Source organism: Typopeltis vanoorti, chromosome 12 (assembly GCF_054136105.1).
Source record: "Typopeltis vanoorti isolate ZY-2024b chromosome 12, IOZ_Tvanoo_1.0, whole genome shotgun sequence".
NCBI classification, from domain to species: domain Eukaryota; kingdom Metazoa; phylum Arthropoda; class Arachnida; order Uropygi; family Thelyphonidae; genus Typopeltis; species Typopeltis vanoorti.
Genome location: NC_143560.1, coordinates 103,868,591 through 104,012,769, shown reverse-complemented (window position 1 = coordinate 104,012,769; position 144,179 = coordinate 103,868,591). Strand labels below are relative to the sequence as shown.

At 34.6% G+C, this 144,179-nt stretch overlaps 1 protein-coding gene across 3 annotated transcripts; it reads right to left on the bottom strand.

Moving 5' to 3' along the window:
* Nucleotides 1–44,224: 44,224 nt before the first annotated feature.
* Nucleotides 44,225–143,818, bottom strand: LOC150101091 (uncharacterized). Of its 3 annotated transcripts, none has more exons than XM_090401460.1 (9): nucleotides 143,517–143,818; nucleotides 138,558–138,641; nucleotides 122,248–124,031; nucleotides 97,376–97,463; nucleotides 88,507–88,723; nucleotides 86,409–86,527; nucleotides 69,896–70,010; nucleotides 58,208–58,401; nucleotides 44,225–47,292 (listed from the first exon to the last, which is right to left on the bottom strand). In XM_090401460.1, exons 2-9 carry the CDS (start codon nucleotides 138,599–138,601, stop codon nucleotides 47,169–47,171), a joined length of 2,685 nt encoding a protein of 894 aa, XP_090257586.1. In that variant the 5' UTR covers nucleotides 138,602–138,641; nucleotides 143,517–143,818; the 3' UTR covers nucleotides 44,225–47,168. The 3 variants fall into 3 exon arrangements, with proteins under 3 accessions (XP_090257586.1, XP_090257587.1, XP_090257588.1); XM_090401461.1 differs by having other exon boundaries at nucleotides 138,558–138,627; XM_090401462.1 differs by lacking the exon at nucleotides 58,208–58,401.
* Between the last annotated feature and the right edge of the window lie 361 nt (nucleotides 143,819–144,179).

Sequence of the window (144,179 nt, the reverse complement as noted above, 5' to 3'; positions counted from 1 at the left end):
TTTAGAAGTATTTTGAAAAAAAACTTTTCTTATATAATATCGTAATTCATCTTAAACAATCACTTATGTCACAAAACGTCACTTACCGACTGGGGAGACATACTCAGGACGTTATAAAACTATTTCTTGAAATCTTAATAAATTGCTTTAAATTTATTAGCCGTGGTTAATAATTCTCCGGTGGGCCCTTCGCACGATGAGAATAAAGTTTGTCAAAATCAATCTTATCTAAACGAAACCGTGTTGCACATCGTGATAAATGGCTCCCCTATCAGGAATGTTTCCAATTCGATTTCCTGTTAATTTCTCTGTCGCGATAACCTCGACTCGTCTAATATTTATTGATCAACAGCACCGTGCGTCAGTTCTCCCTTGCGCATTGGCAAACTTTAATGTTGTGCCAATTAATAAGGTTCCGCATCCAATTTTACGGCCCCACTACAAATCTCCAGAAAGCGCTTTCACGATTCATTTGTGCATTCGTTCAATCCATATACAGAATAAGTGCATCCTTACTTTATTCGTACGTGAAGAAAAGGACATTGAAGATTCGTTTTTGTTTTTTCATATTGCACCGCAATAATTTGGCAATTCAGAAAGGTCCGTATTGGGTCAAAGATCTCTTTGGCAATGCGATGGAAATGTATTCATTATGGTGCGGTTGACAATCCAGTATTAAATTTCCTTCTGTGGAAAAAGGACTCGTTGCATCTTCTTGTTGTGATTCAACCTACCCATTTGTTTTTATTAATTTCCTCGATTCAAAATAAGAACACGATATATTCCTAGAAGATGTAGGAATTCAAATGTAATAGAGTTAATTCTTAAAACTCTCCGAGAAATCCTTGTTGCTATGGAGACCAATGTAATATCTCTGTTAACTGCACGTATGTGCCTTCTGAGTGGTTGGTCTATTTTTAGACAGGAAAGATTCTAGTTTTTGAAAAGAAAAACTTTTATGAGTTTAACTAGCTCAGCTTCAGTTGAAGAAAAAGAAACTTATAAAAGTTCTCGTCACTCCAGAAGGAGATCTCATGGATGCTTTCTGACGTGATCGTACTCATTTCATTTTTGTGTTTTTATTTTTTGTAAAGATAAATCTGCACTAAACGTAAGCTCAGCACTTTTTGAGACAAAGTATGAGGTTAATTTAGCTAGCGCTCGTTGAAACATATGCTAAACATGAGTAAGATACAACTTTTGAAAGTATGTATTCTTTCACTGTGTAGTGTTTAACGATAGTGTTAAATGAATGGTGTAGTGCTTCGAACCAAAGAGCACGCTCTTTTGTTTGAAGGAAAATCTGGCTGGTTTTCCTGTTCTTCTTTAGATAAAAATCTGGTTTTTCAGGAGAACAACTCTTCCACTGCTCACTAGACCGACTAATTCATCTACCGATGAAAGGGATCTCGTTAGTAAGTGGGTGGGCCAACTTTCTCATTCTCAAACGCTGTCGTTTAACATATACAAGGGTGGTCGTCTAGAAAGTTCTCGGCCTCGACCCTAAATAGCAACACTATCGGCACGATCTTTTTTCCCCCCCTTCTTTTTCTAAGCTGGTACATCAGTCATAAGCATCCATGTGAAATTGCAAGTCATTCTATCAAGTAGTTTGTTTTATACAGCTGTCTGAAGCAATAGTGTTATCTGTAATCCCTTGAAATGGATAAAATTGATTATCGTGCAGTTATAAAATTTTTTGGTAAAGGAAGGTTTAATGCCAAAAGAAATTTATTCGAAGTTCACAAAAGGTTATGGGCACTCATTCGTTTACACAATGACGAAATGGGCTGCCGAGTTTAAACTTGGCCGTACCAGCCTTGAAGATGATCCACGTAAAGGACGTCCAAAAAAGTGTAACAACACCAGAAATCATTGATCAAGTGCACAATATGGTATTGGATGACCGACTAGTCAAAGTGCGTGAAATTGCTGAGACTATAGGCATTTCAAAAGAACGTGTAGGATATATTTTGCATGAAGAATTGCAAATAATAAAGCTTTGCGCAAGATTGGTGTCACGCTAGCACACAGCGAATCAAAAACGAACTAGCATGGAAATCTCTGAACAGTGCTTGGAGCATTTTAACAAGAATAAAACTGATTTTTTGTGATTTATTATTATGGATGAGACTTGGATTTACCATTACACACCACACACCAGAATCAAAACAGTGAAAAGAAGCCGGTTGTTCAGCGCCAAAGAAGACAAAGTCGGTTCCATCAGCAGGAAAGATCATGGCATTTGGTGTTTTGGGATGCTAAAGGCATTTTGTTTATTAATTATCTTGAAAAGGGTAAAACAATAACTGGGGAATATTATTGCGATCTTTTAACCAGACTAGAAAAAAAATTCACGAGAAAAGAACCAGTTTGCAAAAGAAAAAAAAATCATCTTTCATCACGACAGTGCACCTGCCCACAAAGGTGTTTTGGCAGTAGGAGAATTAAGGGATCTGCACTATGAATTGTTGGAACATCCACCCTATTCTCCTGATTTATCTCCCTCTGACTTCTATCTCTTCCCAAACCTAAAACTCTTCCTCGCTGGGCGTTTTTCTTCGAATCAAGAGATGATTGCAGCTGTGAAGGGGTATTTATCAGATCTTACTGAGAACCACTACAGGGATGGGATAATGGTGCTGTAGCATCGCTAGAATAAATCTATCATTCTTAAGGGAGATTATGTTGAAAAATAAAAATAATTTTGAAATTATAAATTCGTTGTTTTATTGATGGGCCGAGAACGTTTCAGATCACCCTCGTATATATGAAGCAGAACAGTTCATAACTATAAACTCACGAGAAGATCTAGAAATTCGCATTATCGTAAAATTAGATAATCAATAGATATATAATAATTAAATACTGTTTAATATCAAATAAATCGTCTTCTTAATTCCAAGAATACGCACCATTATTTGAGTCTCAGAGATAAGAAAAGGGAAGCTAGTTTTGTCTGTTTTCTAGAGTAATTCGTTGAATAGAGGCACGCGATCCACAGTGGGAGATTTATAAATTTCTGTTGACCTTATGTTGCTTTTCTTGTGTGTGATCGTGAGCATCTGCTATCGGTGTTTGGTAAGCGCAACAAAAAAGAAAACCTTAAGATGTTTCCGACTTAGTACCATATGGTACTCTTACCAGAGGGATAACAACAAGCAACTTTTCAATACTCTCCGCACTTGCTGCGTAGCAAGACATAAAGTCATCATTCGAACAAACGGTATTTATTTGTGTGTGTGTGTGTGTGTGTGTGTGTGTGTGTGTGTGTGTGTGTGTGTGTGTGTGTGTGTGTGTGTGTGTGTGTGTGTGTGTGTGTGTGTGTGTGTGTGTGTGTGTGTGTGTGTGACGATTCTGAAAACGTCATCCAGACGTTTTCAGAATCGTGACACTTTGTTATCACATTAATGCTACCATTGCGAGTACACTCCTGGAATAATAACCTTCTGATCTGTTATAATGCGATGGAAACAGTTCTTTTAGAAACGACTAAAACAAAGGGGACGTAAGGATTTCGATTCACAGTCAAAATCCTTAACTGCTATAGCTAACCTGTATTTTTAAACGTAACAAATGATTATTTAAATTGTGAATGGCTATACTTTGACATTCCATGAAACACATTCAACCATAATTGCATCAAAATGTTTTTATTTTCAGATTCTGTTTCAGCGTTAAATTCAATATAAGTGTATTTATAACAGGTTAAACATTCTCTAATAGTATTTAAGATATGAAATTATTTAAGAAGATATCAGTCAAGAAACTTTCTTTTTAATGTTGAAACTAATAAAAAATAAATAAAAATAAATCAATCTGAATCATTTATTTATTCATTATTTCTTTAATTTCGTTTTTATCCAACTGAAAATTGTAAGATATCGTGAGAATTCAGTATATTTTAAGGCTATGAGGCCAATGTATTAGGTCCGCAGTTTGTCTGTCTTGAAACGGAAAAAAAGAAACAGATCTTTGGGAATATAAACTCTGTGTCACCTGCCTCTAGTCTTTCTGATAAAAATAGATATCTACATTTATGATTTCAAATCACAGCTTAGAAACGTAAGTTCATGATAAGTTTTGGAAGTTGCCGACAGTAGACTGTTGTCGATTTAATAAAACCCCAAACAAAACTTCTCTCTTACATTTTGGCACACTCTTTTCGTGGTTCCTATCCTTTCAATATCTATAAATTTGATATTCTTGAAGCATCTGACATTTGTTCGGCGCTGCACACTGTCGTGGTCAATTTCTTTAAACAGTCTGTCACTACGTTACCACAGCGACCAGTTAATACCTTTTCTAATTCGATGGTTTAACGGACCATATGTTCCAAACCAGCTGTGACCAAATATTCTACAGTTAGAATGCGACGGCAATCGCTGTTTGGTTAAGTGGTGTGTTCCTTTGAAACGTGTAGACATATTGCATCGTGCTGGCTAAGGGTCGGCAAAATAGCTACGTCAGCCTTTCTGATTGCGAGCTGTAGATACTAACCAAGTGACGTATGTCTCTCTCTCTCTCTCTCTCTCAGAAGAAGAAGCGAAAATCAGCAACAACAAAAGTCAAGGAAAAAAAAAGAAATTTCTGTGGGTCAGCTTTCTTTACATTGGACAATATTCGAAATATAGTCTGGAAATCAGCAACATAAAAGCAATTGATGTAGTCAAAAGATCGTCCGGTCTCATCGGTTATTTCCATTTCATACAATATGTGCATCTCCTAACAAACATATGGATCACATATATTTTCCTTCTATTCTACTCATTTATTTGTAATTATTTGTAGTGTCTAATATCAGTTTATCGTATGTGCAAAAGCAAACATAGAGTTGTTTGCTTTTGCGCAATCGGGACAGAGTAGGAGTTAAAATAACTATCCAACGCATTGCAGATTGAAAAGGAGACGAACAAAGATCTCCCTCTTTGTCAATATAGAACATTTGATACTTTTCTTGAAATAAACGATTAAGATATTTTAGGATTTCATCTCATTAAACAACCCACTGCGTTTCTAAGAGTGAGCGTTAGTGATTACACCAAGGAGAGGGTTCAAAACATCGCTTGCAAAAGAGGCTGTAATAAACAACGTCATTGATAACACCTTCGAACAACTTGAAGAGAAAACGTCGAGTATTTTTCTCGAGAATTTGGCTCCTAATGAGTTTTCTGCTAATTAGAAGCACATGAATGATTCAGTTTGATCCTGCCTGCTTATATTAACGTTAACTTGCTATTAATATAGTAGGCAGGATCAAACTTCCTTTAATAACTCTTTTTAAAGCCATAGGAAATTTAATCCTAAGAGTCTCAAGACTCTTATGTAATATATGAATATTTTGGGATTGGGGCGATTGACACCAAAGAAAATATAACGCAGAATTAAAAAGAACGTACAAATAATCCATGCGTTAAGGCTTAAGTGCTGGAAGAAACTCAGCACTTAATGGAGTGAAACAGCACAGACAAAAGGGATTAAAAATGTTATTCAATTCTTCCAATATTTCGTCTCAGTCACCGAAACATCGTCAAGGAGTACAATACGAGACTTGTAACACACACACAAAAGCAACACAAAATTAAGTGAAACATACGGAAGAAAGACTAGTCCTAACTAGGTGGGATCCCTGTGTAGGCACCTGTTGGTAGCTTAGAATGCAAACTGGGATCTCGATTACCCTTCCCAAAATATGGAAACACTAATACACCGTAATGTAAAGGAAATTAACAGGATTTCATAATAATGTCATCATCATCATGCGTATCAAGAATTTAGACCTAGCATGGCCTCTTCCGGTCTTAGAAGTCATCGTTGAATCGTTTAAGAGGACATCCTGGTTTTCTTTTTCCTAATGGCTTGTACTTTAAGGCTTGTTTTGGTAATCTTTCTGTTGTTTTCATTCTTTGAACGTGTTCCATCCATCTATGTTTATATTTTTTAATTTTTTCTATTACTGGTTTCTTGGTTTAATAATTCATAATAATGTAAACTTCATTATGTATTATATGCATTATTATATAATTACGTACTATATGTATTATTCTAATATATTATATTATTAGTATCCTGGACACCCTTTCTGAGGATATTCAGAAATTTTATGTTGATGATAAAACACTATAATAAGAACGAAATATTTGATTAAAATGTTATAATTTTAAAGAATGCAAAAATACCGGATTATCCTTATTATCCTTCATGTTACAAGAAATGCTAACGTGATTGAAATATTTGGAGATGTATTTTTTCCGACTTTTTCTTTCTTTTGCGAAACTAGGATTTTAATAATGTGGCGCGATCTCCCTAAACAGCGCGACTGTCTGATATTCTTTTTTCTAATTTAGATTACTTCGACTTACAAGAAAAATTTTGTTCACAAATACGTGTCGATGCAATACGACAAAAATTAGAACTAGAATGCAACAAGCAGTTTAAAGTCTGATGAATGGACATGTTAATGCTCGTGTTTGAGGATTCAACAAAACACAATCGGCAACTATAGGTATTTGAGAGCATGCATGCGTGATTATGTCGATGACTTTACATTTTAAAACACTTTCTTGATATATTTCTTCAGTCGAAACAACTAAAGCTATGCGAAGTGTATTGTGTCTGTTAAGCTGCGCGTGTTCGTCAATCGAGTTTACGGGATGCGGGATGAAAAACTTGCTATCTCCATAGGAGAAACCTGCTGACTCCCTTTAAGTTGACAAAGCACCTATAAAGGTTGCTCTCAGGAGATCAAAGAACCCCCTTCTTTGATCTCCTGATACAGATCAAAGGAGGGGATACATCAAAATCTTTGAAGCATTGAGGTGGGGCATGATCAAAAAAACGTTGGGAAACACTGTTCTAAACCATCTTATCAATCAAATGATTCAGTTGTACAAAATATTCTGCAGTTTCTTTGTGTCTGTGCATTCTTACATTGCAAAGGCACAGAAATCTAACCCAACCTTACAGTTTAGTTTTTACAATTGTAGCTGCGATTTTCAACTATAATTTACTTTTTACAATTACAAATACAACTGTAGTTTCAATGTACATTAATACTGCAATTTATAGTTAACTGTACAAACAATTACCATAGCAACTGCAAACTCATCCGATTGTCAATTTTTCATTATAATGCAAGAATATACTTGACTAGTCACTATTAGCATGTTTTAAAAACAAATGCATTTCCCACGAATAAATGCTATTTTCATGAAACACAGGCATCAATATTTCTATAGAATCAAATGTGAATTAGCTCAAGGCGATTAAATACAAAAATGTGTAGTTCTAATTATTCTTTGTTTTATAGCGAGCACTGCTTGCGCACGAGTCATAGAAACAGTTAAAAACACAGAAAACAAAGTCAGTGCTAGTTCCAAAGTAAATTGTGTGAGAAGAGTTTTAGCATGGAAGTTTCAAGCAAGAAACAGTTGGATACGTAAAAGGTTCATAATACAGGGTTGAAGTGAAGGAATTCGTAGAAGTTGTGAGTGGAAAGAATAAGAAGGATGGATTAGAGAGAGAGAGAGAGAGAAGAATGGAGGGATGCGGAGGTCGATAAAGCGAGCAATTGCTTTTGTCTGGTTGCATCTTTGGATCATCAGGTGAAAGGAGCTGTAGGAGGTAGAATGTGGGTCACGTGTATAATATGCACTTCATATCGAGGGTGGGCAGAGGATGCAAACGGAGGAGTGAATGTGGAGATGCCGATCGCTTATGGTATTTTGTATCTTTTCAGAGATAAAAATTCCAGTCAGTGTTTTGAACAGCGTTATTAATGTGTCCAATATTTCCATCTTCATTTATTTTGGAAGGAGGAGGTTTCCTAGATAGTTTTCCCTGTATAGTTTAGCCTAGAATATCAATTTTTACCGAGAACTATGACGAGGGGGGGGGGGGAATCAAATTCCAAATCAGTGGAAGCATCTTTCATATAACACCACCATACCTAACAGATGGGACAATGCATTAGTTTATTTTATTTGCCATATTGTTTCTTGGGGGGGGGGGATTCTATTCGATACCTCATTTGGGGTTTTTATTCAACGCCACATTTCTTTTCATTACATCAGCTACAAGTGATTTACTAATGCTTTATTTGCGTTGGAATCCACACACGGGCTGCTCACAATATCTCAGTGTAAGTGGATTTACTCTACAACACTCTGTTTTCAATATTTTACACAGCCACACACAATCATTAAGTATACATCCTCTTGCTCTTATGTGTTACGTGGTTTGCCGATGATATTAGAAAAATGGTCAAAAGTTATCTGTTTTGTAGCAGTTTACAATGCCTAACTCCCTATAGCTCCAGTTGAAGCTAAAATTACACGTACCATGGAGCTTGCTTTGACTATAAGTTAAATATTTTTTTTCTGCAATAAGGGGCAAAAAACACATCCCTCGAAACAGCTTATAAATCAATATTAGATAAGCCATAGTTGATTTATTAATGAACTCATTACTAGACTATCTTAATTTGCTCTCGAGCCATCTAAGCAGTCAATATAAGAGTTGGTGGAACTTAATTATGTTTCCATCTGCGACCATGACTGAGCACTTTCACTAAAATATAGAAGAGCAGCCAATTAGACGACTGAGCAACCCCCCCACCCCCCAAACACAGACAGATACATGTACAAAGTGAGCTTGTATTAGAAAAGCTTTTCAAAGACTGCTGTGCTTGTTCTTAGAAAGGCCGTTTCTTTTCAACGAGAACGGTAGTATCCGACAAATATTTTACATTCCAGTCAGTTGAATTTATTTTTAGATTTCCTAATTATTTTGCGGAAGATCCCAATAAAACCAATTGTAAAGTAAAGTCCACGGACTTTGCTGCAAAGAAAATTTACAATAAAAATATGCGATGCTTACCATAAATTACCATAAATCACAGCTCCTATGGATAACAAACAGAAAATCTGTCACGAAATCAGCAGACGTCAAAAATCTCAACAGCAGTGAATTCTTTTAAAATGAATTTTCTACGTGGAATATAATTCATTTCATTCTTCATACAGTGTTGTACTAGAGTAGAATAACTCTCCAACCAGGAACTCAGAGGAGTACAGGAGTGAGAAATAATCCAAAGGTCCTAGCTTAAGTTTGCAATGTGTATTGGATCATTTCAAATTCCTGAATAAAAACTTCCGTATAGTTTCTCTCAGCTGTGGACCTCTTTAGCATGTCCACCAAATAAACAAATCACTTCATATATTTCAAATAAGCAATGTCTGTGGCAGCGTAATACGAACCAGTGATGGATTGACACTTTAATTATGTAAAAGGCGATTTAGATGTTATGGAGGAGTAGAAGGAGAAGTTAAGATTAGGTTTCTTTTGGCACTTTTTTTTTCTATTAAGATAACTTCAGTTTTTCAAACTTAATGAAATAAATTATTTCACCAATAATTGTGAATAATTCATAATTGTATTTATTAACTTTACTTAAACTTCACAATATTATATTGCTCTGATCTCTTGATGGAAATTACAGCCCGATTTCTCCACTTCGTCTTATCTGCTACTGGAAAGAACTGATGTTCAGGTGATCTGGATGAACCTGCGCTGAACGTAGAGAAGTCTAATATCTCTGCGCATGTCTACCAACTATAATAGACATTAAAAAACGTAAAGAAATGCAAACAAGGACCAAAGAAGGATGGACATTCCTCAATCTTCAGAGAAAATCCCAAGTAACATTTCTAATGCTAGAAGCTACTAAGAGGTAAATGCATATTACATATCGGTAATTTATTTATTGGAAGCTTGAAGTACTTCAACACATGCCCGTTGTGTAATATGAGCTGTCTTTCGGGTTTATGACAAGCCACCCAGACCTAATAACCTTTCCGAAAAAAAAAAAAAGTCTCCTAACTTCCCAAAACGCGTACATCAGCTTCACGAATATGTAGTTCAATTTCTAACCCTCAGGAATATCCATTTATAGCCATAAGTTTAAAAACCAACTTTCTATTTTCCCATCCACTGCTTACTTCAGATTTAATGATTACTGAGAAGATTCAGTTTACATCTGAAAGGTCGCATTAATGTAACAGTTCTCAATTCCATGTCACCAAGCTAGCATCGATTTTCTTTTTGACTTTTAAGTGTGAACATCTTTTATCTTTTGGCTCTGATTGAACAAATATTGCTGAAATGTGGTATTTCAATAACAAACGAGAGCATAAACCAATAGCAACTTCAGGTGAATCATTGTGATAATAAATGAAGTCACTATACAAGAATGACATTTAGAAAAGGCACATTTTTAATTGCTTTCAAACATTTCTACACTATTTTTTAAAAAATAATTATTTCTTGGTTAGAATATTGTTTATCCTTTCTGTCAAAATCATTCTAACATTTCAGACAGCTTAATGTTCCTAAGAACAGTCTGTTCCAAATGTCCCGACTTGGCAGATAGATGCTAAACGTCTGTTGTCATGAACGATCTCATTCTTCGAGAAGAATACTGATTATTCCTCACCCTCTCAGACCACAAGTCTTTGTTTTGTCACTAATATAGTATGCTTTAAATAGGTTGATTATACTCTAAAGTACGCAGTCAAAAACCACTTACCTTCTTTGATCCATACTCCACTTATTTCTAAGAACGAAAACAGATCTTTGCCATCAAATTACTGATCTATTATACTGACTTCTCCTGAATAATGAGATTTTGTTCAAAAAATGTTTAGATATTCCACGTGTAGGATAGATGACGGTCATTGGATCTCAATCCATCAACTTCCAAATATCGACAATAGAGTAATTTAGAAGGGGAGGTTTCATTCTTTCACTCTCTTCGTTCTGTACATTAATAGCTTTCCTTCATTTACTGAAAGAGGAAGTGTTAAATAAAATTTAACACTTTCTCCCTTTTAAGAAATTTAAGAAAGAACACAAGTAACAGAAATGATACGAATCTCAACAACAGAAGTTCAGTGTGTGTGTGTGAGTTCAGGTAGTCCTACAGATGCTGTTCCTTATAACTGGTGTTAGTCATTTCTTCCTAATTGCAGAACGTTCTTTTCTTCATCCGACTACTCTTTTTCTTAAAACGTACAACCTAAAGGCATTCAAAGCTAATGTTAACAGCTAAGTTTACAAGATCAACATTTACTTCAGTGTTTTTCTGCTATCGCGATGTAATCAATAGAGAAGTGGCTTCTTGATCCATTAACTCCATGCAATCGTGTTGCTAAACTATCACAAGGATCTTCTTAGAACACATGAAACGCATTTATCAAAGGTGCGTATCAAAGGTGTCTATATTCAACATTATGGGCCAAGAAAATGGAGAGGGGCGGAGGATGTATACAAAAATTACGTTAGCTGGGATCAGAAAGCGATGAAAAATGACTTTATTCCTATACAACAGTCCACCAAGCAGTTCCATGATGGATATGCATGAAATGAAATTGCGAGAATAAATAAAAAAAAAAGGAAGGAAATTTTTTTAATTAAATCCAGCAAGATGAAATGCACGTGCACATTATTAGTCTTTTTTTTTTCAACGTAGTCTCTAAATAATTATTTAGAGGAGTAAAAAAGAAGGCATAATCACTTGGGATGAAGTCCGATTGTAGAGTGGGTAAGGAAGAATAGGTCGAGCATTGTTTATAATGCAAAAAAAACCACTTTGGACAACAACCGCTTGTATTTATTATGCTGAAAGATTTTATTCCTTGGCTGTACGATACACAACGCTCCCCGGCAAATGGGGACACCTGTAAAGCTTGTTTAACAGATATGATTCTTTGAGAGCGTTTCCTAACAACCCGAAAATCATTCGTATTGCTTTTGCTACTTCTCCTCGTACGTCTATTACTGAAGGTAACTTCATATGACAAAAAAAAAAAAAAAAGAAAAACGAGAGACACAGCTTAGACGTAAACAAACCCAGAGAAAAACATTCTGTAGACATCCTAGATGGAATAAAATAACAATAGGTCCTTATGAAGGCTACAATTCCTTAATCACCATAAATATCATTTCTACAAAGATAAAAAGAAACTTGAAGAGAAAAGTTTTCTTACTTAATGATTTCTTACGTTGCTTTTAACGTAAAAACCTCTAGTGAGTAAAAATACAGACATCAATCAAGAAGATAGCAAAATTAATGTGTCGGCATTGTTTGACCTCTTTGGATGCGCCGGAGGTCCCAAAACAAACAGCAGTGAAAGATAGCAATTTGTCTTCCTTCTTCCAAGATAATACCGTTAACCTTTCTCTGCTAAACCTTCCCTGATTAGTTTAGAGGAGAAATAACTCTGTTCGTTGACTGAGGCGGTTATCTCGATGTCTGTCGCAAGGATAACAATATCTCGAAGATGTTTGTACGAAAGAGGTGATGTGAATAATGTCGTCAGCCTTTTGGCAACGCACATCCGTAACCACCTGCTAACTTAGATATCCAAACTGGTTTGAACAAAAGAAAATTAAACGAACGTTGTTGAACTGGGCTATGTCGGAGATGGTTTTGTTTTTTTCACCTGCGAACACTAAAATCGTTTTCAGGTCCAACTTATCTACTCAAAGATCCAACTTATCTACTCAGGAAGACAGACTACACGCATTTATTCGAAAAATTGATATAACAGTCAGTTATATAGGGAAAATATTTCGGCGTTCGTTTTATAATCGGGAAAAGTAAAGCCTAAACAAATGACAGTTATTTTTAAATATTAAAACGAATTTTTAAATATTAAAACTCTATTGCAAAGTTTTTCAATAATAAATATAAAAGATAACAAATAAAATTAATTATTAAATTTAAAAAAAAAGGTTGATAATGAGAGATTAATATAACAACAGAGTATCTCGCAATAACACCAATCCCTTTTTTGTATTGAATTTGATTAAAAGGAAGCATTTGTAGCTTGTGGATGAATCAATCGACCGTGAGATGTGATGATTGATTCATTCAATCCAATACCTTTGGAGGGTAAGGGATGGCAATGCTGTAGCCAATGAAGTTCTAACTGAGGCTCAGCTATTGCTGTTACCCTCCTGCCATGATCAGAGCTTTAATTTAATAGCTCAATAATACCTTATCCCTACAATGCCCTCTACAGATAACGGGGAAGGCGAAAAGCATTCTTGCTTCGCCCCCAGTCCTTATCCTTATAAGGACTATTGTAGCTTGTTTTCTCCAAACAAGGACTACGTTTAACAAAAATGGGTGTAAGTATTATATTCTACACTACGCTTTCTGTGAGTATTTATGACTTCAAAAGAGGAATGACACTCCAGAAATCTTCCTCTGTCATACAAAGTTAATTTCGTATCCAAGAAATATATATTTGCACTTGAAAAAAACCCGTTAGTTTTTTTTCTATTATTCCAAATAAGGAAAAGGAGATTGCTATGAGAGATATTCAGATGCATCTTTCGCTGTTTAGATAAAATTGTAATAAAACAAATAAATTCTCGAAAAAAAGATATCAAAAAACATAGTTTTCTCGGTAATGCTACAGACAATTCTAAGCAAAATATTGTAACTAGTTGAGGAATCCCACTCGATGTTTAGAAACCTGCTTAATAACATTACTAAAATATGTCTTTTAAGTTTCATGCAGTTAGTGCTGATATGTAAAGATGAACTTCTTTTTTGTCTGTTCTAGATACTGGCTACATGAGTGTCACACTTGTGTAGCCAGTCAAGTGACTTAGCGTTCTGTGTAGTTATAAATACAATATTTGTAATTGCTAATCAATATTTCTTCTTATTATTAACAGTACAAAATATAACCCAATGTCTGTTTTTTTACAAGACACCAGATCTACTAAGTGTAGCCTTAAAAATGAAACAATCATTCATATCAACCTTGCTAAACCGATACTATAACGCAATAACATTGCGCGGAAATTTACGTATATAATTTATATACTCAGGAAGGTTGCTTTGTGATTTATCGGTGCGAATATTTGAAATTGCAATATTATGAATATTTTATTATTGCTTCTGAAGTAAAAACAGTAATGAAGGTGTTCCAGGTGAAGCAGTTAAGACAATATGGATGAATAAATACTGTACAGAGTTGAATAGTACAAAGTTCATTGGAATTATGTATTCCGAAAATGTTGTAGAAGGTTGCCTTTGTAAACAATTACGAAACAAACAAAAAAAGAAAAAATCTTTTAGATGGAAGAAATGCTTTATAAATTACGTTTTACCAGCTAAACTTAAAAAGTTTTCAATTTCTACTAGTTAGTGATTGTCCAAACTTTAATTTGGTTGGAAGGATTTTGAATCCATCAAAGATGCGAAAGAACCATTATAAGAGATTTTCAACTGCAAGAAGAACTAGCCCAGTGTCTGACCTTTTACTCTCAGAAACTAAGGTTTTTCCGCTTTTTTAAAAGAGCAATTGATCTAAGTCATACGAGGCCGAGTGGGCGTTGCGGTGAATCCATGGGAAAACCATTTTTGTCATTATTTCTATGTCAGCAACATGGGAATAAAGGGGAATTCGTGATCGTTTGTATTACTTTATATGAAAGTTCACATCTAATCGTGTTAGTCGTAGGAAACCTTGATTAGATGCGCGTGACTAAAAAATTTCTGGTAAAAACTACACACGCTGAATTCGAATTAAGAACTTTGTAATTACAAACCAAACTTACGCTATTAAAGATCTTTAGCAACGCATCATTCATCTAAATCATTCGCTATAAAAATATTTCAAAGCGATTGATTTAAAAGAAAATTTCCATGGGATATATTTAATCTGATTTAGACTACTTAATAAAATATTGCAAGCGATTAATTAGTATTTCGATGAAATAAATGATATTTAATCCTAGTAACGAAGTTGTTCACCAGCTGAATGTTAACTTTCAAAGGCATATCTAGGATTTTTTTGTGGATGACTAGGTTATAAGATCGGAATTATATTGCTTGAATTTGCTTTGTGAAAATAACTATACAACTGTTAACTTTTTTTAGGTGTACTGTAGAACTTTGACTTCTTCTGAGCATCATAACATTAACAGTAAAAGCCAAAGCCGTTTGAATTATGGTGAGTATTATTGGTGAAAAGAAGCAGCATAACTAATGGTGATACGATTGCTTGCAGGTAAAAATCTCGACTGTGGGAAAAAAAACAACAAAGCTCTTTTGAGAGTAAGGAAGTGATGCACAAATTGGTATTGTGATAGATGATATTACAGCATACCGACAGCTACATTTAGAACAAATAATGGAAACCGTATTTGAAAAATATCTCAGTTCAATAGAATAGCAGATGAAGTATCTAGTGAGACTAGAAACAAAAGATGAAAATTACAATTCAATGAAAACTAGATGAAGACAAAACATAAAATTTAACGATGTTCTCAATATGCGAACACTGGATCAAAAACGATTGTACCTAATTTTTATTTCGCTAGTTAGCTTGCGGTGGTACGCTGAGAGCAGCTAGCAGTTATCGCCTGTTTGTGATTGGACAAGTCCCAACTCGGTTCTGTTGCTTTATTCCTTCGTAGTCATCTTCGAGATTCAGCATGTTATGATATTTTACCATGAAGAGCTCTTATGGATGTCTGAAATATTGTTTTGGATTACAAGAGGCGTCTCCGAATCTGCTAGAGAATATGTATGTATATTCTCCAGCAGGTGTGTGTGTGTGTGTGTGTGTGTGTGTGTGTGTGTGTGTGTGTGTGTGTGTGTGTGTGTGTGTGTGTGTGTGTGTGTGTGTGTGTGTGTGTGTGTGTGTGTGTGTGTGTGTGTGTGTGTGTGTGTGTTTTGATGACTGAATTTCTTGCATGAAAAAAAATCTCAGACAAATTCACCTTCCGTTACAAAGCGCTTATAAATGTAGAAAATAAAAATCGAAGTCTGCACTGCAAAAAAGCAATTACAACTTCGTTAAATTTTTCACGCAATTCCAATAAAAAAATATTAAGTTGCTCGATCCTCTATGCTTTTACTTCTTAAAAGCCTAATTTTTGTTGAATTAAATGAATTGGTTAATTGTTTCATTGATCATTGATCACGGTCCAGGTTCTGGGCATGTCTTGGAAATACTGACGTGCATTTATTGTCTTTCTTAAGGAAAATAAAGCGCTTGCATGAAGCAGTTCCTGTGTAAAAATGCATGGCATGTAGCTCTATGTAGGGAATCGCATAAGACTGGTGGTATCTGGACAGCCGATGAGAGATGAGCAAAACAACCTTCTCAACTGGTTCTATCTTAGACTTAGTGAAGCCCAAGATAGAACCCAAGATAGAAGCCCTGAAAATGACTTCCTAGTGTTTTACTGATCTCTTTTATCGATCGCTACAAACCTCGTATATGGTGTAATCTCACCTCTTCTATGAGCAAATGCAAAGGAGGAGATTCCTGTGTACATTTGTTTCATAATCCAGAAATGCAGACATCATGTACGATAATTTGGTCCGACGTGCATATGCACATAGAGTTGAACATAGATTCAACTGATTCGAATGCTGTACATAACATTCAGCATTTTTGAGTTGTAAAACAAACTTCAAGCACAACATACTGGTTTGAAAATCCGAAATGTTGTTCATTTGTAAACACGCAATATTCGCGCGTGCTATTTGTGTAACATAACAAGATAAGCATAATAATGCGTACCTACATAGCCCTTCAGAAATGGCATTTGCTTCCACTGAGATGAACCGTCACAAGAAAGACCTTTGTAGGTTCGATTCTAACTGCCGACTACAAGAACGTTTTCTAGGCCTTTCTTCGACTGGTTCCCGAGTTCGTCGATCTCTGACACACGTTTTCCCTCCCAGAAACAGGATTTTTTAATCGTGAAGTTCAAGAAAATCGACTAAAGAACTCCCACTATTTAGAACATAATATATACCTGTTAAGTTTAGGTCTACGAGATGCCTCTAATCTCGCCTCTGAAAAGCCTTAACTCACTGATATCCTCAAGCTCACTATCAGTGATAGTTTAAAGGTGCAGACCGGCTATCCGTCGATGTTCAACCAGTTAGGATCAAAGGAATTCCGTTTGTCCCTTTGGGAATAAAACTGATGCGAGGATTTTTTTTTTAAATATATGCTTATTTATCGGTTAAGATATCTAACCAAAGCGAGAGAACTTTGTAAGAAGAAGAAGCTAAACGTAAATCATATCACGATAAGGACACAACTCTTTCAATTATAGGTTTCACTACATAAGATAGAAACAGTCGGCTCAAGAAGCATCATTCCCCATCGTCTCCTGAAATCAGCTCTGGAGGTAAAAGTATTACAACTTCTAATTAGTTTCTGTATTCAAACTGTTTAGGAGTACAGCATCTATCGCAGTTATTAGGGAGTACATCAATGAAAGTTGCTACGACGCCGAAACAATATCAGAGGAAACTGTTCTAACTTCATCCTGCAAACAAACTGCGCACTTATAACAGATGGTCCAAAACACCATCCATCTCTTCTCCACGTGTAATCGACAGCAACATACGATAACGAGAGTACATGCAGTAGGATATAATTTGGCGAAAAGGATGGTCAATGGCAGTTAAGAAAAAGAAAAAAAAAGAATAAAGAGTGGATGTTGAACATAAGAGAAAAGATAAAAACCGATGAGGAAAACAAGATTTTTTTCCTCTTCAAGGTTTTTCTTTTACACGATGCGAATAGTTTTAAGCGCAATCTGGACAACAGCTGTTATCATCTTAAAATATTCCGAATTTGAGTTTTGCAGCCATTAACCGAGATTCTAAAGCATAAATGCGAGCTCCAGAAATAATGTTGATGATCGAATTCATCGGCAATTGAAAATTGACGAACTGCGTTTTTTCTTTATAGGGTTTCACTATCAAGAGGAAGGCGCCCCGGCATTACGCAACGTCGAAATTATATAACACAGCTGTTCCATTGTCTACTGTTTTCTTATATATTTTTCTTTAGTTCTCTTCATATCAGGACTCGAGGCTATAAATGACATCTGTTTTAACATCGAATAGTTCGCTGATAATTTGGTATTATTGGCAAAGACAATTGCAGTTCAGTACGGTTAGTATAGCATAACAAAATGTTAAAAATGCTGTACTCTGTTGTGCTGTGTTATCATTGTCACAGTCATCGATGTAAGTTCTGATAAACACCCAGAAAAAAAAATAGACCAATTTGTGCAACAAGGGAAAGACTTTTTTCTCAAAGGGTTGCAAATGATTCAGCAGTGTTGTAACGTGTATAACACTTCGTGGGGAATATGTAGAATACCGGATAAGTTATACGGTTCTACCTCATTTCATTCATGGTGATTATCACAACTTCTTTCACACACCCTCGTATATTCGTGGATGCTCAGCGAAATTCTGAAACACTAACAGAATAAATGAAAGAAACGCCTTCAATACGAGGGTGGTCTGAAAAGTTCTTGGCCTCGACCATAGATAGCAACACTATCGGTAAGAATGTTTTTTTTTTTTTTTTTTTCTAAGTTGGTACATTTGTCATAAGCATCCACGTGAAATTGCAAGTCATTCTATCAAGAAGTTTGTTTTATACAGCTGTCTGAAGCACAAGTTGTCTGTATCCCTTGCAACGGATAAAATTGAGTATCGTGCGGTAACATGGCCTTACCAGCCTTGCAGATGATCCACGTGAAGGACGTCCAAAAAGTGTAACAACACCAGAAATCATTGATCAAGTGCACGATATGGTATTGGATGACCTGCGAATCAAAGTGCGTGAAATTGCTGAGACTATAGGCATTTCAAAAGAACGTGTAGGATGTATTTTGCATGAAGAATTGCAAATGAAAAAGCTTTCCGCAAGATGGATGCCGCACTTGCTCACAGCAGATCAAGAATGCACTCGCATGAAAATCTGTGAACAGTGCTAGGAGCGTGCGTTTTAACAAGAATAAAACTGATTTTGTGCGTCGATTTATTATCATGGATGAGACTTGGATTCATCATTACACACCAGAATCAAAACAGTGGACAGAAGTCGGTTGTTCAGCGCTAAAGAAGACAAAGTTGGTTGCATCAGCAGGAAAGTCATAACATCGGTGTTTTGGAATTTTGTTTATTAATTATCTTGAAAAAAGTAAAACAATAACCGGGGAATATTATTCCGATCGTTTAACAAGACTATACGAAAAATTCGTAAGAAAAGATCCGGTTTGCAGAAGAAAAAAATCATCTTTCATGAGGACAATGCACCTGCCCACAAAGGTGTTTTGGCAATGGAAAAATTAAGGGATCTGCACTATGAATTGTTGGAACATCAACCCTATTCCCCAGATTTGTCTCCCTCTGACTTCTGTCTCTTCCCAAAACTAAAATTCTTCCTCGCTGGTCAGCGTTTTTCTTCGAATCAAGAGGTGATTGTAGTCGTAGAGGGGTATTTTGCAGATCTTACTAAGAACCACCACAGGGACGGGATAATAGCGGTGGAGCATCGCTGGAATAAATGTATTTGTCTTAAGGAAAATTATCTCGAAAAACAAATATAATAGAAATTATAAATTCGTTTTTTCATTGTTAGGCCGAGAACTTTTCAGACCACCCTCGTACAGGAGGTCTGAAAGAGTTGGGTCTATACTGACTCTCCAAAATTGGAAGTCGGTCTCCTTAATTAGCATAATTTACAAAATAATTTCTAAAGAAATTACAAACAGAATTACAATGCAAGTGAAATCAGAGTATAAACTGCTCTAATCTACCCTACCGGGTTGTGAGAACAAGTGGAGGGGGGAGGTTACCGCCAGAAGACTTTCTGGCATGGACAGTACTCCAGCCATTTCTCCAGGACTACGAAAGATCACGAAGTGTAAAATATTTCCCATGGTAGGGGATAATTTTCTTTGCTCATCAGCTAGTTCGTTGTTTGGAATTACGGTTAGGCTATGGAGGACGGTTCCCATTCTGGTCGGTTTGTCTGCTTTGGGGAAGAAACACCCTCCGTATGACACTGGTTACGTTGCTTTTAGATGAAAAAAAAAAATCTTATAAAGGTTCTTTGCATCGCAGAACGGAATTATGATATCGATTGTCATGAGAAGTAAGAACTCCAGCATTTCGTGAGAGATTCAATCATGTATTCTGGTCATATTTTGGGAGAACTGTCTTGACATAGAAGATCAAGAAACAGGAATATGCAGATATTACAACTTACGACTTTTACAAGAAATTTAAAACAGTAAAAATGTCATGAAATTTCTATTAAAGTTTTCATCAATAAAAACCCCATTAAAGATAGAAATGTTAATTACATACACTGCTCTACCAAAATTTTAGAAGAATTCCTGACTGCATTAAAATGACCGAGCCTTTGCGATATGCAAAGTTTGCAAAAGAGATCAGTGATTCGGTCAGAAGTCATTTCGATCTGGTAGATCGACGATGAGCAGATGGAAAATGTTTTAGAAGGAAATGAAATCTACAGCTAACAATATGCAAAAGACATAGTTTAAAAGGCGACACTTAGCCCAAGATGTGGCCTTTTTACCCTATGGTATTGTCCAAAGGAATGAAATTAGGAGATGGCAGTGTAATGATGATGAAATTGCTTTTATGATATCGATTCGGTGGTTGGTTCGTGTGTACGAGATCACGACTACTACGTTGTACATTGAGGTTCTGGACAGTTGTGCGTGTCCTACATTTTGGAAATTTTGTGGTGTTGGTTGTTACGTCTTCCAAAGTAAAGATTGCAACAATAGTTTGCAAGAATATCTTCAGGACATCGCAATGGCCAGCACAGACTTATCTGAACCAGGTAGAACATCTATGAGATGAAGTGCAATGCAAGATTAAAGCACGGTCAAGATGGACACCTTTTATTAGGTGTTATTCATATTATCAATTCTTTTAAGAAGGAGCGAAGTACCATCTGTTGTGTACCAGAAATTCTCATTCTAGCAGACGACCAAAGGATAACAATCGTTCACCGCGTCATAAAGATTAACACTGTAACAACGAATTGTTAGTTTCTTAATAAAGGCGTTTTGTTTATAATCGCACGTGTTACATGACTTTTGATAAGTATGCGCATGCCTCAGCGTATATTTAGTTATGCACATGCAAAAAAAAAAAGTATTGTTGTTCAATAATAATAATATTGTTCAAACAAGATCATTTGTAGTTACTAGTTCAGCTCTGAACCATCAACCATCAGGAAGTGCTGATCGTTCGAAATTATAACTGTTATGTCTAAATGCAACCCTTTGATCCAAACTATCCTGTGTTATTTTTTTATTAAAATATCTCTTTAAACTATCATAGGTTACTCGCATTTAAAATATTAAATAGTAGAAAAAAATAAGACTTTAAGTACCACTATAGCGTATATGCTTGAGTTTTCATAGCCACTACTAGAACAACACGTATGATATCAGCCTTGAGCTTATTAAAACAATGAATTGCATTGACAGTATTACGCTTGTTCAACGTATCGTAATTAGCAACATTCTCACAATCTTTATCTGCATATCCCCGCCCCTTTCATCTAAAAGCAGCTTTGTATTAATTGTGACGAAACAAACTTACCTCCTCATCGCCCAATAAACACTTCGTTTCAGGTAGACCGTTAACCTTATAGCTGTTAATAGTTTGTTTTTCTGATCACGGCTTCAAAAATATTTCGCATTTAAGCCACGAATACTCCTTTGAAGTGTCTTCACAAATCACGACTCTTTAAGGATGGTTACAATTTCGTCAAAGAATGTGTCCGAATCCAAAAAGGAAATTTTACGAGTACGGCTTTATTTCTTAATTCACATTCGGTGAGATTTTCTACACGAGCTTTTCAATTTACGATCAATAATTGGGAAGGTAAAATGAAAATAAGCCAAGATCCCTATTGGTTCGCGTCGTAATTATATGACGTCAAAACACCGTGCCATCCCACCTCTTTTGGGATCCACCTACTTTGAAAAGAACGACAGACATCGATTCTTTTGGAAGACGATTGTTACCGCCATCTGGCGGGCATGCAGTGATTTAAATACCGTGGAACGTTTTAGGAGGCCTCGTCTTAAAAAAACAACAACAAAAAAAAGCACTAAAAATTGTACAAAAGTAAGATTATGGTTAGTTAATAAGTTAAATAGCGTTAGTTTTTAAGATCTTTAAAAATCCCTTTTCTCTCTCTCAGAAAGTGGCAGTGTGATACAATATACTGTCACAAAAGATTTATTCTTCCCCCCCACCCTCCACTATGTTTCTTTCTTTAATCGCTTTCCAGTATAAGATTTTCTCTGAATTACGTTTCTCCTAATTTTTCTAATTATTATTCTAATTATTATTATTATTATTATATGCCGACCTGGTTGGCCAAGTAGTAAGCGTATCCGCTCTCCAGCCAAAAGGCTGCGGGTTCGAATCCCGCCCTGGGCACGGATGTTCGTGATTGTCTGTGAGAACACTAGTGGTTGTGGTCGGCGGTAGATGGCATTGGTGTGAATGATGAAAGTAGTAGCGGAGACGGAGAGTTGTGGAACAGGTGCCCTCCCTCGATGAGTCTTTGGACTCTCTAGAGGTGTCATGTAATAATAGTAATAGTAATTATGACCATTCACATAATTAAAAAAACGAGATATCATTCAAACAACAATTTGATTGATGATACAGAACAATTCAGATTATACCCGAGAATCTAAGAATAGTCTGCCAAGTAGAGTCGTAAAATATGGACTGTTCTAATTAATGCCGTTTTCTGTAGATCATATACGATCATTTCATGTTTAATTCTTGTAAATAGTTGGATAGCTTCTTTGAAGTTGCACCAAGTGCACCGATAACTATTGGGATGACTGGTGTGTTTAAGCCATAGCCGGCCAACTTCGATTGCCAGATTTTGATATTTAGCGATATTTTCTAGTTCTTTGTGTTGATGTGATTATCGGTGGGTATTGCAATATCAATAATCCAAACTTGTCGATGTTCAATAATTATGATGTCAGGTCTATTGTGTTCCAAATGCCGATCAGTTTGTATTCGAAAGTCCCAGAGAATTTTCTATTTCGTTTTCCTATGCTGTTTCTATTTTATGCTGCCACCAGTTATCAGAAGTAGGAAAGCCATATGTTTTGCATACATGCCAATGAATTATTTTGGCCACTTGATCATGGTGGTATTTATAGTCAGTTTGAGCTATTTTGGTGCAGGCACTGATTAGACGTTCTTCAGTCTCATCTTTCTGATCGCATAATCTGCATTTGCCGTTATTACTGATATTCTCAATTTTTGCTTTGATTGCATTAGATTATCATGCCTGTTCTTGAGCGGCTAGAATAAATCCTTCGGTTTCTTTTTTTAATATGTCCTTATTGTAACCACTGCCACGTCTTGGTCAAGTCAACTGTTTCCTCAGTGTCTCGAAGAAAATTTTCCAATCATATTATTCTTATTATCATTTCACTTTCTTTATATTCTCTTATGCTTTTATAATTAATTTTTAAAATGCCGAATTATGAATTTCTGTATTATTAATTTCGTTTTGGTACATGATCACACTTTTTTTGTATCAGTATCTATGCTTATTTATTTCTGAGATCTTTAATATTTATATATACTAGCATACATATATAAATGCATTCCATGTGCAGTTCTCTTTATTATAAGATCTTGATTTCTTAAATGCAAATGGTAACTGTCAAATTTTACAATGAAGAGATTCCAAGAAAGATTCATGGAAGGCGTGTCATTTAAAGGATACTATATATATATATATACTAGGGGGTTCTCCCCCCCCCGACGCACGCCTACGGCGCTCAAACCCCCCCCCCCGAGTTCCGGGCCGGTAAGACGGTTCTACATTGTTTTGAAACGTTCAACAAATTGTTGTCTCAATTAGACAAACATATTGTTGGAAGTTTCAAAACAATGAAGAGACAAAAAACGTGACATAAAAACGTTTCAAATTTCGGCTTATTAGCTTAACCCGACTCAAAACAATGAAGAGGAAAAAAACGTGACATAAAAACGTTTCAAATTTTCGGCTTATTAGCTTAACCCGGCTCAAAACAATGAAGAGACAAAAACGTGACATAAAAACGTTTCAAATATCGGCTTATTAGCTTAACCCGACTCAAAACAATGAAGAGACAAAAAACGTGACATAAAAACGTTTCAAATTTTGGCTTATTAGCTTAACCCGGCTCAAAACAATGAAGAGACAAAAAACGTGACATAAAAACGTTTCAAATTTCGGCTTATTAGCTTAACCCGGCTCAAAACAATGAAGAGACAAAAAACGTTTCAAATTTCGGCTTATTAGCTTAACCCGACTCAAAACAATGAAGAGACAAAAAACGTGACATAAAAACGTTTCAACTTTCGGCTTATTAGCTTAACCCGGCTCAAAACAATGAAGAGACAAAAAACGTGACATAAAAACGTTTCAAATTTCGGCTTATTAGCTTAACCCGGCTCAAAACAATGAAGAGACAAAAAACGTGACATAAAAACGTTTCAAATTTCGGCTTATTAGCTTAACCCTGCTCAAAACAATGAAGAGACAAAAACGTTTCAAATTTCGGCTTATTAGCTTAACCCAACTCAAAACAATGAAGAGACAAAAAACGTGACATAAAAACGTTTCAACTTTCGGCTTATTAGCTTAACCCGGCTCAAAACAATGAAGAGACAAAAAACGTGACATAAAAACGTTTCAAATATCGGCTTATTAGCTTAACCCGACTCAAAACAATGAAGAGACAAAAAACGTGACATAAAAACGTTTCAAATTTCGGCTTATTAGCTTAACCCGGCTTAAAACAATGAAGAGACAAAAAACGTGACATAAAAACTTTTCAAATTTCGGCTTATTAGCTTAACCCGACTCAAAACAATGAAGAGACAAAATACGTGACATACAAACGTTTCAAATTTCGGCTTATCTTTTTATATATAGTGTGGATATAATACTTTATAAACATAGACTTGCATCGTTCTTTGAGCGCCGTTTATTACCTTTAAAGTAATTTAAATTACTTTTCAGAAGATGTTAACGAATTTACTAGCATCGTATCTTCTGAAGTAAGTTCTGCTGTGTTCTGTCTTTCGAAAAACTGCCCCGCTGTGCGTTGAACGGGAAACTCACAACCCATCATTATCTATTTCAGTGTGCAGAAGCGCATTCAGGAAACAGCCAAAAAGTGTCACTTTCAAAGGCTTTTCTGTAATAAGTCAGGAATATATTGAAGATTTTTTTAGATCATTTACAACTTATGGCAATGATAGCTAACGGCACTCAAGAGTATCATCTTCTTTCGCTTCAGTTCCAAGTCATCTTTAACAATAAACAAACCATCCTAAAGAACGGTACGCAATAAAATGCAAAATTCTCTCAAGAGGATTTTTTTCCATCTGCAAATACAGTTTTATAGGAGAAATTTATCTTAATTTATTATGAGACACAAAAAATGTTATATAAATCATCAATATATCAGCAACTTTTGTACATCGGTCGGCAGGTGAGAGAACTATTCTTGTCATTCCCTCTTCACAGGTAATAAAACTCAAATAGCTCGAAACAGCGGCGAATAGGAATGATACTGTTTTCGACGGCACAGTACTCGCAGTATAATAAACTGCCACTAACGACCAGTTTCTCAGAAAATTCCATTTTTTGTCCAATACCAGGAAGAAATGATCATTTGAATTTCCGCCTGAGATGTAATCGATAGTACTTACAAAACATTAAATAACTAGATATTTTTATGACATCGAATGGAAGCAAAAATACAGTTAAATAAAACAATGTCGTTGTTACTGTTTTTTTAAACTATTTTTTTTTTAAAACTCAGGTAAGCAAACAGATACGTTGAGTAAATTCAAATTAAGTTTAAAACTTGACACATAAAAATTAGTGACTTTTTTTTTTTAATCTGAAAAAGATTGATCTGAGTTAAAAGTTGCAAAATTTTATTCAAAAATAAAAAAGTAATGATAAGAAATCTTTCACAGGCCGTAATGGCACACAGTCTGCTCAAAACTGGATTTAAACCGCATTAAAATTCGGATAGTTGTCTCATCAAATCTGCAGAACTGACAATGAACGAAACAATTTAAATCTACAGGGATGATGGTAAAGAATTGCTCTGCACTGCTCATCACACTGACTTGCGCATAGAAAATGTTTACGAAACTTCTGAAAATCCCACTGAGAAAGTGGCCACAGATTCATTGGTTTTCGTATCATTATTGGAATTATGGCAGAATCAACAATGCTAAGAGATCAATGTATTAATTAAGTCGGTAAATTGCATGTTCTATGGTCTGTTTGCTTATTTTTGTGAAGCGAGAAATCCTCTCGCTGTCGTACAAAGGCCTGCCGGCTAAATCTCCTATTTCGTGGGATGAAAAACTCAAACTTCTGGAAGGTAAAACTCTTCGCCGCCATATGAGCTTGGTCAACTCACCTTCGGTTGGAAAAAAAAATCTTTACATACTTTTCCGCTGCTACAAAGAACAGAATATAAAATCGAATTTTATGAGGAAGTATTATAAATATTATTGCATCTTCCCTTTCGTATTAGGTTGATTGGCCTCTCACAGGCAAGTAACTTGACTTTTAGAAACCTATTTACTGCTTATGATAAGAGCCTTCGTAGCTCAGTTGGTTTAGACGAGCTCTTGGGCGAAATAAAATATCGGATTCGAACCCTCCAGTCTACGACGGAGCGTTATCAAGTTTTCAATCGGTGAGTTATCCGATCTCATGTGGTGATGAAGGGTTCCCTTTCCAAGGACTGAGGTTTTACGTTCCTTGAAACAAGCAAACCGGCCAGAAGAACACACGCAATTTACAAAAATAAAATAATAATAAATAAAAATCTTTATTAAATTTATTGAAGATATGAATAAACAGCATAAGTTTCGATTTAAAAAGACAAAAATTAGTGGTAAAATTACCACTACTGCTATAATATCGAAGCAGTTACATTCATACTTCGATCTTTACAATTGATTAAAAAATAGAAACTACCTTTAACTTTATTAAATTGACTTATTGCTAGTTCTAGAACACTTATGCTACTTTGCTCCTAACTGTTCATTTGTCATGAGTCCCTTTCAGATACTTATTTATGAAAATTTTCCTAGGGATTCCCGCAGCTTCAACAGGTTTAAAAACAATGTAAGATAGTACTGAACACAAGTAGCAGTGAGAGGTGGAGTCCAACTATATATCACTTAACAAAATAAAAATGTCGCCTACTGCTATTGGGAATAAAAAGACTTTGAAAAGAGGAGCCAATTCGGTATGTGTACAAGCCATAATTATGGCTTGTACACATACCCGCCACTGAATTAGAAACATTTATGAAGATGTACCTCACTTACGCAGCGTATATGCAAAATACTGTCACGTGTCATCACTTGTTCTAAGCAACTATTTAAGAATCTTTTGAAGGTCGATAAAGGGCTTATTGTGAGCGCCCGTCTGGCTGGAGCCACGATTCTGAAAACAGCAGAGCTGACTTGTTTCTCAAAAGGTAAGATATCCGGGTGTTTAATCGGTGGAAAAATAACCCACGTTGTTTGTCTAAGAGGCGTATCTGTGATCCTAAGAGAATCTGTGAGGAACGAGATCGCTGTCCTCTGAGAAGGCTTGTACGGACAAACAGAACTTCACTTGCGCAGCAATTGACTAGTGCATTTAATGAAAACTGTTCCCAACTAATGTCTCACCGAACTATGAGCAGGGAATTGAAGGGGAAACAGTATTGACAGTCACATGCCTATACGGAACCCACTGATGTCTGCGAAGAAACGGAAAGTTCGTCTACAGTGGTGTCAGGAACACCGTGACTGGACACCGGAAAAAAATCACGTGGTCCGACGAGTCACCTTGTTCAATACCAACGTTAGGTGGCGAGTTCTGTGGAAGTCCCATGAAGCAGTGAACCCAGCTTGCCCTGTAAACACAATTCAAGTTATGAAGGTGGTGTGAAGATTATTCTGTTGGTACGGAACAGGTGCCCTGATATTGCTGGAAGGTCGCTGTCCTCCAGGGAATATCTTAACATTGTTGCCAATCAAGTCCACCTTGCAATGATGATTTTTATTCATCAGGTGATAGTTGTTTCATGGACTTCTCGCGCAAAAATTGTTCAGCGAGCATGACAGCGACTTCCACCGGTATGTATTTCCTGGGTTGGAAGAAGGGTTTTGGTTTTTCTTAGTCCATCCACATTAGGGAGGAAGGAAAAAAACAAAATTCACAGTTCGGGTCGTTTAGTAACTGCAAATTACTGAAATAGCAGATCGTATTCAATGTCATCATACATTTTTATTTCCTTTTATTATGAACATACAGAATTTAAACTACGGTAACTCATGATTTTATACATGCAAAAAAAAAAAAAAAAAACTTGCATTTTATGAAATACTAGGTGAGGACCCCCTCCCCTGACGCCTACGGCGCCCAACCCCGGAGTTCCGTACTGATAGGCCGGTTCTCCTTGAATTCTGATGACTCGAAAGGGGGGGGGGTTCTCCCCCCCTGGAGCCCAATTCCCCCGAGTTTCTGACTGGTAGGCCGGTTCTCCTTGAATTCTGATGACTCGACACTCAGGGTAGCCCCTGAGTTTCAAAACGTTTAAAATAACTTGACAAAACACGTGACACAAAAACATTACCAAAAAAGCTTATCATTTTATATTGTAGAGTAGATTAAGTATTTAAAATGTAATATGTATAAATTTCTGTTAATGCGGATAATGTTTTAAGATATTCATTAGCTAGCATAGATCAAAACTCCTTTATTTATGAAGTTAATTTTCTTAAAACCCAATCCACACATTGCACCATATAGTAATTTTACTTTGCAGAACTGCTCTTGTACTTAGCGTGCAGTGGCATTCATATTGACTTAAATAATAAAAATAAAGAGGTTTGGAGAAACGTCGTACAGATTATTGCACTTCACAAGAAAGCATTTACTTTTATATCCTTTTTGAGAATAAGCGTGAGCAAACAAAAGTTTTCACACAAAGTTGCTTCACGACTACCAAGTAGCAGATGATACAGAATACCCGATTTCAGATTATGATGCCTCATGGCAAGTGTTAGTTTTCACCATTATCGAAGCGTGATTAGTGGAAGCTATACCAGTGAGATACCATGAAATAATCAAATGGCGGAAGCCATGCTTCAACAAGGACTGCGTATCATATTATCAAAATGTTCTGGATGAGAAATAGTTATACCAGGACTTTTTCACTTGATTACGAAGTAAATTATACAGGACATGAAATTATATAGTTTTTATAATTTTGTTTAGTCACGCTCAGATGGAGAATGAAAAAAAAAATTGTCAAGTTTAATTTATTTTGTAACCAAGAGAAAAAAAATGCTACATCTATTTATATAAGGACTGAGAAAGATTAAAATCACTGGATGTCTGTTGACCATTAACTCTACCCCATCAACTACAAAACAGACTGAAATATATATGCAGGGTGTCCCAAAATTCACGCAAGATTTAAATTTAGCGACATTTGTGCGGTAAATTGTTGCCAACGAGATAAAAAAGACAGCGTGACAGCTGACAGTTCAGGGTTATTAAAAATGGAGCGCTACACGAAAGAACAACGCATTTTCATTGTTGAGCAATATTTTAAAAATAATGAAGGTTTGGCAGCTACATTTCGCAATTTTCGTACAAAATATGGTCGGAATAGTGATTTAACTTCATCAACCGTGAAAAGATTAATTAAAAATCTCAAGGAAACTGGATCAATTAGTGATCTTATATACTCTGGCCGTCCTTCAACAAGTCGTTCAACAGAAAACATCGAAGCAGTTCGTGAGAGTGTTGCCGAGAGTCCAGGAACATCAATTCGGCACCATGGTCTTGAATTGGGCATTTCGAGAAGCTCTCTACAGCGTATTCTCACGAACGATTTGCATCTTTATGCTTACATAGTTCAATTGACTCAAGAACTGAAGCCTACTGACCACACACAGCGAAGAGAGTTCGTTGAATGGATTATGGAACAACAACAAGTGGATGCTTATTTTTCGAACAAAATCATCTTCGGCGATGAGGCTCATTTTCAACTTGATGGCTTCGTTAATCGACAAAATTGTCGCATTTGGGGTTCGAAAATCCACGAGTGATTGTTGAGAAACAAATGCATCCACAACGTGTCACTGTTTGGTGCGGATTTTGGGCTGGAGGCATCATCGGTCCATTCTTCTTCGAAAATGCGGCTGGTAAGGCAATAACAGTTAATGGCGCTCGCTATCGCGACATGATAATCCAGTTTTTTGGGCCTAAATTGCAAGATATGGATGTGGACGACTTGTGGTTTCAACAAGACGGTGCCACATGCCATACAGCCCGAGAAACAATTCAATTACTGCATGAATCATTTCCTGGTCGTGTAATTTCCCGTTTTGGTGATCAGAATTGGCCGCCCAGATCATGTGACTTAACGCCGTTGGACTTTTTTCTTTGGGGTTTTTTGAAGTCTAAGGTTTATGCCAACAAGCCCACGACCACCCACGCCTTGAAGGAGGAAACTGAGCGCTGTATCAACGAAATTCAGCCACATTTATGCAAAACGGTCATAGAAAATTTCGACAAAAGAGTGCGTATGTGCCAGCAAAGCCGTGGAGGCCATTTACCCGATATGCTATTCCATGCATAACCCTATACTGTATACTTTATGAATCAATAAGAAATTACAATTTTTAATTAAAAACCAGTGTTTTCTATCAAAATTACTTCTTGCGTGAATTTTGGGACACCCTATATATATATATATATATATATATATATATATATATATATATATATATATATATATATATATATATATATATATATATATATGTTTCGTGTAACGATAATTGAAAAAATATAATTCTTTTCATATTATCAACAGTGACACTCGTCATAATTCAGCCTTGTATCTATAATAAATAAATAATTATGTGTTATTTTAACAAAATAAAATAAGATTTACAAAAAATAGTTCACCCTCATCACGAACACGCACCAATAATAAAAGTTTCGTATCTCACAGAAATAACGTGCGGAAGCATACAATTTATCTGTAAGCGACATTTATCCGACACTGCTCAACGAGCAGTGTCGGATTCACTTGTAACGTGCAATGAGAAGCGCAAACGAATATCGGTGAGGCTAGCTGCAATTGGCCTAACGTGATAATTCTGACACTGCGTTAGATCGCAGTGCATTTGTTTCGTAATCTAAAGCGTTAATCGAACAATTCCAATTTATTAACTATTCAATCCATGTCGAGACATAAGCTGTAACCTTTAACATGTTGTACTGCATTTATATAATGGTGTAAGCATTATTATTTATAAACACAAACAAAATTTATTTTTTTCATTTTTTCCTTGGGGGTGCTGCAGTGTTGCAGTTGTTATGTACGAGCCACCACTGATATATATATATATACACACACACAGACACACGAAGGACGTCCAGAAGATAAGTTTCGATGGGCTGTCAGAGAAACAAAAATATACTTACAAAAAAAACTTTATTGGAAATTAATCTTTCACTACTTTTCTACATAATTTCCGCCATTGTTCAGGCACTTATCATAACGGGACACCAAGAGTTGCATACCTTCGTCGTAGAAGGTTGCCGCTTGTGACTCAAACCACGTATTGACTGCTTCTTTGACCTCGTTGTCTTCGAACCGTCGGCCACCAAGGTAAGATTTCTGATGTCTGAACAGGTGAAAGTTGTTTGGCGCGAGGTCAGGACTGTATGGGGATGATGGAATTGTTGCCAGCTGAAGGTGGCAAAAAGTTGTGTTACGTCGGCCGGTGTGGGCAGGCATTATTGAATCAAAACAACGCTCCTGGTAAGCACGTCATTTATTCTGGATCGCACGACGCAGTTTCTTAAGGGTTTGGCAGTACATACTCGCGTTGATTATGGAGTCTTGACCCAAGAAGTCTACCAGAAATTCCTTCTCTCCCAAAACACAGTGTGCATGATTTTCTAAGTGGAAACCGTTGTCTTCAATTTCCTCTTGCCTAGTGATGTGTGCCTCCACTCCATGGACTGTTGTTTGGATTCAGGGGTTGCGTGTGGCGGGCGATTCGATTTTCTTAGACATTATAAACAAACACCAAGAAGCGTACGCACTGCGAGAATTCTAAAAATGGCACTAACGCATTGCTAACGAATCAACAAACTCAGCACGCATGCGCACCATTGCGATCGCAGCGCTGCAGTGAAAATATTTAAAAACGGAACTTACTTTCTAACGTCCCTCGTATGTATATATATATATATATATATAACACATTGGTTTACTTACAAAAGTATTTTTTGGGGAAGAGGATGACACTCATCACATGTTGTGTGCACGTCTTCCATCTTAGGTTTAAGATTAAATGAAAATAACTTACAATATATATATATATATATATTATTCTTAGTTCTTAATGAGCATGTATTTTCTTGATCACAGAACTAATGTAAATAACTATTTGGGAAAAATGATCAAGTGTAAACCGATAACTATTTTATTACCGACTAGTTTCACCAAACGTAAGCTGTTGGCATCGTCAGGGTACAAGCACTGAGATCACAAAATAGATCTTAACTGCAAATTCTAAAAATTATAGTTACAAACTAAAATAGCATTGAATGTAAATAATACACGTATCGCGTGTACATGATTTACTAGTTGTTGCTAAGGAACGTTCTATAGTTAGCATTAAAGTTCATTTCTTGTGTGTTTAGAGATCTAATTATGGTTTTTCATATCTCTGGAAGTATTAAACCTTGGTTCCTGTTAAGGTTATCTGTAGTGCGTGCGACTGTGGCTGCTGCTCTAAACATTCGAGAGTGGTAGTCTTCTTCTATCTAAGCGGTACAACTTTTGTCCCATTCAATGATATGGTTTGTTATGAAGAAATGTGATGAGAGGGCTGATATGTCTTGCCTGTTGTTTTTTACATAACCAATGTGTTCTTTCTGTCTAATCTCGAAGTCTGGCCGATGTAACTTGAACCGCACGAGCATGGAATATTGTAGATTCCAGCATACTTATAGAAAGGATGGGTATCTTTTGGATATCTTAGTAGTTTACGAATTGTTTCTATAGGTTTGAATGTCACTCTTATCTTGTGTGGTTTGAGATTAGCGAGCTTTAGAGATACTGCTCACATACGGAATGGCGATTATTGTAATATATTGAGTGTTTTCTTGTTCTCTTTGTGGTGGCTCAGAGAAAAGGATTTTGTTGACGAGTCTTCGTGGCTACGTAGCCATTCAAGGCGAGCTTATTAGATATCAATGTTAATTCATCTTGGAGGTCTTTTTCATCTGTTGTAATGCAGACAGTTCTTTTCTTTAGTATGTATACTATACTGAGTTTGTGAGAAGCTGAAATGTAGATAACGTCCTGTATTCGTAAGTTTCCTGTAGACTGATAGGTTCATAAGGCCATTAACTTGCTTCTTAATTAAGATGTCTAAGAACGGTTGTTGTTTGTCTTTTTCAAGTTCTATTGTAAATTTAATAGAATGGTGAAAGGAGTTGGTTTTATTGAGAAAATCAATTAGGTCATCTTTGTGGTGGTTCCATACAATGAAGATATCATCTACATATCTCCACCAAATTATTAGTTTAGAATTTATTTGAGATAGAATTTTATTTTCGAGATGCTCCATAAATAGGTCAGCACAAGAAGATGAAAGGGGCTACCCATTGCCAGGCCAGTTAACCTCGCCTTGACTGGCTACTCACGAAGAATCGTCAACAAAATCCTTTTCTCTGAGCCACCACAAAGAGAACGAGAAAACACTCAATATATTACAACAATCGACATTCCGTATGTGAGCAGTATCTCTAACAAGCTCGCTAATCTCAAACCACACAAGATAAGAGTGACATTCAAACCTATAGAAACAATTCGTAAACTACTACGATCTCCAAAAGATATCCATCCTTTCTATAAGTATGCTGGTTCAAGTTACATCGGCCAGACTTGAAGATTAGGCAGAAAGAACACGTTGGTTATGTAAAAAACAACAGACAAGACATATCAGGCCTGTCATCACATTTCTCCATAACAAACCATATCACTGACAAAAGTTGTACCCCTTAGATAGAAGAAGACTACCACTCGAATGTTTAGAGCAGCAGCCACAGTCGCATGCACTACAGATAACCTTAACAGGAACCAAGGTTTAATACTTCCAGAGATATGGAAAACCATAATTAGATCTCTGAACACACATGAAATGAACTTTAATGCTAACTATAGAACGTTCCTTAGCAACAACGTACACGCGATACGTGTATTATTTACGTTCAATACTATTTAGTTTGTAACTATAAGTTTTAGAATTTACAGTTAAGATCTATTTTGTGATATGTTTTAACCTCAGTGCTTGTACCCTGACGATGCCACAGCTTACGTTTGGTGAAACTAGTCGGTATTAAAATAGTTATATTATTTCTTAGTTCTTTCTGTATATCAACAACTTTTGCCAACTGAAAATCCAGCTTTGCTTATGACAGTACAGTGCACTTCTCTTTGACAACCTTTGCACCACACAATTTAACAAAAACCTCTAAAATATGTATCTCTACTCCTTGAATACTAATTTCTAAAACATTCCTCAGGGGGTTCTGATCACTTTATTAACTACACACTACTAGTAAAAACTCATTCTCATCTTGTTTTATGAAAAATAAAATATTGTTCTCTGACTCTTTTGAAAATACCTTCATCTCTAGACATAATTTACATGAACACTCTCTGTAATTCTCGCATTCAGCTTTACTTCCCCTTTTATAGATGGTACTATAAGTTGTACTCCAACCATTTGAAATTCAACCCTCTGGACCACACCTTCAGAATCATGCACTTTTATATATTCGTATCCATAATTGATTATTTCTGGTCAAATACCATTTATTCCAGTTGCCTTTCAAGTTCTTGTTGGCTTTTTATACAAGTATTGATTCCTTTTGAATGTGCGCTCCCACCATGTTGTCAATGTTTGTTCCATTTAACAATCATTCAAAATAATCAAGTTTCTGGTACACGTTGCTATTATACATTGAATAATCAATCTCTTGTGCATGGGCCCAAAATAAAATTTAAAAAATTACTCCAGACATCTACAGTATCTTTATCTCCCGTTTTCATGTGTATTTATTGTCTGATTCTTTGTATGATATTCTTTCCTTCAAATATTCTAAAGGTTTTTCAGTCAGATATTTTGTTACTTTCCAGATATTTATTGTCTACGTTCTTACCAGATTTCCATGACTTTTTATTTAGTGCTAACTTTACACACTGCTTAATTTTTAAAAATTTTTCTATATATTCTTTCAGAGCACATGCTGCCTTATTTACCAGGAACTTTCAATTTGTTCTCTTTTCCTCGACTGCCTCTATACCATAGGTTCCCAAAGTGGGCGTTACTGCCCCCCCCCCCCCCCCCCCAGTGGACTCTGAAGCCTTCTAGGGGACTATAGTGGGATCAGAAGCATTTGGGGAGTTCAGGCGGTCGGTGGCTCTTTATAGAAGAAATTAATAATATATATTTAAAAACTAATTATTTTCGTGATTTTACGATTAGATAATCATTTAAAATTTAAATATTGCATTTTAATTCATCTTATGCCCGTCTTACACGATCAATTTTTTTTATCAATTTTATATTTCAATTATTTAATCATTTGAAAATTTACCATGTCAGATAGAAATAGATGTCAATTTTCTATGTCAATGAGAAAATAGAGCATGTATATATGTGTGTATAACAGGTTATGTTTACAGTAGCAAATATATTCGTTATATTTCATTTCAAAATATATATATATATAAAATATATAAAACCACTTTTCTAATTGATTTGTACAAAAATAAACCCAATTTTATATAATTTAATATTACGAGTAAAAAATAATAATGGCAAGAAAGAAATAAAATCGTAAATTTTAGTTAGCCTAGTTAGTACTAACTTATATTGCTAACTAGAGGGAAAAAACAAAGCAAATATTATTCGAAAGCGTTTGGCTCTTCATATATTTAGTAATTTATTAGGACACCTCTTGGCAATTCTCATAGAAGGGGTGTAAGTTCTGTTCGCTACAAACTTGGTATTATTAACTAGGTCTACCTACTCACTGATGAGACCTCAACAAAGGTTGAAACCGGTCTGGGTAGTGACCTTTTCTCATAATGTAGAACAGTAATACAGCTCCTAGGAGCTAAGTTCACATTATGGGTAAATATCAAGAATAGTGATCGGAGCTTGCTCCACCTTTGCTATGAGTTGCCTCAGCTTGCACTACCTTAAGGGTCAGTTGCTGCACTATCCAGGTATTTGCTTAGGCTTGGAATCGCCGAACTTTATATAGTTTCTATATTCGGCATGAAACTCTGAGTTTCTTATTCGGCTAGGAAACAATATGAGATGTAATATCCCTTAACTTAAATAAATTATTCGAAACTTATTATACTGTTTTCTGTGGTTATGTTTTGTAGGTTTGTTGTTTATATTTTGTGTAATTATTTTATTTATTAATTATTATTTATAATTATTCGGACAATGTCTTGGTCGGACGAACAAAATGCGCTTGCGTGCAAAATAAAAAATTGAACGTGTCATACAGGATATTTTAACTTCTATTTTTTATATACTTAAAAAATGTATTAATTTTTGCTATTGTAAAAATTGATCGTGCCATACAGGCTTTCGTCTATCCACGCAGCAGACGAGTCTTAACTAGTAGTATGTCGGTCAACTATTACGTAGGTAATTCACTCAATTCAGCATGTTTTGACAGGAATATGGGTGCTTGCAGTGACTTGTTCAAAGCACGAGTACGATGGTATCGCAAACAGGTCAACGCATGCAAGTCGATTCGGGCTAGATTTCAAATCTATAAATACCAGTGGTTTAGGAATAAGTTTCATTATTTTTTGTGTGCTTTGCCAACAATCAGTCGAAAGTGTGATAGATAAGTGGAGTCATACGAAGTGTACATTAAATCTTTTTTGTGAATATTTTTGCAAATTTTATTACTTCATTATGTCTAAATATAAGAAGAAATGTCGACAGTACAGTATTGAGTATTTGAAATATGGTTTTATTCAGTCTCCTACGAACCAATTATTACCCGTGTGTTTGATTTGCCAAAAAATGTTTTCAAATGAAACCGTCTAGGCTACAAGAGTATTTGACTAAAATGCATGCTAACAAAAAGGATAGATTTATCCTATTTTCAAGTACTAGAAGAAAAATATTTTAAACGTCTAACTATATCAAAACTTTTTACGTCGTCCACTAAACAAGATAATAACGGATTACAAGCTTCTTATATTTCATTATTAATCGCAAAATCAGGAACACCACACACATTGGTGAGGAATTAATCTTGCCGGCAGTAAAAGATGTAATAAACACAGTGCTTCCTAAGCCAGCATCAGATATCAGGAAAATTTTTAATTTTCAATAATAAGAAAAGCAATAATTCAGTGCAAAGAAATCGATGAAATGGCCGAAGACGTTGAAAAATCATTGTGCGATTATTTGAAGACATGCCAATTTTCCATTCAACTCGATGAATCAACTCTCCCAAATAATGAACCACTACTCTTATCATACGTACGATTCATAAAAGAAAAAAAAGTTTGTCAAGAATTATTTGTTAAAAACTTGGAAGCGGATACAAAGGGAGAATCTGTTTATTATCACGAATAAGTTTTTTCAAGAGAAAGACATTCCTATTCGTAATATTTTGTCTGCTGCTACTGATGGTGCTCCAGCAATGACAGGGCGCCATAAGGGTTTCATAGCGCATTTGAAACAAGCAGTACCAAACGTACTCACTGTACATTGTGTTCTTCATCGTCAACATTTGGTTGCGAAAAATTTAAGTGAACGCTTGCACACGTCGCTCCATTACGTTATTAGAGTAGCCAACAAGATTAGAAGCAATTCATTGAGTGACAGATTGTTTAGCCAACTTTGTAGTGAAAACGATGAAGATTTCAATCGTTTGCTGCTTCACACAGACGTTCGCTGGCTTTCAAAAGGTATTTGTCTGAATCGATTTTACAATTTGTTTGATTCAGTACTAGAGTTCCTAGAAAACAGAGACGACGGATTGTGGGCCGACCTGATTACATCCAAAAATGACATCGCTTATTTGACAGACCTCTATAAAATATTTAATGAAGTCAATCTACAACTACAAGGTGATGAATTGAATTGAATTAAAACAAAAAACTTATTGCCGCTTTTGTAGGGAAACTTCTTCTGTTCAAGCGGAATATGGGCCGAGGGGAATATAGCCACTTTTCAAATTTATCAGCAGTGTCTCTCAAAAAGGAAGATTTACTTACATACTGCCAACACTTGGAGGTTCTCCATGCTGATTTCATTAAGCGATTCAAGGATAATCTAAACATGAATATACCAAATTGGGTTCTAGATCCTTTCTCACATGTAAGCACAGCAGGATCGTCAAATTTTGAAGTGGAACTCATAAAACTCACAACAAATGAAGAACTAAAAATAAAATTCAAAACTGGATACCAAGAGTTCTGGCTTCAAAAATCAATACCGACACTGTTCTCTGGATTATGGGAAATAGTGCAGAAATTTTTAATTCCATTTCCATCTTCTTATTTGGCTGAGCGTGGGTTTAGTGCTGTAGTGAATTTATTATCTAAGAAAAGGAACCGATTGCATATAACTGAGCGTGGCGATTTACGACTGTTTTTAACGAAAGTTGAACCCGATATTAACAAACTTTTCAAAATGCACCAGGCTCATCCTTCACATTAATTTATTTTTTCTTTGTATTTTTACTTTGTAAGTTTGAAATAAACCATCTAATACATTTGATGGTGTTTTAATTATTACAATAAGATTCTTACTAATGTAATGCAATCTCTTAATATGTATTCCGAATTTTCATATTTAAACCATTGTATGAAACTGTTCATAATGTTATTCGAGCATACATTTTACAATCTTTACATCTGGGCTACGTTTCACCAAAGTCGGTATAGCAATAACTGTGTTCAAGATGAAGCAGATATTGGACACTTCTTTTTAAAAATTTAACGGCATAAGCAGTAATGTATCATTAGTTGCTATTTACGTCAAAAATATCAAACGGCTTGAACACGGAAAACTGTTATAATGGGGGGCGTTACAAAATTTATGTCTTGCAAAGTAGGCAGTGGGCCGAAAAAGTTTGGGAACCTATGCTCTATACTTACTGAGTCCACCATGGAGTTCTGATTTTTCTAACCTTGCAAACAACCTCACCAGAAGCTCTTTCTGGCTGAATCAATCAATTTTTTTCAGGATCTGCCAGTGCATTGCCAAGGTAGAGTTCTTGTTTTCAAACTCTTGCAGTTTTCCTTGCATGATTTTGTGCATTTGAGTCAAAAGCTTAACTCTGATAACTCTCAAGCTGTCCTTGTTGGAGATGTTTTGAAAAAATCTGGAGAAAAGAGTAAGCTAATAATAACAGTCAGTACCTGCTAGATTGTCATTCAGGACATGGACCATTACTAATATCATGTTCTGATGTCAAAGTTGTGCATAAATTAACACAGAGAAAAAAACACAAGAAATAGTCTTATTGGCTATTATTATTTATAGTGATATTTTCATGGTGGTTCAGGACATGAGTGTATATATAGGAAATCATTCCCATTTAGTTTTCAGCAATATAAAAATGAATACTATTAAAAAGGAAAATAAGTACAAATGTGTAAAAAGAATCAAAGGCTGTGTGTTTGAATCCCATTGTGGGTAGTCAACTGGAGACAATTTTTTGAGACTCGGTGTAAAATCACCAAACTGCTTAATAGTAGATTGAAAATGATTACATTTGGGCTCTAAAGCAGCATTCCCAGATTACCTAATACAATTTTATTTAAAACACCTCCATGGAAGAACAATAGGATAATATACCCTTCACCTGGAAAAGACCTGGGTTTGAATCTTTTCATCACAAGAGTAATCTTTATAATGACTTCTAAAAGTGAGTTGGCTGATCTCTTACAGAGGTAGCTGTGCTTTTTCCTTTTGGAAAATCAAATTTTTCATCCAACATAAGCAAATTAGCCAGAGAACACATGCAATTAACAGAAAAAAAACCCTTTAGTGGACAGTAAATGGTGTGTAGATAGTTTGATTGGCAAAGAGTGACATGTAATGTAGCATGCACTCCCATAATAAGTCTTTAGACTCCATGGAGGTGTCTCATAATAATAATCATTATACCTACTTTAAAACAATGTAAAATAAAGCAAGAGCACTGACAGAAATTCTTGACGAAGAATGTAATCAGTACATATCAATGCTGGAAGTTGAAAAAGCCTATCAGAAACCTGAAATGTAATACATAATTAAGAAAACCTGGTTAGAAGGTCAAATTCCAGATGATTGGAGAAGAGCTCTCATAATACTTATCTATAAAAAAAGAAATAAAACTGAATGTCAGAATTACAGAGGAATTTCACTACTAAACATTCCACATAAGTTATGCAAACCTACCTGAAAAGAGCCAAAAAAAAAAAAAAAACTTGTGGAGAAGAAAGCTGGATTCAGGTCAAAGATGGGATTAAGGTCAGATTTTCACTTGAAGGCAAATAGGTAATTATGAGAATATAACAAGGATCTGCATTTTAGTTTTGCAGATCTGGAAAAGGCATATTACAAGGGAATCCAAAGAGGAAAGCTATTCAAAATGCCACTTATATGACAAATTATCCAGAGCAATACATAATACATGTTTATGTCATAAGTCAACCGTAAGAAATGAAGATGGTTTGTGTAAAAGAAGAGTGCATACTATCTTTACTCTTATTGATCATCTGTATGGATCACATTACAAGAAGCAATAAACCTCATATCAAAATTGGAGGTATTCAACTCAGCTGTTTACTGTATGCAAATGATGTTATACTCTTAAATAAATCCAGTGCAAGTGTGCAGGACTGATGAATTAAACAGTTCAGAGATTTCATGCCAACTTGGGCAATGTCTGGTTAAACAATGACCTGGTTTTCTTTTATGAGGAAAACAGTGAAAAGCCAGCTACTCGAACAAACACTGAAAAATTACCATGTGGAGTATTATGACAAAAAAAAGGTGAGATCCTACTAAATAATAAACATAGGCTATTATATTTGGGGAATAATGATCAAGGAAAGGAAGGAGCAGCAATAACATTCAAACACCAAACATGAAGATAAACTTCTTAACTGAAAGCCAATTTCAAGTAGAGTTATGTGGGCAAACTTCAAAATGGACAATGAAACTTATTTCTGCTTATAGTCCAACAGACGTTTCTGCTCAGGAAGAAGTGGAGAAATATTTCAACAGAGAAAGCTGCTGACACAAAGAACAGAGAAGGAGGCCCTTGTTGGAGATCTAAACAGCAGAGCAGGAAATGAATCCCAGCAGACATATAGAAAAGTTTTGAGAATATATGAAGAAAAGAGCAAGGCAAGGCTAATAATAATGGTAAGTATATGATGGATTTCTGTTCAGGATAAAGACTTAGTCATTATTGCATGTTCTAACATAAAGATGTGCATGGAGAGAAGATGCAAGGAATAAGAAAAGTCTCACTGACTATGTTATAGTTGATAGCAATGTTTTCGCACTGGTTCAGGACGAAAGAGTGTACAGAGGATTTGAAATAGAAGTGATCACTGTTTTAGCTTTCAGCAGAATAAAATTGAATTGAAATTCAATTTTATCCTGCATTGAAAAAAAAAAGAGTATAAGAAATTTTTAAATGAATCAAAGCTGAGCAGCTTTCAGAGGCGAACTGTAGATGCAAATACACAAACATCAATCAAGAAAAAATGAAAGTTTCAAAAAGAATCAAACCTTGGAGATTCAGTGGCAAGCTCGGAAGAAAATATCGATTTATTCAACCAGAGAAGCATGTGGTGAGGTTGTCTTGTAAAGATAGAAAATCAGAACTCTGTGGTGGACTGACTCAGGAAGTTAAAGAGGCAGTGAAGGAAAAGAAGAAAGCAATATCGAAAATTCCTGGCAAGTAGGTCAGCTTGCGTTCTTAGAGAATGCAGAGTAAAATGTAAGCAAGCAAAGCACTGTTTAAAACTATCTAAAAAAAAGTTATGGAAAGACTTGGGTAAGAACATAGAAAATAAATATCAAGAAGGTGGCAAGATATTCTGGAGGTTGTTGAAGCTCAGAAATGGAGGAAAGAGTGCTGTATAAGGAATTAAAGATGATAAAGGTGACATGAAAACTGAAGTTAAAGATATTCTACATGCCTGGAGTAATTACTTTGAAAAATTGCTAAATGAAACAAGCAGTGGCAGCATGGTAGTAGAAACACATTCAAGAGGAATGCAAACAAGATCCCATATCAATATTTGAAGTAGGAAAAAACTATCAAAAAACCTGAAATGTGGAAGTGCAGCTGGAGCAGGTCTAGGCCTTTTCTAGGTCTAACGCTGTGGAATCAAACATCACATCCACAGGGATACAGTGACAGCTAATTATTTTTTCATAACACTTTTCATTCAATTGTGAATAACAAGCTAACAACAATTGTACTTTGAAGCTCCAGCATATATTAGGGCTTAAAGCGAGTCATGTAAGAATTTAAAGGTTCTGATAATTTTTTTTTTGGTTTTTTTTTTTTCTTCCAAAATCACTTTCTGACTAAAACTAACAGCAAAATTTTGTTAGGAGCATAGAAACAACAGGCAACTGTGAGTGCAAAGCACACAAAATTATATCACTGATATAATTTTGTGTATAATGTGTAATATTGTGTAATAACAGCAGAATTTCAAGATTAAATCAACTGAGTCTTGTCTTCAAATACTGACTGCTAAAACAATCCTAGCTTCAGCAATTATTTGACAGATAACTGGCAGAGTGTGGTGATTTCTTCCCTTTCATAACATGGTAAATATAGTTTAAGTCTTGCAGGTTTTTTTTATTATTATTTTTTTTTATCAATTAGCTAAATTGGAAAACTGGATTTAAAATTTTAATAATTGGTAGCAAGTAGGGTTTCTAGTTCTTTTTCGGTTCCCAAGACTATACAATTTCACCCATGAAAATTACTTTTGAAATATGTTTATTTTATATTCTTTCATAAAGTGTATCACTTACTTCTAACTAAATGGCATAATTATGGAAGAGTAAATTTTCAACTGAGTTTTCACATCCAAATTTTTGTCACCCTTTATAGTCACCACAAAATGTTTTTCAAAATTAATCCATACTCTTACATTTGCAAGTCTACAATATTTTAAAAATAATTGCTGAACATTTTTCTAGGTATACAAATTAATCCTAAATTAAAAATTTTAGCATCGCTTAAATGCACAACAATACTGAAATAACTTATTTCTAATACTGGTCCACTCATCCTAGCAAATGATTACCTAGCCTGAAATGGTGATTTGATTCTGTTAAGTCTTTAATTTTTGATGTTTGCTTTTTCTGTTCACAGAAGTCTAAAATTAACTTTAAGATAGCTGACTGGTTCATTGGTAATAAATATTTCTATTTTGAAATTAATTCACTTATAAAAAGATTACTGCCAGTTGAGATTCCATTTTTGGTCGCCAATCTAGATATAATCTCACTTAATTTTGTTTTATAAAAGTTTAAATATTTTAATATTTTTACTTATTAGCTTTAATTCCTTTTGAGCTACTTGAACACTCCACATTTTCCTCAGCTCTTCATTTAAAATGTGATTTATACATACATTCTAAATGCCTCATTAGTCTACCAGTATTCAATCACTTATATGAAATCGGCTTCGGACAATAACTGCACTGAACTGCTTTCTTATTTTTACATTTCTAAAAGTGTTTCCAAACTTTGGATTGATTTATTTAAGTTCAAGTCAAAATATTAAAATGGTAAATAACAATTTTTATCTTCCCAACAAGTTATCAAATGTGGTCCAAATTTAAAAATAAAAAATAATAACCTCACTATACATTATAGCATGAAAGTCTGTGATCTACTTGTAGAGATCTTTTGTTTTCATTTAACTAATGAGCTGCCTGATAAGAGGGTAATTACATGAAAAAAAAAATCGGAATGGCTAAACATAATAAAAATGGCTATTATGAGGGCTGTTTCATTGCACTTAATTTTTTTTTATTTATTTTTGTTGCACTAGTCATATAATCAGAAGACTCCCCTTCCTAAGACTGGTTGAAGAAGTAGAAGTCGTAACGATATTACTGTATCATATTTAAAAGAAACACAATCAACATGTAAAATAACAAATAACATATTTATTTGAAGTTATTAAATAGTTTTATTTATTTATAATAAAATTTTAATAATCATCTATAATTCACATGATACTATACTCGTTTTACTAAAATTCAAAATTATAATAAATTTGACACTTGTGTATCTCAGATTTGTAAATTTAAGCTTATGAAATGTATTTGAGTCTCAATATTTTTCCTGGGGCTTAAGACAAGAAAGATTTGACAATCTGGTTGGAATTCTTGGGACAGAAACATAGCAAGTCATTGTGGTACTTATTACACTTGGGATAACAAATATAATTTTTACCATCTTGTATCAATTAAGACTGGCGATGACTCAGAACAATACCAACTTCACTTAGAAACAAGTCAATTAAAAAAAAAGCTTCAAATTTCTTTTGTTGAAATAGAAATACTAGTTTTATATAGATATATAGATTTAGATTACATGATAAAATCAATTATTTTTTTAAATAAAATAATTTGTAGTTTAACAAAACCAAACAGAAATAATACTCTCATATAGAAAGGTGAATTTACACCTGATTATGCCTTATAACATTATTCCTACTGGGGGGGGGAAAGAAGTTAATTTTGAGACATGACTGGGGAATATATCTATTGCTTAAATTGATAGATATCTGTATTTTTGGCATTAAGAAGAATTCAGGATCTGGATCTGGATTGATATGGCAGTGGTCTGCATGTTATTCAGCACATCCAGAATCAATACCAAAAAAAAAAAAAAATAAATAAATAATAATAATAAAAAAAGTTATACACATATGGAAATGGCATCGGTGAAACTTACGTTTGTCTTTGTTGTAGAGATATTTTGTTTTCATTTCACTAATGAGCTGCCTGATAACATGGGTAATTTCAATCATTATTCAGGGAATGATAGTAGCCTGAACCTACTAATTCTCATATCATTCCTCATTTCAAACACTAAATGGATTAATATTTAATGATCTGTATTAAGGATTGGTAAAATAAGTTAGAGCTCAAAATAGGATTATGATAAAATAAATGATCAAATACTACCACAAAAAATTCCATGACATATGTAGTTGCTAGAAATATATATATATATATATATATATATCATTGTATTTATGTGATTCCCACTCACAAAAGGTTTTAAGCCTATTGTACATTAGTACTGTGAGAAACACAAGAAAGAATTATGGAATTTTTATAATTATTTTTTACATAGCCTGGAAACCCTGCTCTAGGGACCAAACATGAAGCTTTTTCAAGCCACATCATGCTTCCAATAAGCAGGGCAGTGGTTTCAAACTGGACGATGAAATTCATCTCTCACCTACTTACTACTTAATGTAATTATAAATATATCATATGATTTCAACCATCTCTTGTAACTATTATTAAATATTATGGAGCTATAAATTTATAAAAACATTTTCTAGTGATTCTTAAATATTTTTCCTTGTATTTTACTTTAATCAGTGTTGTTTAAAACATATTAAGGACTTATATTTTACAATTTATAAACATCCAATCTGTATTGTAGTGAGGTTCCCACCAATTCATGCAAATTCAGCTGCTTTCCCAAACATGAGTGAGAGTCAATAACATACAGTACTATAAATAGGAAGCATGTTATCTTTGCTATTATGCAGAAAGTAGAAATAATGCAGAAGCTTAGCTACCATCCATGGCTGGTTGGATAGCATCCCCTTCCCTCAACTCACAGAATGTGGATTCAAATCCCACTTTGGTATGGCTGTTTACAAAAATCTGTAGGTGCGTTTCGTTTTTGTTGTCGTATGTGAAACCACTACCACCTTGTTTACTAGTCTTAAAGTGGTTTGAAAAAGTTCGTCTAAAGTAAGAGGAAATTGTATTATTTAATCCTTAGCCTACCCAAGGTAATAATTTGTGACAGGGCTTAGAACTTTTTGTGGGGAGAATTTTCATATAAAAAAAAAAAATCACCTGAGTGAATATTCTAGTTTAGTAAACAGGATTATACATGAAGATTGTATAGATCATGAGATGCATTAGGGAAATAAGAGAACATAAAATTTTCAAGTAAAGAAACTTTATCATCCACACCATTTTAGTATATTCAACTCTACTTTATGTAGCTGCTATGTGATACTTTATTTGGGAGAGGAGAAAGTAAGAAAGGTTTTGGTAAGTATTATATGATAAATTAGTCAATGTACATTAAAGAATTTACATAACAATGTGCATATATCTGCTTATAATAGAAGCAGATGCCATTTAGAATTTTTTGGAGTATGTGAAATGCTCTTAAGGTTACATTAACATCTAGACTATTCTCTACAAAAAAAAGTATATTGCTATTATCTTTTTTTCAATAAATGAATTTACATATTTCATTCTAATATTTATTCAATTTACTAAGATTTTAGCAATTGTATATCAATTAAAAAGTGCTGCAGAAGACAAGTTGGCTTCGATTTCCACATGAGTTATACAGATTTTTATATATATGCCAATTACTGTGATGTGAGGATGCGTGACAATTAGGGACTTTTCAGAGGAATGAATCAATAAATGTAGTTATGACATATGCTTCACACGATTATTTTTATTCATTACTGCAACAAGTTTTAATGTTTTAAGAGCCATTCTAACATTAATCAAATGATAAATATGAATAATTTCAGAAATATTCAAACGATTTGCTCTCATTTTAGTGTTTAATAAACTAACAATATAATGAGTACTCAGTGAATATTTCTTTAAATGACTGCTTTTATCCCTCAGTCCTTTCCCACAACTATGATATGTTATTCAATGTGCTGTATAGATTTACCTAAACAATGTCCCAATTGTTTCTTCTTCTTTTTACATTGCCTAACAAAAGCAACTAGTTTAATTTAAATTTGTATACTTTGATAACACAACATAAATTTTCTGCCTGAATTCAGAAATAACTATCAATCTTATCACTTATATACTAAATAGTTATCACATTTGGTGTATTTTGAGGCAAATTTTTTACCGGCAGGAGTGAGTCTTGAGAAGGCAATTTCTTCAACAGGAAGTGAATATCCATAAATAAAATGGCATCTACAAACAAATAAAGACAAATTTACAGCTTTTAAATAAATAAATAAATAAAAATATAAAATAAAATAAAAAAAAACAATAAAATAATAAACAACAAAAATCAACATGTATAGGTGCATTGTGTGTATGTAACTAAAAATTATTAACATGTTAAAGATGTATGGAATCTGAATTTTCTATTCAGAAACTTCAGTTTCAAATGTATTTATTTTGGTAAAAAAATTCATTTGAAACTGAAGTCAAATTAAAATTGAACTTGACTTTTATTATCCCACGCTCATTTCATTATGTTTAGGTTTATTAAAATCAAGGAGCATGGAATAATAAAAGTTAAGTGCAACTGGAAACTCTGCAGCTCAGTCGATATAGATAAAACCCTTTGGTCAAAAAGACCCGAGTTCAATTCCCGTCTATGCCATGAGGAACCTTTATCAAGTGTTTTCGACTAAATGTGAGTTAGTCGGTTTAATATGGAGGTGGAGGGATTTTCCTCCCTCAAAATACTGATCTACAAACATTGAACACTTCAGGGAATGATGGTAGCCTGCGATGACCTCTGGCTAGGAAGTGGTAATTTGGAATTTGATGCATTTGGACCAATATCAAAGATGAGATATTGGTCCAAATGCCAATACTGGTATCCTGGATACTCCCATATGCGCATGCACGCACACACACACGCACAGAGAACATCTTGAATAAGTGCACCACACGTAGTCGTCATCATCACTGTAAATTCTACAAAAGTGTAACTAGCTTGTGCTTAATTCTGCTGAGGTCTTTTTTCTTTAACAGCACAAGGCTGAAAACATCATTCAGAAAGCATGATAAAAAAAATAAAATAAAATACATAACAGCAAATAATTTATCTGGAGGATACGGTGACTGAAACCAGCCACATACATATAAACCATGCAGAATAATCGTTTAGCCAAACGCACATAAGGGTTATGCCAAATGATTATTCTGCATGGTTTATATATATATATATAATGGGCTGGTTCCAGTTATGAAAACATAATTTCATAACATGACTGCTCATGCTGAAAACATCCAGCACTGTATTATTTATATAGTCACTCTACATTTTGAGAATTCATGTCTTGGAGAAACTGACAAAAATTATCAGAGGACATGGACATAACAGGTGGCATTCAGAGTAACCAAGAAATAATGTAAATAACATGCAGCACTATCAAAAGTCCCAAACCAATGGTAATTCTGTTCTCATATACATTGCCTCACCCCCCCCCCAGCCTAGAATCATCATCAGACAAATGAACACCTCCTGTCAAATAACTCTCCATGCCATTGATACACACATCAAACAACAGAGGACCAAGCACCGAGCCATGCGTCACCCCCCCCCGACCCAATCCCTCCACAAACCACCCCTGGCATCAGTCCACCAGCGATTCTCCAATCCAAACCACCAGACCCACACCCATGCAACAGAGCTCCATGCAGAACCTGCCAAACACCCCCACAAAGTCCAGTAACATCCTCAGTGACCACTTCCCTTATCCAACCCCACTGCCACTCAACTACAAAAAGGCAAGCAAACCACTAGTACAACAAGTCCCACCCCCCCTCACAAAACCATACTGCCACCCACCCAGTTCTAAACTCTCCCCCTCACCAACCTCTCCAGCCCCTTAACCACCACTCCCAAGACACTGACTAGCCCACAGTTTGCCACTTCTGTCTTGTTTTTTTTTTTTAATTTTTAATTTTCTTTTTATTATCTTTAATGAATTAAATTTTTTTTTTTTTTTATGTTGAGCCCATACACAACAGGATGTTAATAAACCTATAGCATTCAGTGGTAATAGATTTTTGTAGCTAAGTAGATTTAAGCTAATCAATTTATTGCTCGCAATTTTACAGGTTATAGCTGAATGAATGAAGGGCAACATTAATATGAGAAATATTACATCAGTAGTTAAACCCTCAAAATGTCACTGGGCTTGCACGCATGCACACACAGTATATTTAGTATACAAGGTACAAGATCTTTTAACAAAGGCAAAAGATGTCACCAATTTTAGACATGTCAAATTAAGAGTTTGTGGGTCGGGGGGGGGGGTGACGCATGGCTCGGTGCTTGGTCCTCTGTTGTTTGATGTGTGTATCAATGGCATGGAGAGTTATTTGACAGGAGGTGTTCATTTGTCTGATGATGATTCTAGGCTGGGGGGGGGGTGAGGCAATGTATATGAGAACAGAATTACCATTGGTTTGGGACTTTTGATAGTGCTGCATGTTATTTACATTATTTCTTGGTTACTCTGAATGCCACCTGTTATGTCCATGTCCTCTGATAATTTTTGTCAGTTTCTCCAAGACATGAATTCTCAAAATGTAGAGTGACTATATAAATAATACAGTGCTGGATGTTTTCAGCATGAGCAGTCATGTTATGAAATTATGTTTTCATAACTGGAACCAGCCCATTATATATATATATATAAACCATGCAGAATAATCATTTGGCATAACCCTTATGTGCGTTTGGCTAAACGATTATTCTGCATGGTTTATATGTATGTGGCTGGTTTCAGTCACCGTATCCTCCAGATAAATTATTTGCTGTTATGTATTTTATTTTATTTTTTTTATCATGCTTTCTGAATGATGTTTTCAGCCTTGTGCTGTTAAAGAAAAAAGACCTCAGCAGAATTAAGCACAAGCTAGTTACACTTTTGTAGAATTTACAGTGATGATGACGACTACGTGTGGTGCACTTATTCAAAATGTTCTCTGTGCGTGTGTGTGTGCGTGCATGCGCATATGGGAGTATCCAGGATACCAGTATTGGCATTTGGACCAATATCTCATCTTTGATATTGGTCCAAATGCATCAAATTCCAAATTACCACTTCCTAGCCAGAGGTCATCGCAGGCTACCATCATTCCCTGAAGTGTTCAATGTTTGTAGATCAGTATTTTGAGGGAGGAAAATCCCTCCACCTCCATATTAAACCGACTAACTCACATTTAGTCGAAAACACTTGATAAAGGTTCCTCATGGCATAGACGGGAATTGAACTCGGGTCTTTTTGACCAAAGGGTTTTATCTATATCGACTGAGCTGCAGAGTTTCCAGTTGCACTTAACTTTTATTATTCCATGCTCCTTGATTTTAATAAACCTAAACATAATGAAATGAGCGTGGGATAATAAACGGGTGGATAAGGGAAGTGGTCACTGAGGATGTTACTGGACTTTGTGGGGGTGTTTGGCAGGTTCTGCATGGAGCTCTGTTGCATGGGTGTGGGTCTGGTGGTTTGGATTGGAGAATCGCTGGTGGACTGATGCCAGGGGTGGTTTGTGGAGGGATTGGGTCGGGGGGGGGGGTGATGCATGGCTCAGTGCTTGGTCCTCTGTTGTTTGATGTGTGTATCAATGGCATGGAGAGTTATTTGACAGGAGGTGTTCATTTGTCTGATGATGATTCTAGGCTGGGGGGGGTGAGGCAATGTATATGAGAACAGAATTACCATTGGAAGTTATGTAAGAGGGCTAACAAGGATGTCAGGACTAGGATTTTTGTTTTGAGAGTGGTTGGTGCTTAACAGAGGAGGTTAAGCATCCTTAACCTCCTCTGTTGCCAGAGGAGGTTAAGGATGCTTCATCAATGAATGAATTTAAGGAGAGGTATGATTGGTATTGTGTCAATGATGGCTAGTGTGTGAATAATGGCTCTCTCCAATGAGTCTTCTATCTCAATGGTGATACATGTATAAAGATGTTGACAATACATGGAAACTCACAAAGCAGTACATTTGTATGTATGCAGTTATACATTACACAAAAATGTAATGTATAACTGCATACTAAGGGTCAAGCAAGTAAATAAAGTAGAAGTGAAATGGATAAACAGCGAAATCAAGCAAGAGGTGGTAGAAAAGAAAATGCTATGGAGGAGATACAAGACAGTTAGTGGTGATTGGATCTCTGAAGAGTATAAAGTGCAGGCTAGAAAGGTGACAAGCATGGTAAAGAAAGAAAAGGTGCAATATGAGAGGAGATTGGCTGGTCAAACCAGTGGCATGCCCCAGGGTTCTGTTCTTGGAACCTGCTATTTAATTTGTTTGTAAACGATATATCATGTGGACTGAGTAGGGATCTTCAGTTGTTTGCTGATGATGCAAAGTTTGGAAGAATTATTAGTAGCACTGCTGATGTTAATTCCCTTTAGGATGATTTGAATAGACTTTTTATTGGACAAAGAGTGGGTTATTGTTTTAATATCAATAAGTGCAAGGTGTTGCATTTTGGAGTGTAGAAATATTAGGCTGCGCACTATATCGATAGTACACAGCCTAATGTGCACTATCTACCTCTTTCATAATAAGGAAGCTATTGTAAAGCACATGAAAGAGATTACCATTAAGTAGGAATACTATTAAAGACAGAGCTATATCAATGAATGCTAGCATAGAAAATCAAATACAACAAGACTTGAACTCATGCCATTATTTTTCCATTTGTCTCGACGAAGCTATAGATATTACGTCATCAGCTCGATTGGCTATTAATTGCAAGGTATGTTCGCAGTGATTCCATGCACGAGGAATTGATAAAGTTAGAATATTTACCTCAAAACGCGACAGGTAAAGACATATCCGACTGTGTTGTTAAAGTGTTCCATGAGAAACAGATAGATTTATCGAAATTATTTTCGATAAATCTATGGCGCACCTAATATGGTTGGCTGTAATGTCAGTTTTATCAAACAATTTACAGAATATGTTGGTCATCCCCTGGTTTGTTTCCATAGTATTATACATCAGGAGACACTGTGTGCGAAATCAAGCTTAAAGGATTTGGATGATGTGATGAGAATTGTGACAAAGGTAACTAATTTTATTGCTGCCAGGGCTTTAAACAAACGAGAATTTAATTCACTTTTAAGTGAAGTTGAATCAGTGTACAATGGTCTATTAATGTACAATAATATTCGATGGTTGAGTCGTAGCCAAGTACTTGAACGGTTTGTTGAATGTTTAAATGAAATAAAATTATATTTAAATACAAAGGGCATGGAGCACAAATTTTCTCAGTTGAACGATTCTGCTTGGCTCAGTAAGCTGATGTTTTTCACAGATTTTTCTTTCTGCCTGAATGAACTTAATATACAATTGCAAGGTTTCGGAAAATCTGTCGATGTTATGTTTGGCACGATCAAGAGTTTTGAGAATAAACTCAAAATATTTCAACATGATTTAGAAAGTAACAATTTTAAGTATTTCCCAAGAGTGAAATTTTTTTTTAACGAAACCAGTCCACAAAATCGTGAACAACATATCAACCAATCTATCGAAGTTCTAAAGTCAGTAAGTGAGCAGTTTTCTTCTAGATTTGAGCAATTTCGAATGTTGGAACAAACAATCCAATTTATAAAGTATCCTGATGAAACAGAATTCATGGATCTTTAAAATTAGATGGCTTTGAGTGGTTGGATTTAAAATATCTAGAAATGCAACTAGCCGACTTCCAGTGTAATCCTATCTGGAAAAGAAAGTTTATTGCTCTTCAAAATGAATTAGAAGAACTTGAGTGGGAACGTCTGCATGATACCACGTGTAAAAATTCAGACTGTGAAATTCTAAGCGTGTGGAATAGCCTTCCCGAAAACTTTCATGCTCTTAAAATCTTTGCTAAAGCTCTTCTAACAATTTTCTCTTCTACATATTCTTGTGAAACTCTATTTTCTGCCTTAAATAATATCAAATTGAAATGGAGAAATAGATTGAGCAATGATTTTAGCACTGCCTGTGCAGCATTAAAATGTACACACTATAGCCCTTCTATAAAGCAACTTTCTACCAGTACTCAGCAACAGAAAAGTCATTAAATGTAATGTAAGTTTGTAATTTCACTTTACTAAATTAATTGTATAATATGAATTCATAGATTTTATATTAATGTTCTATTAAATAAATATCCTAATATGATATGTATAAGTCACCATTTATGATTATGTAGTTAAATTTATAATGCATGTATGCAAGTGGCACATCAACAACGCCAATATTTAAAAAAAAAAAAAAAAAGATGTTTGACACACCTGGGTAAAAAGGTTCGCCATCACTGATATAGATAATGAATAACAGAGGGGATAATGTACATCCTTATCTGACACCAGATTTAACATTAAACCATCTTCCTGTACTTCCTTCAGTTCTAACTGCTGACTTACAACTCATTCTTGAATCTCTTAAGAAGATGTCCTGGTTTTCTTTTTCCTAATATGTTTTTTCTTTCTTTTAATATGTTAAATAATATGTTTTCTTTTATCTTTGTCAAATTATTTTTCAGAGTAAATAAATGTAATATGTGTTTCTAAATTGTATTCTCTTCTTTTCTCTATTACTATTATAGACCAACCCTTTTAGGCAAAAGGGTTGGTCTATAAATGATCTGCCTTTTCTAAATCCATTCTGTATTTCTAAAATAAAGTTTTCAGAATGTTTTATTAGTTTGTTATTTAAATTCTGCTATATATTTTATAATAGGAATTTAGTATACTTATACCTCTATAGTTTTTAGGGTCATCTCTACTACCTTTTTAAAGATAGGGATCACAACTGCTTTTTTCCATTTTTTTGGAAGGAGGGGTTACTAGTTGAATAGATGCCTTTTAAAGACCTACAAAATTTAAATACAGATCTCTATTATATTTCCATGATTATGCAACTATTTGTCATAGAGTGAAAATCTGATCCTAACAGCCTCTATTTGGCATGAATCCAGCTGGTTCTTCACCAAGCTTCCCTTCCACAATCCTTCTCAACCGTTTTTCAAGTATGCTTGCATAAATCTTACTAGGACTACTCAGTAGGGAAATACCTCTGCAATTCTCACATTCAGTTTTATTTCCCTTTTATATATGGGTACTATGAGAGCTCTACTCCAATCATCTGGAATTTGTCTCTCCGTCCAGGCCTTCTGAACTATGCAGGGCAGCCACTGTAAGACCTCCATACTTTAGCATTTCTGGTCGAATATCATCTACTCCCACTGTCTTTCCACATTTCAGCTTTTGATGGCTTTCTCTACTTCAAGTATGGATATATATTCCTGATTGCATGCCTGTTGAGTGTTTTTTCACTGTGCAGTCACTGATTGTTTCATTTAGCAATTTTTTGAACTAATTACTCCATACATGAAGAATATCTTTTTCTCCAGTTTTCATCACCTTTATCATCTCTAATTCTTTTTACAGCACTCTTTTTTTTTTTATTTCTGAGCTTCTTCAACAACCTCCAAAATATCTTGCCATCTTCTTGATATTCATTTTCTATGTTCTTACCAAAGTCTTCCTATGACTTTTGTTTAGCTACATTTACACAGAGTTTAACTTTCTTACATTTGTCTCCATATTCTCTAAGAGCACAAGCTGACATATTCACCAGGAACTTTTGATATGCTTTCTTCTTTTCCTTCGCTGCCTCTTTAACTTCCTGCGTCCACCATGAAGTTCTGATTTTTCCATCCTTACAGACAATCTCACCATGTGTCTCTCTGGCTGAATCAATGAATGTTTTCTTCAGGATTTACCAGTGAATCTTCAAGGTTTGGTTCCTGTTCTCAAACTCTTTCATCTTTCCTTGTGTTTCTGTATTTCCGTCTACAGTTCCCATCTGAGAGCTGCTTAACTTTCATTCGCTCTAAAACTTTCTTACAAGTTCTTCTTTTCAACATGAAATTCAATTTTATTCTGCTCAAGACTAAATGGTGATCACTTCGAATTTCAAATCCTCTGTACACTCTAGTGTCCTGTACCAGTGAGAAAACATAACTTAAAAGTTATGTTTTCTCACTGGAAACTTGATGAAACTTAAACATCATCAATAACATAGTCAATGAGACTTTTCTTATTCCTGGCCCCTTCTCTGCATGTGAATTTGTGCACATCTTTATGTTGGAACATTGTATTAGCAATAACCAGCCCATGTCCTGAGTAGAAATTCAACAGATATTTGCCATTATTATTAACTTTGCTCTTTTCTCCAAATTTTCCCCGAAATATTTTTGTATGTTTGACAATCATTTCCTTTATCATTATATCAGTTGCTTTCTCTAAAGCCTCAAAAAATTGTAAAAAAAAAATCCTCCACTTCTACCTTAGTAGAACCTTCTGCGGGACCATAGGCAAGGCACAAATAAGTCTCACTGTCATGTTCCCCATTCTGATATTTGCCCATATCACTCTACTTGATATTGCCTGCCATTCAAGAAGATTAGCCTCGTATTTAACATTTTGTATTTATTTCTCAGAAAGATCTCACCAGTTTTTGTCTTTTTTGTTTCGGTCACCCCTATTATGTCAATCTGGTACTTATCCAATACTGTTATATACTGATCTTAAACTCTGGTGATGTTGAGTAGGGATGTGTTTCAAGATTTGTTCCAGTAGCTAACTTTTTGCAGTTCGCCCTGGTTCCCTGGCAAAAACAACAGAGGCCTTGTTTAACCAGGTGACACCCCATCTGGAATGAAATTCTGTCATGTTGTACCATCATTTTATATTATGGTTTAAGCTAATATGAATACAATTTGGTCGGCTAAATCCCAAATTGCCAGCCCATCCTCGTTTGTTCAATATCAAGGTAGATACCTAACAGGGTACACCACAAGAAGGCGAGGATCGGACATTAGGTCAGAAGCCTTGGTTGGTTCTCCACATTCCTTTAAAGGCTATGTGGAGGTCTCCTCTCAGTTATACAGCTCTGATCCCTTAAGCACCCCCACTGTGCTTTCAGAGTTGAATAAAGTAAACAATAACTGACTTGATCAGTGTTCATTGCATTCGACACCATTTTGTATTTTTGGTCTTGATGGAGACAAAAAGTGTGATACCGAAAGTCCCAAGATTCATCAGCAGAAATAACTATCAAAAACAGACAGCTGTGAAGAAAGATCAGAATAAACATCAGGTTGCTGCTACTTTTGATCTTTGCTCAAAATGTGAAAATCTTTACAGAAATTTTTGTCATTCTCAAATAATTCATGAAAATCTTCTCTGTTTCTCTTTCTAAATTTAATTCTTTTGCCATTAGTTAACCACATGCTTAATCATCTGTTGGGTTGAATTAATTGCTGCATTCTCTTCCCTGTTTCCACATTCAATGAGTTTGTGGTCACCCAGTTCTGGGAATTTAATTGTGACACCTCATATGTACGTATGCTAAGAAAAGAGACCGAAAATAGACAAATAGCGAGAAATTGTAGAAATATAATAGGGATTTTTAATCTTTCTTGATTTTCAAAAGGCATATAATAGGGTACCAAGATAAACTGTTCAAGATGGTGCAAATTTATGGTGTAAATGAATCTTCTACAGAAGGATAAACAGCTTATACATAATTTGCAAAACAGCAGTTAGAACAACATGATGCACAGTATAACTATAACAGGCTATGGGTGTTACAAGTTTGGGGTAATGAAAACTGACTGTATTTGAAACATATTTCTTATTTGAAGTATGCTGTACAGTTGTGCAAGCCTCTGTGGGGGAGGGGAGACCTGACTATATTCACAAAATTAAATAGTTTGTTTACAAACTATTTAATTTTGTGAATACAGACACATACAGGTGCAAGCACACACATTGCATTGTTTAAAAATTTATTACTATCTACTGCAGAGAAAGTGTGTCTAATGTTCATGTGGAAAACAAGATTGAGTTCATTAAATAGTGAGGAGTTATTTTCATTATGACATTATTTCAAATTAACGTTTAATCAAAATGAAGGGTTACTGGCGATGCATTTTTGTATTCAAATTAGAAATTAAAATTAAAAAGTGAAATGCACACAAAAAACTATCTCCCAAATGTACCATAATAAGCAGTCCATGATGTTTGTTTGTTTGTTGTTTTGCATATTTTATGAGAATAACTTGTACAAAAAAAAACTGGTCACGTCTTATGAGAACAGATGACTAGCCTTAAGTAGAAAAGTCCTTTTAAATTTTCTAAAGTACCACAACAGGAATAAAACTCAAGTCTTTCTAACCAAAGGGTGTATATCATTAATGCCAGCAATATAGTAGGATATAATGAAATATACCAAATTAAATTCAGTTATTAGAATAATACTTTAAATTAAAGATAATTCAAATTATCAGAATTTGTATTAACTAGGATTTACTATATATTTATCCCATATGTAAGTAAATCATTTTTATATATATCAGGAGTGTCCAACCTAATATCCTCTAATGGGTTTAATGAGGCATTCAAAAAAATATCAAAATCAGCTCAAAAAATATATAAACACATATGAGTAAAATCATCTAAGACATGAGCTTGTGAATGCATTCAAGCATAAATAGATACAAACTGTTTATAACTGTTTAGCACATGTTTACATATGTCAAATCTTGAATGGCCTACAGCTGAATCTTTTTTGTATTCTAGTTCTAATTTTTGTCCCATCATTCGCAACAGACATTTGTGAGTAAACTCTTTCATATGAAACTGAAATTTAAAATTAGAAACAGGTTATCTGACAATCCTTATTGTGAACTAGTATATTCTTTTTAATCCCTATTGAAAAAATTTGTCTTAGATATACAATCCAAAACATCCCATTGATATGAGCATGTTATTTTTTTCTTGCAGCATAACACAACAATAGTACTAAAAGTGTTAGTTACTATACAGTTGAATCCTGATGTCTTTTGATGAAATTTTTTTAATGAATCTACAATGTTTTCTCTGTATTTTTATGCATTATGTATCCAATTTTCCTCAATCTAAGTTTGGATAAGAATGATACTGCTCACTTTACTCTTCCAATTCATCTCACCATGCCTGAAAAGGTTGGACACTACTGCTATATATACTGTTTTCATAAGATTTCTGCTTCTATAAATATTTAAATGTAAGACTGCCAATTTATACCTCAAGCAATTTAGCATGCGAGTTGCAATTTTGCATAGTCGACATTTAGGAACAGTCCATATGAGTTTTATTCCACAAAGTGCTCTTACTGACTCTCTTGCATAATATAAATCTGACTGTTTCATGAACAGTGCATCATCCTGCAAATCAGAATGAGATAAGCATTCTGGACCATCAGCCACTTTTCGATAAGCCTAAAAGTTAAAACAACAAAGCAACAAATGTATTTTTCAGCAATTAAACACTGTACATATTAGTTTTACATGATATAAAATCAATGAACAAAGGCTTTTCGTAAGAGAGAAAGAATAGCAAACAACTGCCACTATATCACAGTCCTAAACCCTAACTCCAGTATATTGTCTGCCATAGTGCGAGTTCTAAAGTTGATTTTGGGGTGTGGGATTAATATTATTATTACATGATACCTCCAAGAACTCCAAAGACGGCACATTCCACAACTCAATCCACCAACTACAGCGAGCCACATCATCTACACATAGCCATCTACTGCCCACCACCACTAGTATGTTCACAGACAATCAACAAACATCCATGCCCATGGCAGGATGAACCTGTAGCTTTTTGGCTGGAGAACAGATGTTCTAACCACTCAGCCAATCAGGCCGGCATTCTGATTTCCAGAAAATCCAAGCTTCTAAAAGAAACACTAAACTTACTTATGCCAAAGGTTGACTAACCATTCATAGAAAGGCCTAGAAAAATGTTCCTATAGTTGTTGAGAATCAAACCTATAATGGTCTTTCTTTGGGTGGCATAGTACTATGGAAGCAAATAATGAATGTTACTTCTGCAGAACAACACCCATGGAAAAATCTGTAGAAGATACGAAGATACACAGAAACTGACCATCTGTGAAACAGTGGCTGAGGAGAGTCTCCCAGAAAGGAGTCTGAGAAAGCCACAGGACTACATATACACCAATGTATAAACCATTGGACCACTCAACACTTATTATCAGATGCATTTTGCAAAACCTTTAAACACCTTAGTTTGATCTTCTTTTCGTCTGTACAAGTTATTGCAGTATTCTGACCATATGGATTTCACTGAAATAGAGTATTTGGAATCTTTACAAAAACTTGAGCTTTTCATAAGATTTTTGCTTATGTCGATGTGATTCAATTTTGTTTTCAATTAGAAAAATACAACTTTTCTAAGATCAGATCTCTCTTTTCAGACTAACTTTTACTCCCAGACTATTAATGGCATAATTGCATCACCTGAATTGCAAAAATTCGGATTGTCTTTTGCTCAAGACTAAATTTTTCCATCTGTCCAGTTACTCTATACAAATCCCAAATTCTCAGTGCTGTTCAGAAGAGAGCAATTCAGCTGATCAGAGACTCTCCTCAGCCATTGTTTCACAGTTGGTCAGTTTCTGCATTGTCTCTCCTACAGATTTTTTCTATGGGTGCTGTTCTGCAGAACTAGCATTCATTATGTCCAATACACTGGACTGCTGACTCACTGAACAAGTTATTCCCAGTCATCTTTCATTGCATCCACTTTAGTTCTGTGGGAATAGCCTTCCCTGAAGTATTTTCCAAGACTAACCTTCAGCTCTTTAAGAAGAATATCAACTGATTACTTTGTTTTTAATCCTAACACCACACACATGATATTTATTTACTATAGGTCTTGCAGCCTCCCATGTGTGGAAGTGATATAAAATAAATAAATAAATAAAAACATCACAAAGGGAGCAACATGTTCTGCAGGTGATTAACACCTCAAAAGCTTTCAAATTTACCTCACAAGAGCAGTCTTGATTCTAACTTCTGCAGCATTCATTCCATTTTTAGTAATCCAAATCCTCACTTGCTTTTTGTAAGTGAAATTCAACTGTTTGTACCTTTTCACTGACTCAACTTCAATACTTATTGTGTGATTGCTTTTAAAAACAAATTTTGAAAGAAAATGTATGCATACTGCTCTCAAGGACCATGCCAGACTGTTTAACACAGTTTCTGTTATAGTTTACTTCTGCTGATTTAGTTCAAACCTGCAATACTGTTAAATCCATTTGACTTCTCTATTATTTTTCTCATAACTAACCTACCAGATTACTTCTTAAATGTTGAGTGCTGGATTTTTCTCCAATCAGCTATAATAAAACTACGAATTATAAAATCATAATCCATATAAAAATAATTTATTTTATCTTAGTAAAATATTTCTGGGCAAGTTAGGATACACAAACCAGACTACCCCATATGCCCCATAATTTCATACAAACATACCATAAAAGCTCCCTTATCTAAATTTCTTGCATTCCCACTAAAATCCTGATCAATTCTTCCAACATATCAAGCAAACTACCATATCCTCCAATAATATTCTTTCTTCTTTAGATGGCTCATCTCTATATACTAACACTGATGTGCCAAAATCCTTGACATTGTCCACACCCTACTTATAGATGGCTAAACCTTATTAGAACATACAAAACATATTTCCTACAGATATCCTCTTTCTAATAAGACTAATAATCTGAGCAAATTACTTTAAATATAATGACCAATTTTGTGAATCAATTTTTTTGTCTTCCCATGGGCTCAGACCATTAGTGGTATACTCGCTGAACTTTTACTTACCCATATGGAAACAATTCTTATTCCCCCTCTCTATCCATCGGCATCTTTTATTATGGTAAATGCGTGGATAATGTACTATGCATCAGTAATACGAATGTCATACCAACAGTTAGTTCATTCTTTCAACGCCTTTAGCTCCAGATTAAAATTCCCAGTTGAATACAAAGAAAATAAAACCATAAAATTATTGAATTTGGCCCTCATTAGATTTGATCATCATATCAGTGTATCAAAGTATACCACAAGCAGACAAATATTGGAAAGAATTTGCACTTCATCCCCTATCAGCTGTACTGTGTCAAAAAATCTGTCATATTAATAAGAGACCTTCAGCTCACGACAGTATCACAAGCAACTAATAGACTATGCTATTCACTCAGCCCAAAATTGCATGTCTTTTTGTCAAAGATGCATATCAACATCCTTGTATATCCAAAACATTTATAAAACCATAAAACGAATATTCATGTAACAGAATTGTTTTCAGCACCAAACAACAAACTACAAAATTTAATGAAACATAAAATCACAATAACTCAAGCTAATATACACCCTCTGTCCAAAAAAAAAGAAACTGAACTTTTGATAGAAAATAAAACATAGGTCAATTATAATTATTCAAATCATTTATTTCAATCAATATACTCTCCCTCAGCTTCAATACGGTTTTGGCAAGGTCAATTAATTTGGTAAATGAGTTTTTTATATTGGTTTTTGGGATACTGTTGAGGGTCGTGGCTACTGCCGCTTGAATGTTTTCAATGGTGTTGTATAGCTTTCCTTTCATCGACAAATAAAGTCAGGGGAAGAGAAAAAAGTCACAGGGTGATAAATCAGGTGAATGCAGTAAGTGATCCAATACACAAACTTGGTTTTTGCTCAAAAACTATCTCACAATGTTAGAACGATGAGATGGTGCATTATCGTGCAAAAGTGACCAGCTGCCTGCATCACGATATTCATGCCATACATGATGAATTCTCGCTATCAATCGCTTCAAAACTTCGAGATAAAACTCACCATTGACCGTTTGGCTAGGCGGAACGAATTCTTTTGGATAATGCCCTTCGAATCGTAGAAACAAATGAGCATCGTCTTTACTTTTGACTTCTCCAAGCGACTTTTTTTTTCAGATGCCCCTCTTCTGGTGGTCTCCACTTAGCACTCTGGTGCTTTGTTTTGGGCTCATCCTCAAAACACCATGTTTCGTCGCCAGTAACGACCATTTCAAGGAAATTTGAAATGAGCGGTTTTAATGAGGTCCTTGCAGTGTTCAATTGGATACATTTTTTGGTCGTTGGTCAACTTGTGGGGAACAAATCGCGAATTCAATTTATGAAGGCTCAAACTCTCGGTCAAAATGTTGTGCACAGTTGATTTTAGAATCCCCAATTCATAATAACGACCATTTCAAGGAAATTTGAAACAAGCGGTTTTAATGAGGTCCTTGCAGTGTTCAATTGGATACATTTTTTGGTCGTTGGTCAACTTGTGGGGAACAAATCGCGAATTCAATTTATGAAGGCTCAAACTCTCGGTCAAAATGTTGTGCACAGTTGATTTTGGAATCCCCAATTCATCTTCAACCAAAATCACATACGATTTCGGGTTTTCTTTGATGAAATTGTGCACTTTTTGGATGTTAATTTCCCTCAGTTCAGTTTTTGGACGGTCCGGCTTTTCGTCCTCCTCAAGCGTCTCACAATCACTTTGAAATCGCTTAAACCACTGGTAAACTTGAGTACTGGATAAGCATTCATCACCTTATGCTTTTTGAAGCATTTGATGCATTTCGGTAAAACCTTTACCAAGTTTAACAGAAAAGTCAATTGTAGCTCTCTGTTTGAAACTCATTTTCCAACCATTCATCAAAACACACCGTCACTCTTGACACTATAACTCGGCTTCTAATGAAACAAATGTCATAAACAGTTGACAACACTAATGAAGGGTGCAGCTTTCGACAACAAAAAGATACAACAGGTGGTGCTACTAGTTTCTTCTATTTTCGAAAAGTTCGGTTTCTTCTTGGACAGAGGGTGTATGCTACTATGCTTGCTTATCTACTTTCTATCACAAAGAAAAAACACAAAAATGTACCAAAAACAACAAAAAAATCCACAATTGAAATATCCTTGCATGCAATACAATCTAAATATTTCCCCGAAATTGGAAAAGTCATCATTATCTATTTCCAAGAAACTGAATCCAAATTATGTTGTTCTGAATCGCTAGCAATTAGAACCACCCAATATGCCATAAACACAAAGAGACCCTACTTACTGTTCCCTTCATGGCAAATAAACAAAATAAATTACTCCCGAGTCCAATTTCTGAATACTTTCGAACCAACCAAACTTCTCTTAACATGTTTAACAAAAAAAAAAAAAAAAAAAAAAAAAAAAAATGCAGCTAGCTCACAGCTAGTTTTTGGCTTTTCTCATTTGATGATGTTTTAATGAAACTTGTTGCTGACTTACTATGTATATAACAGATTTTTCATTCTCAGTTCTTTCAAATCCAAAATTTGCATAATTCATCATTTCACTGTTAATTTTTGTCAATTGTTTTTGCTTTTGTTTATCTGAATGTATAAGGGGGAGTGGAAAGTAATCAATTTTTTGAACTACATTTTTAATATAAATTTTATTAAAGAACAAATTAACATTATTCAATTCTATAATCGCCATCATTAATTACAACCTTATTCCAACGATCTATTAAGTTTAGAATTCCTTTTTTGAAAAAAGTTTTTTCTTCGGAGGCAAAAAATGATATCAAACTCCTTTGGACATCATCTTGTGAACGGAAGGTTTTATTTCTTATGCTGTGTTCTAAGGACCTGAATAAGTGATAAGTCACTAGGGGCAATATCCGGTGAATATGGAGGATGTGGTTTTGCATTATCTTGCTGCAAAATTACCCCTTTTCGATTGACAAGCGCAGGACATTTGATTAACAATGCTTGATGTAGTCGCTCTAATTATTCACAGTAGATGGCGACTGTGATAGTCTTACCTTGTTCCATGAGTTCGTAATGAATAATTCCACGAATATCCCACCAAATGTACAACAGAACATTTTGTGGATGAAGTCCATCTTTAAGTGTTGGAATTGGAGTTTGATTTGGAGAAAGCCACTGTTTTTTGCGTTTATTATTCTTATACAGCACCCATTTTTCATCACCTGTTACAACTCATTCCAAAAAGGGGTCATTTTGTTGCCTGGTCAACAATGAATTGCAAATCACCCGTCTCTGTGCTTAATTATTTTCTGACAGTTCATGCGGTACCCATACACTCTGTTTAAGAACCTTGCTACTCTTATGCAAGTGCTCTTGGACAGTTGACCATGATGAATTAAGTTTCTCTGCTAATTCTTCTATGGTTTGTTTTGGATCTGATTCAATGAGAGTCTTAAGAGCATCGTCATCTAGAGTAAGAGGTCTTCCAGATCGAGGACGATCGGAGAGATCAAAATTTTTTTCTACAAATCTCCTAAACCATCACTGACATTTGTTAACCTTCAATACGTCTCCATAAGTTGAGCAAATGATTTTGGTATCCTCGGTAGCATTCTTTCCTTGGTGAAACAAAAACAGCATACAATGACGTAAATGGTGCTCTTCAACTTTAAAGTCCGCCATATTAAAAAAAAATAATCTAAAATTAAAAAAAAACAAAACAATTTTTTACATAGAAAAGTAATGCTAATATTTAAATAAAAATCAAATTTAATAATTTATGTATTATTTAAGAAAAAACATTCTGCTAAAAATTACCTATTAAAAATAATTGATTACTTTCCGGTCCCCCTTATATTTTCTGCACTCAGCTATCTTGCACTCATCACTTTTAATTGCATATTGTTTTGATTCTGAACAAGTCTTCTGTCAAGTTTTTACTATTTTTACCTTCAAGACTTTTTGACACAGGTATGTAAGTAAATTAATATCCTTTGATTAAAACACATTAAAATTAGCATTTAAGCCCAGTTGTTACAAATTCACTATAAATAAGCTTAGCCCTTTTTCCCCTACTTTATTAAACATTTTGGTAGTAAACATTGTCCATATAAAGAAAAGAAGTTCTCTCAAGCCATTTAAATAATCCTCGATTCTTTCAAAATGTAGTGACTGGATTAATCCTCTCACACAGATTCACTCCACTTCTTATCACACTCAGCTTTATCAGAATGGAATCCTTACCATCACAGATAACTCACACCATTAACTTGTAAAAATTTCCTTTCATATAGAACACCCTTCCACCAGCCATTCTCAACTTACATGTCCTTTAGCACTACAATGGTGCCAAATAGAATGACTGCATCATTTATATTTTTCCTTCCCATGGTCTGACTATTGTTTCCACTCTCCTGATCCAAGCACTGCTCTAAATGTATTAAGCGAGGTTATCTGTGATAGAATGAAGGCCTTATCTCTTATTACACTCAAAATCCTTATCTGCTATCTAAGCCATGGCTCTTCAACAGTTGGACCAAAGCTATCCAAACAAAAGATTCAGCATACCATGTAATACAAACACATCATATCTACAGCCTCCAAAAAAAATCCAATGTCTTTTTTTGCTCAAAAGAATACTACTCATCTTACAGCTTTTAAATCCAATGCAAATCCCTAAGTCTGCTCAATCTTAGAATACTGTTCTCTTGTTTGGGTAGTGATGCAAAATTTCAAATTTATTATTTTAATTTAAAATAATAAATTTAAAAAATGTATTATTGATAAATTACTACCCAGAAAAGGAAAAATTACTTATTAATGATACCTTACAGGTTAGCTTGAATCATCTTCTCACAGGCATTTTATTTCCATGTTTTCCATACAGATTTTCATCGGTGCTCCTCACTGAACTGACATTCATCATTCCATCCCTTTCCTGTAACAAAATACAAACAATTGTGGATCAACATCCATCATTGTCCAGCTTCAGGCCTACCAAATTCAGTCAGATGATATGCTAATCCATTCAAGGCCTGGTTAACTGAAGGTCAAATAATTGAGAAATTACTGTACCTGGTAATTATTTGTAATCATTTATGTTCTATGTTAATTAAAGTTACTTATTTTGCAAAAATAAAGTGACAGTAATAGTAGAGATTAAATTTGTATTTAGTACTAAATGTCTTATTGCATTAAAATAGGTTCAATATGTAAATCAATCAAGTTTTGTTCCTGCAATTACACTGGTAGAAAAATGTGTCAACAGTGTTTTTGCAGAGAGCTTGGTTTGCCACAATTAATTATTTATTTATTTATTTTTAATGTGGCTCCCACTGTTATTTGTAAACACTACACTGTATATTCATACTGGGGGATTGGCTATGGATTTTTTTTGTTTCTCATTTTGATTAATTTTATATACTGTTTTGTATTTTTATTCTTTTTTTACATAGTCTGGAAACCCTATTCTAGAGACCAGATATGGAACTTTTTCAAGCCACTTCAGGCCTCCAATAATTAGCGTAGTCTCACACTGGATGATGAAATTCATCTCCCACTTAAAGACAATCACAAACATCCATGCTGGTAGTGGGATTTGAACTTGCAGTCTGTTGGTTGGAGAGGGCTTACGCTAAACACTTGGCCAACCAGACTGGCAGTTGGTGCTCACATGCACACACATCCTACTGAAAAGTTAATAACTGTTAATATTCTTTATGAAAAATTTGAAAATACACAAAGAGTAGGAAAAAACTATTATAGCCAAGACAGCATGAGGATGGATCAAAACTCACGTGCTTAAATAATACAGAAAGTTGGTATCTATGAGTATTAGAACAAAACACACAAATTAAGAAAAATATAAGAAAGTGTATGTTGCTGTTTCATGGGTGATGTAGAACAAATAATATGTTTTGATATATCAGCAGCTCACGACACAAAACCTGACAAGCTGAAATGTTATTACCATCCTATCAATCATTTCAAAATTAAAGAAAACCATTTTAAAATTTTCTGGACAAAGTACCATACTATTACTCTTGGCAGATATATTTTTTTTATAAAAACAATCACAATTCACCATCACTATCAAAGAATCTTAATTGTGAATTCGAAATTTGTTTTTTTACAGTTAAATAAAACTTCATATCTGCAATAATTATACCATTAAAATTAAATTGTCAAATTTATAATTACAAATATTTTATAATTGTTAAAGGAATCATTGATGACAAAGATTAACTAACCTGGTTCCTGATTTAATGAAAAACTCAAGTTTTTGAATTTTAAATCCCACAACCTGGAAAAACTGACTGCAAAAATCTCACCATTTTTCACACAATATATCTTAGGGTTAGTAGTATAAGATAAAAGTAATTGTCTAGTATACTTTCGTTACCCATATCAATAGTATAATAGTAGAAATAGTATAATCATTACTGATGTTATGATATTTCTCATTTAAAAAAAGAAAGTCTTGTGGTATTATAACATCATTTTCACTGGCACTATCAGTAACAATTACCGACTTGGTCAGATCTATAAATTTCCTTCATCTGGGCATTGCAAAAGAAAAGTATATGCAGCGGATATAGTTGAGATATTTAATGAGCAGTTCATAAAGATCATTCATCCTTGTGAATACAACATCATGGAGAGTTTGAGAGCAGTGGTTGAGGGGGAAGAGATACTGACTATGAGTGAAGAAGTATATGAGGAATTAAGCAAACTTGATATTAATAAGGCTGTGGGACTTGATGATATATCACATTTTTTTGAAGGAATGTGGCAGGGAGTTGAACATCTGACATTGAGTAAAGTTCCAAAGGAGTGGAAGGAAGACAAGATTGTACTGCTTCATAAAGGAGATGACAGAATTCAGCATCAAATTATAGGCCAATATATGTGTCAGGTGTTATGGCTAAAGTGTTGGAAAGACTGATAAGAATCAAGATCCAGAACTGGGTTGACAACAATGGTATTATCTTTGATGGGTAGCATGAATTTGTTAAAGGGAGGTCATGTTTTAGTAATCTACTTACTTCTTACAATAAGGTGACAGCAGCACTGGGTGTGGGAGTTGGACATAAAATAGTATACCTAGACTTTGCAAAGGCTTTTGATAGATTACTGCATGACAAGTTGTGTATGGGGGAGCAATATCCCAGAAGAGGAAAGTCACTAGTGGTGTGCTTCAGGAGTCTGTTTTAAGACCACTGCAGTTTAATCTGTATGTTAATGATATTGGGTAAGATTTGAATGGGGATATATAGTTTGCAGATGATGCAAATTTGGGACAAACTATGAAAAGTAGAACAGATGTTGTGGACTTACAAGAAGACTTGAATAGATTGAGTAAATGGACACATGAGTGGGGATGCCAGTTCAATGTTGCAAAATGTAAAGTTTTAAAACTTGGAAAACAAAGATGGGATGTAGAATTTATTCTTGATGGGGATATACTGTTGGAGGAAATAAGAGATCTTGGGGGTAATGGCAGATTAGGAGCTGAAATTTAGAGGACATATTGCCGAAGTTGTAACAACATCATAACAAATGCCACAGAGGACACTGACTTGTAGAAGTAAGGAGATTCTGGTTCCATTGTGTGAGACTCTGATTATGCCACATATGGAATACTTTGCACAGATTTGATCATCTGGTTTTCGAAAGGATGAGGATATGTTGGATAGGGTCCAGAGGTAATTGATCAAAATAGTTTCTGACCTCTGGAATGCTGAATATGAAGAAAGGTTGAGATAATGCAGTTTGCAGAGCGTAGTAGATAGGAGGAAGAGGATAATATGATAGCAATGTACAAGTTAGTAAGGGGTTGTTATAGGATTAACATTGAAGAGGTTTAATCTTTAAAAGGTACCTGTGGCATGACTACAAACAATAAATTACACAATAACACAGTAATTAACTTTAATAAAATGAAAGTACAGATATTTCGTGTGAAAAATAATAGTATATCATCATCAGTGCATAGAAACAAGCAAATCAAAGAAACACACAGCAGTCAGTGGTTTACAAAATTAAAAACTGTTGCTGTGTGCTAAAAATTAATATTAATAAATAATATTATTAAAAACTATTTTTGATGGTTATATAAAATAAAAGTCTCCCAAACTTTTGGGAGAGAGAGAGAGAGAGAGACAACTGTTCCAATTCACATTTGGCCGATGTAAAAGGGCTTTGCAACTTTCTTTGAAAAGACATTTACATTTAAACCTGCTTCTATGGAGAAGAAGAGCTTCATCCCACTGAACATTGTGTTTAGTGTCAACACTATGTTGTGCCAGACCAGACTTTTGAGGTTTCATATATTCAATATAATATTGATGTTCATTAATTCTTTTTTCCACAGAATGGCCTGTCTGCCCAAAGTATGTTAGATTACTTTCACTAGGTATCTGGTAAATGCCAGCTAATGACAGAGTTAACAGTTTGTCGTTTGTAGATGGCAACAGATGAGAAATTTCATTGATAGGAAAATGTGGGAATTAGATGATACTTTTTCAAAATTCTACCAATCAGTTCAGAGATGCCAGAAATATAAGGGATTGGAACCCTGCAGTTCTTCAAGATTCTTCAACAGACTACAGAGTTCAGTTTTTAATTGGTAAACCACCAACTGTTGCATGTACCTTGTATTCCAGTTTCTTTGATTTGCTTGTTTCTACACACTGATGATGTAATGTTATTTTCAGTATGAAATATCTGTACTTTCATTTCATTAAAGTTAATTACTGTGGTTTTTGTGTAATTTATTGTTTGTTGAAGAGGTTTTCTATAAAATGGTGGGAGAATGGGAGAGAACAAGAAGTCATCCGTGGAAGCTGTATAAGGAGGGAGCAAGGGAGTGAGAAGCAGAATTTTTTGCATGGAGAGCTGCGAATGATTGGAATGCATTGCCTGAGAGTGTGGTGTCTGCAGAGAATTTGAATGTGTTTGGCATAGTATAATGAGTTGTGTGTATGAAAAAGGGACCTCCTAGATGAGTCTGTGACTGCATGGGGTCTTAGGATAATAATAATAAAACACTTTAGACAACATTTTATTACAAACATGACAGAATGAGAAAATTCTAATAAAAAATACCTGGCTAATCTTCTCTACAGTCATACAACCTGATATAGTGCCACCATAAGATATAAATAAAGTATGGATGCAATTCATTTTACTGGATGTAGTTACATCTTCCCAGCCCAATTCTCTGAAAAAAAAAAAAAAAAAAAAAATATATATATATATATATATATATATATATATATATATATATAAATATATATATAAAATTATATATCATGTTTATAAATGATTCAGTTAAAAGCAACCTGATACAAAACAATAATAAGGATTTTTAGCATTTTTCAACAATGCAGAGCATCTAGAAATATAGTTTGTCTATCTACCTGCAGTTCTTACTTGAAGAGAGTTTTAATATATTTTTATTAAAATTTTAATGAGTGTGATCAATATTCAATTTTATAAGATTATATGCAACTTCCACACAGCAACCAATATAGGTGATGGAACATACTGGTTGTAAAAAAACAGCTCATTTATTGAAGCAGCTTGAAAAAGGTTTTTGGACTATATAAAAATAAATACAAAATACAAAAAAATAAATAAAATAATAAAAATGATAAAAAAACTTTCTTCGCCACCCACAATGATGGTTTAATATAGATTCACAACCTTTTGTGGATGGGATTAACTCCAGAGAAAATGTAGACAAATCTAACAAGCATACAGTATATAACAAATAAGACAATCTGAAGATCACCAACAGAGAATACCCATTTGCAAGAGGTATGATTGCAGTATGATTCTGTAAAAATTATGCATATGACAGAATGTTCACCTGATAGGAGTGCTTAACTATTAGAAACACTGCATAGCTATGGCAGAATGAGGGTAATACTATCAGAGCATTCTAAGTCTGGTAGTTCTATTAATGTCAATTAGAGCATGTTATTGATTTTTTTATTTTTTTGATGATTTAGCCTGCAGCACATACAACCTTGAAAGACTCTTTTTAGAATCAGTACCAGACTGAAAAACCAGCATAATCATAATAAATATTTGCATTAAACTTCCCAAAATTTGAAAAACTTGAATTCTTGGACCTCCCACCCAACATTTAAGGCTGGTCAACAGCACCCATAGAACTTTAGTCTTCATTAATTCCAATCTCATGTCTTAAACTTATTGTTTCTTGTATGTTATTACAATTTTAGCAGTGTATTTCTGAAGATATCTCTGTAACCAAGAGGAAATATTGAAACGATTATACCTGTAGTTTAATTATTTCTCTTTGTGCTGTAATTATTCAATTAAAGTGTAACATGAATGGTAAAGAATAGTGATATTTCAAACACTGGCAGCCTTGTTGATCAAGTGATTAATATACTCACTCTCCAACCAAAAAGGCTGAGGGTTCAAATCCTGTCATGGACATGGATGTTTGTAATTCTTTAGGTGATGGGAGATGAATTTCATCACTCAGTGTGAAACAACCACTCCACTCCACTTAATGGAAGCCTAAAGTAGCTTGAAAAAGTTCCATGTCTGGCCTCTAGAGCAGGGTTTCTAAACTATGTAAAAAAAAAAAAAAAAAATATATATATATATATATATATATATATATATATATATATAAAACCTTCCTTGACTTACCCACGATGCTTGATATACTACAGGTTTAAAATCTTTTTGTGTGTGGGAGAGAGACACGTAAAGAAAAAGTAGGTCATGGTCTCTTGAGTGTTAAAATGAAAAGAGGCATTCAAAAGAGGAATGGTATCACAGTGGATAATGAAATCTGCCTACATATTTGAAGTAAATATTACATTCAAGTGTAAACATTTTCTTCAAATTCACAAAATCGATTTGTCTTTCAATATTTTTTTTAAACTCAAATACTTAAGAATCAAGGTAAAAAACAAAAAACAAAAAAAAGTAAGTCATGAAAAAATAATACTGTATAACCAAAAGTAGCAGCAGGTAATTCTATGTATAAGTAACGTGTATAAAGACACAAAGAAAAAAAAAAATTTATTTTTAAATGTATGCTATTGAAAACTTTCAAATAATCTTAATACTAAATGATCAGTGGAGATGTTTTTTAAATTTGAATTAAAAATTAAACATGATGTAAATAAATTGAAAAGCAGATAAAACATATTCAGTTGGTAAGATATTTCATATATATACATATCTGATCCATATATGAAAGGCCACAAGACCTATAACACATTAGTGCCATGTGTGGGCACTAATGTGCTATGAACTGGATCAAAAGGTCAACAGATTAACAGTGTTTGAATTAAATGAGATTTTACTGTATATAATGTATATCAATATGTTGAAATAAATACCAGGATCCCTCATTTCAGATTACTATACTATCAATGCCATATAGAGAAGAACTTATGACACTGAAAGAGGCATTATCATAGGATGCTATATCAGTATGCTACCCAATTTTGACAGTAGCAAAACTACATCAGCCAAAATCAGCGCTAGACAAAATTATCAGAAGATAGAAATGTGAACACACCACCTAAGCTAAGAAAGCCCAAGACTCAGGAAGCTAAACATTAAAAGACCAAAGCGGTCAAGAAGTACAGTATGAAAATTTTGAAATTCTAATGGGGAAACAATTAGTACCAGAAGTTCAGGTTAATAGTAAGACATTAACATTTTAAAGAACTGCAAAACATTAAAGAGAGAGAGAGAAAGAGAGATGAATTCTACATCCTTTTCCATTAGATAGGTGGCAGAGGTGAAATGGTTTGGAGTTGTTGCTCAGTAGACTTGAATCTGTGGATGCAATGACAAGGATGAAAACCAACAGATATGACATACTTCCAGATAATGCAATGCTTTCTACATAATAGAGATATCTCTTTCAACATAATTCACCACATCATGGAGATGCCATTAAGACATGGTTTTATGAAAATGATGCAACTTATCAGGGCCCTGTTCTCAATCCAACACCTTTGAGATGAGGCAGAATATCATGTAGACTAGACCAAATCTAACAACAGCCTGAACTGGTGGCCATGTTTAAAAAAGAACGGTCTAAATATCTGAATCACATTATCACAAGCTGGTGAAGAGTATGCCCAGAAGGATAATCGAGAGCAAATGACTCACTCATGTTATTTGAGGTGTGCTTGCAATATGTAGGAAATGAAGTGCTGTCCAAATCTATCTACAGAAAACTTCACATTACAAGCTTTTTAATACCGATAAGTTTGCCTAGTTTTATTATGTATTGAAGAATAGTTTCTTCAATATATAATTAAATTTCTCTCATTTCTCTCTCACTCACTTCCTTCACTTCTAAATATGGGGCAAAATTTCAATAATTTTATCCATGAAAAGCAGAATTCAGATAACTTATTGATTTTAGTTATCTTTACACTTTTTTTTATCAAAATAGCATTTATAATAAAGATTGGGAGCATGGTACCAAATACTGCATATTTACACTCAACTCTTACTATAGCAAACTAGTAAAAATACACAGGAATAGCTTGTTGCAGCAGAGAATTTGCTATAGTGAATTTCTTTTAGCATAGCACTACACCTGTAGAGTTTCAGTTGGGATTTTTCAGTAGCAGTGAATATAATGAGTGAAAAGTACTAATAATTTATATCAAATTTGGTAATAAATTTGTTCTAAATTTACTGAAATCATACTGAATATCAAATGAAATGCTAACCAGATATTTTAGGTTACCTGTTATGTATAGATTCCAAGATTATAATTCTACATGAACTAATGCTAATATACTGGACGCGGCTTAACTTCCAGTATCTCCAGAAAATTGTCTTAATGCACATACACTGGTTTTCATAAATTAAAGAACAAAGAGAAAAACATGATAAATTGGGAAGAAAAAGAAAAAAAATCAGAAAATCTGGTACATTATGTAAAAAGTGACACACAGTCTGGTTATTGTATACAAACAAGTGGCAGAGTATAGACCGTGGCATAAAAGAGGAAGTTCTGGAGTGAGAACAAGGCATTTTGCAATGACAAAATTCTTGGATATGGCACAAGACATCATTTAACTGATGAATTCAGGTGGCAAGCCATCATAAGACTACTAGAGGCCGGCCAATGTCAAATGGAGGTAGCCAGATAGATGGTTGTGTGAGCCATTATGTGGTTCACAGCATGTGGAGCCAATTCCAGCTGTCACAAACAGCATGCTGGAGATACAGTGAAGGAAGGCCATGGACTACAACAGTGGTGACCGATATCTCTGATTTTCGGACTTCCAAAACAGGAGTGCTACCCTGAATCAGATACTCTGACTTTGTACCAATTACAGGCACATTGGTGTCTGCTTCCACTTGTTGCAGAAAGCTTCACGTAGGTGGTCAAGTATACTACTGGTAGTCTGCATGCTCGTATCCACAAACCACAGGGGAACTGAACCCAAGAGCAATGGGGGTTAGTGTTTATGGACGAGCTCCAATTTCCTCTACAAAGTGATACCAGCCATGCATTGATCTGGAGGTAGTGTGATGCTTTGGGTGGGCATCTTGTTGGGTGGAAGCACTAACCTGAGTGTGTGTGTGTGTGCCTCCTAGTGGAACCATGAATGTTACAACTTATAGAGACAAGGCCTTGGACTGCAATGTTTGTCAGTATGTGAGTGAAATACGATAGATATTTATCCCACAGGATGATAATGCTCGTCCCTATCAAGTCAAACTCATGGACCAATATGTTCAAGAAGACTAAATGGACTGACCAGCCAGGTCTCTTGACCTTACCCCTATTGAGCATATCTGGGATGCTAAAAGGTAGATGTGTTGCTGTTCTCAACCTCCCTCCCTCCAAACCTTGAGGAAATTAGAGCTTTGCAGGAACAATGGTTGCTATTACCAACTGAGCTCCTGGACTACATTATGAACAGAATGGATTGTGAGTGCTGTGCTGCTATGAGGCACTTTTGCAATCTCATTTAGACCTCTTGTTTTTGACCACTGTCTTCATGTATCCGTTTGTTACTGAATTAAACTATTTATTTACAATTTTTTTGAGTATTTCTTTCACATCTCACATTGTACTGCCATTCATCAAGTTGAATAAAAATTTATAATACAGTTTTTGAGTTATCATGATGTTTCTCTTTGTTCTTAATTTATGGAAACCAGCTTAACAGATAAAAGTCTGGTTCATCCAATTAAACTGAAGAATTACATCTCAAATTTGATTTAAAATCAATAATGAATCCTTTCTGATATTTAAAGCTCTAAGATAGATCAAAGAAACAAACTGATACAGCAGATGATTGTTATAGCGAACTCCCTAGGGACCAAACACAGTTTGTTATGGTGCAATTTGCTATAGAAAATTTAGGTTAAAAATACTATCTCCCATAATTTTTATTCCCATGAAACAAAAGAAATTACTGGAAACAGAAAAAATGAAATCACCAGAAATAGAACAAAAGAAATAAGGAAATCACATGATTTCCTTTATATTTCTAAAGAGATAAAGAAGCTGTGGAAAGACTGCAATGATTAAAAAGATGATATTGGAATTATGGAATGTAGATTATGAGGATAGATGAGAATATGTGAACTGGACACTAGTAGACAGAAGAAAGAGGGTGATATGATAGAGATCTATAAACTTTTGAGAGGATGTTATGGGATATCAGTTGATAAAAATTTTTCATTATATGGAAGGGGGGAATCTGTGGAAGCTAAGTTTGTGTGCAGTTAAGAAAGAAGTAACAGCTAGATTTTTCTCTCATAGAACCATGAGTGAGTGAGTGGAACAGTTTTGGCTGATGAAGTAGTGAGTGCATCTAGTGTAAATGATTTTAAGAGACAGTATGACAGCTGGTGCAGGTAATGTATGGCCTCTTTCAAAGATTGACTCCCTGGAGGTCTAATAATGATAAAAATATATGGAGCATCTAAAAAAATAAAATAAAATAAAAAACTTTAAAAGAAAGATAGTCCAACACTACTTTCAAACTTCATATGAAGCTGGCTGCTCTTATCTGTTCCTCTAACAACTAATTTCCTTTCTTCCTCTCAATTCCAAATGTGTACAAAATTCTTTTTTCTTGCAAACTTATAAAATGGACAAACTGAAAGATCTTCCAACATCCATCTTGAAGAACATAACACAACATCAGATCACAGTTAGGTTCAGTTGACTGTGCCTTAGACATCCTGCACAAAATCAAACAGACATAAAATTACTATGCTTCAGTGCAGTGAAGCATAGTAGTTTTGTGTAGTAGCAAACTGTGAAAGATATATTTATTTAGAATACCAAAAAATAACAAGTTTCAGTGAAATGTTAAATTTTTTTAATGTTCTCTGCTCATCTATTTTTTTTAAGGATTTTAATGTGGATTTCAACCTCTCATTTAATTAAAATAAACACATGCATGTGTATACATAAAGTGCATGAGAATATGCATCACAAATATCAAAATAATTCCTGAAATAATTTTGGGTATTAAATAAAATTAATTTAAAAATTTTTTAGGACTTTGTAGTCTGCAAATTCCTCTTCCTATTTTTCTAGATATATCCCTCTATTTTCAAAACATTATTTTCACCCTCCTTTCTTTTTCTTTCACTTATTTCCTGAAATAAACTGCAAAATTCATTCAGAAGAATGAATATATTCTTGAATATGACTAACTCTCACTATAGCAAATATCACTATAACTATTGGAAATTTCCAACCAGTGCCTCATGGATGGAGTGCTATTTTAAAAAGAAATTCTCTACAGTAAACTATACACTAAAAACAAACTATTCCTTCCTACAAGTGTGTTGTGTTGTAATATAGAAAGGATGAAAGAAAAAAAACAACTTTTAATTGCTTAATAGTACTGTTCTTTGTTGTATATTCACTTTTTTTATGAATAAATTATGTGTGTTTGAAGATAAGTGATAATGCATGTGTTCATGCCAGCCTGCCTCCCTATACCACTTATACCTACCATAGAGGCACAAGTATATATTCTGCAAACATGCTTACAACAGTTTCTCAAACTTGTGATTCTCTATACATTAAGAGCAAAGAGTGTAATATCAGGTAATTAAATACCATTTAGTCTGAAAAGTAGAATGACAGTAAACAGTGAGTATATACATTCACTTAAGAATAATGAATTTTGCAACTTTTTTCAATGCAGAAGCAAAATGCTTTTTATTATTTTCTTAAATTGGTTCTTCTTCTTAAGTAGCTTCTCCAATTTGGAGGGTAGCAATCATGGTATGCCAGAGCATCCATTTATCTGCCATCCTTTTGATCTCATAATAGTTCTTATTACCCATCTATTATCAACATTTACATCATCAACACAAGAAGTTTTTGGTATACCAGGAGATCTTCCCTCTAATTTTCTCTCCAGTATTTACACAGATGTTTTCCCCTGCTGATCGTTTTAATATGTGTCTTACCATGTTACATTTTCTCTAAACTGATTAGGAAAATAATAATCCATCAAAGCAATACCAAAATAGCTACCTAAATGAATTATTAATCTTTACTGGTAATGTATATTTTTTTATTGCTGCATATCCTTAGGTGATAACTGATCTGAATAAATAACATTTTGCAGAAATGTGTAACACAATCAAGTAGATATATAAAATTTGTTTTTTAAAAGATACTTCTGAAAGTGACGATAATCAATCATTCTAAAGTATTTTTCACAGTTCATAATGACTACAGGACTTCCTAATTCAAACTGACACCATTCGTAAAGATGAAGAAAAACAAAGTGTAACTTGTATACATCACCTTTATTGCTGAAATTTAGAATAAGGTGCATTTGTGTTGTTAGCCATTTTTAGAGTTATCACATTTAACTGATTTCTCTGATTCATTCTTACAAACAATTTTTTTTTCTATAATTAAGGAAAGAGTGTTATATGGCTTCACATACACACTGGCATTAGAACCTTATTCAGGGAAGGATAAATAAATATTTTTGGTTAAGTATGAGTAATATAATTTTTGTTTTCTTTTTCATGTCAATTCCCACTGGAAAAGAAGGAGTAGCCATAGTATTCAACACAAAATACGAGGCTAATCTTCTTGAATGGCAGGCAGTCTCAAGTAGAGTGATGTGGGCAAATATCAGAATGGTGAATTGGACAATGAGAGTTATTTGTGCCTATGGTCCCAGAGAAGGTTCTACTAAGGTAGAAATGGAGGAATTTTTTGATGCTTTAGAAAAAGCAACTGACACAATGAAAAAGGAAACGTTGGTCCTTGTTGGGAATCTAAATAGCAGAGTAGGAAATGATTTTGATGTTGAAAGTTTATTTTTCACTTGGTTAGAGTATAATAAAATTAGTTTAATCCTTTTTCCAAGTGTGAACAAACAAAGTTTGCGCCTGAAAGTATCTTCAGGACTGGGGTAAGGTGGTACAACACCAGGGCAACTCGTTGCAAAGGTGGAGAAAGCTACCAACACTCCTATCTCAGTATTTCCTATAATGCAAAACACATCTCCTTGCGGATATGTCTAATGTTATGCATTAAGGGAAGGGTGACTACCCAGACTAGTTTCGACCTTTATTGAGGTCTCTTCAGTGGGAGCCAGGCCCAAGTGAAGATACAAGGCAGAAGCATTAGCAGGTCATCTCTACCTATAAGGTGTTGTACCACCTTACCCCAGTCCTGAAGATACTTTCAGGTGCAAACTTTGTTTGCTCACACTTGGAAAAAGGATTAAACTAATTTTATTATACTCTAACCAAGTGAAAAATAAACTTTCAACATCTTTCTCTAAATCCAGAGAATTTATTAAAAAAGGGTGGCACACCATTTGGCAACTCCTATAGGTAGAGATGACCTGCTAATGCTTCTGCCTTGTATCTCCACTTGGGCCTGGCACCCACTGAAGAGACATCAATAAAGGTCGAAACTAGTCTGGGTAGTGGCCCTTCCCTTAATGCATAACATTAGACATATCTGCAAGGAGATGTGTTTTGCATTATAGGAAATACTGAGATAGGATTGTTGGTATCTTTCTCCACCTTTGCAACGAGTTGTCCTGGTGTTGTACCACCTTACCCCAGTCCTGAAGATACTTTCAGGTGTAAACTTTGTTTGCTCACACTTGGAAAAAGGATTAAACTAATTTTATTATAGGAAATGATTGTCAGACATACAAAAATGTTTTGGGATGGAGAAAAGAGCAAAGCTAATAATAATGGCCAATACTTGTTGGATTTCTGCTCAGGATATGGACTGGTTATTACTAACACCATGTTCCAACATAAAAATGTGCACAAATTCACATGGAGAGAAGAGGCAAGGAATAAGAAAAGTCTCATTGACTATGTTATTGTTGATAGTGATGTTTTCTCCCTTGTGCAGGACACCAGAGTGTACAGAGGATTTGAAATTGGAAGCAATCACTATTTAGTCTTGAGCAGGATAAAATTGAATTTCATATTGAAAAGAATAACATGTAAAAAAGATTTAAAGCAGATAAAAGTTGAGCAGCTCTCAGATGTGAACTGTAAACTAAAATACACAAAAATTATTGAAGACAAAATGAAAAAGTTTGAGAACAGCAACCAAACCTTGGGGATTCAGTGGCAAGCCTTGAAGAAAATCCTGATTGATTCAGCCAGAGAGTCATGTGGTGATGTTATCTGCAAGGATAGAAAAATCAGAACTCCATGGTGGACACAGGAAGTTAAAGAGGCAGTGAAAGAAAAGAAGAAAGCATATCAAAAGTTCCTGGCAAATAAGTCAGTTTTTGCTCTGAGAGAATACAGAGACAAATGTAAGAAAGCGAAACACTGTGTAAAACTAGCTAAACAAAAGTCATGGGAGGACTTTGACAAGAACATAGAAAATAAATATCGAGAAGGTGGTAGATATTCTGGAGGTTGTTGAAGAAGCTTGGAAATGGAGAAAAGAGTGCTGTTAAAGGCATTAGAGATGATAAAGATGACATGAAAACAGGAGAAAAAGATATCCTTGAAGTATGGAGTAATTACTTCGAAAAATTGCTAAATGAAACAAGCTGTGAGTGCACAGTGGTAAAAAACACTCAACAGGCATATAGTCAAGAATACATATACATACTTGAAGTAGAAAAAGCCATCAAAGGCTTGAAATGTGGAAAGGCTGCAGGAGTAGATGATATTCGACCAGAAATTCTGAAGTATGGTGGTATAAAAGTCTTACAGTGGCTGCACTGCATAGTTCAGAAAGCCTGGACAGAGGGACGAATTCCCGATGATTGGAGTAGAGCTCTAATAGTACCCATATATAAAAAGGGAAATAAAACTGAATGCGAAAATTACAGAGGTATTTCCCTACTGAGTGTTCCTGGCAAGATCAATACAAGTATACTTGAGAAACGGTTGAGAAGAATTGTGGAAGAAAAGCTTGGTGAAGAACAAGCTGGATTCAGGCCAAATAGAGGCTGTCAGGATCAGATCTTCACTTTATGACAAACAGTTGAGAAAGCATGAGAATATAACAAAGATCTGTATTTAAGTTTTGTCGATCTGGAAAATGCATATGACAAGGTGCCAAGAGAGAAGCTATTCAATACGCTACAATTATATGGTGTCAATGGGGCATTATATCAAGCAATACTTAGGCTTTATTTGAGTTGTAAGTTAGCAGTTAGAATTGAAGGAAGCACAGAAGATGGTTTAATGTTAAATCTGGTGTGAGACAAGGATGTGCATTATCTATATGGATCACATTATGAAGGAAAGTGGTATTAAACATATCAGAATTGGAGATGTTAACGTCAGCTCTTTGCTTTATGTAGACGATGTTATACTTCTAAATAAATCCTCTATAAGTTTGCATGATTCCCTGACTAAATTGAATAACTGTTGTAATAGATATGGTATGAAGGTGAGCATTAAAAAGACAAAGACAATGAAAATAGGTAGAATTGTTGAAAATGTTAACTGTGTTGTGAATGGGGAACCTGTGGAACAAGCAAAACATTTCAGCTATTCAGGCACGATTTTTACTGAAGATGGTAAATTAAATATGGAAACAGGCAGCAGAATCAACAAAGTTGGTATGGTAGGCAGTCAATTGAATAAATTTATATGGAATAAGAGAGAAATTAGTTGGAACACTAAATTAGCTGTATACAAGATTGTTCAAACCAGTTTTAACTTATGGATCTGAGAGCTGGGTCAGAAATAAAACACTTGACCAAAGACTAGAGACTGCAGATATGAGAGTCCTGAGAAAGATTAGAGGCGTGAACAGATGGCATCAATGGCAATATCATATTAAAAATGAGGATATTAGGAAAGAACTTGACAACTGAGCTAATCTCAGGTGGTATGGTCACTTAAACAGAATGGGCGAGGAAAGATTAGCAAAACAAGTGTTCTCTGCCAGGTTTGCAGGAAAATGACCCAGAGGAAGACCAAGATATAGGTGGATTGATATGGTACAAAGTGCCTTAGACGATAGAAATATAAGATCTGATAATGTTGGAGTCTTGACAAGTAACAGACTGATTTGGAGGAAAATTGAAGATAGGAAATTAGTAATGATGTAAATTTTTCATGTAGTACTATCATATCCTGTACACCCCTTGAGGGTACATGTCAGGAATTTGATGATGATGATCCCACTCAAAAAAAAAAGGCTGTTAAATATAGTACATTTAGTATCATGGACAAGAAATGGTGGAAAAGGTGTGTGTGTGTGGAGGAGGGGATACATATATACAGAAAAATTAAATAAATATGATAGATGTCAATTAAAAAAAAAACATACTTAACTATTTTTTTTGAAACAACTGTCTATACAGAGAAATACCTTGTATAGTGCGGTTTTGAACAATGTGGGTTTTGGTCTAACGCGGTTTTTATTATTACACTAACATTGTCAACACTGACTGGCAACTCCAGGGTGCCGCAAGTAACAGTCAAGAGCCACGTTTATGCAGTAGTAATTCGACTGGCTCTCACGTAGACACGTTCTTTCCCCGCGGCATTTTATTATTTACGTTAATATTAATATTTAATATTTTTTTTATTATTTAAGTATGAGTGAAAAGAGACAAAACAAAGAAGACACTGTTGGAGTAACAAAAAAAAAACCGCAAGTGGTTGACATTAAAGAAGAAACTTGAAATTATAAAATGTCACGAGAATGGCGCTTCGTTTGCTAAAATAGCACGTGAGAATTCAATGAATGAGTCATCTGTACGAACAATTATTCAGAGCAAAGAAAAGATTGAACAACGTGGAATGAGCACCGCTTCTTATATGTCAAAAGCGATCACGAGAAATCGAACTTCTATAATGGAAAATATGGAAAGCCTTCTAATGATCTGGATTGAAGATTGTAATCAGAAAAAGATTCTTTTGAGTCAAATGATAATCCAGGCAAAAGCACAAGTCTATATGACAAAATAAAAGTGAAAATGAAGGAGGTACAACCAGTGAAACTTTTATAGCAAGTCGCGGGTGGTTCTACTCAAAAAGCGTATGGGACTCCATAACGTAAGAATCCAAGGTGAAAGCGCAAGTGCTGACAATAAAACTGCAGAATTATTTCCCAATGAATTGAAGGAGCATATTGAGAAGGAAGGCTATACAGATGATCAAATTTTTAATGCTGATGAGACTGGCTTGTTCTGGAAAAGAATGCCATCACGCACATTTCTAGCAGAGAAAGAAAAAACACAAGCTGGGTATAAAGTGTCGAAAGACCAATGACACTTTTACTAGGAGGTAATGCATCAGGTGATTTAAAATTGAAGCCACTATTAGTGTACAGAGCGGAAAACCCAAGAGCTCTTAAGGGCTTTACATAGAACAATTTACCTATTCATTGGCGTTCGAATAAAAAAGCATGGGTGACTCGTTCAATTTTCCAAGACTGGTTTAAAACTTGTTTTTGCCCTGAAGTTAAAAAGCTATTGTAAAAAGAACGACATTCCTTTCAAAATTTTGCTTTTATTAGACAATGCGCCAGGCCATCCAACTCTATTGACTGACTTAGATGAAAATGTCAAGATTCATATTTTCCCTCCAAACACAACATCAATTCTGCAGCCGATGGATAAAGGCGTTAACTCCACTTTCAAGGCTTACTATTTAAGACGAACTTTTTCTCAAGCTATTAAAGCTGCAGCACAAGAAGATTCTTAGACTTGGAGTGAATTTTGGAAGAAATTTAACATAAAAATGCCATTCAAAATATTTATGACTCTTGGCAAGAGGTGACTCAAAGCAACATGAGAGCCGTATAGCATAATATCTTGCCGCATTGTTCAAAGGACTTTGTTGCCTTTGCAACACAGAAAGAGGAAATCTCAACAGAAATTGTGCAGATGGGCAAAGATCTTGGTTTTACAAGTTTAGATTGTAACAATGTGAATGAATGTATTGATTCTCATTCAAATGATCTGGATGGGAGTTGGAACAACAACGTACCTATGAAGCAGAAGACGACGAAAATCCCCACTGATGTCATGGTTGAAGAATTTTCCTTTGCTGACCTTTCAACTTTTGTGAGAAAAATCGACAAAACTTCTGACTTTCTCATAAATGCCAACCCGAATTTGGAAAGAAGCATCAAAGTGAGACAAGGTCCCAATAATGCCATCAAATGCTACAGAGATCTAGTACTTGAAGAGACAAAGAAGACAAGGATGGTTCAACAAACACTAAAAGACTACTTTAGTAAAAAAGTAAATTACTGTATGCTAAAATTGAAGCAATATTTGTTTTGTTTTCTACAACTTTTATATCAGTTTAAAAGGATTTTATTTATTGTTTAGTTAATAAAAATAACAATTTTTTTCATTTTTAAACATTTTTATTATCCTAAATTTTTGTAATAAACAAATTTAATTAAAAACCTTTATAAATAGACCTCGAACAACGCGGTTTTGCATAGCGCAGACGCTTCTTGCAACCAATTAATCGTGCTATACAAGGTATTCTTATATATATATATATAGAACATACAGAACATATAACCTTCTATGTTTCTTTCAAGAATTTTAAATTCTTGAAAGAAATATCCAAATACATAGAATACAAAGGATATGCACATACAACAGACACTGAGGCATGGGATAAAACAAAAAGAACAAAAAAATATAGTATTAAGACATCTGCAATGAATTTAGCATAATATTTCTTCCATCTTCATGCACTTAGCAGCATACATCAAACAAAAATTTACATTGTGAAATAGGAGAGTTCATTCTTTTTCCATGGTGCACAAATGGCAGACATCTGTCATGAAGAGTATCAATATTAATTAATTTGTGCAAACTGACATACATACAGGGTGTTCGGGATAAATTTGACATATTTATAATTAATTATATTTTTCCGTAAGTTACATGTATTAACACACACTTCTCTTCATTTAAAAGTTTGGACCCTTCTTCATTCATATACAAGATGTCAGAAAGGATGGATAGCTGGAACCCACCTGAATCATGGAAGAGAATAACTTGTATCATGATGATTCGTGCCCGCCATCAAAATAAGGATATTACGACTGCTGCCCAATGCTCCCTGAATACAGTAAAAACAATCAGGCATGAACTAGAGACTTGCAATGGTGACTACGAAGATGTAGCAAGAAGAAAGATCCCTAGCAGACCATCTGATTGCGTTCGTACAGCAGAATTCCTCGCAAATCTGCAGGAACAGGTGTTGAAGAACCCTGGCATTGGAATTCGGGCTTTGTTCGTGGAGTTGCTAACTGTAGTCAAGCCCTGGATAACAAGGGTAGCCAATGGTAGGCCGTATGTATGGCAGCAGGATTCGGCCCCTTGCCACACCTCTGGGAAAAGTCAAAAATGGTTGTCTGAAAATTTCTACGACTTCACCAGTCCAAATGTTTGGCCTCCAAACTCCCCAGACCTTAACCCCATGGATTATTTTGTATGGGGCGCAGTTGAAAAAGACACCAATCGCACTTCCAGTAATACAAAAGCCCAGTTAATGGATAAAATTAAAACAGTTTTTGCGGCCCTTCCCAGGGAGACTGTAGCATCAGCTTGTTCGAGGTTCCGAAGCAGAATTGAAGCTGTGATCGATGCTAATGGTGGTTATTTTGAGTAAATCTTGTTGATAGTATTGTAATTAACTCTGCCTGTAATGTTTTTTTGTCAATTCATTAAATTTAATAGATACAAAGAAGATTTTCTTTTTCCTTACAAAACTGTCAAATTTATCCCGAACACCCTGTACATACATACGTATGTATGTATGTATATAACAACAAATTTTGTACCTAGAAATGGAGTTCTACGTGACTGCAGAAATCAACACTGCATTGAATCGTTAATTTGCGTCCATTTCACGAAACTAATCACTGAAACTTTATTTGAGTAAGATGGGAAAATGGAATTCCCATTCCATTTTCCCATCTTATTTTCATGTTAGGCTCATGATCAAGTTACTTGGGATCATAGGAACTTGGTTGGTACTTAAATATTTAATGTTTAATTATTTAATTGCTGACTACTATACATGCACCTAACCCCCTCCCATCCTACAAAAAATTAGAAAAATGGTTCATAATGGATGTTTATTTTCTTGATCATCTAACTAGAGTAATTATTTGGACAATAGATCAAGTGTTAACTAATAAATATTTATTAAACCTACTAGTTTCAAACTTTAGCTGTTGGCATCTTCAGGGTACAAGCACTTAGGTTAAAAAACATTACACAAATATGAATAACTGTAAAATTCTAACAATTATAGTTACCAACTAAAATAGCATTGAACGTGAGTGATACACGTATTGCGTGTACATGATTAACTAGTTGTTGCTAAGGAACGTTCTGTAGTTTGCATTGAAGTTCATTTCCTGTGTGTTAAGAGATCTAATTAGGGTTTTCCATATCTCTGGGAGTATTAAACCCTGGTTCCTGTTAAGGTTATCAACAGAGCAAGTGACTGCAGCTGCTTCTTTAAATATTCGGGAGTAGTAGTCTTCTTCTATATAAGGGGAACATAGAAAAATGGTTCATTTTTCTAAATGTTATGACTGAATTTTTTTTATTATATGTTTATTCCCTCACACTTTAGAATATATCTATAGGTAAAAAAAGACAATAATCAATACAAAACATATATATAACTTAAGTTTTTAAAATAAAATTAATAAATCTGGCAGATGTATTCAAAGCACTCATACTGTGATAACAAAATTTCCACATCCAACACATGATGGCCACATTAGTACGTGCTTATGTATCATGGAGAAGCACCACTCCAGGGAGTTTCTAATAAAAAAATTTTTTTTTTTAAAAAATCAACTATCAATGACACCATTCAGGTAGTGCATAAATCACTGTTGTAACTATCTGGTGTCTACTTAATTTTGTCCTTTGAAATACAATTACTCACTGTTAATAAAATATTTGTACATAATATGATTATATTATTCAGCTCACTCATTATTTTAATTAATAGCATTAATTATTAATAACAAAATCAGTTAAACACTCCATTGCCATAAAAGTAAGAGAAATAAAAATTAATTACACAGAGAGAGAGAGAGAAATTAAAGATATTTTATTATTTAGTTTTCTTTAATGATCACATAGCAAAATACCTATAAACTATTTTATGGATATCATCAATTTTCTTTGTCATGAATTTAGGATCTGAAGGATAAACCATGATGACTTTTCCATCTGCAAACACACCAATCACATGTTCCTTTTTCCAATGCTACAGAAGAAACATAAGACACTAATGAAGTAAATACATATCATAATATATTTCACATAGCTTTTTAATTAGATCAACTAGTTCTTTAACATTAAGATGAGAATTAAAATTGCAAAAGTTGAAAAACAGAGTAAATGCATAAAACACAGCAAATGCACATATAAGGATTAAAAAAAAAAATGATAGCAATAGTTCATAAGAGATTAGCAAAATTTCTGTCATCCAATGTATCCTCATCATGTCTTCAATGCATCATCTCCATATTTGATTGTTTTTTCATATACTGTTTCTTCCTAAGTTATACTGTTTAACACGTTCATTGCCAATCACGCGATATCGCGCGATGCGAGTTCTCACCAAACGACCGATCACGCGTTATCGCGTGGCCGTCGTTAACTAAATAAAAAAACTAAAAAAAAGTTGGCCACCACACAAAATTCCAATTTTCAGCTTGGCAATGAACGATATCACGCGATGCGAGTTCTCGCGAAATGGCCGATCACGCGTTATCGCATGGACGTCGCTAACTAAATAAAAAAATAAAAAAAAATTGGCCACCACACGAAATTCCAATTTTCAGCTTGGCAATGAAAGTGTTAATGAGAGCCAATCATACATAATACAATATCATGTCATTATATTTCTTATATTACATAGGAGCATTTTTTTCTTTATGCTTATTCTTTGAGACTTCTTACATAATTATTATAAAACAATATACTGAATCTGTTTCCTGCTAAAGTGTGTTGCATTTTTCTATTATAGTATGATAAGTTAAACTGGATCTACGTATTTTCTTTTTCTCCACATGTTTAATGTATTTACCTTGACTAAAATTTTCTAATTGGTTTGTCCAGTTCACGTATTAAATGTGGCAAGTACCACACATCTCGATGACACTAGCTTCTGAACAGGTAGCTGGAAGCTTGGATGTATTCAAGTGATATCTATACTTTGTTTAGGGGTGTTAAAAAAAAAACTTTGATGGCATTGGACATTATAATATACATATATGCAAAACATGATTCTAATTAACTACTGGAATTGGTTCTTTGGCTTAGCATCATACACTTTTTTTTTTTTTTTTGCAAGATATCTTTGTTATCCTATTCCTAATTCTTGTGTGTTTTCTTGTATATCACTAGATAATGGCATTTGTCATTTCTTTCAAAGTGAATATTTCCATTAAGACTATGGAATGTTAAAGTATAAGGATACATTGAGCAAATATAATTTCAGAAGTTCCTCGTGTTTTTATACCAAGTAGGCAAACTGTTTCTCTGCTTGTTTGATTTCTGGTGCAAAATAATAACGGTGGTTTGCTGTCCTTTTCAATAAGGTTTACTGCCTCTTCTGTTCATCAGTGAAGGCATTTTATAAGACACATATAGTAAAATATAGTAAAATTTTTACTAGATATAGTAAAATTTTTCAATAAATAAGAGTAAGGAAGAAATCAAATGGTTATCCTCAGAAGTTCAGTAAGTGTGTGGCAAGTGAGTGAAATGGAAATGAAACCAACGGTGATGAGCAGTACATCAATTATGAACAAGTAAGATATACACTTTTATGTATGTTAGAGAGGACTTTCTACAATACATCACAGAATTAGAAATGACTCATTACAGCAAACTAACAGGGACTTCAAGAAACTGTTGTAGTGTTGTAGAAAATTTGGTATATCAAGCACAGTTTGTTATACCAAATTTTCACCATAATAGCACTGTACCTATAGGACTCCATTAATGACTTTTGTTATAACAGTGTTTACTATAGTGAAAGTTATCTATACATGGAAGTGTTCAGATGGTGATAATATTCTTATAAATCTAGGCCAAAATATATCAATATATTTTGAAATGGGGAAAGGAGAAGGACGTGCTCTACACTGCTTGGTGAGTGACTAGTTAGGATGAAGAGCTTGCGACATATCAGTAAGAGATCAAAACAGAATACAGAAAATAATCAAAAGTACTTACTGGATATTTTAAGCACGAAAATAGCTCCCTATGATACTTAGCATGCAGTCTGTTGTCGAAGTCTTCACTGACAAGATTGCATACAGAGCATCGTTTCATTTCCAACTTTTTTTGTTCTTTGACATTTTTATTTAATTCTTTTCTATGACTGAATTCACAGATTTCTTGAATGGAAGACACTGAAGCATTCTGTTTATTGGATTCTTCTGAAACATCACTATAAGTAAAGCATTTTTTACTGATCATGTTTTTTTATTATCACTTTATAAAAGAGCTACTAATATAAATTAATATTAAAATGATTTTATTTGGTTTTATCTACATGATGGGATATAACAGAATTGTTCTAAAACCTTAAATGTAATGATTGGCATGCAACCAAATCCTCCACAGTCTGGCTTGTGGAAAACAACTGCATTATTACAGATAAGAACAGCATATAAAAAATTGTCTGTGGTAATACATGTGTATTACTAAATAATAATGAACGTCAAAGTTTTGCAAAATGACTAGGTCAGCACATTCGAAAGATATATGTCAAATGGTATAATGAAAATAATAATGAACAATTTATGAGTTTTGTTATTTAGTATTTTTGTGTGTGTGTGTGTGATACAGAGCAAGTCATTTTCTGCACTGTTTGCAAATTATTATGCTATGACACAGTATTATTTTATCAATAAGTAGAAATTAATTTAAAATCAGCAAACAGTTATTTCCATTTGCTGCTTCTGCATAAGAAATAGTAGATGTATAAGATATAAAACTTCCATATAAAATATAGCAGATAAGATTACTTACATAGTTATGTGCAAGTAATCTAGTAATTTGTGCAAGACACAGATTACAAAATTTTTGCTTTTAATGAAAGTCATTCAGTTTATAACAATACTAGCAAAACTACTAATGCAACTTAATAGATATGTAATAATTGAGACAGTATGCACACTTGTCTTAGACTAGATTTAACACCAAACTATCTTCCTGCACATCTCCTTCAATTCTAACAACCAACTTACAACTTAAACATAGACTATATGTTGATTAATAATCATGTTCCATTTCACACTCTATATAATTGCAGTGGTTTGAACAGTTTTTCTCTTGGCACCCTGTTATGTGCCTTTTCTAGATGTACAAAGCTCAAATATATATCCATGCTGTATACCCATGACTTCTCAATTATTTGTCTTAAAGTAAAAATCTAATTTCAGCAACTTATATTTTCACTTCAAGATATAAATATCTTGGTTGCTGGCTTAATGAAAGGTGGGATCTTGAAATAGATATTAAGACAAGGATTGAAGTTGCACGACAGTCCTTCATGAAAATGAGAACATTATTCTGTAATAAAGACCTAAACATGGAGGTCGGATGCTGAAATGCTATGTGTGGTCTATTCTGCTCTATGGAGTTAAAACATGGACATTGAAGGCGACAACCATCAAGAAAATTGAAGCCTTTGAGATGTGGCTATACAGTGAACAATCCAAATAAAGTGGATTTGCAAAAAAAGATTACTTCATCAGATGGATGAAGACAAAGATATTATATAAATCAAATTTCAAATCAAACAGACTATTCCTGGAAACATTTCAAATCCTATCAAATTCTGGGAATTTAAACAGGTTGGTTGTTTGGAATTATGGCTGAAGCATGTTGAAAGTTTATTTTTCACTAGGTTACAATATAATAAATTTAGTTTAATCCTTTATCCCAGTGAGAGCAAACAAAGTTTGCGCCTGAAAATATCTTCAGGACTGAATATAGTGTTGTACTATCTTACCTGGGTAAGTAGTATAAAAACACCAGGCGACTCGTAGCAAAGGTGGAGCAAGCTACCAACACTCCTAACCCAGTATCTCCCAAAATGCAAAACACATCTCCTTGCGGATATGTATACTGTTAAGCATTAAGGGATTGGCAGCTACCCAGACTAGTTTCGACCTTTACTGAGGTCTCTTCAGTGGGAGCCAGGCCCAGAGTTGGAGATACCAGGCAGAAGAAGTAGCAAGGTCATCTTTACTTATAGGAGTTGCCAAAAGGTTTGCCACCTTTTTTTATTAAATTCCTCTGGATTTAGAAAAAGATGTTGAAAGTTTATTTTTCACTAGGTTAGAATATAATAAATTTAGTTTAATCCTTTATCCCAGTGAGAGCAAACAAAGTTTGCACCTGAAAATATCTTCAGGACTGAATATAGTGTTGTACTATTTTACCTGGGTAAGTAGTACAACACCAGACAACTCGTAGCAAAGGTGAAGCAAGCTACCAACACGCCTAAACCAGTATCTCCCAAAATGCAAACCACATCTCCTTGCAGATATGTATACTGTTAAGCCAACACTATATTCAGTCCTGAAGATATTTTCAGGCGCAAACTTTGTTTGCTCTCACTGGGATAAAGGATTAAACTAAATTTATTATATGGCTGAAGCAGTTAAGACTATGAAGCCAGTCTGTAAGCCTGAAAAGTTCTTGGCCTACCAATGAAAAAACGAATTTATAATTTCAAAATTTTTTTTTTTTTCAACATAATCTCCCTTAAGACAAATACATTTATTCCAGCGATGCTCCACCGCCATTATCCCGTCCCTGTGGTGGTTCTCAGTAAGATCTGCAAAATACCCCTCTACGACTACAATCACCTCTTGATTTGAAGAAAAACGCCAACCAGCGAGGAAGAGTTTTAGTTTTGGGAAGAGAGAAGTCGGAGGAAGCCAAATCTGGGGAATAGGGTGGATGTTCCAACAATTCATAGTGCAGATCCCTTAATTTTACCATTGCCAAAACATCTTTGTGGGCAGGAGCATTGTCCTGATGAAAGATGATTTGTTTTCTTTTGCAAACTGGTTCTTTTCTCATGCATTTTTTCGTCTAGTCTGGTTAAAAGATCGGAATAATATTCCCTAGTTATTGCTTTATCCTTTTCAAGATAATTAATAAACAAAATGCCTTTAGCATCCCAAAACAACAAATGCCATGATTTTTCCTGCTGATGGAACCGACTTTGTCTTCTTTGGCGCTGAACAACTGGCTTCTATTCCACTGTTTTGACTGCTGTTTGGATTCTAGTGTGTAATGGTGAATCCAAGTCTCATTCAATAAATCAACGCACAAAATCAGTTTTATTCTTGTTAAAATGCTTCAAGCACTGTTCAGATTTTCATGCGAGTGCGTTTTTATCTGCTGTGAGCAAGCACGCCACCCATCTTGCGCAAAAATTTTTCATTTCCAATTCTTCATGCAAAATATATCCTACACGTTCTTTTGAAATGCCTATAGTCTCAGCAATTTCATGCACTTTGACTCGCTGGTCATCCAATACCATATCATGCACTTGGTGAATGATTTCTGGTGTTGTTACACTTTTTGGAAGTTCTCCACGTAGATCATCTTCAAGGCTGGTATGCACATGTTTAAACTTGGACGTCCATTTCTTTATTGTTGAAAATGAAGGAGAAGAGTGCTCATAAACTTTTATGAACTTTGAATGAATTTCTTTTGCTGTTAAATCTTCTTTTACAAAGAATTTTATAACCACACGATATTCAATTTTATCCATTTCAAGAGGTGCAGACAACACTTTTGCTTCAGACAACTGTATAAAACAAACTACTTGATAGAATGACTTGCAATTTCACATGGATGCTAATGACAGATGTACAAACTTAGAAAAAAAAATCTTGCTGATAGTGTTGCCATCTATGATCCAGGCCAAGAACGTTTCAGACCAACCTTGTAAATTGCACATGTTCTTCTGGTTGGTTTTTGCCTGCTTTGCAACATGAAACACCTGGGTTTCCAGGAGAGTGAAATTCTGCTAATTTCAGATAATATCAACACAGGGAAGAACTCTGACATCTAGCAATAGGCAACTGACTTTCTTTGTTCTAGAGGCAATTTCAGTCTGTGCTTTTATCTTGGGTGTGTTTTTAAATATCTAGATAATAATGCTACCTTGAGAGGGTAAATGCTGGTAGTAAATAATTAGTTGGGTAAATTATTTTTTACATTAATGGTTCTAAGTAGTTTTTTCTAGAATCTGGGAACATCAACATTCATGTTGATGTTCCCAAAAACTATGAAAACTAATGAATATGGAAAATTAATGTAGAAATTTCAGGTTGTAAATAGTTTAATAATTAATTATTTACAACCAGACAAATACACTCAGTTAAGACTAAGACCTCAAATTTAAAAGAAATTTGACCTCAAATATAAAAGAAAATTCCCATATTATGGTAAGTTTATTAATGAATCCACAGAAGGGGACTTAGGGAGGGTATCTACGTCAATCATTGTCCAGTGCTGATATCACTGCTCTTTTCAGTTTCACACTAAGGTGGCTACTTTAATGACTAGGAAAATATTCAAGTATACCGAGGAATGATTATAGGTTCCTCTTCCTCTCCCCTTGCAAATTTATTCATCGAAAATTTTAAAATGTCCCTGAATACAACTTCATACAAATATGCTATTTGGCTACACTAGGTGAATAACATTCTTCATCTATATGATGACGTATTAAAATGCTTTCAGCTTATTCAAACAGACTATGTCCCAGAATCTTGTTTGCTATTGAAAAAATAATATAAAACTCTGCTCTACTTTACACCCTCTAAGTGGCAGTGTAAATGATTCTCATAACAATTTAGAGACATAAGAAACACTAGCTAATAGGATATATGACTATCTTTTCCAACCTCACTTGTCTCTACTGAATTAAGCCTATTTGCAGCAACTAATGTCTCTTAACCATAACCATTACTATATGTTAGTGGGCTAGTTTGTGTTTTTACCAGCTAAATCACCTTAGCTGAAGGACACTTGTAAAATTTCCTCCTGCTCTAGATGGGAATTGAATATAGGTCTTACCAAGCAAAAAGCAAAAGTTTGGTCATCCCAACTAAAGGGCTAAACTATGGAAGAGCAGCCATTAGTCATACTTTGCAATGGACTAACTCAAAAAAAAACCCCATTCCCCCACACAAATACCCAGACTATAGCAAGTTCAATGACCATTCCATATACTGGGAGGGGGAAAAGAGCCATATTCCTCTGAAATAAAAATTAAATTATCACATATCTCTTCAATACATTCAAGCCCCATATGAAATCAGAATCCTTCTGCTCAATTAAAGCCATTTCAATTTCTGAAATCACCTGGTGTCTACAGTATCCTTTACTCATGTAAATCCACTTTTGTTGAGATTGATAACACCACAACAACTATTCTAGATTATACTGTGCTATGGTCTTCTAAGCTGCAACAGTTTCCTGTTTTGAATGCAATGAAAGAACACATATCAGCCCTTTCTTTCAAAATAAATATTAAACATTTCGCCAAATTTTAACAAATGTTGCTGCCTAAAGCTTATAAAAATTTGGGAAGATTTTAATAGAACTTCAGCTCATCATCATCAAATTCCTGACATGTACCCTCAAGGGTGTACAGGATATGTAGTACTACATGAAAATTTACATCATTACTAACTTCCTATCTATAAATTTCCTCCAAATCAATCTGTTACCTGTCAAGACTCCAATATTTTCAGATCTTATATTTCTATCTTCTAAGCACTTTTTATCATATCAATCCACCTATATCTTGGTCTTTCTCTGGGTCTTTTTCCTGCCAACCTGGCAGACAATACTTGTTTTGCTAATTTTTCCTCTCCCATTCTGTTTAAGTGACCATACCACCTAAGATTAGCTATGCTAACAGAACTTCAGCTGAATGGCATTATTTAAATGGACTTGTAGGAGTTTAAAATATAATTTTCTTCAAAATCATTTATATGATTTTGAGGGAAAATATACTTCGGTAATGAGAACTTGCTCCTGCATTAAATAGCAGATTTATTATACACTTTCCTTTTTAGCATCTGCATGTTTATGCCTCTTTTATTGATTGCATTTTGTGATGCCTTTGTAATGAAGTGATATCTCAATATTGGAATTCTTCATTGTGGTCTTCATTAAGTCTAAAGACTACAACGAAGAATATGATGATAATGAAGAATTTGCTGGGCATTTTCATTATCAAATCATTTGCTGTACATGCAGTTGTTTTACCTTGCAGCAACAAAGCACTGAATTATAGCATAGTGAAATATTGATATCATTCAGCATTGACAGTTTCTGTGAAAAGCATGGACATTTATGGCATCACAAGATGGCACACCAAACTGAAAGTCTTTGTGGCCAAATCCGCGAATTTTGGCTTTTGAAATAACCACTCAACAAAATGAGGTTCCATTTAAATGTCTAAAATTTAAACTCCAGCTGAGTTTCGATCACACATTTGAAGCAAGTGACAGTAATGTATTTTTCTCCCATCTAGAATTTTCAACTCATTTATAGTCTGCACTCAGAATATGGATGGAAGTGTAGACATTGCGCTCGTCTATACAGTGCTATCCTAGCCCATCTCCTTGATGACCCTGCATTTGCTACTGCACGCTATCAAGAGCTGTTTGCCATACAAAAACTGCAATAACCATAAAACTGCACTTCTGAATTTCTCTTTGCATCATTTATATGATTTTGAGGAAAAATATACTTCAGTAATGAGAACTTGCTCTTGCATTATGAACAGCAGATTTACAGTTGTTCATAATGATGTTTTCCATATGAATGAATGAATGACAAATTATACATTAAATAGCTAATAATAATAATAACACAGAAATTTGCAACACATCTGTTCATTTAATAGATTGTGTGACTTTAGGAATATCCTGAGTTAAAACTGGTTTAACATCAGAAGCAGCACATCATTAAAAAAAGTTACTTAAAAAATAACTAAACAATTTAATAAGAAGGAATTCTTAAACAGTTCACGTTTTCAATTACCAAGATATGTTAACAGGTAATATAATGTTAGATCTGAAATAGGCGACTTCAGAATTTACCTGACGTCACCATTCCAGAATCTAACAATTTACATAAAATCACACTTGCATACTTATCTTTTAGCAGTGAAAATGTGTTTTTTGTTTTAACAACTTCCTAATATAATAATTTGTGAATTTTGTGAATTTTAAAACTTTATACCTAAGTGTCTAGCATAAATGTAAGTCAGAAAAAAAGGCAAAATAAGAGAGGAATTGTTAATGAAATAATGCAAGTGAAAGAATGCGAACTATTCAACAACATAGGGCAAAGATCACCCTAAATACTATAAGATCAGAGAAATACCCACAGGCATTACATCTTAGAAGGCACAATGACGCATACGTTCCCCGAACCAAGAAGTCCCATATGTTAATCAGTGAAGTCACCCGAACGGAGACCAATGGGTGAAATGATGAGATATTTCAAACTCAAAAAGGTGGAATTCTAGGAGAGTGAATAAAACCCGCGACACGGAAGTAAATGTCCCCCGTTCTTTCTTGTTCCTGAGTTTTCTTTCCATGTGCTCCGAGAGTTCTTTGCGATTCAGCTCTCATATTTGAGGGCTGACTTACAACAGAGTTCAGTATGGCACCGTAGTAAAGTTTTGGCAAGATTTACTGCAGGCCGTAGTGAGAAGTTCATCTACGTAAAAACCTAGGCAGAAGTATAGCGTCCAGCTCAAGCGAGCGCGTGCAACCCACGTGGCGTTAAAAATCGAGACAACCAGATTCGAGACAAAGGACGGCAGGAAACCGAAGAAAAAGAATAGATAAGTACCCTCACTTATTCTAGCCCTTTTGAGACTGACTAACATTTAAGAGAGCGAAATTTGTGTTAGAAGAAAGAGTGAAAAGTTTAGATCTGAAAAAAATGACTATGTTTTCTTGAAACGAACTCTAGGAACTTTCAACCAGATAGAGATTCTGTTATGCTTGTTCTGAGAGAGTTTGAAGAATGTGTTAAAGTGCCTTAATGTTAAAAATGAATTGTAATCTTAAATGTAATGCGTACTGAGTTATTGAAACATTAAATTGTGCTAATACTCTGAACTTAGTGTTAAAAATGAATTGTAATCATAAAATGTAATATGTATTGAGACATCGAATTACTGATACTTTGAAGTAGAATACTAAAATTTATTTAATACTGAGAGAGTGAATGAAAGGTAGTGATTTAACTTTAGAATTTGATGATCAATTTAACTTGTGTAGCATCACTAATTGAACTTAATAAATGTTTGATTCTTTAATTATATGTGTTTCTGATCATGTTGACTGACTCTGACCCTTCATAAAAAAATCGAACCTGAGTACATGTGAGAGTGCGGGAATACCCCAATTGAAAGTAAGGGCATGACTGCAAACAAGAGTAAAATTATGCCAGAGAGCCCAAGTTTCTAGGAATTTAATTATATTGCTAGTAACTCCTGATATTCTATAATTAACCTAAAGGCAGTGTCTATCTCTAACTTTAAGGCTCAGGCTAGCGCAGTGAAAAAATAAATTTGCTTGAGTAATCAGGATAATATATAGAATTCAGGGAATGGGTAATCTTCTGGTGGCCCTTAAAGGTTAAGCTACGTAAGAAGGAGCATAAAAGAAATGACACGTAAGGCTAAGTAATGAGACGCATAACAATGACGCAATCCATTTAACATAGAGACATATGCGATAGAACTTGATACTGCGACTGCAATAAGAAAGGCTAATATAAAATGCGTTGTCCCGAGACATTAATGAAAAAGATACTAGATACACATAAAAATAAGAAAGAAGGGACGACATGACAATGGCGTAGCCAGTAAGAATCTGATTATATAAGGTTTTAAGTAGGCAAAAGGATAGAATCAAGAAACAATAAATTATTGCATGATAAGATTAAACTAAACAAACTAAATAACTAACATATAGAGAAAGTCCAAAAGTTTAACAATAACAATATTAACATTCCTTTATTTGTGATCATGTACCTTTTGGTCATATCTGTGGGCACATCAACAGACAGTTTTAATGGATGCACATTTTGAACTTCTTGATTCTGAAATTCTTGTAAATAATCTAAGAACATAAAAGAAATATGAATTACTTTATATATATTCAGAGATAAAAACAAATTCATAAGTTCATTAGATTACTATTACTATTATTACTATTATTACGGGCAACTCCAGGGAGTCATTGGACTCATCGAGGGAGGCCCCAAATCATATTCATCACAACTATTTGACATTCATACAGTATCTATCATACCTCGCCTTAAACTCATTCACTGTCACAGCATCCACCACAGACTCAGGGAGCGCATTCCACTCATTCACTACTCTAAAAGTAAAGAACCCAGCTCTAACACCTTTACTAACCACACTTTTGCCCAGTTTCCATGGATGTCCCCTAGTCCTCCCAAAACCAGCCCTGTTCTCAAAAATATCTTCTGAATTAATTTTATAGAAACCCTTCAGTAATTTGAATGTCTCAATCATATCTCCCCTCCTCCGCCTATCAACCAATTTTTGCAACCCACAAATCCTCAACCTGTTCTCATACGGTTCATTCCACAGACCTGCTATCATCTTGGTCACTCGCCTCTGGATCCTCTCCACCTCCTCCCCATCAAGAAGAAACCTAGGTGACCAAATCTGAGCACAGTAGTCTAGATGGGGTCTTATCAAGGCTCGATACAGAGGAACAATAACCTGCTTGTCTCTGCTTGTCATCGTATTCTTCAGCAACCAAGTGATTTGATGAGCTGTTTTGGTCACTTTTGCAATGTGTCCCCTAAATTTCAATTCCTTATCTACCAACACTCCTAAATCTCGTGCCTCATCAATTTCCTGGAGCACGGTTCCACCAATGCAGTAAACTGCCGCCAATCTTTTCACCCCAAAATGCATAACCTTACATTTTGCCACATTAAACTGACATCCATTCTCCTTAGCCCAGACCTCCAATCTATCCAAATCATCCTGCAAAATTTTGACGTCATCTGCATTCACTATTGCCCTACCCAACTTCGCATCATCCGCAAACAAATGAACTGTTCCTCTCAGATCATTTCCTATATCATTTATGAACAAATTAAACAGCAGTGGTCCAAGAACAGATCCTTGTGGCACACCACTAGTCACAGGCCGTCTTGTGGACTCTACTCCTGAGTAAACAACTCTCTGATATCTCTCCGTCAACCACCCTCCTATCCATCTCACCAACCCTATGTCCATTCCCATATGCTGCAATTTACTGATTAGAATTCCATGTGGAATCCTGTCAAAGGCCTTGGCAAGGTCCAGTAGAATCACCGTAAACCCATTACCCTTATCCAGTTCAGCCGTCACTGTGTTATAATACGTGAGCAACTTACTGAGGCATGACCTACCCTTCACAAAACCATGCTGTCCCCGATACAGTATCCCATTTTCTTCTATCCAATCTTGTATTTTCCTCTTGACTATTTTCTCTAAGACCTTGACAATGATTCCTGATATGCTAATCAGTCGGTAATTTACTACAGCAGTCTTGGAACCACCTTTATGCAGTGGAACTATTTTCCCCTCTTTCCACATCGCTCGGGACTAACCCAGACCCGAGACTCAAATTAAACAAAATGGTCAAGGGTACTGACAATTCTTTAGCTGCTTCTCGTACAACACGAGCTGGTATACCATCCAATCCCACAGATGTATTGACATTGAGGTTATGCAATAGACTACTCACCTCCACTTCATTAACCACAATTCCCGTATAATCTACTGGTTTATTCGTTTCTGCAATGTCACCACCTGGATGATATACTTTTGCAAAGTGCTCACTCAGTAACTCAACTATCTCAACTGATTCAGTTACCTCCCTACCATCGGCATTCTTTAAAATCAATCTGCCATGTACATTTTTCCTTTTACTTGCTACATATCTAAAAAACTGTTTAGGATTCTCTTTAGCCTGCATGGCCAATGTTCTTTCGTAACCCTTTTTTGCTTTTCTTACCACACTCGTCACCCTTCTGGCCTGTGCTTTATACCGTTCATGTGCCTGCCGGTCACCCTTCTCCTTAAATTCCCTCCATAGTTGTTTCTTTTTTTGCAACTCAAGCTTAATGGTGTTATTCATCCATTTAATCCCTACTTGATTTATTATTCGGACTCTAGGTATACAGTCAGCCATTGCTTCATGCAAGCACTTCTTAACTACCTCCCATGCACTATCAACTTCTAGTCCTTGCAGTTGTACATGCCATGGCACTGAACCAATCAAACTCCTAAGCTTGTCATACTTTCCAGCCCGATAATTCCACATGTACCCTGTCTTAATTGAAAATTCTACACCTTTAGCCACCTCCCAAGTTAAGACCCTATGATCACTCTCACCGATTGGTGGCAATGTGGTCATATTTGTTACAGCCAAATCCTCAGATGTAATTACTAGGTCAAGCACTCTCTGACCCCTAGTATTTTCCATTACATGCTGTCGCAGATACTTATCCCTTAATAACCGCATAAAATCCAGTTCCTTCCTCCCGTGTGTCCTCTCCTCACTCCAATCAATGCAACCATAGTTGAAATCTCCCATAATAATCACCCTCCTTCCACCCATTTCTTCTATTTGCTTGTGCATACTGTCACCACCATCTTTTCCATCACCTGGTCTATAGCAGCACCCAATTGTATATTTAGTTCTGCTAGCCACAATCTCACACCAAATGGCCTCAAATGTGCTCTTTTCTCTATCCTGCAATTCAACTTCTATTCTTCTTGGCTGGAGCTCATCAGCTATCGTCAACAATACTCCTCCCCCCATTTTATTCTCTCTGTCATTCCTGAACACACTATACCCATCACATTCAATCCCACTAGTTATATCATCTACAGTCAGCCATGTTTCACTATACCTATAACCTGTGGTCTGGAAGTGCCAACCATGGCCAAAAACTCTTCCTTCTTGTTCCTAATACTCCTAGTATTAGTGTACATGAATTTAAGACCCCCATTAGCCCCAACCCTACCTTGATGCCTTATATTAACTATCCCACTCAGATTTGTTGTCCTTATTTGCTCTGGCATATCATATTCATTCTTACATTCAACTGCCTCCATAAGGACTGAATCTCTACTCCCCCCCCCCCCCCCTTAACAAATCTAGTTTCCCTGAATTTGCACATCCACTACATTAAGCAACACTTTCTCAAGTCTTCTTACACCGTAACCATTCAAATGCAAGCCATCCATCTTATATAGATCCTTTCGCCCATCAAACTCACTCCACACATCCACAAATTCCACACCACTCGTCATACATAACCCACGCATAAAGTCATTTGCAATTATAGCCCTCCTTTTAAACATTTCACTGTCATACCGTGGCAAAAGACTAATCATTCTAACTCTCTCACTCTTTTCTTTTGCTACCTCAAACAATTCATTCAGGTCTTCTATCATTTCCATTTTATCTCCTTTCAAATCGTTCGTACCTGCCACAACAATCATTTCTTTCACCCTTTCCTTTTGCTCTCTAATAGACTCAGTTACGTCCTTTATGGTCGCACCAGGTTGGTACGATTTTGTCAAATCCTCTACTAACACACCTCGTACTAACGAGTCTCCATACAGCACTCTATCCTTCATTTTGTTCATGTTCACATTCATACGTCTATTTTTCCTGTCATACCTTTTATTATTGGTTGGTTCATTCAGTCTACTTTTGTTCATGCACTCTAGCTGCTGTTTTGCTCTTTCTATCGCACTATTCAACAACGCGATCTCACTCAATGGATCTATCTCATCTTTTTTGTTCTCTGAGAAACCATTTATACTATCATTCACACTCTCACAATTTTCATGTACAACCTTGCCGTTTCTTGTCATATCCCTGTTTCCTTCATTCTGAAGGTTGACAAAAATATCACACTCACGATCCGAAATACACTTCAATTCCGCATTCTCCCTACATTTTCTACACACATTCAATCCTTTTATTATCATCTAACCACACTCTGACCGCACTCCGCAAAGCGTACATTTCACAGCTAGTACACTGACTCATTTCTTTTATGCTACCGTTCTTTGATAACGATGGCGAACCTTCATTACTGACCGCCATTTTCCTTCGCACAGGTACCATTACTTATCTGTGACGTGTTTTGTCAAATTATACCCTAATCTTTAATAATTATTCAATTAATAAATAAGAGGAAAAAAAGTACAAACATCAGAACATTTAAGTACTAAATATAATTAAATAAAACTTTAATTAAAATAAATTTTAATTATATTTAAAATAATTAAATATAATTAAATATAAATGATTTCTCAGAGAACAAAAAAGATGAGATAGATCCATTGAGTGAGATCGCGTTGTTGAATAGTGCGATAGAAATTAAATATTAAATAGATGATGCAATAATTTTGATTTGCAGAAATGTGCTTTATCATTATTACTATGTAATTACTAAATCACTTAAGGAATTGACAACATAGATAAGAATATAAATTAAATTACACTTTAATAAATATTTCCGATGAGTGCCAGCCTGCAGCAGAAAAAACTTAGGCAGTGTAGATTGGACAGTCCAGATTAGAGCAGCAGCTTCAGCTGCTATCTAAAGTTGGAGGTCAGGTCTCTGGACATCTGCAAAAGGTGATTTATTTATTGTAGAGCAAAAGTATATACAGATTGACAGTTCAGTCAAACAATGGCATCATGTGGGAGTATGTGCAATTTCCTGAGGCCTCCAGGGAAGAAGTGTCTGCATAGTGCCATATACACACCATACAGACACTCATCCCTGAATGTCTGCAAAAGGGCAACTGTGAAATTCCCCACAGATGAAGTAGGGAATTTCAGTTGCCTTAAAAATGAACAAAACAACCAAACACTGGTAATTGCCGGACTATCCTCCGGCTGGACATCAAGGGATTAACTAGATCAAAATCAGAGGTACTGAATAATATCCTTAGCAGGCACAAAGTAGATATCTTTGTCTACAAGAAACTCACCACATCTCATAAGAAAATATTACCATTCCTGGCTACATCATTTTCACTGATGAAAGACATTTTTCATCATTTTCATTGATGAAAGACATCATTTTCACCGATGAAAGAATCTTCCTCAAAAATAGTCCTATAAGGACTATTTTTGAGGGAGATTCTTTTTTGGCGACAGGAACTCTACAATTATTCATTTTTCTTTCCATGGTTGATTTTGGGGCAGCATGTAGTGAGAAGAGATAGGCTATTGGGCATGTCACTGGCCTCAAAGGTATTCCTGAACTTGACTTCCTTCTGATATGATTATTATTATTATGGGACACCTCCAGGGATTAACTCCAAAGACTCATCGAGGGAGAGTGTGCCAACCAACAGCATCGAACAATTGAACCCCGTCAAACTACTAACCGCGCTCAAACTTGCTTAAGCCATTAATAGCAGAGGCTCTACCAATCGGCCAACCTTAGCTGGCTTGGAAGACGATCTGGAAGATTAGCTAGCAGTGGGATTATGCATAAAATGATCAGGAAGCCTCCTGACATTATCACCAGATTCAGTTCCAGTCCTTTATATTATCTAGCATCCAGCCTGCGATGCTGCTTGACTGTCGAATGGAAGAGGAATCTGACATATGTTTGACATGCTTTGGAAATTAATTTACATGTTATATACATTTATATAACATGACTGTTTTCTCTGCTGCTATTTTTAATGAGCTAATTCTCATATTAATAAACAGCATTTAGTTAAAAGGTGAAATAAATATTGTTTCAACTTGATTTTTAAGTCATTAAAATACAGTAAAGTTAATCAAATATCAATTAGTTTTGCAACAAAGAGGGAATAGTTTACTACTTCATGATTAAAACGATGAACATAGATTGTGACAAATAGTTTTCATGCTTGCACAGAATATAAAACTTAAAACTTTAGTTTCATTTAAAACATTATTTATCAATGATGTTTTAAATGAACATCATTGATAAATTATGTTCATTTAAAACTAGAATTAACTGATTAAAATTACAATAGTGAAAAACATCCTGCATTTCTGTATCTGGCTTCTTAACTGGATACCATATACTAAGTAATTTATTGTAATATTATCCTTGATGCTATGTTTTTAATGGTATAGAACACTAAGAAACACAAAAAGCAAATCTATTATTCCTACATCATAAATAACTTTATTCTCATATGCCTGTTTAGGCTCAACATATTTTTTTGCTCTTGTAATGCGAATGTCAAAAGTCAATTTTGTTATTTTGGTTAAAGAGATGTAAGATTTCCTTCAGACCATAAATACCAGGTTTTGGCAATACATCTAGACCAAAAAAACATTCCAGTCACAGTGATATGAAACACAGAACAGAGTTAAAACAGACTACTATTATCTACCGTATATTATCGCGTATAATGCGAACTAGAAATTTTGTTTGAAAACTAGCCCTAAAATGCCATGTCCACGTATAATGCGATCTCTTAATCTTGTTCCACAATATTATAAATAATACAATATGAATTAACGAAAGAAATATTTATTTTAAAACAAAATGTCAAAATCCTTTAAATTCTTTTTCATCTTTTGAGTCGTCAAACATTTCATTTATAAATTCATCTGTAGGGATTGCATCATCAGTGTAGCAGTTGTCATCATCGTCTTCATGCTCTCCAATTTGTTGTGCGTCATCCTCGCTTTCGTATATGACATGATCTTCGGATCCATTCATTAAATTACTTATTCCACATTTAAGAGTCGAATCTTAAATAAGCGTCGAATCATTTCAGATAGTATCGAATCCCATGCTTCTTTAACCTAGCTGATGACTAGGGTGATCAGGCTTCTGAAAATTTCCACCCTTTGTCATCTTCACCAAACCAGATGACATCCATTCTCTCCATTTTTCACGTAAGTGATCTTTAAATGGTTTATTCAAGCTGACATCAAGCGGCTGCAAAACGGAAGTTAGACCACCCAGTATGACTGCTAGGTCTGTACGTGGCTCACGTGCTTTCTCTTTGCTTGCCTCTGTTAAATGCGCCCGGAACATATCCCAGACTAGCATGCTTTGTTGACGTAACAAGCTACCTGGATGTATGTTCCATACTTGATCCAGCCACAATTGTACACCTTCTTCATCCATCCAACCTTCCTGATTGGCGCGAACAATTACACCTGGTGGAAATTTCATATGCTTCGGAATTTTCTTCCTTTTAAATTCACTGTTGGCTTTAATTTGGTTCCGTCTGCCATGCATGCTAGAACAATGGTAAAATGTGTTTTTTCATGTCCCGTTGGATTCCCAAGCATATCGAAGTACATGGGCATCACATCCATATTGCCAATTTGGGAAAGTTCATATCAGTGACACTTCCGTAATTTTATGATAAATTTATGAAAGGACTGCACTTTTTCTTCAAGCTGCTTTGGTAACTTCTGCATAATTTTTGTTCGGTGTCGTAATGTTAATGCTTTGCGTTCCATAAATCTGTTGCACCACCCAGGCGAAGCAAGAAAAGATGAAATACCTGGTGCTTCCTTGAATTTACCATTCTTGAAAACGAATTGCATTTCTTGTTACTATAATGCCATCTTGTCGTTGCGTCAAAATCCATTCATTTAGCTCTTCTTCGAGTTCTGGAAAGGATGCTACATCTCCACGACGGGCACGTTTCGTTTTGGGGATTTTTTCAAGACTGTCTTTTTGCTTACGCCAAAGTCTAATATTACTCTCTGCTACACGAAATTCTCTCATAGCAACACTGTTATTATGTTCTTCTGCAAACTGCACGACACGCAATTTAAATCCTGCTTCAAAAGATGAACGTTTACGTTTCTGTTGGCTCATTTTCAGGCTAGGTTTGTTTAACGAATAATATTTAAAATGAACTGTGGTTAAACTGATATACCTAACTGTGCTCTATCATTCAGCGACGGAGAGCGCATGTGCAGATACGATGCGCGCTTGGTCGCCGAATGCGAATGGGCCAAGTAGATTTGATTGCATAGGCATTAGGTAGTATATATTGTGCGCGCAAGTCTAATAAGATGTTATATTTTTTAAGATCCGCATATAATGCGAACCCCTAACTTTAAGTAGTATTTTTTACCATAAATAATTTTTTGCATTATATGCGATAATATAACGGTAATTCAAATCTCAAACAGTATATGGATAAAATGAATTAAAATCAATAAACTGCAAAAGATTAAAGCAGAATGGTTAAAAATACAGGGTGGCCACAAAATAACTTTCCCTCTTTGGAAGCATCTGTAGCTAAAACCAATAAACAGAATGAGACCAAATTTTATATTGAGACTTTTGAAGACATGGGGAGATGATTTCTGCGAAAAAAAGATTTAGTACCAAAAGTCGCCAATTGGGGAAATTTTGGCTGGCAGAGCCGAAAGCAGTCAAACATTTGCAGTAAACACAGGTAAAAAGGATTATGCAAATTTTACTGTGTATAAGTGACAGCAGCGCCACCAATTCCACTTAAAAAGGGATTGGAAACGTTCAGGCAGTTATTCAAATGACTGATGAATTGTGCTCAATATGCGTCCTATCTTGCCTCAGCGTGCCTTACTTGTTAAGTTGTTTTACCTTAAACAGTGCAATGCTGTAGTGGCCCTTTGGGAATTTAGAAGGCTTCATAACCTGCATACAGGTTCTATGTCAGCTGTAGCACTGAGAGCTGTGATTAAGAAGTTTGAAGAAACTGGATCACTAGGAGTTAGACCTGGCAGAGGACGAAAAGAAGTGCAAGAAGAGACAGTAACAGACATTGCTACTGCGGTGCAATTTGTTGTACACAAGAAAGGTCAGCACATTGAAAATCGTGTATGTGGTCCAGGGGACCCTGATTCTGATGAATAAAACATTATTTCCTGTGAGTTCAATCACTACGTTAATTTCTGTCTCTCTCTCTCGCAAGTTGTTGCTTTAGTTTAATTATTATTATTATTATCATCATTGTAACGTGCCACATATCCAGCTGGAATGAGTGCCGCGGGCTGTCCCTTACAATGTCGAAATGTTATTCGATTTTATCTGCCTCTAATGTGATTATCCGCTTGTTTTCGGCTCCGCCAGCGCCAAAATTTCCCCTATCGACGACTTTTGGTACTAAATCCTTTTTTCGTGGAAATCATCTCCCCATGCCTTCAAAAGTGTCAATATAAAATTTGGTCTCATTCCATTTATTGGTTTTAGCTACAGATGCCTTCAAAGAGGGAAAGTTATTTTATGGCCACCCTGTATATTGAGAAATAAGAAATAATTGTTTGTTTGTTTTTTTGTCTGTCTGGTATTTAAAAAAACCAGAAAAGGATGAATAAAGAGGAGAAATTACTTGAAACTCCAGAAAAGGATGAATAAATAAAATATTTCATAATTACGGTGTACAAGCCATTTCAATGGGATGTTGTCTTTAGAATTACAAAGAATGCTCTTCTGATGGAAGGAAATGAGAGATGAAAAGTGAAAAATAGTGGAGTTCACTTAAGTGGTTACATCGAGTTACAAGCCATTTTTTATTGGCTGAAACTTGGGAGTAATTTTAATATTATCATCATTATCAAATTCCTGATATATACCCTCAGTGGAGGTACAGGATAATTATGGTAGTACTATGAAAAAGTTACACCATTACTAACTTCTGATCAACAATTTTCCTCCATATTAATCTGTTTTCTGTCAAGGCTCCAACATCATCAGATCTTATATTTCTGTCTTTTAAAGTACTTTTTACTGTATCAATCCATCTACATCTTGGTCTTCCTCTGGGTCTTTTTTTTAAGGCTAAACTGGCAAAGAACATTTGTTTTGCTAATTTTTCCTCATCCATTCTGTTTAAGTGACCATACCACCTGAGATTGGTGCTTACTAACACATTCTGGAATGTTAACAATGGCAAGTTCTTTCCTAATATCCTCAATTTTTAATGTGATGCCATCTGTTCACTTCACTAATCTTTTCAGAACTCTCATATTTGAGGTCTCCACTTTGTTTGGAGAATGGCTCACTAAACTACTGAATAACATTTCTAATGAAATGTTGGTAGCCTGCTACTTGGACTATACATCTTGCCCACATTAATGCTAATTTTTGCAAAACGAAATGTCTGAAGTCTCTCTCCAAGCAGAGACTATTCCTGTTTGCAGAGAAGCAATCATATTTGTAAGGGTAACACGATGGCTAACAGTTCATTTTCAAAAAATAAGCATAAATGTCACTGAATTCACAAAAACCCTTTACCTGATTAAGCTTTCACCATCCAATATATTTGAATTATTCAAATTCCTCATACATTCAGTGGAGAATGTAAGTGTTTTTTTTTACTAACCCAGCTCTCAGATTCATGAGTTAAAATTGGTTTGAATATAGCTAATTTAGTGTTCTGACTAATTTCTTTCTTGTTCCATATAAATTTATTCAGCTGACTTCCTACAATACTAGCTTTACTAATTCTGTTGTCTATTTCCATGTTTAATTTACTATCTTCACTAAAAATTGTACCTAAATAGTCAAAATGTTTTATAGTTCTATAGGTTGATTTCTCAATGTTTCTGAGTATTTTCATTGTCTGTCATTTTATTGCTGATTTTCATACCAAATTTATTACAACGGTTATTTAATTTACTCAGGGAATCTTGCAGACTTGTACTAGATTTATTCAGAAGTATAACATTAAACTGCAAGATTAACATTACCAACTTTGATATCAGATTTAATACTACTTTTCTTCATAATGTGATCCATATAGATAATGAATAACAGTGAAGACAATGTGCACCCATGTTGCATACCTGATTTAACATCGAACCATCTTCTTGTACCACCTTCAATTTTAATTGCTGACTTACAGCTTTAATATTGCTTGATATAGTGTCCCATTCTCACCATATAACTCTTGGCACTTTGCCATACACCTTTTCCAGATCTACAAAACTTAAAATACAAATCCTTGTTATTCTCTCAAGATTTATCAATAATTTGTCTTAAAGTGAAAATCTGATCCTGACAACCTCAGTTTGGCCTGAATCCAGCTAGTTCTTCAACAAGCTTCCCTTCCACAATTTTTCATAGCTGTTTCTCAAGCATACTTGCATAAATCTTACCAGAAACACGCAGTAAGGAAATACCTTTGTAATTCTCGCATTCAGATTTATTTCCCTTGTTCTAGATGGATACTATGAGAACTCTGCTCCATTCATCTGGAATTCGATCCTTTCACTAAGACCTTTTGAATTATGCAATGCAGCCACTGTAAAACTTTTAATACTTCCATATCTGAGCATTTCTGGTTGAATTTCATTTACTCTGGCTGACTTTCTATATTTCAAGATTTTGATGACTTTTTCTACTTTCAGTATGGATATGCATTCCTGCTGGGAGTTTTCTACCATTGTGATGACACTGCTTGTTTCATTTAGCAGTCTTTCAAAGCAATTACTCAAATTACTCCAGACAACTAGAATATCTTTATATCTTCAGTTTTCATATCACCTTTATCATCTCTGATTCCCTTTGAAGTATTCTTTCCTCCATTTCTAAGCTTTTTCAATATTTTTTAGAATATTTCGCCACTTTCCTAATATTTATTTTCTATGTTCTTACCAAAGTCTTCTCATGATTTTTGTTTGGCTAGTTTTACATAATGTTTTGTTTTCTTATATTTTTCTCTATATTCTCTTAGAACACAAGTAGATTTACTTGCCAGGAACTTTCAATATGCTTTCTTCTTTTCCTTGACTGCCTCTTTAATCCTGCAGAGGTCGCAGCTGATCTGGCAGATACAAACAAATCATTTAATATAAATATTCTTACACATATCAAGTATATAGCTTGGAGGTCATGACCAGCTGCACATGCATATATTATGAATGATATTCCACACTGTTTATGCAGTCAGTTTTGGTTTAACACGTGTTATGTAAAGGTGTGTGATATTTGATAGTAAATTGTATCTGAGAGATACCACGAACTCCGATCTGGAAAAATATATCGATTAGATAATCCATCAGATGTTGAAGAGATTCAGAGAATGTTACTCGAGTCCGACGATGAGAATGATAGAGTCAAATGTGAAGATGAAAGTGATTTAGAAGACAATAATTATGTGAAAGTTCATTCAAAAGATTTGGATACCAAACAAGATATTTCTAGTGAAGAAAGTGAAGATGAATTAGACTTGAATGAAGAGTATTTTCTTGGAAAGGATAAAGAATCAAAATGGAGGAAAAATCCAATAAGAACACAAATTAGAAGAGAGCCGCAGAATATTTTGTGTCAACTTCCATTATTTCAGCCAAACACAAAAAATGCCAAGACAGAACTTGAAACTTGGAATTGTTTTATTAGAGATGATATTTTAAATCTAATCTTATTATATACAAATAAATACGTTGATTCTATTTCGAACCAGTATTCAAGAGAAAGAGATGCTAAACGAATAGACAAAACAGAATTGAAAGCATTTTAAGCCTCTTATATCTAGCTGGTTTACATCGCAACAATCGGCTAAATTTTTATTCTTTATATTTCTTTGTTCAATAATTTCTAGATTGTAAATGAAAATAAATAAACCATCATGTATTATATTTGGAGTGTTTTTTTTTTTAAGTTTTATCACATTTTAGCACATACTAGTAATGAATGTATCTCTCAGATACATTCATATATACACGCAACCTAAGTTGCAATTTTTTCGACCGACCTCCACAGCATTAATGTCCTCAGTCCACCATGGAGTTCTGATTTTTCTATCTTTACAGACAACCTCATTATATGTGTCTTTGACTGAATCAATATCAATGTTTTCTTTAGGGTTTGCCACTGAATCAATTTAGTTTTTTTTGTTTTGAAACTTCTATTTTTTCTTGAATGATGTTTGTGTATTTGCATCTAAAGTTGACCTCTGAAAGCTCCTCAGTTTTGATTCATTTTAAAACTTTCTTACATGCTCTTCTTTTCAACATGAAATTCAATTTATCCTGATTTAAACTAAATAGCGATCACTTCATATTTCAAATCTTCTATATACTCTTGTGTCCTGAATCAGTGGGAAAACACTATCAACTATGACATAGTCATTGAGACTGTTCTTATTTCTTGAATATTCTCTCCATATGAATTTGTGGACATTTTTATGTTGGAACATGGATTGGTAATAACTAATCCATGTCCCAAACAGAAATCCAGCAGGCAATTAACATTATTAGATTTCATCTTTTCTTCAAATTTTCCCAAAACATTTCTATATATCTGGTAATCATTTTCTATTCTGTTTAGTTAATTTTAATATTATGTGAATTCCAATTTTCTAGAATCAGATAAGCACAATTGATGTTTATATGGTTACTATTACTTCTTATAGCTATAGTTTCTAAAATCTGTAATTAACTTAATTTCATTACTTTGGGTCTAGGATGGTGCTGTTGTCAATTTGGCGGATATGATTTTTTTCGAACATGTGGATTACAATTTCTGTTTTGCCAATAATGGATTTTTCATTATTATTATTATTTTTATTTTTTTAATTTTTGTTACTATTGCTTAGGTGCTCAGGAATAGAGATATTACAGTACCAAAAGTGCTCTTGCAGTTGTGATCATAGACATTTAATGGTCAAGCCTGTATAGATGACATTAAAATCAAGCTGGCAAGGAAATCTGTATGCTGCATTGTTGTTTCAAATATTTCTTTGCATATGAATTTTGACAGGCTTCAGAAGGGTAGTCAGGTTGCAACTAGTAGTAAAAATTCATTTTAGTCTATATGTTTACAAATAGAGTTAAAAGACTACTCAATATTCAGAATATATATATATATATATATATATGATCATTAGTTACACTGACTCAGTGATTAGATATATTCACCCTTTTTTTTTTTTTTTGACTGACTGAAACCGAGAAAATAGATAATTTAATGAAGCACACAACATGTTTCATCAAAAATAATTTCTTTAGGTGCAATAACACTTAAACAAAATTTAAAAAAAAAACATAAAAACACTGTGCCATTATAATAACAGACTTGTAAACTGAAGTTAAGTTCGAATTGTCGTTATAGTCTGTTCTGTAGTTCTATTATTGTGCAAATGTGAGCGTATGAGTTCACGCGTATGCCAGTATCTAATGGCAGAACTATGTGAGTCAGGTAGACTATAACTGAGGTTGCTGGTGATGTGAGAAGGGTCTACGACAATTTCTTTGGATTCCACTATGCATCATTCCACTTCATTTGAACGCAACATCAAATATAAGCCACCCAAAACAAGCTCATAACCATCTTCAGTTCCCCAGTGTATATAAAATAATATGTGATTGTGGGAGGCCATACTGAGAAGTCAATCCTCATACGGCTAGAGGAACATCAGAGAGACATTTCATACAATAGAATCAGAGAAAGTGCACTCTCAAGTCACATCTTATTTTCAGTGAAAACAAACGATGAAGGCTGCCAACACGGAGTAGATTGGAATGCAACATCAAACGTTTATAATTTTCACGATGAATTACTAAATCACTTAAGGAATTGACAATGTAGATATGAATATAAATTAAATTACACTTTAATAAATATTTCCGATATTTCGGCAACGTCACGTGTACGTAGGCTCTACAACATAGTAACTGAGAATGAAGTGATGAAGCTTTTGTTCTCCTAAAAGTCTTGATGGTGCTCTCTAGCAGGCTAAGTAGGTGTTCTTGGCTGTTGGGCTGAAGGTCTGCTGATGTAAGCCTCCCAAATTTGGGGCAGTCTCATACAACCAAATTTGTTGAGGTTTGGAGAGTTTCTTAGGGCTGAGGCAGATTCCATAAATAGTCTTTCGAATTTGTATTTGCTACGGGGTATTACTGTAGCTTTCTTCCACCATATTTTGTGGCGTGCATCCAGAGCATGGTCTGCAAGACCAGAGTGACTGTACTTGTGAAAACGGATGTAGTCCTTGTGTTCAGAATTTCTGAACACAAGGTCCCTTGTATACCAGGTCCTGTGTAGCTGTAAACTGTCTTACTTTGGCCAAACAGGCAGGACAGCGAATATCAGAATTTCTGAACATAAGGACCACATCTGTTTTCACAAGTACAGCCATTCTAGTCTTGCACACCATGCTCTGGATACATGCCACAGAATACGGTAGAAGAAAGCAACAGTAATACACCACAGCAAATACAAATTCGAAAAACTATTTATGGAATCAGCCTCAGCCCTAAGAAACTCTTCAAACCTCAACAAATTTGGTTGTATGAGACTGCCCCAAATTTGGGAGGCTTACATCAGCAGACCTTCAGCCCAACGGGCAAGAACACCTACTTAGCCAGTTAGAGGGCACCATCAGGACTTTTAGGAGAACAATAGCTTCATCACTTCATTCTCAGTTACTGTGTTGGAGTGCCTACGTGCATGTGCCTTTTTTTGTAAGTTCCTTTTGAAGATGGCAATGTGACGTTGCCGAAATATCAGAAATATTTATTAAAGTGTAATTTAATTTATATTTGTATCTATGTTGTCAATTCCTTAAGTGATTTAGTAATGCATAACCAACGTATAAGCCTGTCTACGAGAATTGTCACGATGAAGTAGAACGTCGCATAGTGCAATCCAAAGAAATTGTCCTAGACCCTTCTCACATCAATAGCAACCTCAGTTATAGTCTACCTGACTCGCATAGTTATGCCATTAGATACTGGCGTACGAGTGAACTGTACAACAGAACGGACTATAATGACAATTCAAACTTAACTTCAGTTTACAAATCTGTTATTATAATGGCACAGTATTTTTATGGTTTTTTTAAAATTTTTTTTTTTAATTTGCTTTAAGTGTTACCACACCTGAAGAAGTAATTTTTGACGAAACATGTTGTGTGCTCCATTAAATTAACTTGTCAATTTTCTCAGTTTCAGTCAGACAAAAAAAGATGAATATATATATATATATATATTCATCTTTGTGGTATTAAACCTGATATCAAAATTGGAGATGTTAATGTCAGCTCTTTGCTTTATGCGGATGATGTTATACTTCTAAATAAATCCGCTACAAGTCTGCAAGATTCTCTGACTAAATTGAATAGCTGTTGTAATAGATATGGTATGAAGGTCAGCAATAAAAAGACAAAGACAATGAAAATAGGCAGAATCATTGAAAATGTCAACTGTGTTGTGAATGGAGAACCTGTGGAACAAGTAAAACATTTCAGCTACTTAGGCACAATTTTTACTGAAGACGGTAAACTAAATATAGAAATAGACAACAGAATCAGCAAAGCTGGTATGGTGGGAAGTCAATTGAATAAATTCATATGGAATAAGAAAGAAATTAGTCGGAACACTAAATTAGCTGTATACAAGACTGTGTTCAAACCAATTTTAACTTATGGATCTGAGAGCTGGGTCAGAAGTAAAACACTTGACCAAAGACTAGAGACCGCAGATATGAGAGTCCTGAGAAAGATTAGAGGCGTGAACAGATGGCATCAATGGCAATATCATATTAAAAATGAGGATATTAGGAAAGAACTTGACATTGTCAGCATCCAGGAATGCGTTAGCAGAGCTAATCTCAGATGGTATGGTCACTTAAATAGAATGGGAGAGGAAAGATTAGCAAAACAAGTGTTCTCTGCCAGGTTGGCAGGAAAACGATCCAGAGGAAGACCAAGATATAGGTGGATTGATACGGTACAAAGTGCCTTAGGCGATAGAAATATAAGATCTGATAATGTTGGAGTCTTGACAAGTAACAGACTGATTTGGAGGAAAATTGTAGATAGGAAGTTAGTAATGATGTAATTTTTTCATGTAGTACTGTCATATCCTGTACACCCCTTGAGGGTACTTGGCAGGAATTTGATGATGATGATGATGATATATATATATATGATTAGTACTATTAATCACATATATAATATATATATGATTAATATATATCACCATCCAGCGCAAAAGTTGGGTATTATATCAACTCTAGCGAATCGTGCAAGATCTGTACTATCAGATGAAGAAGAACTGAAAAAGGAACTACAACATCTTAAATGGACCTTTAAAAACAATGGCTACTCTCTAAAAAATATTAACAACCAATTATCCCGCCGTCAACGTAGAGACACAGGATGACTCCAAAGGTCATATCGTCTTGCCATATATCAGCACACTATCCAAAAAGCTGAGTAGAATTCTAAAAAAGTTTAACATAAAAACGTGCTTCTCGACTCTGCCAAAAATAAGATCACGCTTCAACAACTATAAACAACCTCACAACCTTCTACAATTCCCAGGTGTATACAAGGTCACTTGTGAATGCGGAAAGCCTTACTATGGGCAGACAGAGAAATCTATCTTACTACGTCTCGAAGAGCACCAGCACGACATTGTTTATAAAAGAACCAGAGCAACTGCTCTGTCAGGCCATGTCCTGCTTTCAATAAACACGAACACGAAAGCCACCAACATGAAATAAATTGGACATCAACTTCAAACCTACACATCTGCCATGATGAGATAGAGCGCAGCATTGTCGAGTCAAAAGAAATCACCTTGGACCCTTTTCATTTGAATAATAATCTTAGCTATAATTTGCCTGACCTTCAACTCTACTATTAGATACTGGAGATCGCATGATTCCACACATGCACAGGTGTACAACAATAGAACTTTAACTCGGACTGTAGTTCAAGCTCATAATAACTGTAATTTACAGTCGAATATTATGGCTTTATAATTGTATAGCTTTAGAGTGTGTCAATGTTAATTTAAGTGTCTTTTAATATCTTTCTATGTTCTTATCGCCTGATGAAGTCATTCTTGACGAAATATGTTGCGTTTTTTCAAATAAATGTCATTGTGTTATAATTCTCGGGTTTTAAGTCAGTTAATTTAAAAAAATGAATATATATATATATATGTTAAAGATACCAAGCCATTTTAAACCTGGTTTTACTCCATTTCCCGAGTAAGCAAACAGACAAACAAGTCAGTTTGCACCTGCAAGTGTTGCAAGTCTATCTGATCCTGCACATAGTGCAAGACCAAGGCAATTCATGGTAAAAGTAGAATACGCTCTGATCACTAATCTTAATATTTACCCTTATTGCAAAGCACATCTCCTGGAGGAGATGTATGATGCTTTGTATTAAAGGCAAGGGACCATACATCTCCAGGAGATGTGCTTTGCATTAAGGGTAAATATTAAGATTAGTGATCAGAGCTTATTCTACTTTTACCATGAGTTGCCTTGGTCTTGCACTATGCGCAGGATCAGCTAGACTTGCAACACTTGCAGGTGCAAACTTGACTTGTTTGTCTGTTTGCTTACTTGGGAAATGGAGTAAAACCAGGTTTAAAATAGCTCGGTATCTTTAACATTTATTATACCCAAAGTAAAATACTTTCTACACACACACACACACACACACACACACACACACATTCTGAATATAGGGTAATTTTACTATTTTAAGTGAAGGAATATTTTCTTTGCTGGGTAGAAAGGGCTAACCAAATCCTGGCTGTTATGTTCACACAATTTATCACTTATGGTGGATATTCTCAGATTTTCAAAATCTGTGTTAATTTTTTAATTTCATTATTAATATGCCTATTGTTAGTTGAGAATTTATATGCATTGATGAACTATGAAAGCATGACTGAATTTTTAATGGCATATGGATGGTACCAGAGACTAAACATGCATAACTTTCCTACAAATCCCACTCAATGTTTTAATAACAAACTTAATTTTTATCATAGAATCAGGATGCAACAAATCTATAAACCTAAATTTATCTTTAATCAGATTCGACCATACGGCTACAAAAAAAAATAAAATAAACCTATACACATTGTGAATTACCTGCACTTCCAACTCCTACCATCCATACTGCAGTATTACCCCAAGGTATGTTTTTCAAAATGCATAAGCTGTTGTTGTTGATTTAATGTGACCCCTAATAGAAATTTTATAACAGTTTTAATCACTAAATCACATATATAACTTAGGGAGTACTCCTAAACAAAATACATGCTATGTTATAATGAGCAAATACCCCCCCCCTCCCTTTTTTTTTTTAAATTTCAAAATATTCCATGATTTCTTGAGCTGCAGAAACCAAACATCCACAGATACGATGCTATTCTGAAAGAAATTCACTTTACCAAACTCAAACTATAGAACTACTGAAAAAGAGAAAAGAACTGAAGAAATCTGAAGAAAATTTTTTAGAATACAAAATTATCTGTAACTTACTAAGGAAAAGAATTCCACCAAAAGACTACAAAGCTTTCAGGATACAAAAACTAAGAGAAGCAGTGGAGGCAAAAACCAGCCTGAAAAAAATAGAGAAAAACTTAAATTTTAAACAGTCGATTCCATCTGCTTTACAGGATCAAAATGGAGAAAAACATACTAATAGAAAAAGGATAGAAGAAACTGCGTGGAATTTTTATAAAGATCTCTATGAAACTAAGTGTGTTTCATAAGTTTCAGAACCTATCATTCCAAAACCAAACAATATACCAGATATACTTCCAGAAGAAATAGAACATACCCTTAAGAAAATGAGTAAATGTAAAGCCTCAGGACGTGATCATGTTAAGGATGAAGAAATCCAACAAGGTGGACCAATTATTTTCAAAGCCTTGGCTGCCAGATTCACGTGGTACTTCAAAGAAAGAAAGATTCCAGAGGAATGGAAGACCTCAAAAACCATACTTCTATTCAAAAAAAAGGGAACAGAGAAGACAAAAAACTATTGTTCAATCTGTCTACTCTCTCACATATATAAAATCATGAACAGAATCTAAAACACACTTGAAGACAACCCCAGTAGAGAGCCACAGAATTCAAAAGAGGCTTCTCCATAATAGATAATATCCAGATCATTTCACAACTAACAGAAAAAAAATGCAGAGAATACTGAATCCCTCTATGTTTCCTCTTTATTGATTTTAAAAAAGCATTTGACACCATAAAACACAATGCAGTCATCAGTGCCTTACTGGAAATAAATGTGGATCCTACTTACATCCACATGATAAAAGAAATTAACAAAAATCAGACCACACAAATAACCCCATTTGATCATCCTATAAATATAGATATAAAGAGAGGGGTCTGCCAAGGTGATATGATCTCCCCTAATCTATTTACCAGCACTTTAGAATATATTCTGAAAAAAAAAAAAAAAAAAAAACAGACCTAAATGGAGGAATAAGCATAGATGATGAAAAATTACAAATCCTTATGTTTGTTTGTTGATGATCTAGTACTGATATCCCACAACCCAAAAGACCTAGAAGAAATGGGTGAAAAAATATACATAAACAGCAGTAAGATAGGCTTAGAAATGAATCTAGAAAAAACAAAATGGATCAAAAACATCTACACAAGTGACAGTCACCTATGTATTAATAACATTCCTATAGAAAAAGTTGACTCCTACAATTACTTAGGACAAACAATAAAAATGAATAACGATTTATCTGATGAACTAGCAAAAGAAAGAAAGCTGCATGGCTATCATTCAACAGACTAAAAGAAACACTTACTGATCAAAATCATGACATCTCTGTGAAGGCAAAACTATTTAATAGTGACATTCTTCTGTCACTCACATATGGATCAGAAACATGGAACATGACAAGAAAAGAAGAGACTCTTAGAATAACTCAGTATGCAATAGAATGTAGGATTTGTAACATCAGCAAAATGGAACATGTTAGAAACATGGAACTAAGAAAAAGATCAAGCATAAAAGATGTGGTAACTGCAGTATATAAAAGCAAGATGAGATGGGCAGGTCACATGGCCAGATCAGGGATAAAAGATGGACATATAGAATACTCAACTTGCAACCAAGAATAATGAGAAAACCAGGAATACCACCTACAAGATGGGAAGATCCACTAGTGAAATCTATGGGTAAACATGGAAGAGAGAGGCTCAAGATCGAGATCGTTGAAGGCATCTTTTTGACCTGCACTCATGGAGAAATCCTGAGTGAAACACAGGTCCATCAAGGTAATGAGTTTGGTATAATAAGTTTAGTGCACTGCTGGAACAAGATCCAAGCAGTTCAGTTAACTAATACATGTCAAAATTGGGAACCTTGAAACAGAAAAAGAGGAACAATTTAAATATTAAGAGTAATGATCATGAGCCAACCAAATGAGATGGGAGGTAATCGTGCCTTTTATTTTCCCTCATGTGTACTTAGTTCAAAAGACATTCATTGGAAGACTAAAGTAAAAATATATAAATTGAAATTTGTCCAGCTGCTACCCATGGATGTGAAACCTGGATATTTACAACATGAGTGGAGAATCTGATTTCAGCTTTTGAAAGGAAAATCCTTAGAAAAATATTTAGTCCAGTGAATAATAATGGTCTCTGAAGGATCAGATACAAATATGACCTATATCAACTTTATAAAGAATCCACAATATCTGGTATAATCACGTTCAACAAGTTGCAGTAAGTAGAAAATATTTTTGTATGGAAAATGAAGTATTCTTAAGACAATAAATGGTAAAATTCTTGATAAAAGACCAAAAGGAAAATCCACAACAAAAACACCATTATATTACAATGTCCAAACTGGAAAAGTAAAGTTTTGAACAGAGGGTATGAAACAACAAATTCAGAAGGCCAAGACTCGACTTGGACCGTAGAGCCATAAGAAGGAGAGTATAGTGTAGTTGGGATATAACCTTATAGAAACAAAGGAGTTAAAATTGAAGACATTTGTGCTTCTACCATAGAGTACCTGTTTGTTCCCAGACAGTCTGCTATACTTGTTTCCATAAATTAAGGAACAAAGAGAAAAATTGTGATAACTCAGGGGTAAAAAAAATAAAATAAAATAAAAAATAGTGTTCTGGACATTCTCATCACTCACTTTCCATCTGAGAGAAATGACAACTTCAGTATATAGCAAACCTAACTTTGCAAGCCATATACATACAAGAATCAGCAACACTGCTCATCATCTCAAACTCTCCTCCATGCTACCTTTCACCATGGATAAACAGTCTCCTTTTTTCCTGCCAGGCATTTGCAGGTTCTTTGTGATTATCTTCTCTCATACTCTGGACAAAAAGGATGGTCTGTTGGGAAGAGGATGTAAGAACATCAATCCAACATTCTCTATAAAATCCCTGAAAAGTCAGGTCTTGCTCAGTACTCAACATGACTAGAGAATCTTCTGGTCAAAGTCCCATCTTTTACATAGATAGCATATTAAATTTGAGTGGCTATACAAGGAGAATCCTGAAGTGTTACTACATCACCCTAACTTCAACTGTTAGGGTGATGTAGTAACAAATGCCATCATTTGTTACTACATCATGACTGTTTCCTTACCAAAAATTCTGGAAAGTTTAATGCTTGGATATTGTAAACTTTTTTTTAATTGAGTATGAAAAACTGTAAATATCACAAATTTGTTCCCATAGGCCAAACTGTCAACCAACAGTATTTATTCAGATCTTACTTAGTTGCCTTAAGTGTAGATATATTTGCTAAAATGAAAGAAATATAACATACACAGAAATGGATGCTTCACCATGACAATGCCCACACACAAACTGCATTGCCTGAGCAACAGTTTTTGATCTAAACAACATACACAGTCCTATATGATTGACTGAGATAGATAGCAGGCCCACTCTAACTAACATGGTGTGGATTTGAATTGCACCATGGTATGGTTGTTTGTGAATGTATTTAGATGGTAGATGAATTTCATCTCCCAGCATGAGATCACCATCCAGCTTACAGGGGATATGCAATGGCTTGAGACCAAACACGAAAAATAAGTTTATGTTTGGACTCTAGAAGATCTGGATTACTTAACCCTTAGTTTAGCCTACATTACTAATGTACTTAAGTTTTAGTTGATAGAATTTAAAAAATGTTCCCAAAAAGTTTTATTATTATTATTATTACTAAGTGACACCTCCAGGGAGTCCAAAGACTCATCAAGGGAGAGCATCTACTCTACAACTCTGTCTCCACCACTCACAATCCACCAACTACCATCATCTACACCAATGCCATCTACTACCAACCCCCACCACGAGTATTTTCACAGACAATCACAAACATCCATACCCACGACGGGATTCAAACCCGCAGCCTTTTGGCTGGAGAGAGGATATGCTAACCACTCAGCCAGCCAGGCTGGCTAAGAAGTTTTATTATTATAATAAAACTTCTTAGGACACTGAAGTAACTGACATGGCATTTAAGAGAACAAATCTGAAATACTAATCCATTCAAAGATTGGCAACTGAGGATCAGGTTATTTGAAGGCTGGGTAATTGAGAGATCACCTCTAAGATAAGATAGCATTATCTAAAGCTCTAAAATTCTATAGGAGATTGGAAGAATTCATGTCTCAAAAATAAATAAATAAATAAATACATAAAATAATAATAATAAAAATTATGGCATTTAAGGATGGCTTCCCTTCATGAAATAACAATAATTATTACTAATTATTTCATTAAGTTCGCTGTCAAGGCACTCAACTAATTCTGGCAATCCATTTCATTCACTCTCCAAGCAAAAAATAAAAAAAATATAATCAGCACACTATTACTAACCACACTCTTACACAATTTCCAGAAAATCACCTCTAGTTCTCTCTCCATTCATCGTGTATTGAAAAATTTCCTTTGTATCAATCTTATAAAACTCTTTTAATAACACAAGCTTTTATCAAGTCTCTTCTTTTCTGCTTATCTACTAAACTTTGCATTCCACAGACTTATCACTAGCTTTCACTTTTCTCTAAAATCTTCACCACCTCCTGACCCCCCCCCCCCCCAAGAAACTCATGTGACTAAATCTGTGCATAGTAATCAAAAGCCTTATAAAGAACAATAACCTCCCTATCATTACTTGTTAGGATATTTTTTAACATCCAAATAATCCTTTCAGCTATTTTGCCAACTAAATTTCACTCACTGCCCACCAGAACCCTCCCCAAAGCCCCTGGCCTCATCAATCTCTTGCAATCCAGTACCATCAATGTGATACACAGTAGATAATCTTACATTTTGTAATATTCAGTCAACAATCATTATCCTTCATCCACAATGCCAATTTATTTAAATCATCCTGCAGGATAACTACATCATCTTCTTCATTCTTGCCCTCCTTCATTTTGCATCATGGGCAAACAACTGAATATCTCCCCCCCTCTAAATCTTCCCATATAATTAGAGTTGAAACAAACAAACCACAACAACAAAAAAAAAAATCATGTTTAAAAGATAATATGTAGCATATTGAAAGGTACAGTATTACAATATTAATAAATTTGATTATCCACAAATCAGGAAGATACATGCAGTACATTCTCCAAAACTAATATTACTGTTTTGTTTTCATACTCAAACTGGAATCAGCCAATTGAAAATCAGATAAGAAATGAATTATATGATGCTTACTTATTTGTGTGAGTCAACAAGTTATAACCAGTAATTTTAGTATTTTTTTTTAACATAAAAGCTGTCTTTCTCAGACAAAAATCATGCTGAAGCATGAATAGAATAAATTATCAATTTTTTTAATAATTTCAACTACTCAAGTAACCATAAATATGGAACAAATGACAGTAACAACAATTACCAAATATCTGGTGGCTAACCATAGAAGTAACTGGAAGAATAATAGCCTAAAAATGCCAGTTATTTGGAGGCTAGGCTTGTAAGATTCAGCTTCCAATACATGCAATTTGACTTTTTTTTAAGCAGTTCATATTCAAAGCTGGAAACAATTATTTTAAGGATCATACAGTTAATATAAGAAGATACTATAAATATTTAATCCAAACATTCAACTTACCTGTAGTTAATGAACCATCATTCTCATGTAGGTTACAAGAAAGAGAATCCTCAGAATTTTTTTCTATACATAAATCACTAAAAGTTTTGGATTTTTGTGGTAAATTATTTGCAATATTTGATTTTCTTCTGAAACACTGCTGACTAAAGCCTGATAAACGTTTTATAACTGGATTTATCGGCGTTGAAGTGGTCTTTAATGTTAAATCTAGAACTGGTGTGGAACTGGCTTCTAAAAATAGAGATTCATTCTCATCTGGTGCAATTTTGTAGGAAAAGTCTTTATCATTATCATCACATTTTTTAACAGGGGATACGTCATTACTGAAAATATCAGAATTACCGGTTATCTCTTTGAGAACATTAAATTTGGTCAAATATCTTCTTTTTCTAACAGATGGCACATCACTAATGTTTGGATCAGACTGATGATTTGTGATACAAGAAAGAGGAAGAACTTCTTTTTTTGATAAATAGGAAGAAGAAATTGCTGCAGAGATTTCTGCTTTGTTGTTTGGAAGGTGAATAGAGATTCTATCACCAAGGTTTTTGTTATTATCCCTCACTGATGGACTAGTGCAGTGAACATGTGTAGATGGAATCACATCACAAGCATGCTTAAATCGTGGACTGCGGCGTAAAACAATGGTAGATGAATCATCTTTTTTTAAATTCTCCCATCGTTTGCTATAATTCTTAGACATTCCACGACCACTTCCAGAGATAAGTACCTGTTCAATAATATCTAAGCCAATAGAACTATCCGAACTTTTAGAATTTAAGTCATAATTGGAATGCAGTTCTTTCTGCAAGTCTGAATGTTTGGGATCTAAAACATTTTCTGAACTACTCTGGCTTAAAATTTTATTTTCAAGTAAAGAAGCAGCTTGATTTAGTGTTTTACTACATTCTTCCCTACTGTTCACTTGGTTTATCATATTAGAATGAGTACAAAGAGAATCATTATTAACAACATGGTGGTTGATATTTTCAGCATTTATATTTGTATTATTTTTTCTCTTGTCTTCTTCATCCAATAATTCAGTAACATTCCTTGTGGGATGGGAAGGAATGGTTTTCATGTGTTTTAAATTGAGTTTTCCATAATGTATTTCTAATGGGACTTTACGCCTTGACTTCTTATTTAATGATTTCTTTCCTCTTTTAGTTTCACAAGTGGATTTGAACTGAAGCTGAAAATGTTTTCCTCTTGAAATGTAAAGTCCACTTTTATATTTTGGAGAACTTCTTGAAATAAAAATTTTGCGGGCAGTCTTAGGTAAGGTACCTTTTAATTCATTAAGTGATGTTTCATTTAAAACTGACAGGTCCTTCTTCTCTGAGCCTGTTGTTTTATTTATTGATTCTGAGGATATATTGAGGGCTTCTGGTTTTTCCATGCACTTTGCTTTCTGTGCTTGCATTTCTTTATAATTTTTTTGGTCTACTTTTGGAAATTTTGTGCATTTTTTGTTGCAGTTATGTATACTGATTACTTTATTTTCAATATTACTTATTTCTCTTGTGCGAAGGCTTAGTGCTTTATGAGATAAATTTGAATCCAAACCTTTCTTAGCCTTTGTCCGTTGTTTATTATTTTTCTTAAATTCTAGGAAATGGAAGCTGTCTGATTGAAATGAAAAATTCTCATCAATATATAGTTGATCCTCTTGTTTCTTTATGCTGTACAAAGGAATATGAATATGCTTTCGATTTTTCAGAGCTGGCAGATTACTAGATTCCTTTAATGGTATTTTTTGAGCAGATTTACAAATCTCTACCTCACTATAAAGAACAAAAATAAGAATAAGATAAATTTATATAGTGAACATTTAATTTAAATGAAAGAAAAGTTTCAGTTAATGGATTTTATTATAAAAATGCTAATTATAACAACAAATTATAAAAAAAAAATAATTTCATCTGTACTTTTTTTTATATTTCAGGTATGTTAATGTCAATCTCTCCCTGTAAAACTGTTCATGATAAATTATTATTATGCAGGAGGTTCCATGGAGTTCAAAGGCTTATCACAGGAGACCTACACTATTATTCACAAAATACCAATCCTCTCTCTTCAAACTCACTCAGTGACAAAGCTTGCTTGCAACAATCTCTGTAGATAATTCACCATTCTCCAAGCAAAAAAAAGTCCTCATTCCCTTATGAACCATACTTTTACATAAACTTCTAGAGGTTTCCAACATATAGTAATAACATACTATAGATTGGTCAACCAATCAACCCCTCATGTATGGGCCCCTTAAAAAAACAGGTGACTCCTCATTCTCTTTTGTTTTGTCCTAAACTGAAACATTTTTCAGCATTTACTCTGTAAAAATCCCTTTAGCAATTTCACATAAAGATCACAGTTTAGATCACAAAAACTATCACAGTTTAGTTTTTTCTACATAAGGTTTCAACTCTGACGTGTGAATGCTGATCACTGCACAAATATCTGAGTCTGATTCTTCCACCAGTTGAAAACTTATTTTGCAGAGCATGAACACCAGAAACAGAAAACAAGCACATCATGTTACTATTCAAAGTGGCTTACAACAAACACAAAGATGGAAATTATTAATATCATTCCACTTGCCTTTGCATAAACTATATAAAGAACTTTAAGATAATTCTTGTATGTACAATAGTTGTAATGAATAATTCACAAGGCTTAGTCATAAGGTCAGTGGTGGCCGGGTGAAAATATTAAGTGGGGATGCTGCATATACAAAAAGCGTTTTTCCTGCTAATCAGTAAGAATTTATTAATAATAAATTTACATATTAAAAATTGCTTTATTAAAATTATTTCATCTCACCACGAACAAACACCAATAATAAAAGTTTCATATCAATAGCAATGACAATGAATAATTCACAAGGCTTAGTCATAAGGTCAGTAGCGGCCGGGTGAAAATTTTAAGTGGGGATGCTGCATATACAAAAAACGTTTTTCCTGCTAATCAGTAACGAATTTATTAATAAATAAATTTATATATTAAAAATTGCTTTATTAAAAATATTTCATCTCACCACAAACAAACAAACCAATAATAAAAGTTTCGTATCAATAGCAATGACAAACGCAAACGAATATCGGTGTTAGATCGCACTGCATTTGTTTTGTGTAACGATAATTGAAAAAATAATTCTTTTCATATTTTCAACAGTAACACTAGTCATAATTCAGCCTTGTATCTATAATAAATAAATAATTATATGTTATTTTAACAAAATAAAATAAGATTTACAAAAAATAGTTCACCATGCACACGCACCAATAATAAACGTCTCATATCTCACAGAAATAACACGTGCGCAAGTATACTAAGATACACTGCTGTTTGGGCAGTGTGGGAATAATGTAACGTGCAATGACAAGTGCAAACGAATATCACCGTTAGATCGCAGTGCATTTGTTTCGTAATCTAAAGCATTAATCGAACAATTCCAATTATTAACTATTCAATCATTGTCAAAACATAAGCTGTAACCTTTAACATATTGTATTGCATTTATATAAAGTTGTAAGCATTGTTATTATTTATAAACACAAACAAAATTTAATCTTTTCATTTTTTCCTTGGGTGTGCTGCAGTGTCACATAGTCCTTATGTACGGGCCGCCACTGCATAAGATTGAATTCCAGATAACTGAAGTTGTCATGTTGGAGGCTTAATGGATTGTATACAGCACTCAGAAAGGATTAAAACAGAATTTAATACTTCCTATATTTCGTCTCAGTCACTGAGACATCTTCAGGGATTACAAAAAAAAACTCATGTAACATGTACACAAATGACACACAATGCTAAGCTCAACCACGTGGGTGACACTAAAGTCCTAACTAGGTGGAGTGCCCTCTCAGGGTGGTTGTAGGTGGCCTGGAATGTAAGGTGGGATCTCTGGTGATAAGTGTTTCCAAAATCTTAGGAAGCTTAATGCAACCGTATTTATTAAGATTTGGTTGATTTCTGACAGCTGCTGCTGATTCTAAGAATAGTCTCCCTTTTTTGAATTTGCTGTGGCGGAGCATGGTGGTTTTTGCCCATGAGATCCTGTGGGTTGTATCCAAGACATGGTCAGCAAGGCCTGACTGACCATAGTCGTGGTTGCAGATGTATGACTGGTGTTCCTCCAGGCAGATGGTTGCTGATCTGCCTGTCTGTCCAAAGTATGCCAAAGAACAATTGTTTACCCTTTGTAGACACCTTAGTTACACGCCTTCCTAATGATACACTTTCCTTCACTGTATATAGAAAACTCATGCACACAGGCAGATACATTCACAAACTCTCCCACCACCACAACCCTGCTCAACAATATGACATTATTAAAACTCTTACCAAGAAAGCCTGCAATCTTTGTTCCAGTGGAAATGCCCTTACAACTGAGCTTGACCACATACACAACACTTTCCTCTCCAATGGCTACAGCGGTGACTGCTGTAGCCATTAAAAAATAATCACGTTATTAAAAAAATAATCAATTCCTCCCCCCCATTCCTCGGTCTTCTCTTCAGAAAGAGTTCAGAAATGCCATCACTATACCCTACATCCGTGGCACATCTGAAAAAATAGCCAAGATTTTTAAAAAGTACAACCTACACACAGCATTTAAGCCCCACTGCAAACTTGCTATCCTTATCCATTCTACAAAAGATCAGCTCTCTCCTCTCTCAATGCCTGGAGTTTATAAAGTACCCTGTTCCTGTAAGCTGGCATACTTTGGACAGACAGGCAGATCAGCAACAATCCGCCTGGAGGAACACCAGTCATATATCTGCAAACATGACTACGGTCAGTCAGGCTTTGCTGACCATGTCTTGGATCATGGAAAAAAACTACCATGCTCCACCACAGCAAATTCAAAAAAGAGAGACTATTCTTAGAATCAGCAGCAGCTCTCAGAAATCAACCAAATCTTAATAAATACGGTTGCATTAAGCTTCCTAAGATTTGGGAAACACTTATCATCAGAGGTCCCACCTTATATTCCAGGCCACCTACAGCTGCCCTGAGAGGGCGCTCCACTTAGTTAGGACTTGAGTGTCACCCACATGGTTGGGCTTAGAATTGTGTGTCATTTGTGTACATGTTACAATAGCTTTTTTTGTAATCCCTGAAGATGTCTCAGTGACTGAGACGAAACATAGGAAGTATTAAATTCTGTTTTAATCCTTTCTGAGTGCTGTATACAATCCATTAAGCCTTTAACATGATGTCCTTACAGCACTTAAGCCTCTACACGCGAACTGAAGTTGCTCTCACATACTAATTTATATATATATATAAAGGAAAATCAAATAGAATGTGACAATTATAGAGGAATTCCTTCATTGAGTGCTCTAGAAAAAATACATACAAGCCAACTTGAATAAATGCAAAGAAATTTTTTGAAGGGGACCTGGTGAAAAATAAGTCAGATTAATGGAAAATATGGGTTTGTCCTAAACAATATTTTTATCTTATGACAAAAAAAAAAGTCAAGAATCTTAATTTAAGCTTCGTCGATTTTGACAATAAAAATTTTAAACGAAGAGCACAAAACTTTTGGAATGAAAATCAATCTAAGCAAAACTAAAACAATGAAAATAAGAAGAGATGCGGAAAATTTTTTTTAATAAACTTTGAAAATCATATAATTAAAACATGTAAAGCAATTTACATATCTAGTCGCATTACTCAAAACCACAACACAGAAACAGTAAAATACAAATTTAACAAAGGATGGTCTAATATGGTATACGTGAAATAAATTAAAGATACACTTTATCCAAGTGTAAGCAAACAAAGTTTGCACCTGAAGTATTTTCAGGACTGGGGCAACTCGCATATAGAAGCTAATGACTTCACATCCCTCACCTTAGTATTCCATAATGCAAAGCACATATCGTTGTGGACATGTATAATGCTGTGCATTATGGGAAGGGTCATCACTATCCAATCAAAGAGTTCACATAATCAAATTCATTTGCAGATGACACTGTTATTATGGAAGAAGAAAGAGAACTACAAAAAACATTGAAACTGTTAAATGAGGTAGGAAAGAGATTTGAACTTGTTATGAACTTGGAAAAAACAAAGCCAATGGTATTGGTCAGCAGAACATGAAACAAAAGATACAAGTGGATGAAATTGATATAGAAAATGTAGAACAGTTTACATATTTGAGAAGTAAAATGACGTATGATTTGGACTGTAAAAAAGAAATAAAGATCAGAATTGCAAAGGGAAAAACAAATCTGATGGCCATGGATAATATCTGGAAAAGTAAAGTGATCAGCCTGCAAATAACACTAAGAGTGCTGGAAACATACATCTTTAGCGGTGTACCGTATGGATCTGAAACGTGGGAAATAAATAAGGAATCAAGAGCAAGAATTTTGACATTTGAAAGAACTTGTTACTTGAAGATTCTAAGAACAGGATGGGTACAGAAAATCACAAATGAAGAGCTCTATTGGAAGATACAACCAAAGGAGAATCTAATGCAGAAGATTATAAAACAGAAGCAGCAATTATTTGGACACATCTGCAGAATGAGTGAAGACCAGAAGATAAAGACATTCATGTTTGGTATTATGGATGGTGTAAACAGAAGAGGTAGACCATACAAAGAATGGATAGATGGCATAAAGGACTGGTGTGGAATTGATGTACAGAAACTGCGACACTGTGCACTGGACAAAGATAGGTGTAAGAAGATACTGAAGGAGGCTTCAGACACCAATAGGCTGTGAGCCCGTGGTTCATAATGATGATGATGAAATCAAAGACATGACAGATAACTAATATGTAACAAAATATGATTGGAAGCAAGTCATGAAATATTAACTGTGTTACTGTAGATCCATAATCTGGTACATCCCATGACAGCACATACATACCAGAAAATCATGACTTTCTAGTGAGTCTGCTTTAAGCTTAAAAATCATCTAATTCAAAGAAGATTTTTTCTCTCTCTCTATTTTGGGACACTCTTCTTAACCCTGCAGAGGTCACGGCCAATCTGACAGATAGAAACAAATTGTTCAATATAAATATTCTTACACATATCCAATGTATAGCTTGGAGGTCATGACTAGCTGCACATGCATATATTACAAGTGATATTCCACAGTTTATGCCATCAGTTTGGTTTAAAACGTGTTATGTAAAAGTGTGTGATATTTGATAGTAAATTGCATCTGAGAGATACCACAAATTCCAATATCAGTGTAGTATTGGTTTAGTTATTTTGTTTCATTTATCATTGAAAATGGCTGGAAAAATATATCGATTAGATAATCCATCAGACGTTGAAGAGATTCAGCGAATGTTACTTGAGTCCAATGATGAGAATGATAGAGTCGAATGCGAAGATGAAAGTGATTTAGAAGATGATGATTATGTGAATGTTCGTTCAGAAGATTCAAACACCGAACAAGATATCTGTAGTGAAGAAAGTGAAGATGAATTAGACACGAATGAAGAGTATTTTCTTGGAAAGGATAAAGAATCAAAATGGAGGAAAAATCCAATAAGAAGACAGCTGCAGAATATTTTGAGTCAACTTCTTAGTTCAGCCAAACACAAAAAATGCCAAGACAGAACTTGAAACTTGGAATTTCTTTATATATACAAATAAATACTTCAATTCTATTTTGAACCGGATTCAAGAGAAAGAGAAAGAGATGCTAAACAAATAGACAAAATAGAACTGAAAGCATTTTTAGGCCTCTTATATCTAGCTGGTTTACATTTAGCTGATTGATCGCAACAATCAGCTAAATTTTTATTCTTTACATTTCTTTGTTCAATAACTTTAGAAACTGAAAATAAATAAATCATCATGCATTATATTTGCAGTGTTATTTTTAAGTTTTATCACATTTTAGCACATACTAGTAATGAATGTAACTCTCAGATACACGCAACCTAAGCTGCAATTTTTTCGACAGCGAAATCCTCAGGGTTAAGGATATGTGAAAGCAAAGTAAAAGAATAAATAAAGTGGCTATGGATTAAAATTATTATTATTAAATCTTCAGTGTATTTCCAGTGATCCAAAAATACCTTGCATTTCTCTAGCTGTTAAACACACAGATTTAACCTGGAAATATATTAAAGAAACCTTTAAATGCTTCTTATTCTTTTTTTTTTCATTAATCTGTGTAACATTTTCTTATTCTCAAGAAAGCGATATATATTAATATCTTTCTCCAACTTATTTGTAAGCTTAACCTCGAGATTTTTGTTTCTCTTTATTCTTTATTTTCACTTTTACAGGAGATAACAGAAATGAAATTAGAAATTACAGACACATATCAATGTTATCTACAGTTCCAAAGCTTATTAAAATCTTAATATATATATATATATATATACACACATAAATTCCATATCCTTCTATGCACCCTGATCAGCACTAGTTCAGATCTGGATTTAATACTGAAAAAATGCTATTGGAATTTCATAAAACAATTTATAGTGGGATAAATACAGGAATGTGTATGGCTGTCATTTTATCTGGATATTTCAAAAGCATTTGACTGTGTACATCATGACTTATTGCTTTTGTAAATGTCTAGATATGGCATTAGAGGCATTACCAATGATTGATTCAAATCTTATTTAAATAACAGAAAAAAAAATATCAGCTATGGGACCTTCAAATAGCATAACAAAAATAACAAAATACAGAGTACCACAGGGTTCAGTGCTAGGACCTATCCTATGTGTAAATGATCTGTGTGAGTGCATACTTTTTTGGCAAATGATATAATTTGCTGATACACAGCATTAATATATACTGAATGATCCTTCAGGATTTAGAAAACCAGATTAACCATGATATGTTGAAAGTTAATCAGTGGTTTAGCAATAATGGTCTTAAAATTAATACAATAAAACTAAATATATATATTTCACCTTAGGGTCAAAGCCAAATAACTGGGAGGTGCCCTCCCCTTTACCCTTTCAGGAATGTGGGGAACCAAATGGGGCTTCTGACCTAATGTCCAATTCTCACCTTCACATGGTGTGCCCTGTTAGTAGGTATCTACTGGGTACTGAACGAACAAGAATGGGCTGGAGATTTGGGACTTAGCCAATCAAATTGTACTCTCTATTGGCTTAAACCACAAATGCATATGATACAACACTATGAGATTTCATGCCATCTGGGACGTTGCCTGGTTAAACAAGGTCCCCGCTGTTCTCGTCAGGGAACCAGAGCGAACAGCGAAAAGTCAGCTACTGGAACAAGCTCCAACTCATCATCTAGAAGAAAAATAAACCAAACATCAGAAGAACTGAAGATAGGAACCATCGATATACGTATTAATGGAAAGAAAACTGAACTTGCAGAAAAACTGAAAAAGTACTACATGGACATAATTGGCATTACTGAGACAAAAAAGACAAAAATAGGTGAGATAGGATGTTATTTTCAGGCAATAATGATCAAGGAAAGCAACAGCTTTCAACAAACATGAAGATAAATTTCTTGATTGGAAGGCAATTTCAAGTAGAATTATGCAAACTTCAAAATGTAGGCATGGAAAATGAGACTTATTTGCACTCATGGTCCCATGAAAGAAATGGAGGGATTTTTTAAGCCATTAGAATAGGCAGCTGACATAAAAAAAATGGTACTTGTTGGAGATCTGAACAGCAGAGTAGGAAAGGAATCCCACAGGTATATAGGAACATTTTGGGAAAATTTGGAGAAAAGAGCAAAGCTAATAATAATGGTAAGTATTTACCGGACTTATGCTCAGGACACAGACTAATCATTATTAACACCATGTTTCAACATAAAGATGTGCACAAGTTCACATGGAGAGAAGACACAAGAAATAAGAAAAGCTTCATTGATTATGTCATTGTTGATAGTGATATCTTCTTGGTCATTCAGGATACAAGAGTTTACTGAGGATTTGAAATTGGAAGTGACCATTACTCAGTACTAAGCAGCATAAAAATGTATATGACATAAAGAACAGTATATAAGAAAGTTTTAAAAAGAATTAAAGATGAACAGCTTTTACATGTAAACTGTACACCTGGCTATACAAACATTATTGAAGAAAAAATAAAACAAATTGAAAACAATAAAATCTCGGTGGCAAACTCTGAAGAAGACATTGATTAATTCAGCTAAGAAGATATGTGAAGTTGTCTGCAAAGTTAGAAAAATAAGAACATCCTGGTGGATACAAGAAGTTAAAGAAGCAGTCCTGGAAAAGAAGAAAGCATACCAAAAGTTCCTAGCAAATAAGTCGGCAGATGCCCTAAAATGTAAGACAGCTAAGATATGTGAAAAAACAACTAAACAAAAGTCATGGGAAGACTTTGGTAAGAATATAGAAAATAAATAACAGGAAGGTGGCAAAATGTTCTGGAGGCTATTGAAGAAATTTAGAAATGGAGGAATATGGAGGACTTTATCATCTCTAAGGAATCAGAGATGATCGAGATGAAATGAAAACTAGGATAAGGATATCCGATGTCTGAGGTAATTACTTTGAAAGACTGTTAAATGAACCAAGCAGTGACAGAACCATACTAAAAAATTTTTCAAGAGGAATGCAAAGAGTACTATATATCAATATTTGAGGTAGAAAAACCTGTCAAAAACTTGAAATGTGGAAAGTCAGCTGGAGTAGATGATACTCGACCAGAAATGCTTAAGTATGGAGGTACAAAAGTTTTCAGAGACTTCTTATTCTTCTTCTTATTTCTTCCCTCCTCTTTTACCTTGTGGTGTTGAGGATTTTTCTACATTTGAGCCATTCACAAGCCAAATTGATTAACTCCACTTTTTGAATTTTTTTTAAATTTTAGTGTCAAAGCACTTGATTGACTTCTAACTTTTTATATTCATAATAAATTTCCCTAATAATAAGGATTAACACCACTAAACGACAAAATTTTTGTTGGCCATCGAATAATAAATAATTTATTTCGGAAGCCAACTTAATTAACTCCATACTTTAATGTAAATCGTTGCAATAATGCAATTCAAAAGCAGAAGCAAGTACTTAGATGATAACGGTAAATTGTTTAGTGCTGTCTCATCACAAAAAAAGTAAAATAATTAATCAGTTACAGTCTAACTGCCACAGAAGTAAGTACTTGTGAATTTTAGTGTCAGTTGTTTTTAGAAAAAAGAAAAATTATATCGTTATATCAAGATGGACGAGACTAATAATAATTATTTGGATGTGGAAAATGATGAATCTGATGGTTCTTCAATATGATTTATTAGCAGAAAGCTCGGCTCAATAAAACGTTTATGTATTTCTTCGGATTCGTGATCTGATTATAGCATTGAAAACATTACAACAAATAATTCGATTGGGCGGAAAAGAAGTTGTAATTCTGATAAATGGGCTCGAAATGTCCAAAAGCATAGAAGAATAAAAGGTTTGGAATACAGAAATAGAAGGGGAAATTTAATACCTGCAAAAACATTTGTAGATGTAATATGTCGATGTAGTAAGAAGTGCAATGAAAAAATTACTTTGGATGAAACAGAAGATGCCATGGAGGCATTTTATAATTTAGACAGTCAACTTGAGCAAAATATTTTTTAAGAGGTTGTATTAAAGTTAACGAAATTAAAAGAAGGCGCCCAAAGGATAACAGTAAAATGCCAAGATCACATTCTTTCACATATTATTTTCGAAATAGCCAAAAAAATTATATTTATGTTTGCAAAAAATATTTTAAGGATAGTTATCAGATAAGTGATGGACGAATATATGACTGTTGTTGTAAAGAACAAGTTTTGTCATTGATTGATCGTCACTGTCGCCATATTCCAGGCAATAAAATTGACGACACACGTTATAAAACATAGACTCATTTCCTGCCTACACTAGTCACTACACAAGAGCTCACAATCCAAGACGAAAATATTTAAATCCAGACCTACACATTGTTACACCTGATATCTTAAGAATGTAGAATTCTCAGCTATCATGGTGTAACATGAAGAATAAATAAATTAAAAACCCTGCATAAAAGATAATAGATGAATTAATTAAAAGAAAAAGAAATATTCTTGCATCCAATAAAATATAAAGGTGTTCGTTGAACTAACAAAAAGAAAGAATATATTAATGTTGTAATATGATATAAAAGAGAAAATTTAACTAAATAAGACAGAAAAGGATTAGTCATAAGAGATGATATGTGAGAGGCTAGAGATTAAAATATTAAGTAAGTTCATAGAGAAATTTTGGAAAGGGGATTAAGTTAGAGGCTAGCAAAAGAAAAATATCGCTCAGGGCCGATTCCTGGATTGAAACATCATTACGGGCTCGCCGACCAAAGGACGTTTGGCAGAAAAACGCCACCCTAATTGGTTGGTGAAGGAGAATCAAGTAGGGGGCGGAGAAAAGAAGTTATAGAAGATGCCGTTAGGAGAGCAAGATATAAAAGGGTTGGAAACCCCCCCCCAAGGCTTTTTTAGAGACTTTTAGGCTTTTAGACCTTTTTGGCTTTTGGTTTTTGGTTCTGTTCCAGGAGAGTTCCTTCGCGAGCTCCTTCGTATGGTTTCACGGTGTTTTCCTGAGTGGCGAGATTGGAGTTATATCTCCGTCGTCACAACACGGAAACAAAATTGAGCGGAATTTCGGTTCCGTATTTCCTATGTAAGAAGCAAAGAACATATAGTCGAGGAAAAGAAAGCATATTCTTTGTATTTCAACTTCAGTGACAACCACGAAAAAGGGAAAGCTGTAAATAAATCGATATCCACGTCGCGAGTTGCACAGCTGTTATTTAGATGATTCAAAGTGTGTCCTGAATAACGAAAGGTAAAGACCGCGTAGGCATAGTTCAATTCGAGAAGCAGATTATCGGAGAGGTTATACCAGGATATTAAAAGATAGAGGCCCATATGGAAAACTCAGGAAAGAAAGGTACTGTAAATTATATCTCGTGTTAACTAGGATTCGTCTGTATTAGTTATCATTATTCTAATACTGAACTGTTGAAGTGACCAAGAAAACAATGCTAGGACTTTAGTATCTGACAGAATATATTGAAAGTAAGCCGGCTAGTGTTAATGTTATATGAGTAATTAAGTGTCCTGAGAATTTTGCATGTCTATTATATTGTATAAGAAAGTTTAACTGTCATAGTTATGTGTTAGTGCAGTAAATGGTTTAGTTAAGCTACTTAAGTTTGGATAGTTAAATAGTGTGAATTAATCTTATATGTCCATGTCATATGAAGTTATGTGTTGAATGTGTATGGTGGCATGATCGTAATACCCATTATAGGATCATGGCTTAATTATTTATGATAAGCTAATGTCAGTTTGTAAATATTTAGTATAGCATTGAATTGAGTAATAACTAAAATTTGAATTGTACCATGTTAAGGAATTTAATAAACCTTTTGTCCAATGATAAAACAGTTGTCTGAAATTGCTGTCCAATGCACCACTTGAAAAATACGAGCCTAATCTCGTGGGAAATTAATGTGTTAAGAAACGAGATAAAGTGTCACGACTGCAACATAGTTACACTTTCTGATATATTTTAGTTCTTTCTCCTTGTTTTTGCATATATCTTAAACTAAATGTCCCAAAAGATGCAGCATAATACAAATATTAGGGATACTAAGGGGAGAAATAACTTGGATATTAGTAAAAATTTTGGTGATATCTCGAGCATAGATAATAGTAGAACATAGATAAGCAGAAATTATTAGATAGAATAAAAATCATAAATTGGGACACAACAATATTAAGAAAATGTACGAACTGTACATCGTGCAATGTGAAGATGAAGATATGGTACTTGAAAGAAAAATACAGTATTACTACAAGGTATTCCCCACTAAATTTAATTTACATTTCCATTTCAAGCGACCGTCTAAAGATACGTGCCAAGCTTGTGATTCTTTGCAAATAAAAATTCAGTCTTCGGATAGTGAGGGAATTCGGATGGCAAAACTTGAAAAGGACGCTCACTTACAAGAGGCTGAACAGGCTTGTAGTCATATGGCTGCAGATGGAATGGCAGCACCCAAAGATTTTGTATTTTCTTTCGACTTAGAAAAAGCTTTAGCCTTTCCTAAACTTACTACATCAGTAGCTTATTACAAGCAAAATTTATATGTTTATAATTTCGGTTGCCATGATTTTAATAAAAATATAAGCCACATGTTCGTTTGGCCAGAAACTGAAGGATCTCGTGGGAGTCAGGAAATTTCATCATGCCTAATAAAGTATATAAAGACTTATGCTAAAAATTATGAAAAAATAATAACCTATTCAGATTCGTGTACTGGACAAAATAGAAATATCAAAACTGTCTTAAGTTTATTGAAATTGGTTCAAAGTACAGAAATATGAGCTGAGTCAATTGAAATGAAATTTTTGGTAAGTGGACATAGTTATTTGCCTAATGATTCAAATTTTGCCATTATCAAGTCACATGCGAAAAAAATTCAAAACATTTTTTCACCAGATGACTGGTACAATATAATCAAAACCAGTAAAAAGAAAGCACCATCTAATGTGGTTCAAATGACTTATCAGGATTTTTTCTCAACAAATCCTTTATAAAATTCTATCATTAACAGAAAAGTAACAGTTACAGGGTTACCAGTAAATTGGCTCAAAATGCACTGGATAAAATTAGAAAGGTCGAAACCCCGCGTCATACAATTCAAATACGACTTTAACGAAGATTCAGAATTTCATGCCATTAATATAAGAAAATCTGTAGCAGGTAGACCACTAGATCTGAAGAATGTAGACCAGCCTTTGTTATATCCTACAGGTAGAACTGTGACAAGAGAAAAGAGGAAAGATATGACGGATCTGTTGAAATTCAATCCTCCTATTAAACATGATTATTATAAAAACTTAAGAACAAATCGACATGATGGGACCCTCAAATACAGCTAATGAAGAAGATATTATTTATGTTGCTGATGAATCAATTTAAACAAACTACTAATAATAATTGTAAGTAACAGAACAGTTATTATTAATTTTTGAGAAAAATCTTTAATAAAAAATGTATGATAATGAAGTTTTTCTGTATTAAAAAAAAATAATTTGAAGACTGAATTTGATGTTATTACTTTTTTTCACTTGCCAAATCGATTAACTCCCTTAGTCATGCAAAAGTTGTAATAATAATAATAACAATTATTCCAAGGATATTCTATCTTATACATTTTATTATGTCGTTAGATAAAAGCTACATCTGCAATAATATATTCTACAATGTTTATTTGAATTTATATTTTAAAAAACAATGTATATTATTTTATGGAGTTAATCGATTTAGCAAGTGAGCGGCTCATTTAGCTGCTACAATATCAAGGATAAGGTGGTTAGCTCTATGCCTCCCAGTGTGTCCTATGTCTGTAGATGTGTGTGTTCATGGGCTGGTTTGCCTGTTCTGGAGGATGAAAAACCCGAGTTTCTAGGTGAAAAAAAAACCTCTACCTCTGTATGAGACCGGCTAACTCACCTTTAGTTAAAAGAGACCACATAAAGGTTCCTCGTGTCACTGACAGGAATCGAACCCAGGACTTTCCAACCAAAGGGCTTCATCTATACTGACTGAGCTACAGAGGCTCCTATCCTCTAAACTAGTGTCCTCAAAACCAGCAAAGACAAGCAGCAATCAGTCAACATCAAGGTCACATTACAAACTCTACAGCTACTCTTTACTTGTTCCTCTACTTTTGTACTATGGAAAATGTTCTCAAGACATTCTAAGAATGTTATACTCTACAGACTTTCAAGCAATTATATTTCTATGGAACTAATGCATTCCATCTTTCATGGAATCCTATTACAAGTTACCATTTTAACATCACTTGTATCATAAAACATTTCCTGTTATGTATAAAAATAAATGAACAAGAAGAGAGAGAGAGAGAATTATGTGGAATGGAAATGCATATAACTTTCAAATAAAATACCATCACTATTCTTCTAATTAAATGCATATATATATCTACCCTATATATATATATATAACATGATAGGCCTTTTTATGTCAAGTTTTGAAATTCAGGGGCTACCCTGAGTGTCGAGTCTTTAAAATTCGAGTCATCAGAATTCAAAGAGAAACGGCCTACCAGTCCGGAACTCGGGGTGGGGGGCATAGCCCCCCCCCCAGTACACACACACACACACAAGGTAAATATTTTTCATATCTTTAATAATATGATATGGCACATAAAAAAGCAGTACTGAACTTCGATTCTTTCTTCAGTACACGTGCTACACGATATGTTATTCAGTACTTCTTTTTTTTTTTGCACTATACTGTAGAATCACTTACTTGAATTTGCCTGGAGGCCTACGCTTTCTGAGGTTATAGGGCATTGCTTAATCTAGAATCCTCCCTGTAACTGCAAAACAATAACTGAAAGTAAGCAAATCACAATATTTTATTTAACTAATAAAAGGAAAATTCATAAAATCTGAAAAAAAATAAAAAAAAATGAATATTTTTAAACTAAACTTATCTTGTGTGTGTGTGTGTGTGTGTGTACACACACACACACACACACACACACACATAAGATAAGTCTAGTCCTCGCCCCCAAAAAAACACACATAACATATGCCCCCTCCTCGGTACTGTGGGGATTGCTAAAGGACAGGTTATCCAGAAAATCCTGTGCTGGAGACCAAACATAGAACTTTTTCAAGCTATTTCAGGGACTCCAGTAAGCAAAGTGGTAATGGTTACAAACATTGGACAATAAAAGCCATGCTCTCTTGGTTGGAAAGTAGATGCACTATCCACTTGGCCAATCAAGTGAAAATTGTTTTATACTATGGACATACCACTACACTTCTTATTTCCTATATTCATATGACCAAATGGAAATCACCTCCTGCCATACAGGAATCTAAACACCATATGCCTTCTATAGTTTTTGGAAAAAAAGGCACCGGAAAACTATTAAGTAACTTGGATACTAAAAAGTCTTCTGGTCTTGATGGTATCTTCCCAATTGTTCTCAAACATTGTACAGTGGGTGATTGGTTAACGACAGTTCGGCCTGTGAACAAATCGGACAACGAACACTTTCAAGAAAGATTTTTATGTTTGGACAGCAAACACATGTTCGGATAACAAACAGCTCACAGAACAAACACAAGAAGAAGCGACACTGTGTGTGTAAGATTTGTAGAACTGTATTTTACTGCCATCCACGAACGGTTTCTGGAACGAGATTTTGACAGTTGTATACATACCTGGATGGCACACTTTTTCTCACTTTTACATTTTTTTTGCATGCAAGCAGCAAAGGATACCCTTGAACTTAATGCTCTGCAGTCAATGTTTTCCATTACAAACTTCATCATACATGCTTGACACTTTGGAAAAGGGGCAAAGTTAATCCTTCCTGTTTTATTATGACACATTTTTCCCCTGTTATGATAAGTCACTATTTTTTTTTTTTACCTCTAAAAGGTATCAGAGATGATAAAGGGGATATGAAAATTGAAGATAAAGATATTCTACATGTCTGGAGCAATTACATTAAAAGACTGCTGTCTGGAAACAAGAAATGAGAGAACAGTGGTAGAAAATATTCAAGAACATGTCAGGAGTACATATCAGTATCAGGGATAAAAAAACCACCAGAAATCTGAAATGTGGAGAAATGCAGTAGATCATATTCGACCAGAAATGCTCAAATATGGAGGTATAAAAGTTTTATTTTTTATTCACCACTGAAAATACTCCTTCTGTAACAGCATTTGTCATAGGTAAGCAAAGGGCAAATTCCACTGTTTTTTTTTATATTACCATAAGGCACTTTTTGTTTCTCAAAAAACCAAATATCTCAACCCATCTATCTTCTGAGGGAGATTTTTTTCTCCTTCCATTCTTCAATTTTTGAATCAATTATATACTTCTTTCGACAAGAAACCTCATCAAAAAGGTTATTTTCATATATTCCATGATTTTTTTCCAAAATTAGAATTTATATACTCCAACGATGCCTCAAAATCATGCCATGATATCCTATATTTAAGGTTCACCCATTTAAATGTCTTAATTTCCAGGCACTGGGATGACCACATTCCAAATATTCCAAACAGCTACTGTAAAAAGTTTTAACATGAGAAATAAACAAATATTTTTTTTATGCTTCCTTCATCTAAAATTCTTAAATCTCTTATTATGCAAATTGGAACATGGTTTGATTCGAGACGTTCTCTGTATTTTACTTTTAGCATATCAAGTTCCTCTGAGATTTCCATTATTGAACAATTATTTCCTTCAATGTTTCTGACTACTGCCTCAAAGACTGATGCCTGACTATGAAGAAATGTTAACCACAACTGAGAGGTATTATCATTGAAAAAGAGTTCAATTATTCTTGGACACTTATCAAGGGATAAGAAATATGACTTCAATGGACTATATAATTTCAGAATCCTCTCAATCACAGGCATTAAAGCGAGCCATTTAGTTTTACTGTAACCTAGTCTTCTTTCACTACGCGTTATTCCTGCTTCCTATGCAGGGTCCACGTGTTACTTAGATGCGGCGACTTCTTATTAGTACCACTACCAACCGACCTGTCGCCTAGTCTGCTGCTGGGGGTGGGGGATATATTTTTGACTGTAGCAGTGTATGTTCACGGGGCCGGTTTGCCTGCTTGCGGGATAAAAAATGCCAGATAAACTGGAGGAAAAACCCTACTGCCCGCACCCAAGACCGGCTAACTTGGATATGCCTGAGGAAGATCCTCATGTTCCTCACGTCTTTGACAGGAATCGAACCTGGGACACTCCTTCCCCAGGCATGGTTGCTAAGCGCAAAGCCACTAGGCTAACCACACGGACTTACTGTAGCCTAGTATTTTGTGGTATTCAACTTCTGCTTCTTCACAGAGTTCTTTCAAAGATTCTACTCTGACAGTATAAATGCAAAAATGGCTATAAATTTTTTGTTACAATAGACCCTATGTCTAGTGGTAAAAGATCAGCAGCAGTTTGAATGGCATTGTGAACTATATGAGTTGCACAACCTACTCCAATAATACTTTGCTCTAAACTTCTGTTCAATATAGCGAAGACTAATACCCTTTCTAGCTACACCACCAAAATTGGTATTTGCATTATCAGCACAATATGCAACAACCTTCTTAGATAAATTGTTTTTTTCAAGAACAGTTAAGGTAGAATTGCTGATAAGCTCTGCAGTTTCCCCAGGTAGGGACACAAAATCAATAATCTTATTCTTCACACCACTTTTTTGAATCAAAATAACGAATGATAGTAGGAAAAAGATTTACATCTTTATGGTTTGATGCATCAGAAAATACAGATATAAAGTTATATTTTGTAATTCCTTACCAAGCTCTTTCAATGCATGTGGTGCTAATACATTCTTGATGATAGCTTCCGCTTTTTTCCTTGCACATGTGAATTTGCTGTTGAATAATTTGCGGATCAATTTTGGTGTACAGTCCATGGATCTAAAAGTTTGATTGTGATATATCGTATGGAAAGAAAACACAGGCTCTGCAATCGCTAATTCACTTTCATCCCAAATTCAGTTTGACAGAGAAAACTGGTCATCTTTACAGATGAAGAAGCTGCCTGTAGAGCTTTCTTATGCTTATCAGAAGCTAAATGCCTTGTGATATCTTGCTTTCCTCCAGAGGTCACAGAAAATTTTCCCAAACAGATTTCCCTGTACATGAAACATATCCCTCCTGTTCATACTCTTTAATAAACGGATACTCTTTTTACAAATTATCTGTCAGTTTGCGATCCCTTTGTTTTCTTTTTACTGACATGGTTTAAACCTGATTATTAAAAAATAATTAAATATTTTAAAATAATTATAAACTTTCCAATTTTTAAACATATAAAAAAAAAGATATAGCAAAGTATCACTTCTGCAAATACCTGGGATCTATGATATCAAAAACAATTGTAATACTATATCTACAGGTAAAACTTTGATTTTGAAACATACAACAAAATATCATTCTTTAAATTAATATCAGTATAACCATGGTCGATATATATATCGTTTCGTGGTTTCCTTTGCTCCACAATCAATTTTGTATCGACATGAGTGAGGTACTGAAAGACCTCAAACTAACAATAACTTAAATTGCATTTATTATTAAAAAAGGGAAAATACAGCTTTTGCTGTCACATGTAATTGTTTATTTTATGAATGAAATTTAAAAGCAACAGATATCATATCTAAACTTTATTTTATGATAATAATAATAATAACGCTTATTATGGGCATTAGCCCACTTACAATTTGTTACAGATGATTGTGAATTGCACAGCAAAAATAGGTATTTTTACTATGTATTATTTGGTAAAAATTAATATTTTTACCAAACAGAATACAAATTACATGCATTAAACATACATCATGTAAATTATAGTAGTAAAGACAAAACATAAAATGTTGGTATATAAATTTTGATTACATTGATTGACGATGATAATTTTGTCGAACTTTAAAATAAAAGTTTGACATATAATCAAAAAATTATTTTACATGAAAAAGTTCCTCAGAATAAACAAGTAATGTATGTTTGTAGTTTACTTTTCTCTTAAGGTGAATAAAATATTTTAAATGCTGTACAATACAGCATAATCTTAAAAGACCAAAAACAGATGAGATCAAGGTGTAATCTGCTATTTGTGTGGAGTCTGTTATCTCTCAGGGCTTCAATACTAGAGCCCTGAGAGATAACAGACTAATCTGGAGGAAGACTATTAGGAAAGTTGGCAATAATGTAACCTTTATGTAACCATACATCACACAGTATCCTGTACATCTCTTGAGGGTACATATCAGATGATGGTGGTAGATATTAATAGTATTGAAACATTTTTTTCTGTACTATTTTTTTCTATTCTGTACCACCTGAAAATTTTCAGGTGGTGCACTCCTCTCCAAAATTTACAAAACGTGACGACGTTATGAATGTGAGAAGATCTGGTGGAGTTATACATGTGACCATTTTTGCATATATTGTAAAAGAACGGAAAAGAAGCACAAATTCAATATACGTGTGTAAGATCATTAAGGCGGACCCTCCATGAAAATCGACTTAATTCTAGCAATTTTTCGTTCTGAAAGTTGTCTAATAATATACTATCCCATCAGAATTAATCTCTATCCTACAAGTGAAAAAGAATGTTATTAAGCTACTACCCTCAAGCAATGGGTGTTTTGTTTGAGGAGAGAGGAGGCTCCTACCCTGCAAACGCCACAGGATGCCGGCTAACTCACCTGCAAACGAAAATTTTCTTATACAGCTTCCTCGCGAGTAAGTAAGGAAAAATATTCATAACTGTATTACGACGAACCCCCTCCGTTTGACTTATTACGACCTCTTACTCAACACTCATTTGTTTTCATGCTATTTTGCTGAAGTAGTTTCTAGGATAAAAACGCAATTTATTGGCAATGTTCAAATTCAGTTTTCTACTTCTACAATTAACACACTTTATTGTTTCTAGTACTTAACACCATATAATCTTCTCAAACCCTTTAATAATAATAATGTCATTTAATTAAGAAACCTACAGTAAACAAACATTACACAATTTATAAATCGCGCGAAAATCTGTTAGGTCAGATAAGAAACAGCAGCGACATCATTGTCAGGAAGAAATTATATTTAACATAAAAATACATTTTTTTAAAAAAATTCCTTCAATTAAAATCCTGTTAAATTTAACTTTTTGGCATAGTCGTTACTAAGGGTTTGCTACATCGCCAAAATCGCTTAGCTTTTTCTTCAGCATACTGTTGACGTGCTTTCCAATTATTAGCAATTATTCATCTGTCATTGGAACTCTTTGGGCAGAACATATGATAAATGCAAAGGTGCTGCAAGATTTGAATAACTCAACAATTCTTAACATAGTTAAAAAGCATCAACTCTGTTGG

Bases quoted from the DNA above. Each gene is read 5' to 3' on its own strand.
- LOC150101091 (XM_090401460.1), bottom strand. From the start codon at position 138,601: ATGCCCTATAACCTCAGAAAGCGTAGGCCTCCAGGCAAATTCAA. The intron at 88,724-97,375 runs GTACATGATCAC...CTTTACTTATAG, and splicing joins CCCACAGATATGACCAAAAG to TGATGTTTCAGAAGAATCCA. The intron at 86,528-88,506 runs GTAAGTACTTTT...TTTCTTCTGTAG, and splicing joins TTTCGTGCTTAAAATATCCA to CATTGGAAAAAGGAACATGT.